This window comes from Ananas comosus, linkage group 9, assembly GCF_001540865.1.
Source record: "Ananas comosus cultivar F153 linkage group 9, ASM154086v1, whole genome shotgun sequence".
Taxonomy (NCBI): domain Eukaryota; kingdom Viridiplantae; phylum Streptophyta; class Magnoliopsida; order Poales; family Bromeliaceae; genus Ananas; species Ananas comosus.
The window spans coordinates 12235795-12360282 of record NC_033629.1 but is presented as its reverse complement, the minus strand read 5'-3'; the positions used below and the strand labels follow the sequence as shown (position 1 = coordinate 12360282).

The 124488-nt window shown below is 35.8% G+C and overlaps 21 protein-coding genes and 1 long non-coding RNA gene across 41 annotated transcripts; 11 read left to right on the top strand and 11 right to left on the bottom strand.

The window, feature by feature from the left end:
- Positions 5001-8260, top strand: LOC109714929 (photosynthetic NDH subunit of lumenal location 3, chloroplastic-like). 3 transcript variants are annotated; one of them, XM_020239681.1, is made up of 3 exons: positions 5001-5137; positions 6291-6587; positions 7859-8260. In XM_020239681.1, exons 2-3 carry the CDS (start codon positions 6327-6329, stop codon positions 7964-7966), a joined length of 369 nt encoding a protein of 122 aa, XP_020095270.1. In that variant the 5' UTR covers positions 5001-5137; positions 6291-6326; the 3' UTR covers positions 7967-8260. The 3 variants fall into 3 exon arrangements, with proteins under 3 accessions (XP_020095270.1, XP_020095272.1, XP_020095271.1); XM_020239683.1 differs by having other exon boundaries at positions 5018-5137; positions 6295-6587; XM_020239682.1 differs by lacking the exon at positions 5001-5137 and adding an exon at positions 6100-6133.
- Positions 8856-17764, bottom strand: LOC109714818 (U4/U6.U5 tri-snRNP-associated protein 2-like). The gene is made up of 10 exons (XM_020239525.1): positions 17399-17764; positions 17173-17334; positions 15520-15764; positions 14597-14681; positions 13429-13614; positions 12898-13068; positions 12334-12549; positions 11558-11729; positions 10918-11089; positions 8856-9198 (listed from the first exon to the last, which is right to left on the bottom strand). Exons 1-10 carry the CDS (start codon positions 17762-17764, stop codon positions 9105-9107), a joined length of 1869 nt encoding a protein of 622 aa, XP_020095114.1. The 3' UTR covers positions 8856-9104.
- On the top strand, positions 19089-20264 carry LOC109715143 (psbQ-like protein 3, chloroplastic). The gene is made up of 2 exons (XM_020239989.1): positions 19089-19572; positions 19887-20264. Exons 1-2 carry the CDS (start codon positions 19102-19104, stop codon positions 19980-19982), a joined length of 567 nt encoding a protein of 188 aa, XP_020095578.1. The 5' UTR covers positions 19089-19101; the 3' UTR covers positions 19983-20264.
- Positions 19549-22597, bottom strand: LOC109715145 (trihelix transcription factor GTL1-like). 5 transcript variants are annotated; one of them, XM_020239990.1, is made up of 5 exons: positions 22235-22597; positions 21240-21319; positions 21006-21061; positions 20812-20902; positions 19549-19659 (listed from the first exon to the last, which is right to left on the bottom strand). In XM_020239990.1, exons 1-5 carry the CDS (start codon positions 22452-22454, stop codon positions 19594-19596), a joined length of 513 nt encoding a protein of 170 aa, XP_020095579.1. In that variant the 5' UTR covers positions 22455-22597; the 3' UTR covers positions 19549-19593. The 5 variants fall into 5 exon arrangements, 4 of the variants coding, with proteins under 4 accessions (XP_020095579.1, XP_020095580.1, XP_020095581.1 ...); XM_020239991.1 differs by having other exon boundaries at positions 21240-21316; XM_020239992.1 differs by lacking the exon at positions 19549-19659 and adding an exon at positions 20042-20391.
- LOC109714817 (putative F-box protein At4g22420) lies at positions 23087-23798 on the bottom strand. The gene is made up of 2 exons (XM_020239524.1): positions 23254-23798; positions 23087-23143 (listed from the first exon to the last, which is right to left on the bottom strand). The coding sequence occupies exons 1-2, from the start codon at positions 23656-23658 to the stop codon at positions 23087-23089; spliced, it is 462 nt and encodes a 153-aa protein (XP_020095113.1). The 5' UTR covers positions 23659-23798.
- LOC109715142 (psbQ-like protein 3, chloroplastic) lies at positions 25023-26078 on the top strand. Its single transcript, XM_020239988.1, has 2 exons — positions 25023-25520; positions 25823-26078. Exons 1-2 carry the CDS (start codon positions 25041-25043, stop codon positions 25916-25918), a joined length of 576 nt encoding a protein of 191 aa, XP_020095577.1. The 5' UTR covers positions 25023-25040; the 3' UTR covers positions 25919-26078.
- Positions 25978-28528, bottom strand: LOC109715146. Of its 2 annotated transcripts, none has more exons than XM_020239995.1 (5): positions 28194-28528; positions 27198-27277; positions 26945-27000; positions 26752-26842; positions 25978-26331 (listed from the first exon to the last, which is right to left on the bottom strand). In XM_020239995.1, exons 1-5 carry the CDS (start codon positions 28402-28404, stop codon positions 26305-26307), a joined length of 465 nt encoding a protein of 154 aa, XP_020095584.1. In that variant the 5' UTR covers positions 28405-28528; the 3' UTR covers positions 25978-26304. The 2 variants fall into 2 exon arrangements, with proteins under 2 accessions (XP_020095584.1, XP_020095585.1); XM_020239996.1 differs by having other exon boundaries at positions 27198-27274; positions 28194-28526.
- LOC109715140 (protein FAR1-RELATED SEQUENCE 5-like) lies at positions 30096-37867 on the bottom strand. 2 transcript variants are annotated; one of them, XM_020239981.1, is made up of 6 exons: positions 37434-37867; positions 36417-36496; positions 36173-36228; positions 35980-36070; positions 30413-32801; positions 30096-30328 (listed from the first exon to the last, which is right to left on the bottom strand). In XM_020239981.1, the coding sequence occupies exons 1-5, from the start codon at positions 37639-37641 to the stop codon at positions 30630-30632; spliced, it is 2607 nt and encodes an 868-aa protein (XP_020095570.1). In that variant the 5' UTR covers positions 37642-37867; the 3' UTR covers positions 30096-30328; positions 30413-30629. The 2 variants fall into 2 exon arrangements, with proteins under 2 accessions (XP_020095570.1, XP_020095571.1); XM_020239982.1 differs by having other exon boundaries at positions 30413-32783.
- LOC109715147 lies at positions 39783-42912 on the bottom strand. 2 transcript variants are annotated; one of them, XM_020239997.1, is made up of 5 exons: positions 42587-42912; positions 40982-41064; positions 40744-40799; positions 40556-40647; positions 39783-40087 (listed from the first exon to the last, which is right to left on the bottom strand). In XM_020239997.1, the coding sequence occupies exons 1-4, from the start codon at positions 42798-42800 to the stop codon at positions 40596-40598; spliced, it is 405 nt and encodes a 134-aa protein (XP_020095586.1). In that variant the 5' UTR covers positions 42801-42912; the 3' UTR covers positions 39783-40087; positions 40556-40595. The 2 variants fall into 2 exon arrangements, with proteins under 2 accessions (XP_020095586.1, XP_020095587.1); XM_020239998.1 differs by having other exon boundaries at positions 42602-42908.
- On the top strand, positions 42799-45007 carry LOC109714816 (psbQ-like protein 3, chloroplastic). Its single transcript, XM_020239523.1, has 4 exons — positions 42799-42825; positions 44324-44496; positions 44612-44762; positions 44912-45007. Exons 1-4 carry the CDS (start codon positions 42799-42801, stop codon positions 45005-45007), a joined length of 447 nt encoding a protein of 148 aa, XP_020095112.1.
- Positions 45036-54040, bottom strand: LOC109715141 (protein PF14_0175-like). Of its 5 annotated transcripts, none has more exons than XM_020239983.1 (9): positions 53870-54040; positions 50251-51236; positions 49470-49566; positions 48505-48588; positions 47897-47984; positions 46329-46411; positions 46091-46146; positions 45901-45992; positions 45036-45454 (listed from the first exon to the last, which is right to left on the bottom strand). In XM_020239983.1, exons 1-8 carry the CDS (start codon positions 53948-53950, stop codon positions 45941-45943), a joined length of 1527 nt encoding a protein of 508 aa, XP_020095572.1. In that variant the 5' UTR covers positions 53951-54040; the 3' UTR covers positions 45036-45454; positions 45901-45940. The 5 variants fall into 5 exon arrangements, with proteins under 5 accessions (XP_020095572.1, XP_020095576.1, XP_020095573.1 ...); XM_020239987.1 differs by lacking the exon at positions 53870-54040 and adding an exon at positions 52168-52239; XM_020239984.1 differs by lacking the exon at positions 53870-54040 and adding an exon at positions 51358-51878.
- On the bottom strand, positions 55090-59797 carry LOC109714815 (rhodanese-like domain-containing protein 8, chloroplastic). Its single transcript, XM_020239522.1, has 8 exons — positions 59450-59797; positions 59222-59275; positions 58953-59102; positions 57928-58102; positions 57489-57580; positions 56429-56532; positions 55846-56118; positions 55090-55447 (listed from the first exon to the last, which is right to left on the bottom strand). Exons 1-8 carry the CDS (start codon positions 59795-59797, stop codon positions 55294-55296), a joined length of 1350 nt encoding a protein of 449 aa, XP_020095111.1. The 3' UTR covers positions 55090-55293.
- On the top strand, positions 61431-72263 carry LOC109715225 (nucleolin-like). 5 transcript variants are annotated; one of them, XR_002217549.1, is made up of 16 exons: positions 61431-61584; positions 61718-61921; positions 62003-62347; positions 62726-63186; positions 63836-63925; positions 64011-64253; positions 64712-64936; positions 66348-66459; positions 66857-67021; positions 67438-67631; positions 67721-67808; positions 67895-67944; positions 68354-68422; positions 68523-68551; positions 71749-71799; positions 72012-72263. XR_002217549.1 is itself a non-coding variant. In XM_020240133.1 (15 exons), exons 2-13 carry the CDS (start codon positions 61756-61758, stop codon positions 68417-68419), a joined length of 2205 nt encoding a protein of 734 aa, XP_020095722.1. In that variant the 5' UTR covers positions 61431-61584; positions 61718-61755; the 3' UTR covers positions 68420-68422; positions 68523-68551; positions 71749-72263. The 5 variants fall into 5 exon arrangements, 3 of the variants coding, with proteins under 3 accessions (XP_020095722.1, XP_020095723.1, XP_020095721.1); XR_002217548.1 differs by having other exon boundaries at positions 68523-71799; positions 72012-72259; XM_020240133.1 differs by having other exon boundaries at positions 71749-72263.
- On the bottom strand, positions 72883-74795 carry LOC109715226. 2 transcript variants are annotated; one of them, XM_020240135.1, is made up of 7 exons: positions 74522-74795; positions 74163-74348; positions 73883-73972; positions 73663-73749; positions 73515-73598; positions 73391-73436; positions 72883-73301 (listed from the first exon to the last, which is right to left on the bottom strand). In XM_020240135.1, the coding sequence occupies exons 1-7, from the start codon at positions 74777-74779 to the stop codon at positions 73228-73230; spliced, it is 825 nt and encodes a 274-aa protein (XP_020095724.1). In that variant the 5' UTR covers positions 74780-74795; the 3' UTR covers positions 72883-73227. The 2 variants fall into 2 exon arrangements, with proteins under 2 accessions (XP_020095724.1, XP_020095726.1); XM_020240137.1 differs by having other exon boundaries at positions 73515-73595.
- On the top strand, positions 78246-81572 carry LOC109715227 (tRNA(His) guanylyltransferase 1-like). Of its 2 annotated transcripts, XM_020240138.1 has the most exons (8): positions 78246-78330; positions 78453-78571; positions 79278-79409; positions 79649-79693; positions 79885-80054; positions 80237-80322; positions 80819-80926; positions 81112-81572. In XM_020240138.1, exons 2-8 carry the CDS (start codon positions 78468-78470, stop codon positions 81244-81246), a joined length of 780 nt encoding a protein of 259 aa, XP_020095727.1. In that variant the 5' UTR covers positions 78246-78330; positions 78453-78467; the 3' UTR covers positions 81247-81572. The 2 variants fall into 2 exon arrangements, with proteins under 2 accessions (XP_020095727.1, XP_020095728.1); XM_020240139.1 differs by lacking the exon at positions 78246-78330 and having other exon boundaries at positions 79649-79718; positions 79937-80054.
- On the bottom strand, positions 81975-83656 carry LOC109714814 (transcription factor SRM1-like). The gene is made up of 2 exons (XM_020239521.1): positions 83373-83656; positions 81975-82934 (listed from the first exon to the last, which is right to left on the bottom strand). The coding sequence occupies exons 1-2, from the start codon at positions 83654-83656 to the stop codon at positions 82370-82372; spliced, it is 849 nt and encodes a 282-aa protein (XP_020095110.1). The 3' UTR covers positions 81975-82369.
- On the top strand, positions 97267-101294 carry LOC109715879. Its single transcript, XM_020241100.1, has 6 exons — positions 97267-97845; positions 98496-98594; positions 98895-99072; positions 100291-100388; positions 100779-100840; positions 100919-101294. The coding sequence occupies exons 1-6, from the start codon at positions 97351-97353 to the stop codon at positions 101067-101069; spliced, it is 1083 nt and encodes a 360-aa protein (XP_020096689.1). The 5' UTR covers positions 97267-97350; the 3' UTR covers positions 101070-101294.
- On the top strand, positions 102126-105923 carry LOC109714813 (probable aquaporin TIP3-1). The gene is made up of 4 exons (XM_020239519.1): positions 102126-102258; positions 103007-103171; positions 104819-104901; positions 105528-105923. The coding sequence occupies exons 1-4, from the start codon at positions 102126-102128 to the stop codon at positions 105921-105923; spliced, it is 777 nt and encodes a 258-aa protein (XP_020095108.1).
- On the bottom strand, positions 107227-107972 carry LOC109715682. Its single transcript, XR_002217729.1, has 3 exons — positions 107857-107972; positions 107473-107574; positions 107227-107393 (listed from the first exon to the last, which is right to left on the bottom strand). It is a non-coding gene; the product is annotated as an uncharacterized LOC109715682 (long non-coding RNA).
- LOC109715782 lies at positions 108250-113375 on the top strand. Its single transcript, XM_020240950.1, has 8 exons — positions 108250-108879; positions 109763-109894; positions 110333-110456; positions 111214-111617; positions 111775-111851; positions 111968-112103; positions 112507-112710; positions 112998-113375. The coding sequence occupies exons 1-8, from the start codon at positions 108427-108429 to the stop codon at positions 113055-113057; spliced, it is 1590 nt and encodes a 529-aa protein (XP_020096539.1). The 5' UTR covers positions 108250-108426; the 3' UTR covers positions 113058-113375.
- On the top strand, positions 113650-116244 carry LOC109714812 (pentatricopeptide repeat-containing protein At2g13600-like). Its single transcript, XM_020239518.1, has one exon. It carries the CDS (start codon positions 113650-113652, stop codon positions 116242-116244), a length of 2595 nt encoding a protein of 864 aa, XP_020095107.1.
- Positions 117717-122175, top strand: LOC109715258 (plant UBX domain-containing protein 10; the record flags this gene model as incomplete). Its single annotated transcript, XM_020240182.1, is given in 4 exon segments — positions 117717-118535; positions 119914-120084; positions 120621-120824; positions 121702-122175. Coding segments are annotated over 4 exon segments (1389 nt in total). The 3' UTR covers positions 121933-122175.

The following is a 124488-nucleotide window of genomic DNA, read 5'->3' as shown; positions in this document are numbered from 1 at the left end:
TCCGCTGTAATTCGATGTGTGACATTACGAGTTCGAATTTCGTCAAACTTCTTGTTCGCGTCTGCACCTATCAAAATATCTCAAATTTAGACATAAAAGAAAGTATTAAATATAAAATATTTTGAGCCCAGTCATGAGGGGACCTCCATATATTTTTGCCAAATTGGAAAAATGAAATGACCCAAAAAGTCATTAGATTCCTTTTCCTACTCCATGTATTATCTCTCTCATCAACACCAACCCAATGTCCTACATAGGCATTGAATAATGAGTACACACCACTAAAACCCTAGGAGGAAAATTTAGTTCTACCCATCATTAAAATCATATAGCACAAAGTTGGTAGGACTACAAAGTGTTGAAGGATTATTTAGCCCACAAGAAAATAAACATGAGATTGAGGAAGTTTTGAGGGTATCTAGAAGGACCTAGAATGTTTGAGGGCCTTCTAGAGAGAGAAAGAGTGGGATAATAAAAAAGCAATGGTTTTGTTCAACTGCCCCTAAGGAACCTTGCTAATTTTAGAGAGAGAGAGAGATGTATAGAGGGAAGGAGAGAGTTTCTTTTTTTTTTTAGAGATAGATAGCATGTTATTCGTTTCGTTTATTTCATTTAGAAATAAACTTAGCTGAAAATGTGAATCAATTAGGATTCGAACTTGAGACCTCTACCAAGCTCTTTGCCACTTGCGTTAGGAACGGTCGGTAGCGAAGGAGAGGGTTAGAGGTGTAATCGGTTCGATTTGGTTCAGTTATAGGGCAAATCTCAAACCGAACTGAATTTTTTAATTTAAAAAAAAAAGAACTTACAACCGAACAAAACCAAATTATACTACGAACCGATCCGAACCATTCAGTTCTACAATTAATTTTTAGATTTTCTTTTCTTTTTATGAGTTAATTTAGATTCAAAATTGAAATATTATGAAATCGTGCAAAAAATTTTTATTATAATATAGAATTTAGAAAAATTATGCTGATGTATGATCATGATTTGATCATAAATATAAAATTTTAATAAATAATCTAGATAAAAAGTGTAAAAAAAAAATTAATTTTTGGTTTTTAGTTTGGTTCAGTTAAGAAATGTGTTCAAACCAAACTAAAATCGGAAACCAGATTTTAGTAAATTTCAAAACCGAACCAAATTGAAAACTATACAAACTGAACCAAATAGTCTTATTTGATTTGTTCTTCAATGTGGGACCAAATCGGTACACTCCTTATGAGGGTATTGAACATAAATATTAAAAACAATATTATTAGGTAGTTTACATTATTGAAGAATAATGATTTTCTTTTATTATTTAATGTGGCATCAATGTAAAAGGTTCTGAGTTCGACTCCTACAAACCTCCTTGCTTCGTATAATTTTTTCCTCCTATTTAATTCATGTTTATATAATTTAAGCTTTTAAAGAACCAAGATTATTCCATATTATTTAAGAAAGAGAGAACTTACTTTATATATATATATATATATATATATATGAGTTAGAATATACCTAGAAACACCAATCCCTTCGTGTTTTTAGATTTCTAACCCCTAGATCTATTTTTTGACTATTAATAGTTTTTGGATCAAACACTATTCCACCTACTTACCACCTATCATCATCATCCTATCCCTAAATCACTACATCCAAAGGCTACAGATCTAAAAGCACCAACGTCTTGATACTTTTGAGAGTATTCTAGCTTAACACACACTCTCTCTCTCTCTCTCTATATATATATAGTGTAGGATGGGATATGAAACTAACCAACATTCTTTTATGAGTTGACATGATTTATCTTTGCATAAAAGTGTGCATGGAGAAGATATAAAGAGGAGTAAGCTAGAATAATTAATTATAGTATAGCTTTTCTTTTGCTTGAGAGGATAGATTACATGCTTTAAAGGGTTTGGGTTTGTGTCTAAGAATGATAGATCACTAGGATACCTTTTGACGACACCCAAAAAAAAAAAAGAAGAAGAGTATGGCTCGGATTTTATACACTTTGCCTAAAGAAGTTTTTGGTTATCTTCTAGATTGATTTTAAAAAGGAAACATTAAAGCACTTTTTGGTTGGAAAATAAGGTTGGAATTGAATGAACCTAATAAAGCCTTAAATAGCCTTATTTTCACCGCTTTTAGAGAAATCACTTTTTTGTCACAAGTTTGCTTGTGTCGCATAACATTTCTACTTTTTATCAAAACTTTAATTGATGAGTCTCTATATGATGCATAATTTAGATTTTGACAAGTAGATACATATTCTAAAAATGGAGTAAGATTTAAGCATGACAACAATTAGATTAGTACCTAACTAATGGTCAAAACTAACTTCATAATATATTCTTAGCTACATAAAAAAAAAGTTATATGAAGTAAACATTTGAACCTCTACGGTTGTAATAGCTCATCGAATACCTTATCCACCTAAGCAACGATGAATTGGTTACTAATACCTCATGTTTATTTAAAATTATTTACAATCTACAAATAAAAAATTTAAGTGTTCATCGACACATGTTGTATCTACAGTATTATATTGTGCCATTAAGATATCAGAACGATATAGTTCTCATACCAATATCACAACGCAAACTCTTTTTTCTTTAAATTAGTGAATAATTTTTTCAATAAAATTCAAAAGACTTGATAAATATACATAACAAACAATTAAAATATTTATTGCTAAAATAAAAATATTTCACATAATTGTGTGTCGACGCACATATATTTTTTATGACCGGCACACATCGACACAGTGGCAAATTTTTAACACAATTCCGTACCACAGCACTTAAATTCTTAGTGTAAACAAATTGCCCTATATTATTATAGAATTTTATTATAGAATTTTTCGCACCAATGTAGCGCTAGCAGGACTTCACAAATGCAAAGCCTACTTAGGTGTATGAAGATCTTGTTCGGTATCTTTTTCTTCGTAATATAAAGCTTATATAATTTTTTATTAGAGAATATATGTAGGCGCATTTGATCATACAGTTTATTCTTCCATATTACAATCTTCAAAAATTATGATTATTAATCTTTCAATGGAATATGAAATCAAGCTACCACAATGCAATTTAGAAAGGAAAATATAAACCACTATTAAGGCATTAACCCTCACATTTGGTGAAAGCCATAATTAGTTAAGGATAACAAAAGCCCATATAAAATAAAGGATCCACCATTATAGTTGGGCCTTTCCAAACTAAATGGATCAGGTCCATGATTTTAACATCCGGCCCGATTGATCAAGCCCGAAAACAAACACAAATTAGGGCAAAATGTAGGGCTAATCCCTGCACCATCTCTCTTTTGTTACTCGGTTCGCTGTACTTTTCTCTTAAACACTTTTTCGTGAACTTTTACATACAGCGACTTTAGTGTTTAAGAAAAAAAGAACAGTTTCAGAAACTACTCGCGTATTTCACGAGGCCAAATTTTGGTCTCGTCCATGCTAGTGCCACGATAGTTATAAATGATTCGCGTGCATGTCTCAAAAACATCTCCAGTACATTAGCGACACTTTGATCGGCCATAAAAAGCATATGAAGTTTTAATCGGAAAAGATATTAATCGAGTCAGATATTATTGATCGCGCCAAGATCCTAGAATCTAATTTAGTCAAATCTAAGTCCAAATCAAATGGGGTCGAGGGCTCGATATTTATATATTTATATATCCAAACGTAATTGTTTTTTTTCTAAAATCCAATTTTGTCGCGTCAAGAATCACACCGTCCATATCTAACCTGGCCGAAACGGACGGCTTGAAATTAAAGCCCAAAAAAAAAAAAAGAAAAAAAAAGGAGAGATGTGATGTGAAAGGGGGTTGAGGGAGGGAGCCCGTGTCCCCAATCAAAACCGTCCATTACGAAACGTGGGGCCCGCATCGCGCTGACGTGTCGTTCATCGAGTGGCGCCTCACAGAATCTACCTGTTGTGGCCCCCACGGCGATCACTCCGAACATATATCTTCGCCGCCTCGATTTTCGGGAGGAATCATATTCACTGCACCGGGTGTACAGGTATATTTCATACACCGCACCTTTAAATTAAAATTTTAACCCTTTAGATATTAAATTTAAATACCTACATATTAAGAAATACAAGTTTTAGACGCCTATTTCATATAAATTAAATAATGGTTCTTTTTAGGCTATTTGATTTTCTAGGTTATTTGATACATGGACGATCAATTTTTAAACTATCTAATATTTTATGCGCAAACTTTTTAATATTATAAATTATATTTTATTAAATTAGAATTTAATTTATACGTCATCAAATACAAGACTTTTGGTGTGCAGATTATATAGCTCTCAATAACGAAAGCCGCATATTTTATTCATCATATTTAATATTTTATTTTAATATCTTAAAATTAAAATTTAATATTATAAATACGATCTTTAGTATTTTGAGAGTTTATTTATAAAATATTGCAAGTTTCGAAAGCTATTGAAAAACATTAAATAATTCGTAAAATTAGTTCTATACAAATAAAATTTATTGAATTTTATAGAGTATAATTGTCTAAAATCTAAATTAAGGGCAAAGATATTAATCCAAATAGTTTAAAAAAAAAAAAATTTAATAAATTTAGATTTTTAATATATTGCTAGAATAACAAGCACCTGCGTTAATCATTGAAATTATTATTTTTTTTCGATTTAAAACATTTTTATTTAACAGATAAAAGTTTTTTGAAAACTTCTAAGATTTAATTTAAGAAATCTTCAAGCATCATAAATCATATCTAATGATTGATCATTAAATTAGTTATTCAAATTATTAAACATAAGTTTGTAATACAGGGACCTCAATAATAATTCTATTAATAGCACATCAGCCTATCTCAATAAAATTTGAGATTATTATTTTTATAAGTTTACTGGAAAAAAATCTCTTTTTTTTAAAAAAAAATTAAACAAAAGAAAAAAATAAAAAATGGTGGAAAAAAATGTTGTTTAAAGGTACATGCAGCCCTTTCATTATTAATTAGTCCATCTAATTAGGTAAGCTTTTACCCCCAAAACAAAACCAAAAAAAAAAAAAAGAAAAAAAAATTTGAACCATTAATAACACTTCTCAAGAAAGAGAAAGCAAAATTTGTTGGAGAATCCTCTGCAAAAGCCAAAGTGAGTTTCCTTTTTTCTTTATTATTATTATTATTATTATTATTATTATTATTATTATTTTTGTTGCTTCTTCTTCTCATGATTTTTGGAAAACTTAGATGAGCTTCTCCTTTCATCTATCTCTCTTTTTTGTTTTAATTTTGCTTATTAACTTCTTTTTTTTCCCCCTCTCTCTCATATGGAAATTTGTTGTAGTGTTTATAATTGGAAACTTGTTACTTTTGTTGATTAAACTTAAACTTGGGGGGGGGGGAACAAAAAAAATAAATCTGAGATGGGTATCTTTCACTTCGATCGATTTGCTGTCAATGATCAAAAAAAGAAAAAGTTCTCTTTTTTTTTTTTTTTCAGTTTCATGAATTTTGAGAAATTATTCCCTTTGATGAATTTAGCATTACATGTGGATCAAACTTATGAAGAAAGAAAGATTGGAGGAGAAAAATCAAACTTTTGATGTTGAGAGCTTTGCTACTTCTTTGTGTCTGAAATTCTGAATACATGCAACACATTCTTTCATTTCCCACAGGATCATTCTCATTTGTTTCCACCAATTTCCAGGATCTTAGTTTAGCTAAAAACTCATTTATTTCATTTTTTTTAATTTAAAGCTGAAGCTATTATTATTCTTCTTCCAGTGTGTTTTTTTTTTTTTTTTTGGTTCATCCTTTCCCTTTCTACTAACTATAAGTCCCTTTCCTTAATTAATGATTTTTTCCCTTCAAAAGGGTAATCCATCTTTTTCATTAATCACCCATTTAAGAAGGGTCAGTAGTGTCATTTCAATGCATAAGAATATCCCCCCAGTTTTATCAAATTGGGATAGGCTCAAAATAATCCCTTCCTCCACTTCTAAGTTTTTTTTTTTTTTTTTTTTTTTTTTTTGACCTATTCTCCCTTACAAATCTCATGGCCACCAATGCCTAGATTATCACCACCTCCTACTTTTTCCCCCTCTATATATCCATGACATTTGTTGCTTCTAAATAAACTCTAATTGTAAGTTACCCCTCCTACCCTCTTTCCTTCTTATAACTTGTTGTTGTTGTTGTTGTTGTTGTTGTTGTACTACATGTTATCTTATAAACCTTTGTTGATACAAGTTTCAATTGAAGATCATTAAAAGAGGCTGCCTTTTGTGCTTCTTTTCGGACAGCTAGGAAGTGAATAGAAGGAAAAGGTTCGAATTCGGATGGAGGACATCGAGTTGAAGGGATGCGTGTATCGAATAAGGAAGTGCGCGTTCGACCTGCTGTCGATGGAGGAGGATTTGGTGGTCGACGACGACGACGACGGCGACGACGAGGGTTCGTGGGACTTGATCGGGAAAGAGTTCCAATTGAAGGCCGCTTTTCTGTATTGTGATCTAAGCAAGGTGATCTCTAGCGCGAAAGACGAGCGCAAGAAGGCTCTCGCCGATCTCGGAAACAAGCTTCTTTACTTGATGGAGGAGGTAGTAATGCTTATGCTTCTTTCCCTCCCCAATTCCTTGCTTACTTTTCTTGCATTTATAAAGAAAATAATAACTCCGAGATTACTCACTGTTGCATTATGAAAGTAGAAGGTGTGATTAGAAAGGATCTTGCGACAACAATCCACTGATTTTTCCTAATTTCACAACTCCAACACACATTTCATGCTTTTGCAGCTTTAGGCTAAATCTCTTTTTATCGACGCAAACATCCTTTGGCCCACGTCGTGGTTATATCGGTAAATATAAGAATTTTTGGCCCATGCATGATTTTTCTAGTGCAAGATTCGGAAACTTAAATAGGTTAATCAAAGCTACAGAGTCGGAAAAAAAATGATCATTTAGTTGTCGAGGCAAATTCTATGAGAATTATAGGTTTTTTGGCCATGTATATAGTTAACTAAAAAAAATTAGCCGTCGCAAAAATTCTTACCCAAATTAATAAACAAATATTACCATAGAATTATAGGAAAATTCTATGACTATTTGTTTTCCTCTTTTTTTAGAAAAATATTATCATTGTCATTATGATTCTTTTATCATAGATCTTCTTTCTGTAAACTAGTTTTTTTTTCTCCACAAACCACCAATTTTTCTAAGAATTCCAACCAAAAGGACAGGGTTCTAGAGAGACCTTTGTTGTTCCTTCTCCCTGTTGAGGTCATCTTGGAGCCGCGTGCGCGGACCTGCTTATAGCTTCTAAAATTCTCGTATTCAAAGCAGTTGTGCCCTATCAAAATCAATTAAGAATTCTTAATTGAGCTTAGCCTCGCAAAGTCAACTCGAAAATCTTGTTTGGCTTCGTAGAGTCCTGGTCAAAAAATTGTTATTTTCTTCGGAGCTTGAATTGTTTATGTTCGCCACTCGGGACGGTCAATTTGCAGGCAGCAAACCTAACTTAGGTCATCGATTAATTTAAGTCCGACAGTGAAGGTTTATTATAAATGTTTTTCTTAGACTTACTGTTTGACTAAGAACCGAATGCGTCGGTAGTCCCTCTTAACTTCACGTTAGTTTCTGATCTTTCAGTAAACTTCTCGCACAATGTCATCTTTATGCGAACCGTAAATTGTGATGTATATATGAAAATGGTTCTCAAAGTCGATGATTCTGATGATGTATGTATGTATATATATATATATACACCAGGCAAATTTACTGAAATGTTCTGAGAATGTTCAAATTTGTGCGAGTTTCCTTAGAAAACGCGTCTGACGATCTATGTTTTTTGCGTTAATATTATTGAATGGCAGTTAGATCGCGCGGTGAAGAGTCGAAGCATTTCTTTGACGCAGGTCTGCTACAGCGACACCGCGCATACTCTGCACGAAGTGATGGCTGCTCTGGTGCCCTCGAATTAGCCGAACTAATCCGTAATTTGGAATTAGTAAATTGCATTGTACTGATGTAGAATGAGAGGCAGCTTTTCAGAAACAAAATTCCGTTTTTTTTTTTTTTCTCTTTTTTTTTTCCTTTTTTTTTTTTTTTAATGGTTACTTCAAGCAATGTGAAGGTTGGTTCTCTGCGCGCTGTAAAGAAGTGAGCCGCACATCATATTATTATATATTATTATATATGTACAAATTAGCTTTTTATGAGATTAGATGCTGTGTAAATATTTATCATTCGGAAAAACTATCTTATTTGAAATTGTACACAATTTGCCTTTCACAGTTTTTACTGCTTTTGCTATCCTTCTTAAAAGTTAATGTTCATTATTATTAATTGTTTCCATCTCTTCTGCAATTAAATTAATTCATTCTCATATTTTGACAACCAAATTACGGACAAACCAAGTCACTACAAAAGATTAGAAAAGGGTTTCTTTTTTTTTTAACATAGTTTTTTGTCAGCTTCTTTTAAGTCTATTGAATATATAATCAGGTGCACCAAAAGTATTTAGAAGAGTAAGAAATTAGAGAAATGATCGAAACTTTATTCTTAGGCAACAGGAAAAAAAGAAAAAAAGAAAACAATTTATGACAGGAGAAGTTTATTTTTTGAAAAGTAATTTGGGAAAACAATTATCTAATTGACAAAATATTTCCCGCACTATTAGTTCTCAGAAAAAGCAATTTTGTTGCAGAGACATCTTCTTTTCATATTTCAAATTTTTTTTCCTGAAAATAAAATCTACGAAAGAATAATTCTATAAAAAAACTTTTTTCCTCGCAAAATAGTTCTACACAATTTTCCAAGAAGCCAAACACCCTGCTAAGCAACAATTAGTTTAGAAAGAAAAAAAAAAAAAAAAAAAAAAAAGGTTTTTAACCATGCTAGTTATCTCTCATTTAAGCCCCCTTTGTTTTTTACATGGAGAATCAAGAACATGAAGCTAGTAAGGAGACTCCTTGATGGGGGAAATTTTTTTTTAAAAAAAATATATATAAAAATCTCCTCAAAAGGCTAGAGCATATGGTGCAACTATTTTAAAATACAAAATTCTCAAAAAGAAAGAAAAAAATGAAGTGCAACAATTGCGAACTTAGAATGATGTTCTCACTCGTGCTGCTCATATATTTGCATGTAAGCTTCCGAAAGAGCCACCATTTGAGGGAGAGTCTCTGTTACATGGAGATCCTGCATCTCATACCTAAGATCCCAAAAAACAAGAGAAGGATTAAATACTAATACATAAAGTTGAGAAAGAGCTTCATGTTTCCAATCGCCATTCTTTAAAAAATTCTTTAAAAATCCGTTCACATCGTAGTGGCCACAACATTATTTTCATAGAATCTCTTATCATGTTCCAAAAAGTAGTTCATATAGCCACATATGCAGTGGCGTTTGCAGTTCAGATCATAAACGGCACCACATATGTCATATACGGATTGGACTACATATGCAACCCATATGCATTTTTTCTTTTTTGGAGGTGGGATTGAAATATAATGTTGAATGAAATTATTTGATTAACAAGTATATATATACATAATACATAACTTTAATTAATAACAATGTATATAAATAATACAATTATCTTTATATTAAGGGATAACTTCAAAATCCCCCGTGGTTTCGCACTTTCTCACTTTAGTACCCTGAGGTTTAAAGTGTATCAACTTGCCCCCCTCTGGTTTCGTTTTTCTCTTTTTATTATCAATTTTATTATTTTTTCTCTTAAATCAGTGATGAAATTAAAATTAAAGGATACTAAAGTAAATATTCGATAAATTTAGGTGGATATCTGAAGTTTTTTGTATATAATTTAGCAAAATATTAAGAAAAAAAGCTGCCGAAAAGATAAAAACAAAATCGCATGAGGGCAAATTGATACACTTTAAACCACATGGTACTAAAGTGAGAAAGTGCGAAACCACGATAGGGGTTTTTGAAGTTTTCCCTTATATTAATATAATCTAACTATTTCTCTTCTTATTTTAGTAGGTATTATTTATTCCTAATCTATTTATAAATATTGATATGAATAATTTTTAGTTAGATATTATTATACGACCTAGGCTGGTGTGCCTTTTGAAGTAAGACAGACTTCCAGCTACCAAGTTGTTTTCAATGCTAGAACTTCCGAATCAACAATCGGTTTCATTAGGCTTGATCTAGCGTATTTAAAAGACCTAGAAAATAAAGTTCATGATTTTTCAATATCATGTACATAATGATTGGAAGGGTCCAAAATCAATAAATTTTAATGGTCGTGCTGAGCCATTTGCAAGTTTAACGGTGTAAAACTATTCAAATCACGTCAAATTTTGATAAAAAATTCTTTATATCATATAAAACAAGATCAATATCTTGGATCTAAAATTTTAGTATTTCGTGAGTTATTCATTTTCAACTATTAATTTTTAGCCCTTTCGATCACAGAAAAAATGATATTGAAAAATCACTAAATTTCTTTTCTAGATGCTTTCAATACTCTAAATCAAGTCTAACGAAGCAAATTGTCAATTTGAAAATCCCAGCATCGAAAACACTTGCCACCGTCCTTCTAAAGGCACACAAGCCAGACTCTTATTATAGTAGATTTTTTTTTAAGTGTTGGTCTCTCAAATGATGTGAATGACAATTTATTGAAACAAATAATAATTTTTCATAAAAGTTTACATACAGCTTTTTAGAACATTTGACTTATTGTTTGGTTTTTTATGATTTTACATTGAAATTTTATTTATTTCTCTATTTAATAATTAAGAGTTTGGTATCATGTTAAATTAAATGAAACTACTGTATTTGTCCAAAAGATTAGGTTGTTAGAGAACATATTCAACAGTTGCAATAGCTATTCATTTAAGTTAAATAACAATGAGTAGAGAAGTGAGAAAGAAAACTTAAAATTGGCAAAGGGACATACCAAAGCTCTTCCGACTTCCGCTGCACAAAAACTCTGTAGCACCCTTCACTGGGTTTGCCATCATGAACAATATTTGCAATGAGATCATATTTTGAGCGCAGCTTCTCATTCTCCTTCGGCACAGGTAACGGGATATAATCCTTCAGTTCCAGATTCTTCACAGGAAAGTTAACTAGAAAAGGAAAATATATTTCAGAACTCAAGAAGCAGAAGAACAGTATAATTAATTGGGTAAATTGCCCGTTTTGTCCTCAAACTGTGAGTCAGGTGACAATTTGGTCATCACTTTAATTTGCTGCAATTTCTGATTCGAACATTCAGAGTTATTATAATCAAGTCGTTTAATCCAACTTAGTTGACTAAATATTAATGTGTTGCTAATGTAAAAGTGATGTAGCATTATTGTGATTGATGATACGTCCACAATTAAGATGCTATATCACTTTTACATCAATGATACGTCCACCTTTAGTCAACAAAATTAGTTTATGCAACTTGATTGCAATAATTTTGAAAGTTCGAGCTAGAAATTACAACAAATTAAAGTTTGAGGACCAAAGTGTCACTCACTCATAGGTTGAGGAACAAATGTGCAATTTACCCTAATTAATTCATGTGAAAAATAAAGAGCATAGCATACCGAGAGTAGGGTTCTTTTCGATGAAAAAATTATTTTTCGTAAATCGCCGCATGTGAAGGATGAGATACTTTGGTAGTTTGGTCACGCGGTACCGCATTCTCGCTATGCATGGCCGCACTACCTCTGTAACAGTCTCGCCATCAAACTTCTTCAATATATTGAAAAGTGGAACCTGACGAAGATAAGAACGAGATTTATTTTTAATGCCAACTTGCAACAAAAGAAGAGGATCTAGAAAAAAAAAAAAAGAAACTACGGAAATTGGAAACTCCGAACATGATACAGCGTAATACATAACATTTAAGAACAACATCACTACTGCCTTCTACTAACCTTCTAGAAAGGAATAATCTGCATATTTATTCAACAACATTCATATTTTCTATCCCAGTTGCAACAATGATACAGCAAATAAGATAAGCTGTAGATGGCCGTTTTACAGGCCTTATTTGCAAATAATAATTATATTTGAGTGAAATATCTGAAACTAAGAAGTTATAGTGATGCATATGTAAAATCTAAAACCAACTTTTAACTCCCTGAACTTTCTAAGTTAACACAGTTTTTTCAGTGCCTTCAATCCAGCTATTTTCGGGTTCTGATATTTCATTGTTGCTAAGATGAACAGAGACATTTAACAGATAAGGACAAATTAGATGCTAGTTATAAAGTGAATAACTACATAAAAACAGAATTAGAACGTACTCTGCGCAGCCTTAAAACAGTTTCAACATGAAAAATAGTGAAAAATCTTATTTGGAACATCCTGAACATACCTGAGGAATAATATTTTTCTCCATCGCATCTTTGAAAAGAGGGGGAGGAGGCAAGTCAAGGCCGAGCATCAAAAATGGCACTCTAGACACCTCTGTCACAACGTTCCCATTTGTTGCTCCACCCTCTGAAACAGCTCCATTGTTCTCCTCTTCACCATTCTCTTTCTTTTCCGGAAGAGGTCTTTTCTGGATTTCCTTGATAACTTCAAGTTCCCCCTGCCACAATCCTTCCATTATTTGTATGATACAGGACGACAGTGATCCAAAAAAAGAGTTTTTCACATATATGTCCTCACAAAATTTGAATCTTTCCTATTTGCCCTTCACAATCATTGTTGCTTACATAGACACCCTTGTACTTACTAAAGTACCCCTTAGAAACATTTTCCAACACTAAGCCAACTCTCTCCAATGAATTGGAGATGAAATTTTTTGCAAGAAAATGCTCTTTCAAGAGGTATATGAGGAAATTCAGATTTTATAGGAGTTAACTATGTAAATAGGAAATTTTGTAGGATATATACATAATAACCACAGGAAAAGAAAAAGTTGTGCAACTGAAACCTGAAAGCAGTCATGTATAATGCTCTTATTTTTCTTCTTCGAGCTCCTTAATTTTGCATGCAGTGTATTCAAAAGCCAGGACATGAACTCCACAGGATCAGATTGTACACCAATTTGAAACCTCTTATCACTTGCCTTCATAACTGCCTGCAGGAACTCATGTGGACTGACCTGAAGACAGACAGAGTTACGACCAAAAGAAATGAATCTGTTGCATATCTCGAGATGCCCATTTGGCAGCCAGGATTTGGATTGGACCCGTATAAAATGATAAAGCCAGGATTTGGATTGGACCCGTATAAAATGATAAAGCGATGTTGGTAAGAAGATATAGCAACTTGGAGGCAGTTGGAAGTGGCAAAAAACTGTTGTACCCACTGGACTGACCCCCACCTATTGTGATCCTTGACGCCTCCAAGTCAGCGAACCCTCTCTCCATCCAACATCAACCGCTCTTCTTATCCTATGTAATCCAAAACTTGGCACCAAATGTGCGTTATAGGTAGTTAACTAAGAGCTGGAAAAGCCAACCTGCCCCTTGAAGTTTCTTGCATGCCAAATCTTGCGAGTCAGTTCTCCAAAACGATGAACAAGGGGGGACTTGCTATGTTGATAGTTTTCAGGAATAAGAAAGAAGTTTCTCAAAGGAGCAACTCTCATCAAGGATTGAATTGTAACGTTGACAAAATCAGTCTCCTTAATGTTATTAAGACCAACCTGAAAATTTAAAAAAAAAGAACAAGAAAAAGAAAAGATTATTATTGAACGATCCTGGGATTGACATAAAGCACATTCTTCCTGGATGGTTTTGAAACAAATTAACTGTTCCAGGAGTTGAACTACTAAAAACACAACACAATCATACAGCAATACATATGTTAGTTCCAATTTCTACGTATTATTTTATGAGTAGCACAGCTGCAGAATTTATAATTTCTTCATGAGTTCCTACGAACTGCCATATAATCGGTACTTGTATGTGCTTCAAAAAGTAATGATCTCATGTCAACGCGAGTAGATAGACATATTGGTAAGGCTGTTTTTGCTTTCTAATTAAATAATCCATGTAGATAATCAAGATGACAGTCTAAACATAATAACCGAAAAAGAATTGTGATGCAATTACATTTATCGACAGCAAAGGTTAATGCTCAGCCTATCTTTCAACCGGTTGCCAAGTCATCAACTTTCATTAAATTGATAAGAAATTCAATTTGTGAGTGAACATTGTTAAAAAAATTCTTGGCACAATAAATAGAGACAAATTAGGGATTGTCATGAAGCCTATGAAACTAGTTGGTTAAGTAACTTTATTGCTGGTTGGTATACTCATTTGAAAACGATCAGCCATCAATAATCCCAAGACATGCAAGGGGTCTAGACAAAGACAAAAAAAGTACTAATAATAATTTTGGCTTTGAATTTTCCATCATTGATTGAAGGGGGTAAAAACACAGCAAGACCCAACAAATTCCATCCAGCATATATTACCACTATATGCTTTTTACTTCATAATCTGACCTTGAAGCAATGGACGACTATTTTCAGAAGCATACCATGGCATAGAATTATTGTTTACAAACTTTCACAAGTGTGCATAACCACAAGTATTGAGATTTTTCTCTGGAAACGACTTTAAGCTTCATTCTTTCTATGAGTATGTACGTGTGTGCAGTGAGAAATTTGCATGGAAATTTACCATTCCAGGGAGATAATTGGAGCCGTCAAGTGCTCTTGACCATTGCCTATTTTCATCAAGATGTAGAACTTGTTCTTTAGAGAATCTGCACATGAAAATAAAATAATTTAGTTAGCAGAATAGATTAAAAATTCTAATGTAAAATGGAAATGATGTATAAACGAGAGAGATAGCAGCAAAACACATGCAAATATATACAAACTAAAATTATATATGGTTCCAAACAGCCATTTAAAGGGGAAAGTAGTATACTCCTCATGCTACTATGACAAGCTTTGAGAGATTAACAATGCTCAAACCACAATTTTTTGAAATCATAATTTTAATATCATGAAGAAAAGTATTCATTTGAAAAAAAAGAAAAAGAAGAGTACTTAATATTAGAAGCGGATTTAGTAGATATAGAGACTTCATATAAAGGTTTCCTTGTAATAACAAATCCTGTAACTTTTCTATTTATTTCTGTCTAATGTCTAACATCCATTCATCTAATGAGAAGCAGAAGATTAAAATTTTTACAACCTTAATCTTTAAAAAAAAGTACTAAAAGCAGCATGCCCTACAAGAGAACGAGTTTTTTCTACTGCCTACTGAAAAAATTTGCCTCTTCAATATCAATGAAAAGCACATAAAGAAAGAATAACGACACTTTTGATCTTCTACCAACAGCTCATTTTTCCTTTTCCTTCCCAATTTTGCAAGAGGAAAAGAAACTAAACTTTGAGGTATCTACATATAAATTCGACAATATGGAAAAGTTCATCTCAATCCGGTTATATCAATGTAGATCTAAACCTAGAAATAGTAATATACTAGAAGGAATACATTAAACATGGACTTGAATATTTGACCAGCAAGGAATGCATGATATAGCTAATCATACAAGTAATACTGCTAAAGCATAAAGTAACCAGCTGCAATACCTTGGGTTTAGAACGTGTCGGATATCATCTAATGATGGATCATTAATCTCGTATCCATCAGGGAGACAATAGACTTTCTCAGTCTCGAGATTAATATAAACATGGTGGCCTGCTTCAAGGCTATGTGTATATGCATGAGACTTGAGACCTCTTCCTTGATAGTACTTCCCACAAACTAAGCATGCATATACATTCAAATTTGACAGGGAGATAGAGCAAAATTTCTCAAAATCAAAATCCAAGACCTACAAAAGAATGAACAAATCATATAAGACAGACCCGCAAGAGAACTTTCCAAGTAGCCCACAAACTATTTATCGACGATCCATTATTTCTATTTGTTGTATATTTCCAGGAATCAAATAGTGGCATTCAACAATAATATTAATAGATATAGATATAAATAATAACAGTCATGATAATAACAAAGATGGCGAAATGATGATTACTGAAATGCTCACCCACTGCACTCTATATAAGAGTTAAAACATGTTTTTTTTTTAAGAACATGCTAGTTCTCATAGTTCAAATCCTCTTCTTGACAGTAAAACCAAAAGACTACCAATCGATAAAAAAATTTGGAGGAACATGCCAAGCAAGCAGTAGATCCCTATTATTTGCATATTCCATGCAGGCAATCAAATAATGATAATATCTGCCTCACCACTCTGCATTATGTGTACCTTATGTCCTAAGTTCTAACGGGTTTGAAAGTATTGTGCACATGCAGGTTATCCCCTTTCACTATCTGTTAGTTGCCACTTTGAAAGTCTCAAATTCCAGTCCTCTGCAGCCATTCGTAGAATACAAGCTTCAAGCATGTTGATTCAACAATGCGAGGGAAGTACAAGAAGGCCATTACAAGCCCTAGGTATTTGACTGTGACGATGAAGATCGAGTATAAGAAAGTAGCTCTCATTTCCTTTGGTCAATATGCTTTCCTTCTATCGTCCTTAAATGGAAGTTATGATATATTGCATGCCATTACACGTTGCAAGCTTTAACATTAACATTATTAAATATGCAAGATATCAATGTTGAAGCAGTCTAAGAAGGCTAAGGCAGTTAGGCGGCCCAAAGAATAAATTCTACGCCACAACCCATTTCTGGGCTTGAGACTTTTCGATAGGCCCAAGAAATGGACCTGAATTCCACTAATACGTATAAAACAACCATTTTCCTCTAAAGCTAAGGGGGCGTTTGGTTTATCGTACTTGTAGTTCGGTTGAAAATCACATTTGATGATAGTAAAAATATTGGTCTTGCAAACAACAAGCCTAATGTAGGGAAATTCACCGTCTAGTTGTAAAGATGACTTCAGACTATTTCAAAGAGAATTTGTTTCTGAAAATTTAAGCAAATGATTAGCTACCGGATCTTCTCTGTCTTCATGATGGATGACAAAACTAATATCTCGATTATTAACGAATTTGATTTACGGAAACCCAATTAATCCAAACGCCCCCTAAGTCACTATAAAACAGTGTGTGAATATTTTTAGGCTCAACACATTCCATGTTGTTTATTGGAAAAAGATATGAGCAGCTCTCTTCGCAGATTAGCTTGATAGAAGCTCCAGACGAGTAAACCCAACATGTCTGAAGCATTTCTAGCTGTAGAGAGAGAGAGAGAGAGAGAAAGAGAGAGTATAACCTGGCGATTAACAGTGTCTAGGTAAGGGCAATCCCTCCGCACCTCCACATGCCTCTGCCTCCTCGCCGGCGCCACCCGCGGCTCATCATCTTCCTCTTCCTCTTCGTCTTCCTCCTCCTCATCAGCTCGACCTCTATCCTCCTCCTCCTCCTCATCCTCCTCCTCCNGAAAGAGAGAGTATAACCTGGCGATTAACAGTGTCTAGGTAAGGGCAATCCCTCCGCACCTCCACATGCCTCTGCCTCCTCGCCGGCGCCACCCGCTCCTCGCGCTGCATCTGATCCTCTTCGTGGAGGATCGGCCCATCCGACGCGAAGATCCGCTCCTCCTCCTCCTCATCCTCCTCCTCCTCCCCCCTCCGCCGACCATTCGGCTCCCTCTCCCTCTCCTCTCCCTCTTCTTCATCCTCATCATCCTTATAATCCGCCAGCCCTAGAAGCGACCCCCCGTTCCCCTTCTCCGCCCCCTCCCCTCCTCCTCCGCCTCCGTCGCCGGAGATCCGCCGCCTCTTCGGCTCCGATGCGAGAGGCGATTCATCCTCTTCAGGGGAGGACTCCTCCTCCGGCTTCCTCTTCCTCGGGGCCTCCTCCATAGCTGGGGTGAGCGAGATCACTTCGCCGAAACCCTAGCTTCGAGTGGTTTTGGGAGAAAAGAGAGAGAGAGGGAAGGGGAAGAGGAGTGAGACGAGGAAAGAGAGAGTACGAGTTGGAACGTGGATTAGGCCGAGCTGGGCTAAATTCGTGTTGGGCTAAATTCGTGTTGGCTTATTCATTGAACGAGCCAAATACGAGCCAAATCATTAAAAAATATCGAGCTAAAATATTTAGCTCCATATTTTAGTCCTATTACAAAACGAAAAGTTAAAAAATATTAGACTCTTAATCTAATATTTGAATTAGCCTACAATTCAAATAGTAATATATATATATATATATTGTAATTATATCGAGCCAACTATGAGTGAGAAAAATACAGTTCGTGTTCGGCTCACTAGGATTTTAAATTAAAATTTAGCTGACATTTACCTTATTTATTGAACAAATAATCGATCACCATCTTATTTCAAATTAAACATGAGCTGCTCGCGAATGAGGAGCTTGATTGGAGAGGCACGCAAAAGTAGAGAGGAAAAAAGAGAGCCTCAATCAGAAAATCACCTGCACCCAGTGCACTGCATCAACTGCTATTCACAGCTCATTATTATTATTATTATTATTATTATTATTATTGTCATCAATTATTATTTGTGTGTGCAGTTTTTAGAAAAGCTCAATAAAATTGTTTCAAATTGAATTTCTAGCACACACGTCCTCCACAAAAATGTGAAATTGAGTAAATACTCATGCAAAGTATTTATATGTTCATTTCAAAAATCTTAATATATTTTACAAGCAATACTAGGTATACACCTAAAAGTGTGTGTAAACTTTACACCCATTCCATTGAAAAATAAAATTTACTTTATAAGGCACATTATGTGATAAATGATTCTCCACTCGCGGAGAGGTAAGAAGTAAGATATATACTAATTTTTGAGCGCGCACATAGCTTTTTCCTTTTAAAAAGTCAAATTACTAACATCCAATCGCAAAAGAAAATGTTTACACCAAATCAATTAATTTGAATATTTTATTTTGACATTCAAATCTGATCTTAAACAAATCTACACAAAACTCGGGATAACCATTATAAAAGGTTGTTTACAAAGATGTTAATTTCTAGTAACACATAACATAAGTAAGAAGTATTATTTGAATATATGAGGACTAATATATTCTAATAATAATTCTTCATTATCCATAGATTATTGGGGCCAGTGGGATACTTGGTGCACCAAACCTACGCAACAATTTCTCCTTATCGGTATAATGTAACGCAGTGCTACATGGCGTACGACCATTCACTGAGTACTCATCAATCAAATAAGATATGGATATGGCCTCTACCTTTGCATTGCACTTCTCAAAACCTCCAACAATTTTTGCCCCCTCTGCTTCTCACAAAAGCACTTCCGAACCGACGAAGTGCATCACCAAAAAGCGAAAGAATCTCTTCAGCAGAAGAAAACTGGCCGAAGAAGCAGCAGCTTTTGCTTCTGCTGTCCTGCTCCATCAGGAGCTCTTCTCATCTCCGAAAAGTGCTTCTGCTGTCGAGTTCCGCATCACGACTCCTGACCAGACACCAGAAGAAGCAGAAGCTGCTATAAGAGCACACGCGCGAGATCTGCTGGGAATAAAAGCGCTTTTGGATACAGAGTCATGGAGAGCAGCGCAGCACGCGCTTCGCGAGAGCTCGCTGTACTTGAAGCAAGATTTGTACACGATAATCCAATCGAAGCCCGGAAGCCTCAGGCCTCGGCTGCGGCAGCTCTACTCCAATCTCTTCAACAGTGTGTCTGATGTAAGTTAACTTACATTTCATTTATTCCTCATTCCAGTGTTCTATTCTCTCTGAACACTCTGTACAGCATGATCGGAATGAGGAAAACTGTAAACACATCCAACAAACCCCTCAACTTCTGTAATAAAAGCTAGTACTTAAGTTTCAGTATATTCTGTCAGAAATTGTTATCAGACAATGCGTTAATTGAAGAAGTCAAATGCAAAAAAGAAAATGCAAGTCTGAGGATCTGTTTACAGATGGCAAAAGAAGTGTCCACAGGTTCTGTCAAGAAGAATTCAAGTGATTTTCATTTACATTTATTCACATTGCAGCTAGATTATGCGGCGAGGGACAAAGACAAGAAGCGAGTGCACGAATGCTACAATAACATTGCAGCAACTCTAGATGAGATCTTCGAGAGAATATGAGAAGATCAAATTCTTTTTGAATTCAACCAAAGAATAAAGGAGGAAATCAACCAAAGAAAGAAAGAAAGAAACCAGCCGGCCTGTGTAAATTTTGTTTCTCTTCTTCCTGTACAATTTTTGATAGCTACTTACGGAGCACTTGCTCTGTATCACTAATCTTTCTCAAGTTTAGATGCTACTACACATTAAGAAAAGAAAAAAAAACCCTCAGATCTGCGAACTATGATGTAACTCATATTATGTAAGACGTAATTGACTAATTATAGAGTCGAAAAGAAAATCGGTATTCAGTGTTGAGGCTTTTACACCACTTTTGTTGGTATTTACGCAAAGTGGTTGTGTATCTACAGATCCCCATTTCTTCTCAGACTGCAGCAGCTTGCTATTGACCGTTGTTGGGTGAGTCAGCATTCCAAAGAAAAGATAGGAAAATGCAAAATGGGATCAAGATAAAGTGAAAATAAACTGATTGACACTTTAGAATTAAACAATGATTTTGACAATGTTTTTGTTGGTCCAAAATTAGTTTGAAAAAATCAATTGCGCTTATATAAGCCCGGTGTTTGAAAATGCCCAAGGCACATCAAGGCGCATTGGGCCGTCGGAGCCTAGGCTCCCAAAGCACACGCTGAGGTGAGGTCGCATGCCTAGGGGCTGCGCCTCCTTTTTAAACATTGTATAAGCCTGAAAGATTCATAGTTTTTGACCCTTCCAAGCATGTTTGAATTTTCGATAAAGCTAAACTGGTTTTGATAATGCAAGGATACATACATTAAGTTGAAATTCCCAGCATTGCAGGTATTAAACCAGGGAGCTACTAGAAGTTTACCTCTGCATCATCAGGTAATGAGGAATTAACTGGCTCTTCATCGCTCAAGCCATGCAGCATCATCTCGCAATTCTCAATCAATTGATTCAAACTGTTTAATGAAAGAAATGTTTTTTTAAGATAACTAGATTGAAACCCACTAAAAGAGTAAGTAGTCCCAATTTGAGTGTGTAAGTTTCAGAATGATGCTTTACATATTAAAAACATCTTGGTTGCATTTCTTGAGTGCAGAGATGAATTTTTTGTAACCCCGTATATGAGAAATGAACAGATTCGAATGAAAACCATGAACTACATGCACTCCAAGGCAGAAAAAACTATAGAGGTGAAGGAACATTTGATAAATTGGAAAAAAAAAAAGAAAAAAAAAAGCAGTAACAGATATAGTTTATAAAAAAAAGTCTGTAAGACAAATCAAAGAAGCCTACCTTGTCTTGCCCAAAATTTGCTTTAAGCAGGGCAAGATGTTTGCTGTTTGTTTTCAAATTTTGCTCTATTGCTTTAACTGCTGGTGACATCAAAAGACAAATCAAAAGACAATACTTGGCAGGAAAAGGAAAAAAAATTACAAGTCAATAAGAAACACAACATCAATCAGAAATCATTGATTATGAATTAAGACTAATTGCTAAACAATATGGTAAATTAAGCAGCAAAACAAATATACTAGGACAAACAGTCTGTAAAATATGTGAAACTAAATCTTCTAAAAGGAGTGCCATGGTTCTGTCCTTTTGTAGATAAAAAGAACTGAAACTTGTAAAAAGAAATGAAGAAGTTATAGAAATGCTCTAATGAATACCAAAGAGATCCAAAAGAAAAAAAACAAAAAAAAAACAAAAAGAGGTTTATCCAATTGATTAAAATAATTCACAAACAATCAAGAATCTACAGGAGATGAGATTTGACTTCCAAGAAGGTAGAAACATGAAAAATACGCCAGTCTCATCGAACAAAACACTAGAAACTTGTTTCGGTGAAAATCTCATCATTTTGGTGATCTGAACAAGGTGGAAAATTCTATTGTGCGATACAAAAGAAATCCTTAGAAGGTCAAATTCATGTTTTCTTTTAAGAGGACATAAGTTTGGCAAACAATAACGAGCAAGCTTTTCATAATTTCTCAAGAAAGGAAACAAACTTATCATTTACTGAAACTATCACATAGTCAATTTGTATGACTTCAAATTTCTACAATTTGCCATAACGCGACACTACTGATCGTACCTAGTGGATGCATACACTTGTATAAAAGTGAATTCAAAAGGAAGAGTTACAAGTAATGATCTTGAGCTAAAAGTCAAAATGAATAGAGAAAACAAACAAGAAGTTCGGTCAAAATATGAATCTGACACCATTGCCACGCTTGATCTAAGAAGATGCCGAATCAACTAATAACTCAACAAGAGAATAATCCACCAACCAGTGAAATCCTTAGTCGCATTAGGAGCCGTAGCTTCCCATTGCATATCCTCCTCCTCCTCCGCCCCTCCTCCTCCTCCTCCTCCTCCGCCGCCGCCGCCGCCGCCGTCCTCCTCCTCGCCGGAGATCCGCTGCCTCTTCGGCTCCGGTGGGAGAGGCGATCCATCCTCTGTAGGAGAGGATTCCTCCTCCGGTTTCGTCTTCCGCGGGGCCTCCTCCATGGCTGGGGGGAGCGAGATCACCTTGGCGAAACCCTAGCTTCGAGTGGTTTAGAGAGAGAGAGAGAGAGAGAGAGAGAGAGAGAGAGAGGGGGAAGAGAAGCGAGACGGAGAAGAACTGCAAGAAGTCCGAATTTATATACACACAAGAGTGAGACACACTCACACTGCGGATATAAAAATATTTTAATAAAAAAATTTAATTTATATTTTTATATTTTCATGTAATTTTTTTAGTCTAATTATTAATTAAATAATTCAATAACTAAGTCTATTTTAATAATAAAATTGTAAGGACAGGGCATCATCCCCTACGCATGAAGAACAGATCATTTCNTTATCGTACTTGTAGTTCGGTTGAAAATCAAATTTGATGATAGTAAAAATATTGGTCTTGCAAACAACAAGCATAATGTAGGGAAATTCACCGTCTAGTTGTAAAGATGACTTCAGACTATTTCAAAGAGAATTTGTTTCTGAAAATTTAAGCAAATGATTAGCTACCGGATCTTCTCTGTCTTCATGATGGATGACAAAACTAATATCTCGATTCTTAACGAATTTGATTTACGGAAACCCCATTAATCCAAACGCCCCCTAAGTCACTATAAAACAGTGTGTGAATATTTTTAGGCTCAACACATTCCATGTTGTTTATTGGAATTCTTTAGTAGGAAGCGTAGTTCAACATTCTGGGCCCAAAAACAAGAGCCTCATCTGTGAAGCTTTTGATTCTGCTTCTAGCTGTAGAGAGAGAGAGAGAGAGAGAGAGAGAGAGAGAGAGAGAGAGAGAGAGTATAACCTGGCGATTAACAGTGTCTAGGTAAGGGCAATCCCTCCGCACCTCCACATGCCTCTGCCTCCTCGCCGGCGCCACCCGCGGCTCATCATCTTCCTCTTCCTCTTCGTCTTCCTCCTCCTCATCAGCTCGACCTCTATCCTCCTCCTCCTCCTCCTCCTCCTCCTCCCCCCTCCGCCGACCATTCGGCTCCCTCTCCCTCTCCTCTCCCTCTTCTTCATCCTCATCATCCTTATAATCCGCCAGCCCTAGAAGCGACCCCCCGTTCCCCTTCTCCGCCGCCTCCCCTCCTCCTCCGCCTCCGTCGCCGGAGATCCGCCGCCTCTTCGGCTCCGATGCGAGAGGCGATTCATCCTCTTCAGGGGAGGACTCCTCCTCCGGCTTCCTCTTCCTCGGGGCCTCCTCCATAGCTGCGGTGAGCGAGATCACTTCGCCGAAACCCTAGCTTCGAGTGGTTTTGGGAGAAGATAGAGAGAGGGAGGGGGAAGAGGAGTGAGACGAGGAAAGCGAGAGACGGAGAGGGAAGAGGAGCGAAACGGACAGGAATTTGGACAAGTTCCCATCCCAGTTAAAGAGTACGAGTTGGAACGTGGATTAGGCCGAGCTGGGCTAAATTCGTGTTGGGCTAAATTCGTGTTGGGGTATTCATTGAACGACCCAAATACGAGCCAAATCATTAAAAAATATCGAGCTAAAATATTTAGCTCCATATTTTAGTCCTATTACAAAACGAAAAGTTAAAAAATATTAGACTCTTAATCTAATAATTAAAATTCACAAAAAATAAATTTATTTACATTTGAATTAGCCTACAATTCAAATAGTAAAATAAATATATATATGTGTTCGGCTCACTAGGATTTTAAATTAAAATTTAGCTGACATTTACCTTATTTATTGAACAAATAATCGATCACGATCTTATTTCAAAGTAAACATGAGCTGCTCGCGAATAGGGAGCTTGATTGGAGAGGCACGCAAAAGTAGAGAGGAAAAAAGAGAGCCTCAATCAGAAAATCACCTGCACCCAGTGCACTGCATCAACTGCTATTCACAGCTCATTATTATTATTATTATTATTATTATTATTATTGTTATCAATTATTATTTGTGTGTGCAGTTTTTAGAAAAGCTCAATAAAATTGTTTCAAATTGAATTTCTAGCACACATGTCCTCCACAAAAATGTGAAATTGAGTAAATACTCATGCATAGTATTTATATGTTCATTTCAAAAATCTTAATATATTTTACGAGCAATACTAGATATACACCTAAAAGTGTGTGTAAACTTTACACCCATTCCATCGAAAAATAAAGTTTACTTTATAAGGCACATTATGTGATAAATGATTCTCCACTCGCGGAGAGGTAAGTAAGATATATACTAATTTTTGAGTGCCCACATAGTTTTTTCCTTTTAAAAAGTCAAATTACTAACATCCAATCGCAAAAGAAAATGTTTACACCAAATCAATTAATTTGAATATTTTATTTTGACATTCAAATCTGATCTTAAACAAATCTACAAAAAAACTCAAGATAACGATTATAAAAAGTTGTTTACAAAGATGTTAATTTCTAGTAACACATAACATAAGTAAGAAGTATTATTTGAATATATGAGGACTAATATATTCTAATAATAATTCTTCATTATCCATAGATTATTGGGGCCAGTGGGATACTTGGTGCACCAAACCCACGCAACAATTTCTCCTTATCCGTATAATGCAACGCAGTGCTACATGGCGTATGACCATTCACTGAGTACTCATCAATCAAATAGATATGGATATGGGTCATATGGCCTCTACCTTTGCATTGCACTTCTCAAAACCTCCAACAATTTTTGCCCCCTCTGCTTCTCACAAAAGCACTTCCGAACCGACGAAGTGCATCACCAAAAAGCAAAAGAATCTCTTCAGCAGAAGAAAACTAGCCGAAGAAGCAGCAGCTTTTGCTTCTGCTGTCCTGCTTCATCAGGAGCTCTTCTCATCTCTGAAAGGTGCTTCTGCTGTCGAGTTCCGCATCACGACTCCTGACCAGACACCAGAAGAAGCAGAAGTTGCTATAAGAGCACACGCGCGAGATCTGCTGGGAATAAAAGCGCTTTTGGATACAGAGTCATGGAGAGCAGCGCAGCTCGCGCTTCGCGAGAGCTCACTGTACTTGAAGCAAGATTTGTATACGATAATCCAATCGAAGCCCGGAAGCCTCAGGCCTCGGCTGCGGCAGCTCTACTCCAATCTCTTCAACAGTGTGTCTGATGTAAGTTAACTTACATTTCAATTATTCCTCATTCCAGTGTTCTATTCTCTCTGAACACTGTATGAATTAGGAAAAGTGTAAACACATCCAACAAACCCCTCAACTTCTGTAATAAAAGCTAGTACTTAAGTTTCAGTATATTCTGTCAGAAATTGTTATCAGACAATGCGCTAATCGAAGAAGTCAAATGCAAAAAAGAAAATGCAAGTCTGAGGATCCGTTTACAGATGGCAAAAGAAGCGTCCACAGGTTCTGTCAAGAAGAATTCAAGTGATTTTCATTTACATTTATTCACATTGCAGCTAGATTATGCGGCGAGGGACAAAGACAAGAAGCGAGTGCACGAATGCTACAATAACATTGCAGCAACTCTAGATGAGATCTTCGAGAGAATATGAGAAGATCAAATTCTTTTTGAATTCAACCAAAGAATAAAGGAGGAAATCAACCAAAGAAAGAAAGAAAGAAAGAAACCAGCCGGCCTGTGTAAATTTTGTTTCTCTTCTTCCTGTACAATTTTTGATAGCTACTTACGGAGCACTTGCTCTGTATCACTAATCTTTCTCAAGTTTAGATGCTACTACACATTAAGAAAAGAAAAAAAAACCCTCAAATCTGCGAACCATGATGTAACTCATATTATGTAAGACGTAATTGACTAATTATAGAGTTGAAAGGAAAATCGGTATTTGGTATTGAGGCTTTTACACCACTTTTGTTGGTATTTACGCAAAGTGGCTGTGTATCTACAGATCCCCATTTCTTCTCAGACTGCAGCAGCTTGTTATTGACCGTTGTTGGGTGAGTCAACCTTCCAAAGAAACCATAGAAAAATGCAAAATGGGATCAAGATAAAGTGAAAATAAACTTATTAGCACTTTAGAATAAAACAACGATTTTGACAATGTTTTTGCTGGTCCAAAGTTAGTTCGAAACAATCAATTGCGCTTATCTAAGCCCGGTGTTTGAAAATGCCCAAGGCACATCAAAGCGCATTGGGCCGTTGGAGACTAGGCTCCCAGAGCACACGCTGCAGGGAGGTCGCACACCTAAGGGCTGCGCCTCCTTTTTAAACATAATATAAGCCTGAAAGATTCATAGTTTTTGACCCTTCCGAGCATGTTTGAATTTTCAATAAAGCTAAACTGGTTTTGATAATGCAAGGATACATACATTAAGTCGAAATTCCCAGCATTGCAGGTATTAAACCAGGGGGCTACTAGAAGTTTACCTCTGCATCATCAGGTAATGAGGAATTAACTGGTTCTTCATCAATCAAGCCATCCAGCATCATCTCGCAATTCTCAATCAATTGACTCAAACTGTTTAATGAAAAAAAATGTTTTTTAGATAACTAGATTAAAACCCACTAAAAGAGTAAGTAGTCCCAATTTGAGTGTGTAAGTTTCAGAATGATGCTTTACCCACGTAAAACATCTTGGTTGCCCTTATTGAGTGCAGAGATGAACTTTTTGTAATCCTGTATATGAGAAATGAACAGATTCAAATGAAAACAATGAACTACATGCACTCTTGCTAGTGAAACTCATGCATCCAATGCAGAAAAACTTTAGAGGTGAAGGAACATTTGACAAATTTGGAAAAAAAAAAAGAAAAAAAAAACAGTAACAGATATAGTTTATAAAAAAGTCTCTAAGACAAATCAAAGAAGCCTACCTTGGCTGGCCCAAAATTTGCTTCAAGCAGGGCAAGATGTTCGCTGTTTGTTTTCAAATTTTGCTCTATTGCTTTAACTGCTGGTGACATCAAAAGACAAATCAAAAGACAATACTTGGTAGGAAAAGGAAAAAAAATTACAAGTCAATAAGAAACACAACATCAATCAGAAATCATTGATTATGAATTAAGACTAATTTGCTAAACAATATGGTAAATTAAGCAGCAAAACAAATATACTAGGACAAACAGTCTGTAAAATATGTGAAACTAAATCTTCTAAAAGGAGTGCCATGGTTCTGTCCTTTTGTAGATAAAAAGAACTGAAACTTGTAAAAAGAAATGAAGAAGTTATAGAAATGCTCTAATGAATACCAAAGAGATCCAAAAGAAAAAAAACAAAAAAAAAACAAAAAGAGGTTTATCCAATTGATTAAAATAATTCACAAACAATCAAGAATCTACAGGAGATGAGATTTGACTTCCAAGAAGGTAGAAACATGAAAAATACGCCAGTCTCATCGAACAAAACACTAGAAACTTGTTTCGGTGAAAATCTCATCATTTTGGTGATCTGAACAAGGTGGAAAATTCTATTGTGCGATACAAAAGAAATCCTTAGAAGGTCAAATTCATGTTTTCTTTTAAGAGGACATAAGTTTGGCAAACAATAACGAGCAAGCTTTTCATAATTTCTCAAGAAAGGAAACAAACTTATCATTTACTGAAACTATCACATAGTCAATTTGTATGACTTCAAATTTCTACAATTTGCCATAACGCGACACTACTGATCGTACCTAGTGGATGCATACACTTGTATAAAAGTGAATTCAAAAGGAAGAGTTACAAGTAATGATCTTGAGCTAAAAGTCAAAATGAATAGAGAAAACAAACAAGAAGTTCGGTCAAAATATGAATCTGACACCATTGCCACGCTTGATCTAAGAAGATGCCGAATCAACTAATAACTCAACAAGAGAATAATCCACCAACCAGTGAAATCCTTAGTCGCATTAGGAGCCGTAGCTTCCCATTGCATATCCTCCTCCTCCTCCGCCCCTCCTCCTCCTCCTCCTCCGGCGCCGCCGCCGTCATCCTCCTCGCCGGAGATCCGCTGCCTCTTCGGCTCCGGTGCGAGAGGCGATCCATCCTCTGTAGGAGAGGATTCCTCCTCCGGTTTCGTCTTCCTCGGGGCCTCCTCCATGGCCGGGGGGAGCGAGATCACCTTGGCGAAACCCTAGCTTCGAGTGGTTTAGAGAGGAGAGAGAGAGAGAGAGAGAGAGAGAGAGAGAGGGGAGAGGGAAGAGAACGTGAGACGGAGAAGAACTCCAAGAAGTCCGAATTTATATACACACACGAGTGAAACACACTCACACTGCGGATATAAAAATATTTTAATAATAAAATTTAATTTATATTTTTATATTTTTCATGTAATTTTATTAGTCTAATTATTAATTAAATAATTCAATAACTAAATCTATTTTAATAATAAAATTGTAAGGACAGGGCATCATCCCCTACTCATGAAGAACAGAGCATTTCCCACTCCTAAGTCTCACCTTTCTCCTTTTCTCCCCAACAAGCACACAATTTTGACGGTCGTGTTAGTAGTTGGGTTGTGAAACGAGTTAGACCCATGTAGAGAAAAGTGAATAAACTACAAAGACTCATCCAATTTTGAGTTAATTAAGAGAATGAAAATTTTGGGTCCAAGAAGATAAGACAAAACAGGCTGAGCTCCAAACTAAAATTGATTTGCTGCTAAGACTTGTAAATAANCGGTGAACCATTCACCGCTTTTATAGGATTATATTTATAAATAAAAATTTGATAGGTCTATTTTTAGAATAAAATTTTAGGAAAAGACTATTGCACTAAAAAACCCTTTCCCACTCCTAAGTCTCACCTTTCTCCTTTTCTCCCCAACAAGCACACAATTTTGACGGTCGTGGTAGTAGTTGGGTTGTGAAACGAGTTAGATCCATGTTGAGAAAAGTGAATAAACTACAAAGACTAGTGAATAAACTACAAAGACTCATCCAATTTTGAGTTAATTAAGAGAATGAAAATTTTGGCTCTAAGAAGATGAGACAAAATAGACGAAGATGAGACAAAATAGACTGAGCTCCAAACTAAAATTGATTTGCTGCTAAGACTTGTAACTAATGGAATTATTAAAATTACTTCAGTTCAGAATCTATATTGACAAATCTGAATTTGGTTCGAGCAGAATTAGTTCTGAAATTGCTTCAGTTCATAATCTTAATATAAGGAGCAACTAAACTTGTAAAGATGGTAGTAGCCACTGAATTTGTTCCAAGAAGCTGAATTTGTTTCAAACAAATCTATTTTGGGAGAATTAAATTGATCTTAAGCAATCTATATTTACAAATGCCAAAATTAGAATTGAAGCAAAATAAAAAAAAAAAAANATATTAGTAAGATTTTCAAAAATAAAACACATAAAATTATCGATTTTGCAGATATATTTGCAAAATTTTACATATTTTTAAGATTATGCGCGCAAAAGAGATCCATATATTTATATATTTTATGCACATGATGGGCAGGGTTTGCAGCTGCTGAAGGCATCTCTTCAGTCTAAGACTGTTTTCACCGACGTTTTCCTCACGAAGAGGGCTGCACGAGTGAAGGGATCAATCTGATATAGAATGGCTTTGTTGAATGTTAGGTTCTTTTTTGGTGGTTAATAATGCAGGATTTTGCTCAAGCTTCTTTTGTGTCAATGGACATACTCGTGATATATATGTGTGTGTGTGTGTGTGTGTGTCTGGAAAAGGGAACAGAGAAGTAGGTAAACATCTGATAAGATGTTACTGTGGGAAAAAAATGCCAAAATTAGAATTGAAGCAAAATAAAAAAAAAAAAAACAAAACAAAACATATTTGCCCTTTGAGGACATCCACTTCACAGTTTAGGAAGGATTGCATAGTAGTAACGTCACAAAATTATAAATAGATCCACTTCATACATTGAAGATGAATTATTAATGAGATTGATATCTAAAAAAAAGAATCTCCATAATGTTTTCGGTCATCATCCTACGTGCTTTCTTCATTACTTTTGTTGCCGTCAGCATCCATCTTTGAAGCTTCAGGATTTACCTGGATTAAAAACTATTAGTTAGTAAAAAACCGATAAATAAATATGCAAAGGCCTGAATTAAGCCAAAACAATAAACAAACTACCTCTTTGCAAGTTCCAATATTGTGACCTTTCTTTTGACATCTTTTGCAAGTTCTAGAGCTTTTACTTCTAACTTCAGCAGGTGGTTTAATCCTTGAAGGTCTCTTTCCCTCCTTTTGCATTGTGACTGTGGAGGGTCCTTCGGACCAAATCCTTCCATTTCCATATTAAATTGACTTGGTTGTGGTACAACAAGCCTCCCAGGTGCATGATCCTTCACTATCCCCTCCCTACATGCAGTGGGGTAAGATTCATTGCCGCAAGCTCATTGGCTAGTAGGTCTATTTTTTGGCATGCAACCTGATAGGCTTGTGCACTCCTAGATCCTTCAATGATAACTTTCTGTGCTCGTAAATTTAGTGATTCAAACCGCTGAGTGTTTGAAGTTGCAAGCCCATTGTTCGTAATAAGATCCAATCTACCAGATAATGCAACTTTCTTGGCATATTTAGTCCATCTCTTCAAAATATAATGTGGCGGTATCGCATCTATTCCAATATAAGACATAACCTTCAATATATGTGAGCATAGAATACCAACAAATTCAAACATTTTGCAGTTGCAATTGATTTTCTTCTCTGATAGATCTACTGAAACTATATATGAGCATAAGCTTTGCTTTCGGAGATCAGGATTCATGAAGTTGCTGATCTTGTATGATACATTCTTCTGCAACTCTACAAGGCGATATCCAGTAGCATACTTCAACTGCCTCTTGACTTCTTTAAATAAAGTATGTGTGTAGACATCTCGAGCTTGTTTTTCAATTGGATCATATGACCATAAAGATGCTTCCCCACTGGCTGTCTTAAAATCCTGTTCATCCTCTTTCTCATGTCGACTTGCAACAAGTTTTTCAAATTGTTGCACAAATTTATAGACGGAAGTACATGAGTCCAATAGTATCTTCGATAGAGCATTCATGCCTTCACTACTTTGTGACATGGACATTCCTGCAAAAAAGGTATCTCGAAAAAACACTGGAGCCCATTGATGTCTTCCTCTCCATAGCAAACTTAGGTGATTGTTATCATGCAAGTTATATCTCTCAATCAATGAGACCCACTCAGTTTCAAATTCCTTTATCGTCAAACTATAATTTATACATGACTTTAGTTCCTCTTCAAAGCCCTCCTTTGTGCTATAGAGTAAAGCTAGATGCTCTCTCGCTTTCCTCATGATGTGCCATAAACAACATCTATGAACGGTGTTTGGAAAGACCTCCTCGATTGCTTTCTTCATAGCTGGGTCTTGATCGGTAATAATAGCTTTTGGATGATGTCCCTCCATCGCTTGCAACCAAGTTCTAAATAACCAAACAAATGTACTAGCTGTCTCATCTCTAATAAGGGCGCAACCAAAAAATATGGATTGCTTGTGGTGATTCACACCAATGAAGGGAGCAAACGGCATGTTGTATTTGTTTGTCATGTATGTCGTATCAAATGTTACAACATCACTGAAATGTTGATAAGCCATGCGTGACCTCCCATCAACCCAAAATAAATTTCGTGCCATGTGTTCCTCATCAACGTTGACAGCATAGAAAAAGGATGGATCGTTCAATCGGATCTCACGAAAGTAATTTAAAGCACTCGACACATCAATTCCATTGAAACTCCTATTTTTCAATGCCACCTCGCTGCTTACATCTTTGTGTGTGAAAGGAACATAGTTCCTCCCTCCCTCTTTGGCTGCCAAAAAGGACATTATTTGTGAGGTGGAGATATTTTGCTCATTTAACATATAAATCAATTGTTTCTGCTCAGTTGTGATGGTCTTGTGTGATCGAAAGAAAGTCTTCGTTGGAGTAGTAATCAACTCATGATTGTGATCCTTTTCAAATGTTACTATGATCCACTTCTGTGGTTCCACCATTCTCACCCTCATGCGCGCCTTACAGCCAGTACGTCGATTTGGATTGTCTTTCTGTGGTGTGCCTTGGACATCAGAGCCAGTAGTCTTCTCATTTTCGTGGGAAGGTCGCGTTGAGTGACCTTGTTTTGAACAACAGTATTGGTGTGCAGTCACCATATTATCATGTTTTTTTGCCTTGTAATGGGAAGTTTTTCGAATACTAAAGCCTGCTTTAAATGCATATATGTTGTAAAAGTCTCTAGCTTCTTCAAAACTATCAAATTCCATCCCAACATGAGGCTCATTATCTAATGATTCAACTCTGCTACTTTGATGATCATGGTATTCATAATCATGCTCAAAAATAGTATCCATGTCAGAAACATCATTGTCTTTCTCTGCGTCAGAATAATTATTATCTCGATCAGTATTATCGGCATCTAACATGAATGAAGTCGACCCAATCGTAATGGCATCATCCACATCAGTTGATTTGCTCTCCATATGGTCAATGCACTGAATAGCAATACTCAACTATTATAAATGAATAGATACATATCAGAAATTTAATACTCCTCTAGCATAAAAGAATGTATACATATTATAAATTCAGTAGAATAGATTTATGAATGTGATTGTGAATTGATAAATGAAACAATCAAAGAACTGGACCAAATATAAATTTTTTTTGCATAGATTATCAATTCTGAGTACTAAACATGAATTTTCATATATAACATATCAAATATGAAACATCTATACCCTATCAAATCTGAAAATTTCCAATTAGACACATATACCATATAAAATATGAATAAAATTAATCTATATCTATACCTTATCTAATCTCATTTGTTTTGTTGGACATTTCAATTATGAACTATCTATCGATAAAGGTGTTTGAATTCAGAAAAAAAAATCATCAAATCGAAAACTTCACTACAGAGGCAAAGGGGGAGAGGGGAGAAATTCTGATACTTACAAATTTTTTTTCCCAATTCGTGTTAGAACGACCAAGGGATTATATTTCATACTCATCATAATCTGAGATGAAGGGGAAAAGTCTACATCAAGGAGAGAGAAGCTTTAAGATCATATGTCTACAGAAGAAAACCAGATCGATGGGAGGGAGATGAATAGACCGAGTGGGAAGAAGCTCTGGGATCATATGTCGATGGAGGATAGCTCAGATGCGAGGAGACGAATGGGCGAGGAGCTTAGCGAGGGAAGAAACGCGCGCGTTTGTTTTTTAACCCTTACAAAAGGCATTTGTTAAACCTCCGTTAACGACGTTTAGCATTAATTCTCTGTTACAGCCCACTTCCTATTTACAGATCTTAAGGCAAATCCAATGTCTAAAAAAGTGGAAGCATATGAGCTACTATGCGTCTAATAGCATAGAAGCTCTACTCTCTCTCTCTCTCTCTCTCTCTCTCTCTCTATATATATATACACACGCACGCGCTCTATATAAAAGTACGCATTTTGAATTTTGGTCCGTCAAAGGACACATTTTGGCCAGAAGAAAAGTTTATTTTTTCTTTTTTCTTACGCAAAATAAATAATATAACTAAATAGACTTTAAATTACTTTTTTTCTCCAATGGATAATTTTTTTATTAAATATTTTTATATTCCCTCGTTGAATAGAAAAGAAATTATATTTCAATATATGAGGACTAATATATTCCAATAATAATTTCTCATTATCCATAGATTATTGGAGCCCCTAGGGTCCACGGATTACTTGGTGAACTGAACCCAGGCAACAGTTTCTCCTTATCCATATAACACAACACTATGCTACACCTAGGGGCGGCAATCTAGCTCTCGCTTAAATGATGATAACCAATGGATAGAGAACTGTTCTGAGCTCGTGTTCGACTCGAAATGAGTTCGAGATCGAATCGGTCGTTTAGTAAACGGACCGAACACGAGCTGAATTTTTCGGCTCGTTTAATAAACAAGCCGAACACGAGCTGGGGTCAGCTCGCTCGTGTTCGGCTCGATAACAGCTCGAATACATATATTTTATATTTATATAATTTATTTAATTTATATTTATATATATTTATATATACTAGTGCATCACCCAAAAGCGCAAGAATCTCTTCAGCAGAAGAAAACTAGCCGCAGAAGCAGCAGCTTCTGCTTCTGCTGTCCTGCTTCATCAGGAGCTCTTCTCATCTCTGAAAAGTGCTTCTGCTGTCGAGTTCCGCATCATGGCTCCTGACCAGACACCGGAAGAAGCAGAAGCTGCTATAAGAGCACACGCGCGAGATCTGCTGGGAATAAAAGCACTTTTGGACATGGAGTCCTGGAGAGCAGCACAGCTTGCACTTCGCGAGAGCTTGCTGTACTTGAAGCAAGATTTGTATACGATAATCCAATCGAAGCCCAGAAGCCTCAGGCTGCAGCTGCAGCAGCTCTACTCCAATCTCTTCAACAGTGTGTCTAATGTTAAGTTAACTTAGATTTCAATTATTCCTCATTCCAGTGTTCTATTCTCTCTGAACACTCTGTGCAGCGTGATCGGAATGAGGAAAACTGTAAACATATCCAACAAATTTATCCTTTTTTTCGGAAACCCTGCGACTTCTGTAAGAAAAGTTAGTACATAGGTTTCAGTATATTCTGTCAGAAATTGTTATCAGACAATGCGTTATTTGAGGAAGTCAAATACAAAAAAGAAACTGCAAGTCTGAGAACCTGTTTACAGATGGCAAATGAAGTGTCCATAGGTTCTGTCAAGAAGAATTTCAAGTGATTTTCATTTACATTTCTTCACATTGCAGCTAGATTATGCTGCGAGGGACCAAGACGAGAAGCGAGTGCACAAATGCTATAATAATATTGTAGCAACTCTAGACGAGATCTTCGAGCGAATATGAGAAGATAGAAATATTTTTGAATTCAACCAAAGAATAAAGGAGGAAATCAACCAAAGAAAGAAAGAAACCATCCGGCCTGTGTAAATTTCGTTTTTTTCTCTTTCTTCTCGTACAATTTTTGGTAGCGATTTACAGAGAACTTGCTCTGCATCACTAATCTTTCTCAAGTTTAAATCCGACACATTTAGGGAAAAAAAAGCTCAAATCTGCGAACTATGACGTAAACATATTGTGTAAAACGTAATTGACTAATTATAGAATCAAAAGGGAAATCGGTATTCGCTATTGGGGATTTTACACCACTCTTATTGGTATTTACGCAAAGTGGCTGTATATCTACAGATCCCCATTTCTTCTCATACTGCAGCAGCTTGCTATTGACTATTGTTGGGTGAGTCGACCTTCTAAAGAAAAGATAAAAAAATGCAAAATGGGATCAAGATCAAGTGAAACTAAACGAATTAGAACTTTATAATTAAATAATGATTTTGACAATATTTTTGTTGGTCCAAAATTAGTTCGAAAAAATCAATTGTGCCCATATAAACCCAGTGTTTGAAAATGCCCAGGACACACCAAGGCGCATTGGGCCGTTGGAGCCTAAGCTCCCAAAGCACACGCCGAGGTGAGGTCACCCACCTAGGGGCTGCGCCTCTTTTCTAAACATTGTGTAAGCCTCAAAGATTCCGTAGTTTTTAAACCTTCCAAGCATCTATAAATTTTCGATAAAGTTAAACTGGTTTTGATAATGCAAGGATCCATACATTAAGTCGAAATTCCCAGCATTGCAGGTATTAAACCAGGGGGCTACTAGAAGTTTACCTCTGCATCATCAGGTAATGAGGAATAAACTGGTCCACCATCGATCAAGACATGCAGCATCATCTCGGATTTCTCGATCAATTGACCAAAACTGTTTAATGAAAGAAATGTTTTTTAAGATAACTAGATAAAAACCCACTAAAAGAGTAAGTAGCCCCAATTTGAGTGTGTAAGTTTCAGAATGATGCTTTACCAATTTAAAACATCTTGGTTGCACTTCTTGAGTGCAGAGATGAACTTTTTGTAATCCTGTATATGAGAAATGAACAGATTCGAATGAAAACCATGAACTACATGCACTCTTGCTAGTGAAACTTATGCATCCAATGCAGAAAAAACTATAGAGGTGAAGGAACATTTGACAAATTTGGGGGGAAAAAAAACAGTAACAGATATAGTTTATAAAAAAGTCCCTAAGACAAATCAAAGAAGCCTACCTTGTCTGGCCGAAAATTTGCTTCAAGCAGGGCAAGATTTTCGTTGTTTGTTTTCATAGTTTGCTCAAATGCTTTAAATTCTGGCGACATCAAAAAACAAATCAAAAGACAATACTTGGTAGGAAAAGGAAAAAAAATTATAAGTCAATCAGAAACACAATATCAATCAGAAATCATTGCTTATGAATCAAGACTAATTTGCTAAACAATATAGTAAATTAAGCAGCAAAACAAATATACTAGGACAAACAGTGTTTAAAAATTAAAATATGCGAAACTAAATATTCTAAAAGGAGTGCCAGGATTCTGTCCTGTTGTAGATAGAAAGAACGGAAACTTTGTAAAAGGAAATGAAGAAGTTATCAAAAAGAAAGATGACTGGCACAGATCAAGCTCTCATGAATACCAAAGAGATCCAAAAGAAAAAAAAAAAAAAAAAGAAGAGGTCTATCCAATTGATCAAAATAATTCACAAACAATCAAGTATCTACACGAGATTTCACTTCCAAGAAGGTAGAAACTTGAAAATTACGCCTGTCTCATCGAACAAAACACAAGAAACTTGTTGCGGCGAAAATCTCATCATTTATGGTGATCTGCACAACAGGGAAAATTCCATTGGACGATACGAAAGAAATCCTTAGAAGGTCAAATTCATGTTTTCTTTTAAGAGGACATAAGTTTGGCAACATTAGCGAGCAAGCTTTTCACAATTTCTCGAGAAAGGAAACAAACTTATCATTTACTGAAACTATCACATAGTCAATTTGTACGATTTCAAATTTCTACAATTTGCCATAACGGGACACTACTAATCGTATCTAGTGGATGCATATACTTGTATAAAAGTGAATTCAAAAGGAAGAGCTACAAGTAATGATCTTGAGCTAAAAGTCAAAATGAATAAGAGAAAACAAACAAAGAAGTTAGGTCAAATATGTATCTGACAAATTGCTACGCTTGATCTAATAAGGTACTGAATCAACTAATAACTCAACAAGAGAACAATCCACCAACCTGCGATATACTTAGCCGCATTAGCAGCCGCAGCTTCCCATCGCATATCCTCCTCCTCCTCCGCCCGTCCTCCTCCTCCTCCGGCGCCGCCGCCGTCCTCCTCCTCGCCGGAGATCCGCTGCCTCTTCGGCTCCGGTGCGAGAGGCGATCCATCCTTTGGAGGAGAGGATTCCTCCTCCGGTTTCGTCTTCCTCGGGGCCTCCTCCATGGCTGGGGGGTGCGAGATCACTTTGGCGAAACCCTGGCTTCGAGTGGTTTAGAGAGAAGAGAGAGAGAGAGAGAGAGAGAGAGAGAGAGAGGGGACAGGGAAGAGAAGTGAGACGGAGAAGAACTCCAAGGAGTCCGAATTTATATATCCGCAAGAGTGAAACACGAGCACACTGCGGATATAAAAATATTTTAATAATAAAATTTAATTTATATTTTTATATTTTTTATATAATTTTATTAGTTTAATTATTTAATTAAATAAAATTAAATAAAAATAATTCAATAACTAAATCTATTTAAATAAAGATAATTAAAATTAGCCTATATGCAACGTAAATTTATGCAACAACTTATTAGTATTTAAATTATTTAGTAATCAAATTATTTTATAAAGATTTATATGAAAAAAATTTGAGAGTAGTTTACTAAAATCCCTTCTTTAATATAGCAGAATAGAAGACTTTATAAAAGAATTTAAAAATATAGAAACTCATATTAATTAAAGCTATCAGTTAGCATAACACGAGTAAGTAGGGACCGATTCGCGTTGACACATTAATTAAACAAGCTGAACACAAGCTATTTTGTTAAAATACTACGGTGAAATATCCAAATTGTGAACAATAAGCTACATTGTTAGGTTTGAAAAGTGTGGAAAAAGTAAAAAACTAGAATTTTAATCTAATAACTGAAGTTCATAAAATATAGTTATCTTTGTATTTGTGTTGGTCTAAACTTCAAATAGTAAAAATTTATATAATATATATATATATATATATATGTATGTATGCTAGTCTTCTATACTATCTATAGTACCGGGATTCCGGTACTATAATCCCCTTTTTGATCTTAGGGTGTTCAAATCAACGATCCACACCGTTAAAACTGATCTAGGATATTTAAAGTTTTTAGAAATAAAATTTTATATTTTTTCGACATAATTTACTTTATGATCAAACCATTTCAAAATTGTTAATTTTCAATAACTACTATGGCGAGTTTGGAGTTTAACGGTGTAGAAGAATCTAAATTTCTTCAAATTTTGATAAAAAATACTTTAAACTATCTAGATTAAAGTTAACATTATTGATCTTGAATTTAAAAATCCTATGCTCAAAGTTGAAAGATTATTCAATTTTCACCGTCCATTTTGATATAATTTATTTACTAAGTAAACGATGTCGAAAAAAAATAAAATTTTATTTCTAAGAACTTTATATACCCTAGATCATATTTAACGGTGTGGATTGTTAATTTAAGCACCCTAAGATCGAAAACAAGACTATAATAGCAGAGCTCCGATACAATTCAATAGATAGTATAGTAGCCTAATTATATATATATATATATATATATAAAATCCGTGACCTCTGATCTGGTATCACTTGTCGGATCGTTGGCACTAAACATTAATCCCAAAAGCTCGAGCTGTTTGAAATACGCAACTAATTGACTTAAAACGTACAGACACAACGCCCACAGGTCTTTGTTGGCTCTAACCATTAATCCCACAGGTCAGAATGTTGACCTATTTAAGCCAACAATCCCCCCTCTAGCATGCGAAAATTAAACCCTTGACCTCTAACTCTAATACCACTTGTCGGCGCTAACCATTAATCCTAAAAGCTCGAGCAGCTAGAAATACGCAACTAATTCACTGAAAACGTACAGACACAACACCCACGGATCTCTATTGTGACTCGGTCCAACCGGCCTCATGCCACTTCGAACATGACTCAACCCAACCGAGCCTCACACACCATTCCGAACGTGACTCCGCATAACCTGGTCTTCTGCTACAGGACAAAATGCTAGCCCATTTAAGCCAACAAATGCGTTATCTGAGGAAGTCAAAAACAAAAAAGAAACTGCAAGTCTGAGGGTCTGTTTACAGATGGCGAAAGAAGTGTCCATATATAGGTTCTGTCGAGAAGAATTTCAAGTGATTTTCTTTTACATTTCTTCACATTGCAGCTAGATTATGCGGCGAAGGACAAAGACAAGAAGCAAGTGCACGAATGCTATAATAATATTGCAGCAACTCTAGATGATATCTTCAAGCGAATATGAGAAGATCGAATTCTTTTTGAATTCAACAAAAGAGTAAAGAGAGGAAATCAACCAAAGAAAGAAAGAAACTAACCGGGCTGTGTAAATCTTTGGTAGCTACGTGCAGAGCACTTGCTCTGTATCATTAATCTTTCTCAAGTTTAAATCCGACACATTAAGGAAAAAAAAAAAGCTCAAATCTGCGAACTATGACGTAAACATATTATGTAAAACGTAATTGACTAATTATAGAATCAAAAGGAAAATCGGTATTCGGTATTGGGGCTTTTACACCGCTCTCGTTGGTATTTACGCAAAGTGGCTGTGTATCTACAGATCCCCATTTCTTCTCATACCGCACTGGCTTGCTATTGACTGTTGTTGGGTGAGTCGACCTTCCAAAGAAAAGATAGAAAAATGCAAAATGGGATCAAGATAAAGTGAAACTAAACGGATTAGCGCTTTAGAATTAAACAATGATTTTGACAATATTTTTGTTGGTCCAAAATTAGTTCGAAAAAATCAATTGTGCCCATATAAGCCCAGTGTTTGAAAATGCCCAAGGCGCACCAAGGCGCATTGGGCTGTTGGAGCCTAGGCTCGCAAAGCGCGCGCCGAGGTAAGGTCACCTGCCTAGGGGTTGCCAGGTGCGGTGGCCTGCGCTTTGTGCGCACCTAGGCAGATGCCTGAGGCACGCTTTTTAGACACTGTATATGCCTGGAAGATTCTATAGTTTTTAACCCTTCCAAACAAGTATGAATTTTCGATAAAGTTAAACTGGTTTTGACAATGTAAGGATTCATACATTAAGTCGAAATTCCCAGCATTGCAGGTATTAAACCATGGGGCAACTGGAAGTTTACCTCGGCATCATCAGGTAATGAGGAATTAGCTGGTTCTGCATCAATCAGTACATGCAGCATCGTCATCAATTTTATCAGTCATCTGACTCACACTGTTTAATGAAAGAAATGTTTTTTTAGATAACGAGATCAAAACCCACTAAAAGAGTAAGTACTCTCAATTCGAGTACATAAGTTTTCAGAATTACTCATTTAGAGCAGTTCGGATGCCATTCCTGATTCCAGAGATGAGCTTTTTGATATCCTGTACATGAGAAATGAACAGATTCGAATGAAAAACATTAACAACATGCAACTTTGCTAGTGAAACTTATGCATCCAGTGTGGAAAAAACTATAGATGTGAAGGAACATTTAACGTATTTGGGGGAAAAAAACAGTAACAGATATTGTTTATACGTCTCTAATACAAATCAAATAAGCCTACCGTGTCTGCCCCAATTTTTGCTTCAAGCTGGTCAACAAGTCTGTTGGTTGCTTTCAAAATTTGCTCCATTTCCTTTTTGGAACCTGGAGACATCAATAAACAACTCAAAAGACAATACTTGGTAGGAAAGACATAAGCCAATGAGCAACTTGGTAAAACAAACATAAGTCAATGAGAAACACAATATCAATTAGAAAATATTTGTAAATCCTCAATAGTCCAACACTGAAGGGGAAAGGAGTTCTGATTGGGAATATAAGAGGTACACTAGTAATAATAATTAGACATAAGTATTTTGGGACAGTAATATGGGTCTAACGAATTATTATTGCTAATGGGTCGGACCGTTATAGTTGGTATTGGAGACAAATACCAGCCAAAAGTGTATGGGTTTGGTGGAAGCCAACTCTTAAACTCATAAAAGCCATCGTTAGCATCTAACATGGCCTGCTAATTCAGGTCTATATGTGTAATTGGATTTTGAACCTGATGAAGATGTCAGGACCTGAATGAGGTCTATATTCGTGATTGGTTTTGGACCTGACTAGGACGCTAGGATCTAAACTTTGGGGAGTTTTTAATACCCCAATAGTTCCATATCGAATAGGAAAAGGGCTCTGATTGGGAATATAAGAGGCCATGTACATTAGTAAAAATTACTAGGGTTAAGTATTTTAGACACTAGTAATAATAACTAAACTTAAGCATTTTGGATCGATGGTGTGGGACCAACGAGTTATAATTACTAGCGAGTCGGGTTGTTACAGCACCGGTTGTGAATAAAGACAAATTTGCTAAACAACATGGTACATTAAGCAGTAGAACAAATATACTAGGATAAACAGTGTTTTAAACACGCGAAATTAAATCTTCTGAAAGGATGCCAGGAAAAATGAAAAGAACTGAAACTTCTAAAAAGAAATGGAGAAGTTATCAAACAGAAGGATAATTAGCACTGATCAAGCTCTCATGAATACCAAAGAGATACAAAAGAAAAAAAAAAAACAAAAACAAAAACAAAAAGAGGTCTATCCACTTGATCAAAATAATTCACAAACAATCAAGTATCTACAGGAGATGAGATTTCACTTCCAAGAAGGTAGAAACTTGAAAAATACGCCCGTCTCATGGAACAAAACACTAGAAACTTGTTTCGGTGAAAATCTCATCATTTATGGTGATCTGAACAAGGTGGGAAATTCAATTGAGCGATACGAAAGAAACCCTTGGAAGGTCAAATTCATGTTTTCTTTTACGAGGGCATAAGTTTGGCAACAATAGCGAGCGAGCTTTTCATAATTTCTCAAGAAAGGAAACAAACTTATCATTTACTGAAACTATCACATAGTCAATTTGTATGACTTCAAATTTTCACAATTTGCCGAAACGGAACTTCCATTCACGGTCAAACAAAAGATGAACACTACTGATTGTACCCAGCGGATGCATATGAGTTACGAGTAATAATCTTGAGCTAAAAGTCAAAATGAATAAGAGAAACCAAACAAGAAGTTAGGTCAAAATATGCATCTGACACAATTGCTACACTTGATCTAAGAAGATGCCCAATCAACTAATAACTCAACAAGAGAATAATCCACCAACCAGTGATATCCTTACTCGCATTAGTAGCCGTATCTTCCCATTGTGTATCCTCCTCCTCCTCCTCCTCCTCCGCCCCTCCTCCTCCTCCGGCGCCGCCGCCGTCGTCCTCCTCGCCGGAAATCCGCCTCCTCTTCGGCTCCGGTGCGAGAGGCGATCCATCCTCTGTAGGAGAGGATTCCTCCTCCGGTTTCGTCTTCCTCGGGGCCTCCTCCATGGCTGAAGGGAGCGAGATCACCTTGGCGAAACCCTAGCTTCGAGTGGTTTAGAGAGGAGAGAGAGAGAGAGAGAGAGAGAGAGAGAGAGAGAGAGAGGGAACAGGAGTGAGACGGAGAAGAACTCCAAGAAGTCCAAATTTATACACACACACTGCGGATATAAAAATATTTTAATAATAAATTTTAATTTATATTTTTATATTTTCATGCAATTTTATTAGTCTAATTATTAATTAAATAAAATTAAATAAAAATAATTCAATAAACTAAATCTATTTAATTAAATATAATTAAAATTGGCCTATGTGCAACGTAAATTTATGCAACAACTTATTAGTATTTAAATTATTTAGTAATCAAACTATTTTATAAAGACTTATATGAAAAAAAATTGAGAGTAATTTATTAAAATCCCTCCTTTAATATAGCAGAATAGAAGATTTTTAAAAAAAAATTAAAAATATAGAAAGTCATATTAATAATATAGAAAGTCATATTAATTAGAGCTATTGGTTAGCCGAACACGAGGAAGCAGAATCGACTCGTGTTGGCTCATTTATTAAATAAGTCGAACACAAGCTATTTTGTTAAAATATTAAGATAAAATATCCAAATTGTGAACAGTAAGTTAGATTGTTAGGTTTGAAAAGTGTGAAAGAATTAAAAAATTAGAATTTTAATCTAATACTGAAGTTCGTAAAATATAATTATCTTTGTATTTTTGTTCGCCTANAGGGCCGGCTCGTGTTTGGCTCGTGTAGAGCTAAACGTGAGCTGGCTCGTTAAAGTATCGAGCTGAAAAATTTAGCTCGCGTTTGGCTCGTTTATTAATGAGCCGAATACGAGCTGGCTCACGAACATTAAAGGATATATATAGAAATAATTTTTTTAGATCTTACTCATTAAATTGTGATGTAATTGTTGAAACATTACATATAATGAGTCTTTTTATAATTGAGTTGGGCTTTGTATTTAGATTGGACTAAAAATCAATAATAAAATTTATATTATATATATATATATATATATATATATATATATATGCTATATATAAAAATACGTTTTTTGAATTTTAGTCTGTCAAAAGACACACATTTTGGCCGGAAAATTTTTGATTTCTCTTTTTTCTTATGCAAAAAAAAAATATAAGGAAATAAGATTTAAATTACTTTTTTTCTCTAACGGATAATTTTTTTATTAAATATTTTTATATTCCCTCATTGAATAGAAAAGAAATTGTATTTCAATATATGAGGACTAATATATTCTAATAATAATTTCGCATTATCCATAGATTATTGGAGGCCCCAGGGTCCACGGATTACTTGGTGAACCGAACCCAGGCAACAGTTTCTCCTAATCCATATAACACAACACTACACAACACTATGCTACACCACGTAGGACCATTCACTTAAGTACTCATCAATCAAATAAGACATGGATATGGCCTCTACAAAAGCAAAAGAATCGCTTCAGCAGAAGAAAACTAGCTTTTGCTTCTGCTGTCCTGCTTCATCAGGAGCTCTTCTCATCTCTGAAAAGTGCTTCTGCTGTCGAGTTCCGCATCACGACTCCTGACCAGACACCAGAAGAAGCAGAAGCTGCTATAAGAGCACACGCGCGAGATCTGCTGGGAATAAAAGCGCTTTTGGATACAGAGTCGTGGAGAGAAGCGCAGCTCGCGCTTCGCGAGTAATCCAATCGAAGCCCAGAAGCCTCAGGCCGCGGCTGCGGCAGCTCTACTCCAATCTCTTCAACAGTGTGTCTGATGTAAGTTAACTTACATTTCATTTATTCCTCATTCCAGTGTTCTATTCTCTCTGAACACTGTGTGCAGCGTGATCGGAATGAGGAAAACTGTAAACACATCCGACAAATTTATCGTTTTTGTTGCGGGAATCCCGCAACCTCCACAAGAAAAGTTAGCACACGAGTTTCAGTATGTTCTGTCAGAAATTGTTATCAGACAATATGCTAGTTGAAGAAGGCAAATACAAAACAGAAGCTGCAAGTCTGAGCATCTGTTTACAAATGGCGAAAGAAGTGTCCATAGGTTCTGTCAAGAAGAATTTCAAGTGACTTTCTTTTACATTTATTCACATTGCAGCTAGATTATGCGGCGAGGGACAAAGACAAGAAGCGAGTGCACGAATGCTATAATAACATTGCAGCAACTCTAGATGAGATCTTCGAGAGAATATGAGAAGAATATATATATATAAATTCAACCAAAGAAAGAAAGACAGTACCAGCCAGTCTCTGTAAATTTCGTTTTTTCTCCTTCTCCCTCGACAATTTTTGCTAGCTATTTACAGAGCAATTGCTCTGTACCACTAATCTTTCCCAAGTCTAAATGCTAAACATTACAAAAAAAAAAAGAAAAAAAGAACACTAATCTGCGAACTATAATGTAAATCATATTATGTAAAGCATAATTGACAAATTATAGAATCAAAAAGAAAATTAAAACTAATACTTGAGGCAACCCTATCCAGCATCTGCCTCTTTCTTTTCTTTCAGATTCAGTATTCGGTATTGGGGTATTTACAGACTCTTGTTGGTATTTGTGCAAGGTGGCTGTGTATCTACAGATTCCTATTTCTTTTCATACTGCAGCAGCTTGGTATTGAGTGTTGTTGGATGCGTTGACCTTCCAAAGAAAAGATAAAAAAAAAAAGCAAAATGGGATCAAGATAAAGTGAAAGTAAACTGTTTAGCACTTTCGAATTAAACAATGATTTTTAGTTCGAAAAAATCAATTGCGCCTATATAAGCCCAGTGTTTGAAAATGCCCAAGGCGCACCAAGGCGCATTGGGCTGTTGGAGCCTAGGCTCGCAAAGCGCGCGCCGAGGTGAGGTCACCTGCCTAGGCGTTGCCAGGTGCGGTGGCCTGCGCTTTGTGCGCACCTAGGCAGATGCCTGAGGCACGCTCTTTAGACACTGTATTTGCCTGGAAGATTCTATAGTTTTTAACCCTTCCAAACAAGTATGAATTTTCGATAAAGTTAAACTGGTTTTGACAATGTAAGGATTCATACATTAAGTCGAAATTCCCAGCATTGCAGGTATTAAACCATGGGGCAACTGGAAGTTTACCTCGGCATCACCTGGTAACGAGGAATTAGCTGGTTCTGCATCAATCAGGACATGCAGCATCGTCATCAAATTTATCAGTCATCTGACTCGCACTGTTTAATGAAAGAAATGTTTTTTTAGATAACGAGATCAAAACCCCCACTAAAAGAGTAAGTACTCTCAATTCGAGTACATAAGTTTTCAGAATTACCCATTTAGAGCAGCTCGGATGCCTTTCTTGATTCCAGAGATGAGCTTTTTGATATCCTGTACATGAGAAATGAACAGATTCGAATGAAAAACATTAACAACATGCAACTTTGCTAGTGAAACTTATGCATCCAGTGTGGAAAAAACTATAGATGTGAAGGAACATTTAACGTATTTGGGGGAAAAAAACAGTAACAGATATTGTTTATACGTCTCTAATACAAATCAAATAAGCCTACCGTGTCTGCCCCAATTTTTGCTTCAAGCTGGTCAACAAGTCTGTTGGTTGCTTTCAAAATTTGCTCCATTTCCTTTTTGGAACCTGGAGACATCAATAAACAACTCAAAAGACAATACTTGGTAGGAAAGACATAAGCCAATGAGCAACTTGGTAAAACAAACATAAGTCAATGAGAAACACAATATCAATTAGAAAATATTTGTAAATCCTCAATAGTCCAACACTGAAGGGGAAAGGAGTTCTGATTGGGAATATAAGAGGTACACTAGTAATAATAATTAGACATAAGTATTTTGGGACAGTAATATGGGTCTAACGAATTATTATTGCTAATGGGTCGGACCGTTATAGTTGGTATTGGAGACAAATACCAGCCAAAAGTGTATGGGTTTGATGGAAGCCACCTCTTAAACTCATAAAAGCCATCGTTAGCATCTAACATGGCCTACTAATTCAGGTCTATATGTGTAATTGGATTTTGAACCTGATGAAGATGTCAGGACCTGAATGAGGTCTATATTCGTGATTGGTTTTGGACCTGACTAGGACGCTAGGATCTAAACTTTGGGGAGTTTTTAATACCCCAATAATCCCATATCGAATAGGAAAAGAGCTCTGATTGGGAATATAAGAGGCCGTGTACATTAGTAAAAATTAGTAGGCTTAAGTATTTTAGACACTAGTAATAATAACTAAGCTTAAGCATTTTGGATCGATGGTGTGGGACCAACGAGTTATAATTACTAGCGAGTCGGGTTGTTACAGCATTGGTTGTGAATAAAGACTAATTTGCTAAACAACATGGTACATTAAGCAGTAGAACAAATATACTAGGATAAACAGTGTTTTAAACACGCGAAATTAAATCTTCTGAAAGGATGCCAGGAAAAATGAAAAGAACTGAAACTTCTAAAAAGAAATGGAGAAGTTATCAAACAGAAGGATAATTAGCACTTATCAAGCTCTAATGAATACCAAAGAGATACAAAAGGAAAAAAAGAAACAAAAGAGGTCTGCTCAATTGATTTAACTAATTGACAAACAATCAACTATCTAGAGAAGATTTTAAATCAAATTCCACTTCCGAAAAGCTAGAAACTTAAAAAATAGTCCCATCTCATGGAACAAAACGCTAGAAACTTGTTTCCGTGAAATTTCATTATTTATGGTGATCTGCACAATGTGAAAAATTAGATTGAGTGATACAAAGGAAATCTTTATAAGGTCAAACTTCTGATGTTTTCCCAGGGAAGGAAACAAACTTATCACTTACTGAAATCATCAGGTCGTCAATTTTTATGATTCCGAATTTTCACTGCCTAATGAAACTTCTAATTCACAACCGAAGAAAAGATGAACACTACTCGCTGCGCCTAGTGGATGCATATACTTGTATAAAACTGAATTCAAAACGAAGGGTTATAAGTAATAACCTTGAGCTAAAAGTCAAAATGAATAAGAGAAAACGAACAAGAAATTAGGTCAAAATATGTATCTGATAAAATGCTACACTTGATCTAATAAGATACTGAATCAACTAATAACTCAAAAGAAAAATCTACCAACCTGTTTTATTCTCAGTTGCATTAGGAGCCTTAGCTTTTCGTTGCCTGGGCAGATTATTGGTTCTTTGAGAAGTATCAACCTTCTTTCCCTGAAACAACGGAAGCAACATTTCAAATCAATGAGTTTTTTCACAATAAGTTGAATGTATGTATTCTTTTTTCAAAATTAGCATCCATCAAGAGTACTACAAACGAACGATCTATGTTCAAAAGCTAAGTGCAATAAATTCTCAGCTATGTATGGGCACCCGCAAAATTAATATTTGACAAAATATCTTGCAACATATTTACAGACACTATTTAGTTTGACAGAATCTAGCCAAAGTTAACAAGCTAATTTGGGTTTAAATCAAACACATAGTTTGGCAGCTGTCCCGGCCTTTTTGTTGAATTTATAGTTTTACCCACAGTCAATCATGAATAATAAAGAAAGAAATAGCTGAAACATGTGTAAAATAATAGGCCAACTCATAGAAAAGAAAACTATATATTAATTTGTTTTCAAAAAAAAAACCTTGACCCTTAGATTCTTAAGAATTATAAGAGAGTTCTCATTTGCAATTTGTACTTCAAAATTTGACAATCATGAAACTTGAAAATGATCATTACCTTCTTATCTTCGCTGATCCTTTGCGCACTATGTTCTTCACTGATCCTTCCCGCACTATGTTCTTCAGCAGTTTGTTTCTTTTCCTTCAAAATGTTAGATGGCATTATTACACAATTACAAATTTCACTAGTGCAATAAGCAGACTACAAGTTATAATGGTTGAAACTGTTAGAGATTACTAGGACGCATAAAGGATATTTGCTGTTTTGAGCTACTTAGTCAGAAGTACAAACTCATAGCAACATCTAAGAAAATTACTAAAAGGATTCTGATTATCTTTACTCAAGAAAACTGAGTTTGATGTAAGAAAACATCAACATTCTTCCTTGCTGTTGCAAAGATTTAACGAACTTCCTAAAACAATTTCAAAAAGAAGAGTTGCTGCAGTTGAATTATCAGGTAGTTCTATATACATCTCGATCTTAATTCAGCATGACAATGTGCATATAAACCCCTAAAGTTAAAATTTGCCCAGATATCCTTAAGAAAAGCTCTTGTATGCCCTTTGCGCAAAATTCCAACAGGGCACACTAGAAGCTTACTAGAAATTCATGAAATTACCCTCACTTTTTACATGTCAGCCAAAAATCTGGTATTTGATAGTCGACGTAATTTTCACTGGGTATTGATGCAAAATGAGGATAGTTTTGTGATCCTATACTACTTAAGAACGCAAGGTTGCCAATGGTTTACTCTGGCCAATTACCCATGTATCCACACTGTAGTACAGAGTGTGTATATATATTGATATAGAAACAATATATGCTAGAAAACCATTTGATCCTTTTAGAAATTGATATTCATGCTTTTATTTGCTAACTTCATGAATGAGACACAAATATCGACCATTCACAAAAGAAACAAACATTGAGAGATGTATAAATGTTAAAGGTAAATGACCAAGAAAAAGTAAATTCCATGCATCTGAAAAATAGAAGCGCACTGTGACATGCCGAGTACTCACCATCCACTTACACCTCATTGCAACATCCCTTGCACACTTTTTGGGAAGCATAGCTGCTATTTTAACATATTTCATCAATGCTGGCTCGTTCTCATACCTGAAAAGCTCAGAGAAACAAGTGTCGCACAATAAGCATAGCGGGAAATAGTGAGGGAGAAAATAAAAAAGATTAAGAGAAAAGGATATCTAGGACATGGTAGCAATAGAAAGCAAACGATACAACGAGTATGCATTCTTCGTATGAAATAGTGCCCGTTTGGACATTCTATAGTGTTGTTCGATGGCGAGTTTACTGTTATGATAAGCACTAGTAACTTTTCAGTTCAAATCCCTCCAACAGCTTTTTCCACCTTCTACAATTGCAGAAGAAAGCTCTAATGACAAATTTGGCAAAAAATTATCGGTGCTTACTTGAGCAACTCTATTCAAGCCTTAAAACTGCATGCAAGTATAAAGAAGGAACATTTGTACCAAAAAAAAAGAGAGAGAGATTATGTTTTCCTGTTCAAATCAAATTCAAGACTAAAGAAGGTCAAATGCTTCAATGTGACCTTGCCACCACAAACTAAAGTTCACTTAGAGGCTGAAGTTTTGCACATAGGCACAAAATCTAAGTTAAATATTCCAAGTCAACCATCTATATTTGAATTTGTTCACTTTTAGGCTGGAGTAAAGCATTTAAAAACAGATTGTCAGTATGAAGAAGAAGACATATTTGTGGGAAATAAGCGAAAATGACGAACATCACAGGATAATGCTAGGAAGCCAATTATGGACTTACTTGGGAAGGTTTTCCATCAAAATAGATTGTTCTTCTCGGGACCAACTCAGGACCGCCGGATTTCCATGACGAAAGTTGTGCACTGGCTCAACATGCTTGTTGCTGGGATTACACAAGGGAATAATAGGAGCAATGCTCCTCGTCTCTCCGTTGTTCTCAGCTATGACAATACTACCATAACTATTCGCCATCCCATTGTTCTGTTGTACTACCATCACAGTATTGTTGTTCGCCATTCCACTGTCCTCAGGTAGGACAGTACAGCAGGTATTCCCGGCTTGAACCATAGGAGAACTATTGTTCATAATTCCATTATTTCGTTGACGAGAGCAATCCACATTCATCGAATTTCCACAACAGGAACCTTGCACTAGCTCCACATGCCCGTTGCCAGAATTACTAGGCAGAATATTCAGAGAAATGTTATCTGTCGGTCCATTGTTCTCGACTGTGGCAACACTACAGTTGTTTCTCATCATTCCGTTGTTCGCGACTTCAACCATAGCGGCATTGTTGTTTGTTACTCGATTGTCCTTCTGTAGGACTAGCGCATCGGAGTTGGCGATTGTTCTTGTGTTCCCAACTATAGCGGAGTTATTGATCATAATTCCATTATTCTGCTCATGGGACCAATTCACATTCGCCGGATTTCCATGGTGGAAACCGCGCGCCAGCTCAACCTGGCCGTTGCCAGAATTACTCGGCGGAACAATCGGTAAGATGTTCACCATCTCTCCATTGTTCTTGACCGCGACAGTACCGCAATTATTGTTCATCATTCCATTGTTCTCGTGTTTAAGCATATTGAGATTGTCGTTCATCATTCCGTTGCCGTAAGATAGGGCCATATCATAGTTCCCAGCGTCAACTACAGCAGAATTATTGCTCATAATTCCTTTATTTTCCTCTTGGAATAGCCCTAAATTATATCGGTCAATGTCTACATCGTTGAAATACTTCAGCACGCGCTCCGTATCATCAAACATCTGCGAACAAGTGCAAAATTATTAGAGCCTGTACAGATGTCGAAACAAGTAAACTGGGGATAAATAGTGCAGTTTTGGGGATTAAGAGCATCATGATTTTTCTCAAGATAATAAACTTCACCTACAAATTGACTACCATGTCTTCGAACATCGGGACTAGTTAAATACTCTTATGATTCTCAACAACCACTCGGTAGCTCTTAAAACCGAAAAGTTATACCTTTGCAAAGATAACTGCAACTAAGAATGGAAACCCTAGATGACCCTCAAAGAATTCATAAACTCAAAGCAATAGTTGCCTCAATCTAATTTTTTGCTGACATTGTGTCAAACAGTTTGTGAGCAAGTTCCAAACCCTAAACAGAAACCGTAATTCCCAGAACTTTAAATTATTGAAATAGATGTATCAGTGTGGCATACTCTACCAGCTAACTCAGCTATCACATCATATTCGACGAATAACAGCACAATAATTCGCAGAATTAATTGCTATCTGATTCCCCTATTAGAAATAGTTGAAGTTTAGTACATCAAATTGGAGTAAATTGAAGTTTGGTTAGCTTAATTAAACCTCTTGTTTATGTGGTATACAACAAACTAAGTTACGGAAAAAAAAAAAAAAGAATTTCATCAGGCTGAAAAAAATCAAGCAAAAAAAGCCCTAAGCAATATTTTTGATAAGAAAACTCCAAAACCCATAGATAAAGATAAAACAGAAAAAACAGAAAACGCAAAAAAGCAGGATTTGCCAAAAAAAAAAAAAAAAAANAAAAAAAGAATTTCATCAGGCTGAAAAAAATCAAGCAAAAAAAGCCCTAAGCAATATTTTTGATAAGAAAACTCCAAAACCCATAGATAAAGATAAAACAGAAAAAACAGAAAACGCAAAAAAGCAGGATTTGCAAAAAAAAAAAAAAAAAATTGCAACAACCGGAAATTTTGGTTGAAAATTTCTTTTGATGTTTAGTTTGGATCATAATTTTCTAATTTATAATGTAAATAAACTTTCCTGTTGATCCAAACAAATATAATGAAACAGATGATATACAAATAAAAATTTACTAATGGTACACTTTTGGTCCTCAAACTATAAATGTGATACTTTTGATTTTCAAATTTTAATTTATTATTATAATTTTTTAGTCGAACATTCTGAATTGATGCAATCAAATTTCGCAAACCAATTTACTTTACTAAATATTGACAAAATATTGATATAATAACGGACTTACTAAATATTGACAAAATATTGATATAATAACGGACTAAGGCTACCGACCATCCCTAGAGCAAGTGGCAAAGGGGTTGGTGGTTGGTACTCGAGACCCAAGTTCGAATCCTAGTTGATTCACATTTCTAGCTAAGTTTATTTCTAAATGAAATAAACGAAGCGGGTAGCGTGCTACCTATCTCTCAAAAAAAATAAATAAATAAATAAATAACGGACTAAGGCTACTATACTTTTATGAGTACAGAGTTTTTTGTACTCATAAATTTTCGCCCCTTTGAGTTGAGTAGGTGGTTGATTGAATAGTATTATTTAACGGATAAAAATGATCAAAGTGATAGATCTAACAGTCGAAAACTTATGAATATAAAGAGATCTATACTTATATAGTAGCCGGACTTATAATAACGAAATAACATCTTAATTATTGTCGTATTATAAATCATAATATTATCATATCACTTTTATATATTAACATTATGATTATGTTTAATTAATTAAATTAGATTGTGGACTTAATTATAATAATAACTTTAAAAGTTTGAACTATAAATTACAATAAATTTTAATTAAATTAGATTGTGGACTTAATTATAATAATAACTTTAAAAGTTTGAACTATAAATTACAATAAATTTTAATTAAATTAGATTGTGGACTTAATTATAATAATAACTTTAAAAGTTTGAACTATAAATTACAATAAATTTTAATTAAATTAGATTGTGGACTTAATTATAGTAATAACTTAAAAAGTTTGAACTAGAAATTACAATAAATTAGAGGTTCTTATTTATTTACCTCTGACTACTATTCATAATTTTCAAATTTATCCTAAAATTATCAAAATAGTCTCTTAACCTGACCAAAACATTAATAAAGGTCACATAGTTTGAAGGCCAAAAGTGTAATTTACCCTGTTAATATCAGACAAATACTAAAGATATGTGGCTACGTCAATATAAACAAATAACTAAATTATAAAAGAAAAAAATCTCCTTGCACTTTAGTGCTTCTTTTAGTTACCCCTACATGAAAAATTACACCAATTATTTTTTCATATTTTGTTATTATCTTAAATAGGTCAAGCTATTCAGAATAATTACTAAATTCAATCAAAAAGTTTCTGTAAAAGTAATTAATTATTTAATCAACTATCAATTCCGATAGTATTAGAAAAACAAAATATCCAATTATCTACATTTTTCATATTTTTTTTCTGAATTGCAAATTAGACACATATTAAGATGTAGGACAATGTAACATGCTAACTCGTTTTAGTAAAACTTTACCGTCTAATTTATCAATTAATGTAGCTCGTAATGCGGAAAAATAATTAAAATTAGTGCTAAAATATAAGAGAAATTTTTTAAATTTAGAAAATAAAAAAAAAAGTTGTGCTTACACCGAGGCCGCTGAAGAAGTCGAGGTCGAGGTCGGAGACGGAAGTGGACGGAGGAGGTAACGGACTTGACGGAATCTCCATGATTGGGTAGAGAAGTAAATTTAGATATAAATAAATATATAAATGTCTTAGAAGAGGAGATAAAAAGAAAGAGAGAGAGAGAGAGGAGAACGGTTAATTAATTTATAATTTTGTAATCCTTAGGTACGTGACTAAATATTATTATTATATTATGTATATATATATGTACCGTGATGTATCGAATCCTAGTCGAATTCAATTAGATAATTATATGATTTTATCTGCTAAGATGAATTTCGATTGGTTGATTATCTTTAACGGTTGTAGTTATCTAATAATCGACTCTAATTAGACATATATATATACAAGCTGGACGATACATGGATAATGTTAACGGGTCGGATTTTTGCAAACCTCAATCCAAATCCGACAATCAATTTTGAAATCCGAATATGAAACCTAGAATGTAACGGATTTTAAAAATTCAATCCAAAACTAAATCCAACCCGAAACCCTTTTTTACCGTATTTCAAAAAATATTATATTAAAAATCAAAGTTTTCAAAATGCACATTCAAATATAACATCCAATTTTCATACATATTATGTAATGTAATGTAAAATTTATTTGGATTCAGATCGGATTCACGTTCGAATCAGGTACAGACAAAATCCATATTCAAGTCTGAATCCGCCGAAATTTTAATTTTTGTATTTGTATTCGAAACCATATCTATTTAGCAATCCAAAGTCCAAACTAGCCCCACTCGAATTCAAGTTTAGATAAAGTTGCACGCGTGGTCCCCAAACTATGAGGGTGGGATCGTTAAAATTTAATTTGTTATAATTTCTTACTTGAACTTTCAAAATTATTACAATCATTAGAATCTAATTTAATTGACAAAATATTATTGTATTACTATTGTGAAAATAATGTAATTGTGTTTTGATTAGTGATACACCAACAATTAAGATGTCAAATTATTTTTATATTAGCGATGTACCAACATCTAATCAAAATTAAAAATTAACAATTTAAATTTAAAATTAAATTAGAACCCAATTTAATTGACTAAAAATTATTGTATTACTATTGTGAAAATAATTTAATGTGTTTTGATTAGTGATACGCCAACATTTAAGATGTCAAATTATTTTTCTATTCGCGATGCACCAACATTTAATCAAAATTAAAAATTAAAAATTAAAATCTGAATTTAAATTTAAAAATAAGTTCAAATTTAAACTTTAAGTCTAAAATCAGAATCGGATTTTAACAAAGAAATTACCAAACCTTCCATTGAAGGTGAATCTTTTTCATTTTTAGTGTGTGTTAGAAGAAGCTTCAACTTCTTTTGGTGAGGACATGATGCAAGAGCACTGGCACGGAGAAGGAACGTTGCATTAAGCTGTTATTTCTTTTGGAAACTCGCCGTCCCGGTAGATGTGCCATTTCTGGTATCTCTGACGTCCGAGTAAAACGGGTCGCAGTCGAGGAGCACCGACGCAGTCCGCACCGCAGCAGCCTCTCAACTCTTTCGCACATGAACTGCAACACCTGAAAGAGATGGCAGACAACTAATAAGCCATTGTTTTGATGCCGTTTTGAGCCGTCTTTCTGCTCGTTCAGCTGGCCATCTGGGATAGTCTCTCTGCTCGCGAAGTAGAAGAATGATGCTTGGCAAACAAAAAAGTTCGCAGCTTCCGCCTTAAAGGAAGCAAAAGAATGAGCACACGGGATGCGAAAAGCATAAGCCCTAGTCGTGAAGCGTCTATTTTCAGCTGCAGCTGGAGAGTTTCAAGTTGTTTTGAATGAAAAAGCATTTAGGCTTCTTGTAGCAGCTCAACTCGACCTGGCTAAACAGACCCTTACACTATTCTACACGAAATACTCACAAAAACGGAGTATACTCTCAAATTAGTAAGTCAGCCGAACGGAAAATGAAAATAGCTTACAGAAAAAGCCGATTGCAGTCGAGATTTGCACAATTGCGGTGCCTGAAATCAAGAAGCTGTGATCCACATATATAGCACTTTCCAAGCATGGTGCTTTCAGAAACCAGTTGTGGCTCGCCTTCGGAATCTTTCTCAGGGTTATAAGTAGAAGGGGGCAAGGAAAGACGTGAGTCGAAAACAAAGAGATTTCCCAACCATTCTGCTGGGCCCTCGCTCTTTAGATAATTAGACACACCCCCGCTCAGAGTGTAAAGGTTTTTGAAACCCTTCTGCCTGGAATTACGAAGAGGGGGAAAAAAATGAAAAAGCGAAAAATAGAAAAGCAAGGAGGAATTTAGCTAGTACTATTGCAAATTCATCTATCTGCATACGCATATTTCAGTGCAGAATCTGAGTTTTCATCCACGCCTTTTATAAACTTAAGACTTATCATGCAAATGTTCTTCAAAAGCTTCTTCCTATTCGGAACTAAAATTTCCCTGCGAATTGGGACAGTCCCCATCTAAAGGGAGAACAGCATGCCTACTAGCACAGGATCAGGGATCGTACGTTAACGATTGCGATGTTATAAATGCATTGATACCTAAGAATTGTAGAATATACATCACAGCGTATGCCACCGGTGCAGTACATCAGTATATCTGTACGTTCTTTGTCAATTCCTGTCAAAGGGTCTGATGCATCCACCTGAATTGAGAGAAATAAATTCCATGCTTGAGCCAAAAAATTACAAAGAAAAAATTATGTACATAAAAGTGGCAAGAGTGGAATCTCTAACCTACAGTTTACACAAGGATTAAGTAATGTTGCATACACAGAAGAGTGGGTTGTTTAACTCACTATTACCATGGAGAATCTCTACCTTACAGTCTATACAAGGATTAGGTAATGTTACATACACAGAAGAGTGGGTTGTTTAACTCACTATTACCATGGAGAATCTCTACCTTACAGTCTATACAAGGATTAGGTAATGTTACATACACAGAAGAGTGGGTTGTTTTTTTTTTTTTTGAGAAAAGGTAGCGTGCTACCGCTTCATTCATTTAGGAAATGAACTTGGCTACAAGGTGAGGCAACCGAGGCCTCGGAAAAAAGGAAAAGGAAAAAACACTTAACTAAACTAAGAAGGGAAAAGAAAAAAAGGGAAATATCAAGTCAAAATACGGGTGCAGAAACTACGCCAAAAGTCTTTGAGGAGTGGGTTGTTTAACTCACTATTAGCATGGAGATTTTAACTATCATGACAGAATTTCTTTTTTGCGAGAAAGGTAGCATGCTACCCGCTTCGTTTATTTTTTTAGAAATAAACTTAGCTGGAAATGTGAATCAACTAGGATTCGAACTTGGGACCTCGGGTACCAACCACCAAGCCTTTTGCCACTTGCGCGAGGGACAGTCGGTTATCGTGACAGAATTTCAACAGACAGTATAATTGCTAAGGGGCGCACTCTAAAGCCTATGTCTTTTTCCCCAGCAGAAAAGGGTTTATCTAAAGGGATGTTCTCTTTTAGGCTGTTCCAAGGGGATGTTCAGCTTGGTCTGTTGCCACAAAAGTGTGTCTAAAGGAGTATTATTTCTCTTCCAGGCTAATTCCACACATGCATGTATGCAGCAGTAGTTATTGTTAAAAGAGATCATACCTCTTGCTCCGAGAGCCCAAAAGAAGTGCTTCTGAAACAATCCACATTTGGTCGCTCAGCTCCTCGAAAATGGCCAATATCCCATTCATAACCTATTCCAAAATGATTAATAAGAAACTTAATTAGAACAATATATAGTTACCTGGTGGGTTTTAGCACTTGAGAATGGATTGGATAGCATTAGATAGGAGAGTGATGCTGGGGAAGGAGGATTTAGTGACTCGGATGAATTGGGGGTCACGAAGGGTAGGGAAAATTGATTCCAGTCGGTCGGATCAAATAAGCCCTCTAGGATGGCATTATCAAATTCCACCTGAAAGGTTGGGGATTGAATCCGAACAACCCTGTTGTATGCCGCCAGGCCTACCGCTTATACCTCGGTATTGCTATATGCTCCCTAAACCATATAATTAATAGCAAAATTGAAGAAGACTCTTACCATTTCTAACATCCAGTAATAGAAACTCCTTTTCAGAGGCTGAGCTATCTATGTTGCTGGAGAATATATCAACATTTCTACCATTTTGTAATCTTTTTCTCCATTCAGACGGAGTCAATGGTGTAGCTCTCATTGAAGGGTCCACCAAAGGAAGGTGTGAAACTCCTCCTTCTAACTGAAGTTAACATATATTAGCTAAACATTCAAGAAATAAGTAAAAAAATATGAAAAAACAAATATAACTGCTCGACCATGACCAGAAATTTTGTGGCGGAATTTGATATAAGTTGATTGGTTCTAATTTAATGGAAATTTCGGTTGAGATTAGATAATATTGATATACGAAGTAATGATACAAATGTCAAAAGTTTATTCTGTTTCCCTACGGCAGTTACTAAGAAAACGGAGAACATCATTTAGGAAGTAAAATGCTGAAGTAGAATACATTAGGTAAATGCACATTTTAGCTTCACAGGAATATAAACAGAAATATAACACTCAAATATTAGAGTCGTATATAAAATAATTATCTAAACTGTAGCTGCTCCTGAGTTCCAAATTCCACAAAAATCTACAATATAAGCCTACACGTATTTCTCATAAAATTATCGTGCGTATCCTGCATCAGCTCACTAGAATCTTGAAGGCATTAATTAGATCACAAAAACTATGCAAAATATAGCACACAACAGAGTGTGTGGGTCTACACCAAACATGTACCTCCTTTTACAAAATTCATATAGGTCATCATGACTAATAGCTCAACCAATCTTCCAGCTTCTTAAAGGCAAAACTAAAAATGTGGTCTTGATATTATTTTGTTAAAAATGCACAGTCATGCTCCAATTATTTCATTTAGAACAAGTTCCTACTGAGAGTCAAGGCCAGACATTGAAATTACTAAAAGTAAAGAAGGGTGCTCATACTTCTTCACCAAGTGCTTACTAAGAGCATGGAGAATTTAATGCTTCAAGAATAGAAACACATGAACAAATATGCATTAGAAAACAGTGTATATGGCTTGCCTGAACAAGTGAAGGTTTATACCGCAGTTTAAGTCGAGGAAAAGCATGCCCACTTAAAGCCGGTGAAAGTTGAACCAAGATATCAGAAAAACGCGGATCTTCTCTAAGCCACTCAACATAAGCCATCGCATCCGTAGTTGGACCACTGTACTGTTGAGGAATTGAGGTTCGAATTAAGTATGGTGAATACATGTGGAACAAATATTATATGTGAATTTACTGCATCAAATTATATCAAAATCTATTAAAGATCAATGAAGAGAAATCACCTGTGCATTAATTCCTTGCTCATTAACATATATGCGACCATGTATGTTACGTTCCTGGAAAGAACAATATAAATGCGAATTGTCATAACAGGTTCAGAGAAATAAGAAAAGAAACTACAGGAAGAACCAAATTAAAATATCCTGGTGTTAATTACAGTACAGGAAATCAGATTTAAGCACAAAAGAGATCTCAACGGTGATGAGAACAAGATTACGAGAGCCCAGAACCTGGAGAAATGATAGCTGCTTCGCGACCTCCGCTTCCGGGTCCGCGACGAGCACGAACTTGTAGAAGCTCGCAACGACGAACCCCGACTCGCCCTCCGCGGAGCCTCCCCCGCCGCCTCGAGATTCGCGCCCTCGCCGAGGGTTTCCATGGGAGGAGAAGCAGCAGAGGAGGCCCCTTGAGGTTGTTGTTGTTGTTGTTGTTGTTGTTGTTGTTGTTGTTGCGAGAGGAGAGGGATTAGGGCGTAGTAGGGAGGAGGAGGAGGAGGAGGAGGAGGAGAAGGGGGGTTTGAGAGGAAGGAGGAGATGGAGTATGCGGGCGTGCGCATAATACTGAGCGGAGATCCCCATCGTCATCCTCAAAGGCTCTCCATTTGGACAACCGGGTTGTATCCTTTATATCCGTAGTGACAATATTTTCTTTTATTTTTTAAATTAATTTTAGTTCATATTATTATTTAGATTGGGAAAACTTCAAAAACCCCCCTGTTGTTTCGTAGTTTCTCACTTTGCCCCCCTGTAGTTTCTTTTTTTCTCTTTTTCTTGTCAATTTTATTATTTTTTTTTCTTAAATCAGTTATAAAGTTAAAATTAAAGGATACTAAAGTGAATATTTGATAAATCTATATGGGTATCTGAAGTTTTTTTGTATATAATTTAATTAAATATTAACGAAAAAGCTATCGAAAAGATAAAAATGAAACCACAGGGGGGCATTGATATATTTTAAACCACCGGGCAGCAAAGTGAGAAATTATGAAACCACAGGGGGGGTTTCTGAAGTTTTCCCTTATTTTTTTTTTCTTTCAAAATTTTTGAATATTTATCTAATTCCAAACTTTCTAACCTGCCCACATTAGGATGCATTTGTTTAGATGTAAGTCCGAGGCTGAAGTTATTAGTTCAAGTACCTACAGTTCACATATGTTGAGGAATCTCTTACGCACAGTATTTTTTTTTTTTTTTTAAATGACAAATTTATATCAATTTTATTAGTCTCGGCCTACTAGTTCTTGAAAACTAAATACAAAAATGAAAGATATGCTTTTGAAATTTGAAAAAAANTATTGCGAAAAATTCTATATCCCTTCAAGAATGAAATAGTTCTTTCCAGATACGTATTCTTTTTTTTTTTTTTTAAAGAGATAGATAGCACGCTACCGCTTCGTTTATTTTATTTAAAAATAAATTTAGCTTGAAATGTAAATCAACTAGAATTTGAACTTGGGTCTTGGATACCAACTATCAAATCCTTTGCCACTTGCTCTAGGGACGGTCGATTTACGCACAGTAATTAATTTAACTTGCTGCTTACGTCAGTTTTTTTTTTCTTGAAGATGACAAATTTATATCAATTTTATTAGTCTCGGCCTACTAGTTCTTGAAAACTAAATACAAAAATGAAAGATATGCTTTTGAAATTTGAAAAAAAAAATCTAAAATGCTTTATTATTTATAAACCTATTGCCATTATGACAAATAAAGATGCATCATTTATTGTTTCTAGAGAATCTAATCTAAAAAATCAAGTGGCTCTAAAAAGCTTTTATTTATGTCTTTTTGCTACCATCCATATTTATTTCTATAAAATTTCTGAAGTTTCTCATGACTTTTTGGCTCTTCAAGACTATAACATTTATTTCTCGTGATATTTCGGCTTCCACATAATTTATGAAATAATCTAAAATTATATACTCTTTTGAGTTTGTGTCACTATTAAAAATAGATGATACGATACGTGTGACAATAAGATGCAAATTCACAACTTCATGCATTTTTTACATTTAATGTTGAGTTTTTTTCTAATTTATAATTTTATAAAAGTAAAATCAATTCTAGGGACATTAAATTTTTTAAATCTAAGCCAAACAACCTCCTAATATAGTAAACCAAAAGTTGCACTAGCTCCAAACTTAGATCTCTCACCTCTCAATAATTTCACAAAGGTTTATAATAAATAGGCTAAAATATAAGGGGTTTTTTTTTCCAATTAGTGAAAAAAAGAGAATTTCTATTAGCGGTGCTTTACTAATCACCGTGCTCCTGCAAATCGATCCTCCACTATCTGGCGGGGAAAGAAAAACCCTACGAGCTCGCTCATCTCTCTCTCGTCGATCGAACGAAGATTTTTCTCGCAGGTTTGCCCTAACATCTCCTTCGAATTCGATCGGAGGGTTTCCCCATTCGACCCCTCTCCGATCCCTTTTCCCCAACAAAGACGACACCTTTCTCATCAAAAGCCCGCTCTTTCCCACGCTTCTTGATCCGCAGGTGCGATAATCGAATCAGAGTTTTGGCTTTTCGGAAGCATGAGGACTCGGAACTCCGAAACCCCCAAATCCGCGGCGGCTAAGAAGGCGGCGGCGGCGCCCAAGACGACGCCGAAATCCGGAGGGAGATCCGGGAAAGGCGGCGGCGGCAAGCAAGCGACGCCGAAATCAGCCGCTTCGGCAGAGCCCAACCCCGAGCAGAAAGGTAGAAACCCTTTTAAAGAAATCAAGGCTTTTGATTTGTAGGATGTGGTCTTGAAAGTGTTTGTTTGTATGCCTGACTCAGTTGAGGAAGTGCCTGCCCCGTCGGGTGAGAAGAAGCCGGCAGCGGCGGCGGCGGCGATGGCTTCTCCAGCGAAATCCCCTGCGAAAAAAGCTGCTGGGAAAGTCAAATTGGGTACAGCGAAGGCTGCGGCAAAGGCTGAGGAGAAAGCGTGCGAGGAGGAAGCGAAGGTGGAAGTGGCTGTGGCAGAGGAAGCGAAGGTGGAAGCAGTGGTGACAGAGGAAGCGACAGAGGAAGTGAAAGAGGAGGAGGAAGCTCTTAAGGAAGCGGGGGAGGAGGAATCAAAGGAGGAAGCCGAGGAGGAGGACAAAGTAGAGGAGATACCAGAAAAGGGCACTTCTGCTCATGGTAACTATATTCTCTAATTTTTTCTAAATTCATGAATAATTCTTGAATTTTTGGTTCGCATAATAAATTTTTAACAGTTTATTAACACTTGCATGCGAACAAAGACAAGAAGCTGTTTATAAGCTTTATATTGTATACAGAATTTTCTGTAAGTTCATAAATTGTTTTCTTCCAGAGAGATCATCTACTATCTTTTTGGATTTTAATTAAAAAGAAAATAACAAGTTCTTACTATCAGAATCCTTAGTTCATATGTTTATGGTTTTCCTAGTCAAACTTTTCCTTATTTTCTCCCTGAATTAGCTGATTCTCGGTGAATGTTGAACTTCTCTAATCTGTTGTGCCGAATGTGAACTTGTAATTATGCTTCTCCTGCAGCAGATAAGAATGATGAAACAGAAAATGGTCCTTCCAGTAATGAAGCGATGGATATAGAAAGACTCCAAGAAATGGAGGAGGAGGAGGTAGACCCTGAAGAATTCGAGGAGCCTATTGAAGAGGAGGTCATGGCTGAGGAGGAAACAAAAGAAGGAGAAGGGGAAGAAGGGGAGGGAGGAGGAGGAGAAGAAAGTGCGAAGGTTGAAGAGGACGAGCAGATGGAGATATCGGACATGGCGAAGAGGAGGCAGTTGAAGAAAGAGCAGGAGATATTTATTGGTGGGTTGGATCGGGATGCTGTGGAGGGGGATATAAGGAAGGCGTTTGAGCCTATTGGAGAGGTCGTTGAGGTCAGGCTTCACAAAGATTTTGCGACTAATAGGAATAAGGGGTTTGCATTTGTGAAGTTTGCGAGTAAGGAACAAGCAGCTAGGGCACTCGCTGAATTGAAAAGTCCTGTGGTAAGATAATTATTCTCTTTGATCTGTTCTCTTTGCATATATTTTAGTTTATCTTAACCTCATCTTAGCCTGCTATCCTGAACATTAGAGAACAAAATCATTTTTATATGGGTTTTATGCTGGAGGAATAATTGCAATGATCACATGGATATGCTTATGATGAGGATATGTGTGATAATTATGGGGATAACTGGGGACCAAATATGAATAGCACTATTATATGATTTGGTGGAAATAGAAGTTCCTTGATTATACCGGTGTGACCAGATAAATTGTGCCCCAAAGCAGTTGTTACCACTTCTTTGGATTGTACTTGGCAGAGAATAAGTTTTGCTTTTCTTGCTTCTGAAATGCCTATTCAGTATTTGGTATTAGAAAGCTGTAAGCGGATTTCTGAAGTTTCTGAGGTTGCTGGTGTTGTTCTTTGATTTATCAAATGATATCTATTGGATATATATTATTGAGATCTGTGCATTTATATTATGTAATTTTCCTGTGGTAGTGTTAGTTATTTAAACTTCTCCGAATCGGTGTAAAGGCAGCCATTTATTTTACTAATTGGAATTGACAATAGTATCGACACATGTCGATCTTAATATTTCACCCTCATTTGTATGGTTAATCTTACTTACCAGTTATCGCTCTGCAGATACGTGGTAAGCGCTGTGGCATTGCTAGAAGCGAAGACAACGACACACTATTCTTAGGCAACATTTGCAATACGTGGACAAAGGAGGCTGTAAGGCTTATCTTTTTCCTATTTTATAAAGAGTACAATCTATCAAGTTCTAATGGTGGTAATCAATTTGTTTTTCATATTTTAGATTAAAAGGAAGCTGCAAGATTATGGGATAGAAGGAGTTGAAAGTATCACTCTTGTTGCGGACACCCAAAATGAGGGTCTGAGTAGGGGTTTTGCTTTCCTCGAGTTCTCTTGCCATGCTGATGCAATGCTTGCTTACAAGCGTCTGCAGAAACCGGATGCTGTTTTTGGGCACCCAGAGAGGACTGCAAAAGTTGCATTCGCGGAGCCATTACGTGAACCGGACCCAGAAGTCATGGCTCAGGTATTCTATCCCCTGTGCCATATAGTTACATATATAGGACTACATAATTATCTATTTACATAACCCTGAAAATATGAACTTTCATGTATATCCTTCAAGATTTCTGTTGATGCTCCTCTTTAGAAAAGGCTTTATTTAATATAAGAATAACTTCATACCATGAGTTCGACAACTCCCCCAACTCAACATCAGTATATCTTCTGTAAGAATCTGCACTTTCTTTAGATGTATATGAAAATTAAGAACTTACCGAGGTAGATTTATATACAGTAGATGATTTCAAGCTAAGTGAACAAAAAGAGATTAACCCTCTCCAGTCCAAAACTCTCCAGTTGAAGAAATCCATAATCTTTTGGCCTCTAAATAACTAAGTCAGTCTTTGTGCTCTTCTTTTTCAGTCATTCTCTCTCACCTTGCAGTTGTTTGTATCTGACATCTCTTTTTTATGGTCAATACAGGTTAAATCTGTCTTTGTTGATGGGTTGCCACCATACTGGGATGAAGATCGTGTCAAAGAGCAGTTTAAAGGGTACGGTGAGATAGAGCGTGTTGTGCTTGCTCGCAATATGTCCACTGCCAAGAGGAATGACTTTGGATTTGTAAACTTCACTACTCATGAAGCAGCTGTTGCTTGCATTGAAGGCATAAATGACACTGACTTGGGGGATGATGGCAGGTCCAAGGTACTTGAGAGCTGATATTATTTTTACTTTGTCATATTAAGAACCGATAAGATTCTTAGTGTGATGTTTTTATCATAGAAACCCTAGCCATGAAAATTCAGGTTCTTTGGTTAATGTGGACTAGTTGATTTTGGACGACATTATTCATTTTTCAAACCATCAGATTGCATTTAGTATTCGCCAGTGAGAGGGAAGGGTTGGTAAATAACTCCTCATTCACTTGTGTTATGTTGAATGATCACTAAAGACTTTCAATGGTCTAAGAATTTGATTGGTAAACCCTGCCCTTTGTTGCAAGACTCGAATGTTGTGTGGTTCTAGTCATTCAGAGTTTTTTGGTGAATAAGTATGGGCAATAAATTTGAAATCTTGGTGCACCATGCATCTTTTTCATAATACCAACATTTAAATAGGGTATCAAGATAGATTTCAGTGTTTCTTTTCTTCAACATGATCTCTCCTATATAGTTATGGGCTTGGCCTTTATGATTTTGTTTAGGTAATTGACTTGTAAAAGACATATTTGGTTAGTTTTTTTAATCAGCAGTATCATAGAATGACAAAGATTAGATTGCTGTCCTACGACATATTCCATTGATTCTATATTCGTCGAGGCTTGTAGATTAATATTTGTAGCTCATTTTTGCTTCTTTTTTAAACTTTTTTTTTTTGATAACATGATTTTAATCATACCTTGAGACACATTTACAATCTCATATAATTGCCTTTTATTTCCTGCTAGGATGGAATAGGACGTGTATTATTGATTTTTTGGAAAGTGTTTTCATTAAGTGCTTTGTTCTTCTATGACTATTTTAAACTGTTTCCCAACAATAATTTGGCAATAGAATGACCGTTTATAATATAAGGTAAAATAAATTCAACGACTCTGTAATAAAAAAGATTGGGCGAACACGTGATAAATAAAGCAGGTTGTTCTCAAATATTCTTTTTAAATTCTTTTGTAAATATTACTATTTCTACTATTTTTGTTTTCCCTTCTTTTTAGATTTCTTGAGAGATTCTCTTGATTTTACTTGCATCTTGTATCACCAGTTGTTTCAATGTTTTTGTAAATTTCTTGGTAGATTTTATTTTATGCATGGCCTATCTAAAGTGAAAGAATGTCCAATACTTCACAATGCTGCTATCTCTGATTTTCTATTTCATGTTGGGCTGTTATATGTTTTCTTTCCTTTAAATAACACACATTAGCAACAAATTAATAGGTGATCATATTACCATTCCTTTGGACAGGGTACTAAGTAATGATGTTGTGCGATATTTAATTTGCAGTAGAGATACAGTTTTTGTAGAGCTAAACACACAAAAACTACTTAGATGTTGACTATCACATTTTGTATAACCTTTTATCGTTCCTGAAACTCTACTGACTTTTATGAGCATCCAGACGAAAGCACGAGCTAGGCTTGCCAATCCTTTACCCAAAACTCAAGCTGTAAAGGGTGGGATGAGTGGTGGGTTTCGCATTGGATACTCTGGAGGTGGTTTTAATAGGTTTGGTAAGTCCTAAATATCACCTTATGTTATGTACTTTTTAGATAGAGATTTACAGACACCCCCTCAACTATAGGCCAGTCAACTTTGGTTGTTATGATTTTAATTATTTCCATCAGTTAATGGTGATTAAAGTCAATGCCTTTGAGCGCTCTTTTTGCTGATGGATTTACCGCATTCTGTTAATAGTTACTAGATGACAGTTAATGGGGTCAGTAAATGTAATGGAATTCACAATTCAACTGATTGAACTAACTTAAAACAAAACAAACACAAACTGACAGCATGCCAATCAACAAAAAGAATGTTTGAGGGTTCGTTCAAAATTGCCGAGAGTTGAGGGGGTCCCAACCTTTTATGTTACATTCTGTGCCATGCATTGATATCTACATGTTTCAACAGGTAGAGGATTTGGTAGGGGCAGGTCTTTCCCAAATCGGGCAGGATTTCATGGCAACAGAGGTTTCAATCTACATGGACGCGGTAGAACTGGAAGGTTTATCGCTGATAACAGTTTTGAAAATTCGAGTTTTAACTTCCAAGGGAGGCGGCCATTTGGTTTTCGAGGTAAATAGAGGATCTGATCTTGAGTGAGAGAAGACTAACTGTGGTTGTTTATTATCTCGAGTATTATTTGTGGTCTTTTACATGTATGTTCCTGGAAATTCATCTATTTACATATATGCCCTTGTAAAATATGGATTTTCATATATACCGCTGAAAGTGCTGTCTTTTTAAATTTCATTGTTTTGGCTAAAATGGCCTTGTCTTAACATGGGGACTCATCTTATTAGGTAGAGTTGATTTTGCATTAATAAAATGTTTTATTAAGTAGGAACATTTTTATGTGCAAGAGTAATAAGGCACACAAATATGTAAGGTATCAAGATTCCAAAGGACATGTTGTACTTGAAAATAAATTATTTTATAAGGGCATATTAGTAAATCTCTCAGATGTTTACAATAAATTTTGGCACTAGCAGGAGGTAGATGGGGTTCAGGGTCAGGGAGACGTGGTGCCTTTGATGGAGGGTGGGGGAGAGGATTTCCACCAAGAAGGCCACAGTTTCCACCACAGGGTGATTTTGGCAGGCATTATGGTGCTACCCATCTGGGGGAAGATCCATATTTCTATGGAGATTTTAGCCATGGTGTCAAGCGGCCATTTTCAGCTATGGTTAGTTCTTCCTCTTTACGCTAGACACTGAACATTTTGTTACCGTCCATCTCAGGTTAGCTTACTTGTGTTATATAATTTACTTTCAGGAATACGAGTCCAGTTATTTGCAGCCTTCAAGAGTACGTCCTCGTTTTGATCATCCTGACCCAATGTTGGGTGGAAGCCATTATCGAGGTCGAGATCTTCTTACTTAAGTGGAATAACATATGAGTTTTTCCAATGTTCCTGTGAAAAGTGCTTACTTCTTTTTTGTGCTCTAGATTCGCTAGGAATGGGTGGCATGTATTCACGTGATTACTTTGGTTCAGATGTAAGTATTGCTATACATTTTACATTAGGTAAAAATGTATAGACTTGAACTATAACGTATTTTGAAATGGTTAATTGGACCTTCAGATTTTGATTTTACTACCTAACCATATAATATTGCTTCATCAACTATTTATTTTTTTATGGAATATTTTAAGACCTGGAGGATTATTGTTACCTGACAGAATATTCTCATACATGGGATAAAAATTGTTCAGCTCTAACAGAACTTGATGGAATTCTCTGACTTATAAAGTAATGAAAGATTAGGTAGTAAAACCAAAATTTGTGGAGTTCTGTTATCCATTTCAAACTTCCCTATAGTTCAGGTATTGTCTACATTTTAAATTTTATTTGTATGTTATCAAAGTTACCTCCAAGTTTCTTGCTTATTTTCCTATACTTTGCAGTATGGAGGTAGCACATACTCATCTATGTACAGGGGTGAACACTCTGGCAGTGGCTACTACTATTAGATGGTAATATCACATGCTGACGGATAATCCGTCTGGGGAAACCAGTATGAACATTATTTTTTGAAGGTCTCATTTCACTTTGTTTCCTTAATTTTCTTGCCAGTGACTTATGCACGGATGATGCTTCAGAAGGCGAGTTCTCTAAACAATTGGAGTTATCTTTCTTTTGCCAATGCAATCGTCTAATATTTAAACTTTGATAGCTAGATTTTGAAGTAGTGGGTTTTTCTTGTCATTTTCTTTTAATTAAACCCTAAAAGTAGGTTCGTAAGTATTGTATGTGGATGTAGTTGGGCAATGCCTTTTCTGCTAAAGACGATTGGAAGTACTTTGTATAATTTCAGTTGAATGATCTCATTATCAGATGTAAAGCCCCTTGAGGTTGAGGCAGGGATAAAATCTGTTACTTCTAATGAATAATCTGCCCTCATTTGGTGATATATGGACTTCCTATTTGCTGGAGGTGGAGTTTATGGTTCTGTTGTTTTGACGGAAAGATTTGACAAGTTATTCATGAATAAATGAGAGAAAAAGCAGAACAGTATAATCAGTTTCTGATCCAAAATGAATTGATGAAACAGCAAGGAGATGTGAGAACTAATGGTTTCATAACAGGATAGTTAGTTGTTGATATTCTTTTCCTCATTTGTTTGGCTTTGATACAGTAAATCTTTGGAATTAATGGATGCTCTTCATCGAAGAAATTTTTTTGCCCTCGATGTTTTTACTGGGGAACTGGAAAGTCCAATTGAAGTTGATGTAAGTTGCTCTTATGCCTGGAGGCAAATATATATTGTCAGAAGGATGCTTATCTTTTATTTGTTTCCAGTGTTTCAATCTGGGTGATGTTGGAAGAATTTTTGAGGTTTGATAAGTTTAACTGTATTTTATGAGCTGCTTTCTTTTACTAAGCTAAAAGCATTGTAGGACGAAAATGGAAAAAAATGATGGGATTCAACGAAGATAGCTTATTGGTGATCTTATTAACTGTTTATTACATACTGATTTCTGGTTATGGACTGGTGAACTATGAAAATCCTGTATTGACGTTAGTTATGGCTAGTGTGATGTGCTCCGTGATATATGTACAAAATGAGAAACTGGTTTGAATGGTCGTTTTGAAATGTAAAATGGACAATTGCATATATTGGCTTAGAGGGTTGAATTCTATTTCAATTCAATTTTGGCCAAAAATTTGTATTTGATTGGATGCTAATCTGAATTATCTTCTTCGGTCTTTGTGAGTGATATGGAGGTATATTATAGGATTACTTAATGAAGCTTCGTACTGGTAACCATAGTTTGTGTAATCAGTAAGTCAGAACACATTATTAGTAGCATGTCAGTGCTTTTTTTTGATCCTTTTATTTCATTATATACCACACTACAAAGAAGATGTTGAAGTTTCAGAACCAAAATATTGGCCTTTGACAGGTTCAAGAATAGCATGTTTGAATATCTGCTGGAATATATATGTCATGGCGTGCAATATAGCATGTGAATTGATGTTCAGTTAGAGCCAATTTTACTGAGATTTTGGGTTTTCGTAACTAAAGGGTTCAGTCATAAACTTGGTTTGAATAGGAGGCCCCAGTTTTGAAGTCGATAGAAAGACAAGCATGGATTTATAAGCGATCGAATTTTAAAATGCCTGAATATTGTCTGCAAAAACAAGACAGGAAATAGTATAGTGTTGATAGAAAGATTGAAGCAAAAGGGAGAGGAGAGATGACATACTTTCTTTTTTGTGTTTTATGAAGTTTCAATTTACTCCTATTATCTATTTCTTGATATTTTGCGTAGTTGAACTTTATCAAGTTTCTAATTCTTATTTTTTGCATGAACTTCACATGGAATAATATTGGTTGCGTAGTAACAAGTGGAGTTAATAGTTAAGCTAGTGAACCACTGACAAAGTTTCAAACCTTACTTTGTGTTCATAGTGTCTGTCACCTGCCATCTGCTTTTTTCCATGAATACTTCTAGCCAATATGCAACTGCCAGGCAGTTTTCTGATCTGATAATGGGATTTTTGTTTGAAAAATATCATTGCCATATTTTTTTACAGAAATATTGGCTTGTTCTTGTAACTATAGACTTTTGCTTGCCTTCTCTTCTGTCTTTTCCTTCTTTAGAGATAGTTGTAAGTTTAATATATATTGTACACGCCTTTTAGTAGGTTACGAATTTGCGATGGCTAATTGAGGAATCGGACTTTTATGCTCATGAGAAATTTATCACGCAGTTATGCTAGAACATATTTTTATAGCAGTTCCTTCTAAATTGTATATGTAAATGGTATAACATAATTGTAATTGTTGAGTTGTCAATTCTATTTTAGCTAATTTTCTGCAAGTATATATATGTGCCTAGGAAACTCAGTTAACATTAGAAGTTATCTTATTTCTATTAGTTAGATGGCAATATCCCATTTTATGTGTTTTGTTCATAAAACTCAAGTTATCATTTGAAGGGATCTTACTTTTATGGAGATGGTATTGCCCCATTTTAACTGTGTTGAAGATCTTAGATTCTTGTCACGGCAATTGCTGAGGTTACTATTAATTGTCTTGTATGTTTTGAGTTGGACACGATATGAAATAAATGGGTCTAGATTTACCTTAAGTGGGTTTGTCTCTGCCTGATTATGATAGGAAATTATCTTGTTGTGTTTCACGAGTTGATTTGCCAACACAAAAACAACATGATTATGACACAACAGAGAAGGTAGGTCAAGTTGACACAACAGATAGACATCTGGAGCTTTGCTGGGGTAAGAACCTGAAATGAGCTTTCCAATCCTAGTAATGAAAGGTCCAATTTGAAGCTTATGCTTCTGCAGCAGCATCAAACTGTTACAGAGGATATCACTGGAAAAGCTACTAGTGCTTTTTTAAATGGCTCTACTCAGTAGCATTTTCCAAGTAGCTCCAGTGAGACCAAACATGGCCAAAGTAGAAAATTCAAGGATTAAGTTGCAATATTGGGGAGGTAGAACTATTTGATACATTTTACCCTTTTAGTGATTTGTGATCACTTAGTAGAAGATGGGTCTAATTGTGATACCTTTCTTCCATCCAATTGCGTAGTCATGTTCCAGCGCTGCCGTGCTGTGCTTGCAAGGATTTTAAGAATAGTTACAACTGTTGTTGTTTTTCTTTTCTTTTTGGCATAAATTTGGCATTAACATGGATTTGTTGATTCAATCTAGATTTAGTCATTTTTCGCTGTTACTTCGCTAACATTATGCTCACAGATATATTTAAAATCCCTGAATATTGAATAAGTACTAGCTATTTTACTCTCTCTTTTGTGCAAGTTTGTTGCAGCTACATTTACTGCCGAATGTTTTTTGTTATTCCAAGCACCGGACAAGACAGGTGAGTGAACTACATATAATTGGTAACATGAATATAAATAATTAGTAGCAAAGTATTGCGACTTTTTTACTAAAAGCATTAAATCGCACTATTTTTCTGAGAGTGAAATGCTTCATTTGGTTCAAGACACTGGAGAAAGGTAAGTCAGGTAAGTAGACTTCTACTATATATAATTTTATCAGTTTTAATTGTTATGTAGCTACATATTTCAGGTGTGCCTGCATAGACATTGAAATGCAACATCAAGGCATAATATTATGCTGCAATGAGCTGCAAGTTGGGCTGGATTTTTTTTTTTTCATTTTTCTTTGGATTTCAAATGATCCATCTGATATTTGGGTATAATCTGTTTGTGAAGCTTTCATTATTTTGTTGCTAATGCTTAAGTGAATACGGTAACTATGTTAAGCTAAGCTCTTTTCTTGATACAACTGTTAAATCTTATGGCTCTCTCTTTGTACAAATGGTTCCTTTGTGCTTATTGTTGGCTCATGACTAGATTTTTGATGCTTGGACAACAACCCATTATTTATTTATTTTATATATATATATATATGAAGACACACTCAAGTGTTTGGACTCTTATACTCTTGGATTACCGCTAACTGGTGGTTGTTTATCTGTCAGTGCAGTTAATCACATAAAGAAAAAAGAAAGGAGCAAAGAAATGATTACTATGCCAAATAATTTTAAAATTTTGCTTTGTTCAAAAGCTGGAGGGACTTATTGAAGTTGCTGCTGCTATTTTGAAAAGCTGTGCCCGGAAAGCTGAGTATGCTCAGTATGTGTTCCATAATATGCATCAATTGAACCAAGTGGGTCTAAAAATTAGGTCTATTGCATTTCGAATCAAGTGGATCTGAAATTTGCTCTTCAGGGTTTTGCTGCAGTTAGAAGTTCATGCTTTGGGGCTAATGATTGTAATTGTTGGTCTCGCATTGATTAGAAGTTCTGGAACTCGTTTTTGGGTTCGCATAATGGTTGGTTTCTACTTCTAAGAAGCCACAAAGTCTTAGCATTGTCTGTATCCTGCACAATTGGGAAATAACAAAGCTCTTTCAATTGGGAAATAAAGGAACACTATAAACAGTATACATGTGTATGCTTCTTATTTTGCAGATTCAGAAAATTTTAAAAAATATGCAATAGATCATTGAACAAGCCTTCTCATTAGCTATCCCTTGACCTTATTTACAAACACAAACAATATGTAATCTCTGCTTCTAACTTTGATATTTTTCTGCTTGAATCTAATATATACTGATGGCAATATTTTGAAGCACATCAAATTTTCTCCATCAGAAATTTCCCTTTCTTGCTGAATCTGGGGACATTTGTATAAGTACTAGTGATATATCATACTAACAACTCTCCCTCTTTATATAATCTCTGGACTTGTTTGGCCTTCAGTAGCAGAACTGACTTGTTTCAACTTCTAAGTGCATTTTTCAACTCTAGCAGCCTCGACCACCTTTGATCGAAGCCCCTGTTTCGATCCGTATCTGCAAACAAATACAAAAATTGGTTCGAAACCCATTTTCATGATTTAAAGGGCTGATTATAATTGTTGATAGATAGATTTCTTGCGTACACTGCCATACAACTGCTGATTTCGCGCATGATTCTGAGCAGGTGTCCTGAAAATATATGTTTGTATTAGTATAGCCACTATATTGAAGAGCTTTTGATAGGGGATTAGGGGCTATGCATGCCACCTCTGCTGACGCTGTTAAGCGAATTGTATCCTTGATTAGTGAATCAAGATCTACTTCTGATCCAGGTTTCACATAGATGACCTGCTAAGAGAAATTCCTCATCATTTAGACAGAATTAGAGAGATGTGTTTTTTCCTGAGAGACTTACAGATGGATCATTTCCACCAATTTCTGGCATCTCAAGCTCACTGTTCTTGGAAGAAGGTAGAACCCAAACATTGAATGGGGCATCAATCTGTAAGACAAAATGTGCTGATGAATATAATCCATTCTCTTCATGCTAAAACTACGGTAAAACATCATGGTTTCTTTTTTCTTTTTCTTTGCTTTTTTTTTTTTAATGTTTTAGTTACTAACTATATATTTACCTTTCTGCAGTATGATGAAAAGCAACAGCTGCATTTCCTGCTGAAGGAAGTCACAATTCGGCCATCTATTGAGAATCCAAAACCAGTGTGCTGGAAAACAAAAGGAAAAAGGTTAAATGTAAGCTTTGCGTGATTGCTTTAGATAGAAAATGTTATTATAATGACCAGTCTAATAGCAGTAATAACTCGTTTGATCTAAATCTAGTGTGCTTCTTATATGCTATTACATTATTCGATGCGGGGCAATTAGGGTGCCACAATTATAAAGTAAGTTAATTACCTTCTGAACAGAGAGGCTAACAAAGACCTCTGCATCCTTCTCTTTATCTTCATCTAGTAAATCTACTAGCTGAAGCTCTCCCATAGTGAATGCAAATTCACTGCACCACTTATCTTGCCATCTTCCCCCCGATGTCGGGACGGAGATTAGTTTGCGCGGTGATCTTGACGCCTTTTTCGGGTTTTTCTTCAAATGTTGTCGAGATCGAAAAGAAAAAAAAAATTCCGATCAAAAACATCAGAGAAGTTATATCTACAGCCAATGTTCTCCCATAGATGATCATTTGTATTTCATACTAAGACTTTTGGAACAGCTTTTTTATTCTGAAAAGCAGTAATTAAGTGCTTGATAGAACTCACATGAGGGGCTTCAACTCGATTCGACGGCAATGCAGTAGCCCGTGTTTCGGAGCAGGATTGGCTGGAGAAGCTGAGGCTGCTTCTTGTGTTTGGGAGATGAGGCAGCATCAAAGGATCAGGTACAAGTCTTGAGATCATAGAGTTGCATGATCTGGCTGCCATAGATCTCCAATTTGGCTTGGAGAGCTTAATTCGTTTTGCTGCTGGATATCTCTCTACTTGTGCAGTGAACCTTATCTCTTGGTAAGAAAGCTTCATGTGGACTACATTTTGAATACGTGTATAGAACTAGGCTACTATACTATTAATAATACCAATAACTTGGTGCTATTAAGTTTTCTGCCTTTGGATTAAAGATGTACGGTTAGGATGATGTGGGCCCTCTAGGATTGAACGGGTGGTTGGTTAAATAGTATAATTGAACGGATGAAAATGATAAAAGAGGTAAATCTAACGGCAGAAAACTTGATAGTACCAAATGCTTCATGCTATCGATAGTATCCCAGCCGGACTCTCTCTCTCTCTCTCTCTCTCTCTCTCTCTCTCTCTCTCTCTCTCTCTCTCTATATATATATATATATAGAGGCTAGGGCTACTACACCCTTATGAATATAGAGCATTTCATACTCGTAGGTTGTTTTTAATGATAGAGCTTCCAAATCAACGATCCACTTCGTTAAATATGATCTAGACTCTGAAATTTCTAAAAAATAAATTTCGTAATTTTTCGAAATCATAATAAAGTTCATCAAGCGGGTATAAAATGAACGGTCAAAATCAAACGGCGTCTTAAAAATATATGATCGGATCTTTCAATTTAAGATTGGAGTTATTGATCTTTATTTATGTAGTGAATAGAATTTTGTATCAAAAAGTCAATCGATTTCGATTCTTTTATAGCGTTAAACTACCAAGTATTTCATACCGGCCGTTAAAAATTATTAATTTTGTGATCTTTTGATCGTAAGGAAAATGATGTCGAAAAATTATAAAATTTGATTGCTAGATGTTCTAAATGCTCTAGATAATATTTAATGGTGTAAATCGACGATTCGGAAAGCTCTATCATCAAAAGTACTTATGGGTATGAAGGCGATCGTACTTATAAGAGTATAGTAATCGGACTCATGACTTCCTAACATGTTTTAAAGAACCGACAAAATATATTATCAGTCTCGTCTCTATTTCTAACTGAGTTTCTAGTGCGCAATGGTAGAGAGCTTATGCTATCAACCAATAAGCCCTAATGTGCCATGGGTCAAGATAAATTCAAAATCAAAATCAAATTAAAAGTTGGAAGCCTAGATGCTTCACAATCCAGTAAAAAAATAAAAAATAAAAAAAATGAACAGCATACTATTTATCTCTCTCAAAAATAAAATAAAAAACAAATACAAAAATTTATGAAATTAGTTAAAATAAAATTTTGGAACATAAAATCTTTTTTAGTACAATAGTGTGAAATTAAAAAATCGTGCTCACCCAAACAGAGCGTACGGAGTAGAAGGAGCGCTAGGATCTTCGTCCGGGATCGATCCTGTAATACTTGTAATACTTACACTCCTCTTCTATCACCAAATCATTTTTTTTTAAAAATATTTTTTTAATATGTAATTATTATGGAATAGGTGAATCTAAAAAAAATTGATTAGTTACAAAAGAGATATCAGCAATATAACTGATATATTCTAAAATGAACCATAAAAAATTTAAAATGTACAAGTTATACTACTGAAGTGGTATTTCTAACCAATCAGGCTCCATTTCTCTCTCTAGTGTCTCTCACTAATATAGCACGTGTATCTCAAAGCGAGAGACGATCCAACAATAATAAAATCACACGTGCCAGAGCTCTTGTCCTTTTAAAAATATTAATTCTTGCATAAATCAATTATCGTCTCCTTTACTTGTAAAACAAACTCACTTGGCTTTAAATAAAGATTAAGAATCCGCTCGATATTGAGGACTATATGACATTATTAATTTTTTTTAAAAAAAACTTGAGTAAAAATTAATATATATATATATATATATATATATAGAGGCCGTGGCTATTATACTATTATGATTATTGGAGCCCTCGTACTCATAAGTTGTTTTCAATGATAAAGCTTCCGAATCGACGATCCACTCCGTTAAATATGATCTAGAATATTTGAAACTTCTAGAAAATAAATTTTATAAATTTTCGAAATCATAATAAAGTCCATCAAGTGGGTATAAAATGAACGGTCAAAATTGAATGACGTCCTAAAAAAGGATGATTGGATTCTTCAATTCAAGATCGGAGTTATTGATCTTTATCTATGTAGTGAATAGAATTTTCTATCAAAAATTCAACAAATTCCGATTCTTTTACACCATTAAACTAGCAAGTATTCCATACCGGCCGTTAAAAATTGTCAAATTTGTGACCTCTTGATCGTAAAGTAAATGATGTCGAAAAATTATAAAATTTGAATGCTGTAAATAATGTTTAACGGTGTGGATCGACGATTCGGAAGCTCTATCATCGAAAACAACTTATGAGTACGAGGGCAATCGTACTCATAATAGTATAGTAGCCGGATCCTATATATATTTCTATTTTTTTTGATGGAAATATAAAAATTATAACATAGCTGAATTATTGTGTTTTGCATATTGTGATACTTCCTAAAATAATTTCTTTTCTGATACTTTCTCTTGTATCCTAACTACAATCCTATTTAAATAAGATATAAGAATAAGTCATAATACTATAACCAGGTGGCAAAAATTTTGATAGTTGGTGTTGGAAATAATAATCCAAACTTAATTAAGATATTATTAGAGATAAGTTTAAATCTTTATTTGATTATGATTAGGATATGTAATTATCTAAAGTAAAATTAGATTTATCATCTGTTATGATTTGGTGACTATATATAGTTAGGCATTGATTAATTAGAGAAATAAGCCACAGTAGATATGGCTGCATAGGTGTTGCCTAGAATGTAATGAATTGCTTTTTATTAGTTTAGTTATTTTCTTCCTCCTCCAATATCTCTTCTCTATATTATTTTGTTCTATTTTAAATCTTGGGTTATTTAATCGGTATCAGTACAAATAACAGTTCCAACAATTGATATCGAAGCAAATCACTCTTCCAACAAGTGGTATCAGAGCAAATCACGCTTCCCTACAGTTGGTATTCAAAGTTTCAAATTCAAAGCTCCATTACTTTACGTTTCAATGGAACTGGCATCCCCTACCCATATACTTTTACTTACAAATTTTAGCTTTTTCTACAATATATATATATATATATATATATATATATATATATATATATATATATATTCAGAAGAGTATAGCAGGCCTAGCCTGTAAGTCATATAGGATAGATGTTAAGGACATGATTTTTTTTTTGGTCCCCTAAAATGGTTGTTTTAACTTAATAATATATCAGGGGCAATGGGGCCCAACAAGGATTTGGGCTCTGGACCAAGTTAATGCTGGGCCTCAAGGCCTCATCAATTTTCGTGCTTAAGGCCGATCCGAACCCGAAGTTCATTTCTGGGTCGAATTTGGGCGGGAGTTGGTCCAACCAGTCCCACCCACTTAGGAACCGATTCAGCATTGTTACCCAATCAGAACGTACCACGTTTCACGCAGTAACCTGGCATACAACCCGAATTGTAGCCGATCCGCTCCTTCTTCACGATCAATTGAACGGCTACAACACTCCGCCGCCTCCGCCGCTCCCTTCCTAGGGTTAGGGTTAGGGTTAGGGTTTCTCCCTCTCTCACACTTATGTAGTGCTCAATTGAAGCAAATCCCTTTTTAGGGTTCCATTCTACTCTTCATTGAAGTTTCAATCAGAAATTTCATTCATTGTATATTTTACCATTAATCAATTTACTTCGTGTAAAAAGTTTAAACTTTTTTTTAAAATTTTTTTTCCCTCTAGGATTGATGTTCTTCAATGGCCAATAGCAAATTTGAGTATGTGAAGGATTTCGAGACTGATGATAGATTGCCACGCTGCAATTGGATTGTGGTGAGAATTGATGGATGCCATTTTCACCAGTAAGCGCTCACTTTTTCCCGATTCGCACAATTTTGTAGAGAGAAATTGATGTTCATAATATTTGGAATTGTTCATCTGATTAAACATGGAATTTTAGCATCTGTGTTGTATTAGTGTAAGAAATGTTTTACGTTTGAAGCTACAACGATAAAGTGGGAGCCAATTCTAATCCTATATTTGACATTTGTTTAATGCATTTTCATACATTCAAACAGCTCTATCATCTTCTTCTACAAAGTTGTGTGCTTTTGCCAAGTTTAGCAGCAAAATTGTACTGATTTTGCTGAGCTCCTCTTTTATTTTTGGTCTTTGTTCCATGCTGATTCGATTGGGTCACCTAAATCTCTAATATTGTAGTTTTAAAGAGATCTTGCAGAATAGGACCGTATTAGTAAGACTTTTTTTTTTTTTTTTTTTAAATTGGTTAGATTTGTCTTGCTATCATTGAAAAAGTATTCTATGCAGGCTAGAAAACTCCCTGGAAATTGCTACTTCCGTATTATATTGAATACTGCTTGCGATCTCTGTTCTTATGGTTCCGTTCTTTCCTTCTTTTTCTCTTTCTTTTTCATGCTCACTAAACTTCAGTAATTGAGACATTCCCAGCTATAAACCATTCATCGAATATGTCTATCGCTACAGTGGATTGGCAATATCATGTTAGATTGATTTTATATTAATGCAATTCTTATATTTCTTTTGTAGATTTTCTGCAGATCATGCATTTGAGAAACCCAACGATGAGAATGCCCTGAACCTGATGAATGCGTGTGCAGTCTCTATGCTTGAGCAGTTCCCAGATATTGTATTTGCTTACGGTGTGAGCGATGAATATAGGTATTGTGTTTTTCACTTTTCCGTTAACTTCTTTGGTTAGATGAAGAAGAACCAGCCTTTATCATAGTTGAGGCATTATATGCCTCCACTGAAACAGTGGCTGTGTATATATCCACTGTTGGAGCTAAGATGACCTGAAAATGGTTTTACTTTAATATCATAACAATGATTTAATTTATGTACAATTTCTGCTTTACTATGTGATGGTTATTGATTTTGTGGTTTCCCCTTTTCGGCAGTTTTGTACTGAAGGAGGCAAGTCAATTTTACCAGAGACGGGCAAGGTTATCTCATAATGAATATTTCCATGTAAAAGCCATTATCTATTTCCATTACATGTGATGAATTCCTGCAGGAAAGATAAAGAGTTGTGAAATTTCTATTTTGCGCACTAAATTAATTGATAGTTGCAATTGCTAAAGTCTACATGTATTGAGTTGCAAGTTTTGAATTCCTAAATCCAATCAAATTGCAGCAAAATACTTTCGCTCACTGTCTCCTACTTCACTGCTGTTTATGTGATGAAGTGGAAAGAGTTCTTCCCCCACAAAGATTTGAAAAGGCCGCCATTTTTTGATGGGCGAGTTGTATGCTATCCAAGAGCGAAGATCATTCGAGATTATCTTTCGTGGAGGCAAGTAGACTGTAAGTGCAACTATAAGCTAAACATGTTTTAAAACAATAGAAGCTCTGTTAAGAGACAGCTTGCGTGTACTATGCCCACAAGGAATGAAAAGTTGATACTTCTGTAAACAATATTGGTAGAGCTGATTTGTCAAAGCCTAAAAGGTCAGACCATGATGACGCCTTGTTCTCTCACTTTGCAGGTCATATTAACAATCAATACAATACTTGCTTCTGGATGCTAGTTAAGTCTGGGAAAACAGAAAGGGAAGCACAAGAAATGCTAAAGGTGTGTCAAGAATTTTCTTTATGAAGAATATTTGCCAGGTTATCATTTGTAGATTAGATTTTATTAAGATAAAAATTTGGCACGGATTAGACTTGAAAGGATTTTAGATACCTTAGATCCCTTAGAGATCTTTAGATAGAGAAGTTAGAAAGTTTTGTTGACTTACCATAACTAGGTTGGAGTGAAAAGAATCCAATTTTTGTCTGAACTTAGTCGGTAATATTGTAATTCGTGTTATTAATACCTTTTTATTCATTAAGAATATATGAAAATTGTGACGTGATACTGAATTTTCATGATAGAAATGCCTATTCTGTTATTTTATCTGTGCTGAATATTTTGTACCTATATATCTTAACAATTATGTAGTTATATGTTATAAGTGACATTTACACTTTATAACTAACTTTTCTTTGTTGTTTCTCTTTTGATGCCTTTATTGAATTAGAAGAGCGATAATCATTTTCTAGATCTTTGTGTCATACTCAATTTACAGGGTACACTGTCAAAAGATAAGAATGAGCTTCTTTTCCAACAGTTTGGTGTTAATTACGACAAAGTACCAGCTATGTTCCGCAAAGGGTCTTGTGTTTACAGAGATAAGGTAAAACTGCTTGGACTTTTGCATTAATCAATTAAGGACTAACTGAGAGGTACACTTGTAAAAGTCCTAGTGTTTGATGGTTCTGCATCTTTATACAGTAGGATGCATATTGGAATGCTATTTTGCTATATTTTATGTTGCATGTTTTGTGGAACTACGTGAATCTCATGCATCTTGAACTCTAGGTTGAAGAAATAGTGAAGTTCGATGAGAGCAGAAATCCCGTCAGAAGAATTCGAAAGAAGGTTGTTCTTGGACACTTTGACATTATCGGCCCCAATTTTTGGCATGAACATCCAGAAATTCTTGAAGAAGATTAAGTAATCGAGCAACATCAAAATGGAGGTCGCGGTAGGATGCTTTAATATTAGCGTCTCTCAATTCAGAAATTCTTGAAGAAGATTTGAGTCACATCTAGCAGGAAAATTCTTCTGTAAATTTACTACATTAGCTTCAGTTTATCAACATCTTATATATTGTAATTTTCGCGTGAGCACTACTTTTTAGCAAACTGAATTTTTTCTGCTCTGTGGAATTCTTTTTCCTAACCTTTTCCTGCCAAAGTAGAATAAAAGATGTACTAGTGATTTTTTTTGATTCTCTGTAGTTTCTCATTTAAATATAAGTTTGATATTTCCTGCTTTTATGGATTGCTCTCTTTTAAATTACTTCGCTTCTGTTTTAACTTTTTTTTAAAAAAAATTAAAAGAACTGGGGTTTGTTTATTTGGGCAAATTATATGGAACTGTAATTCTGAGGCATTGCTCATCTAATCAAACCATATTATTTTTCAACAATTGGGAACTAAAATTCCAAGCAACTCTGTTAATGAGGTTCTCTCTCATACAAGAAGTATGTTTTTGTGGCTATTATGAGCATGTATATGCATATCCTGCAAACAATGAAGCCATAACCACCATCCACTTACAACAGAAGAGTTAAGAGTAAACTGCAGAATTGTTCAAACATGTTCTCTCACAGTAAACAAAATAGAAAATTTGCAAACAAGTCATCATACTTTTATACTTAAAGAGAGAAGAAGAAAAACTGAGTGTAGATATGTGCACAAGTCAATAGAGACGCCAATTTTTTCGAAACTTTATTAGTTTCAAAACTATGTATGCATGTTAGTTGTATACTGTAGTTCTCTTTCCTATGGATCATCACCTAAAACATGATTCCAAAATGGGACAAAGCTCCACTAGTGACTATATATATACATGTGAGTTGTAAGCTGTAGTTTTGGCCTTTTCTATACCCTATGGACCATCTAAATCATGGTCCATACTAATGACTACCTCATATTTAAACTGGGACTAATCTCTATTGTTTATACTTTGCTATACATGGAATGAGATCCACTTTTGCTGTATCTGGATTGAAGTATTAAGCATTCGATGGGCAATCGGAGCGACGTCCGACAGGGAACGATGCTATCGAATCCTAAGAAACGGGGTTGTGGAGCGAACCTCGCGGTCTGTGTGGCTCTTGCTCTGACTGGGTCGGCGTATCGGGCGCTCGAGACGCTAATGGAGGGATGTTCAACGCGGAAGCACGTGGATCGTCGCTTCTGAATAGCGGGATGAAGATACCGGGAGTGAGCTGCTGCGGGTGGAGATTGATTGGAGTGCTATGTGCAGGTGCAGGCGGGTCGCGAAGCTGGGGAGCTCGGTGCGTCGAGCTCCCATTCGTCGACGTATCAATGTCGAGGGTCGGGGTTCCGTTGGCTGGCCGATCGGTTTGGTGGATCGGCTGTCCATTGCTGGACCCGTTAGACTGGACGGCGGGGTGCCTGTTGACCGGCTCGTTGGCTGTGGCCGGCATCAGCGTCTCGAGGCTGACATCGTGAATGCTTCGCCGTTTCTTCTTCGATTGCTCCTTACCCTGGCGCTCGAAGTACTTTTGCGCGTGGCTTGCCACTTGTATTGGTGTCCTCCCCGGCACATATTGTCTAGAAATACCGCGCCAATCGCCCTTGCGTAACACTGCGATCCCCCGGAGAAATGCCCTGCACCATCAGAAATTGGATGGCATGTATGAGCATGAAACACTGGAAAGGTAACTGAATATTCAGCAGCAGGTGTTAAGATTTTGATTTGTAAAGTCCAAGTACAAGTTTTTAAAACGTGCTACAGTTTCAGTTACATCTGTATGTTTTGACAGAAAAGAATGGAAGTCAAGAAAACAATTATAAAACATTCTAGTTCATATATAGTCAACTTCTTTCAGATCAAGAATCAGAAACACATGCAACGATTCACAAAATTATTATCGTACCGCCCCAATAGAATAATTCTGATTAGAATATATAAGGACTACATGTTAGTAATAATAACTGGGCTTAAACATTTTAGACCGGTGATCTGGGTCCAACGGCCCGTTGCAATTATGTAACATTATATGCTAACACATAATTACACATAAAAATAAAGGGGAAGTGTTTCACTTGTGCTCCTCAAGAGTCCACTTTGTGCTCGGTTTTCTGCTCTTTTTCTGATCGGGGGCCACCTGCACTTCATCATCGACATAATCGGGTAAAGGAACGAGGCCGGATTCGATCAGACTGATATCCCCGGCCAGAAGATCGTAATGAGCTTTCACCTCCTCCGCAGTTTTTCCGGCTAATCCGGCCGCAATTCTCTCCCACCGGTCGGCATTGTCCTCTTGATTCTCGACGAGCGCGCGGACGAAAGGCTCTTCCTGCTCCCAACTCCACTCCTCGTTATTCATCTTTATTTACATTCCAACTACATTAGATATTTCTTTTTTTTATAAAAAAAAAGAAAAAAGAGAGAGAACTTGAAGTAGCAGGGGATATGCTAATAAAAAGATCGAGAATTTCTTTGTTTGATGAAATTTTGCACGATAACTAGCGAAGAGTACCGTTTTTGAAAAATAACAGCAACTAAGAAACCCTCTCTAAGAATTCATAAACTCAAAGAAATAGTGGCTTCAAAAAATAAAAAATAATTTCCAAAACTACTTGTTCGAAGGGAAAAAATTATAATAAGAGCTTTTCATAAAAACCTTTTTTTCTAAAAAAAAAAATTACTTACATGTTTCTGAAAAACCAAATAAAAAATTATATTTTTTTGATAGAAAGATAATAAACTAACGGTTCCATTCATTAGAAAAATGAACTAATATTATAAAGTGGAAGCATCCGAGACCTCCTAAAGGAAAAAAAAAAGGGACAAAAATAAAGAGCGAAAATAAAAAATTGTACTTACATTAAGAATTATACGGATGCAATGATTTGACGTATAGGAAAATAAATAATAAATTGCATAAAAATAGAGATGTTAATGTTGATGCCTTATGAAAGAGTAATAATAATAATTACGGCGCGTGGATATATATATTTTTGTTACCGTTTGGTGCGCGAGTAATGCTAATCGAATCCAATTCGTTATCGGATTTTATTCGCTTCTTTCACGTTGAATTTTGATTGGTCGATTTTCTCGAACGGTTGTTGCTAACTTACCTACTCTAATTAGACATAATGTGGATTGGATCGGATTTGGAGCGAATTTTTATATACCTTAATCCGTATCCGATAATCAAGTCTGAAATTCGAATCCTATTCTGAATCCGACGGATGTTGAAAATCTATATCCAAAACAGAATCTAATCCAAAATTTGAATCCGAACCAAAAAATTTGAACAATTATTTCTTTTTAGGGATAATATCTAATAATATACTTCTGAAAATTTAAAAATTTTTTCTGCTATTAGAATCATTATAAGTTGTCTCTGATTAAACCTAGGTTAAATTTCTATTAGAGATTACAAAATTAAAATATCTCTTTAGCTCCTAACTTAAGATTAAATAAGAACAGTTGGTGATGATAGAATGATATATTTAAATTATTAGATTTTCAAAATATCTATTATTTTTTATGATATAATTACTCATTTTACAGAATTTTAATTTTCTAAAAAGCAGTTATCCGGCTTCGCTAGATGTGGAGTGTCTTGGTGATCATTTTGCTATCATCGGTCATGTCCGACCAAGTCGAGTCATGTGCCTTTCTCCTGTAGTCCATTTTTTCGTTATCAATAAAATATTCGTTATTTGTGCTAATTTATAAGACTCTTTTGCGTGCTTTCTCTTTATTCACGGTAATTGCCAATTTACGAAGTTGTGCTTCGGAACGGATTGACTAGCTTGTTTGTGCAGATGATGAACGAGCGCCGCGTGGGCTTTTCGACAAAAAGTTTTAATATTATATGTCGTTGCCGCTGAATGTATTATCATCAATTCTGATTCATGTATATGGTCATGTCTTTGAAGATTAATTTACTTGAAAAAATCTTAGAAAAACATGCTAACCGAAAAAAGAAATTTTTTTTTTCCTTTTCTCTTTTTTATATAGCTTCCTGTTTTTTATTATTTGTATTAGTATGATGTTTCTCTTAAATTTCTTGATACCAAAAGAATAACAACCAAATTTCAAACTACAATATCCAAACCCAATTTATTTTATAAATTAAATTAAAATTTTCAAACCTACCCGTGATGATTGAGAAAATCCTAACAATATGAAATTGAACAAATTACTTTTTTAAAAAAAATTTAAAAAATTTAAAAAATTTAAAATTTTTTTAAAATCTTTTATTTTTTTATATAATGTCGAAGAAATATCTGATCACGTTTGAATCCATTTTTAGCGAATATAATAAAAAAATTTAATATTTGACACATATATGTATTTGAATTCGCATTTTTTTAGCGAATATAATAAAAAAATTTAACATTTGACACATATATGTATTTGAATTCGCATTGAAAANTTTTTTTAAAATCTTTTATTTTTTTATATAATGTCGAAGAAATATCTGATCACGTTTGAATCCATTTTTAGCGAATATAATAAAAAAATTTAATATTTGACACATATATATGTATTTGAATTCGCATTGAAAAAAATTGAATCCATTTTTAGCGAATATAATAAAAAAATTTAACATTTGACACATATATGTATTTGAATTTGCATTGAAAAAAAATATGGATGCGAATATGCTTTTTCAAATATCCGATAATATTTGACTGTTTTCACTAGGAGTGACAATCCAACTCGTTATTCGCGAGCCAGCTCGTGTTCGGCTCGAAATGAGCTCGAGATCGACTCGGTCCTTTAGTAAACGAGCCGAACACGAGCTGGGGTCAGCTTGCTCGTGTTCGGCTCGATAACAGCTCGAATACATATATTTTATATTTATATAATTTATTTAATTTATATTTTTATATATAAATAAATAATTATATATAATATATATTTTTATTATTTAATTTTTANTTATTTAATTTATATTTTTATAAATAAATAAATAATTATATATAATATATTTTTATTATTTAATTTTTACCAAAATAAAAATATAAATACGAGTTTAATTATAAAAATTTATTTATTTATATGTAAATTTTCAACTATTAAATCAAAATCTAATGGATAAAATTTTATAAATTTATTTTTATATATATTTAATCTAATTATTTTAATTTATTGTTTGTTGACCAGCTCGTGAGCCAACACGAGCTGAATTTTTCAGCTCGATATTTTAACGAGCCAGCTCGTGTTCGGCTAGTTTAATATACAAGCCAAACACGAGCCGACCTCAGCTTGCTCGTGTTAGGCTGGTTTACACCCCCTAGTTTTCACATGATAAATAGTCTACTACTTGCACATGTGTATATATTTACATAATGTTACATAATTTTGAAATATATTATCTGGTGTGATTTATTATTTACTATAACATTTTATTTTCTTAATGAAGTAGAATAATTTTTCTCATGAGTTGAAGTGCGGTGTGTTTTCTTATTGATCATATTAGGGGGAGAAAAAAAGAAAAAGACCAAGAACAGGATCCACATAATGGAGTGTTTGTTCAATGGAAAAAAAAAAAAAAAAAATTAAGCCTTCTAATGTTTGGTTTATAGGAAAAAAATTTTTTTGCATCATTGTTTATTTGGTTGAAAGGAAAAGATGAAGAAAATATTATTTATATATATTTTTTATATTATATTATATGTTATTTATATAAAATAGTAATAACACTATATATTATTATTATTATTTGGAAATTAAATGCTTGCAAATTTATAATATACACTAGAGCAATTGCTTATATATCCTTGAAAAATTTTTCACTTTCTAATTTACTCATCTTAGAAGATTAAAACTAAAAAATATTTTTTACATTGCAATATATTTCAAATATATCCTAGTAATAGCTGTTATTTCTACAAAATTACTATTCTACTTTTTCAAATATACTCTTCTACCATCACCGTCTTTTTTTATTTGCTCTTAAGTTAGGGGCACAAAAAAGTAATTTTACTTTTTAGTCTTTTCAAATATACCCTTCCACTATCATTAATAATTCTTATTTGTCATTAAGTTAAAGGCAAAAGAAATATTTTAATTTTTTCTAACTCTGATAAATATTTAACTCACCTTTAACTCAAGTTAACTTGGTAACTGTAGGAGCATTTTGGAATAACGGAGAAACGTATAAGAGGTATATTGGAAAGAAACAAAAGGAATAAATGAGATATTTTTGATGTTTTGAGAGATATATTGGTAATTATCCCTATATATTATACATGTCATTATATATTTATATAGGCCATGCCTACTATACTATCATTAGTATTAGAGCCCTCATACTTATAAGTTGTTTTCAATGATAGAGCTTCCGAATCGACGATCCACTCCGTTAAATATGATCTAGAATATTTGAAACTTCTAGAAAATAAATTTCGTAAATTTTCGAAATCATAATAAAATCCATCAAGTGGGCATAAAATGAATGGTCAAAATCGAACGACGTCCTAAAAAAGGATGATCGGATCCTTCAATTCAAGATTGGAGTTATTGATCTTTATCTATGTAGTGAATAGAATTTTCTATAAAAAATTCAATAAATTCTAATTCTTTTACACCGTTAGAATAGCAAGTATCCCATACCGGCCGTTAAAAATTGTCAAATTTGTGACCTCTTGATCGTAAGGTAAATGATGACGAAAAATTATAAAATTTGATTTCTAGAAGTTTTAAATGCTGTAATTAACGTTTAACAGTGTGGATCGTCGATTCGGAAGCTCTATCATCGAAAACAACTTATGAGTACGAGGGCGATCGTGCTCATAATAGTATAGTAGCCGGACCCATATATATATATATAATAGAGCTAGAATACTATTGATAGCAAATCGGCACTTTTGCCACCTATTTATTTTTGATGATGGAGCCTTCAAATCGACGATCGGCACCGTTCAACATGATATATATATATATATATACTCGCGAAAAAAAAAATTGTGCACCCGTGCACCCATGAACCTACGCACCATGCTCCAAATTTTAAATTTTTTTAAAAAAACTGCTGTATAAGAAATGAAATAGACTAATATATTTTTTTTAAAAAAATAGATGAAAATATGGTGTACATATATGAATACACCTGGTCTATGCAGTAATCACTAGTATTTGTAGTTGCACTCGTTAACACATTTGGTTTCTTTGTGGGCGGACCGCGTAATTTTTTTGGCGTGAACACGCGGAGTTTTTTTTTTTTCTTTTTTCTCTCTCTCTTCTTTTTTTTCTTTTTTTCTTTTTTTTTTAAGAGAAAGGTTGCATGTTACGCAGAGGGCTTTTTCGTTTTTTTGCCGAGTTTTAGCGGAAATAGAAAAAGCCCAGTTTTTCCCTTAAATATGTAAAAAAAATTTACGAGAAAAGCAATTTTACTGCTAAACAAACGAACAAAAATATTTTTTTTGAGAAAAAGTAGCATGCCACTATTTCATTCAAGGCAACTGCAGTCTTGATGGAAAAAAAAAAAAAAACATATAAATCATACGCTATTTAGAAGACAAATGAATCAAAGATCTCTTAGCAAGAATAATTTTCGGATAAAAAAGAGTTTTTTTTGACTATTTTTACGAAGAATCAAACACACCCTAAGTTAAATCTCAGAACCTCTACAAATGTAGGAGAAAAAAATGTTGTTGATTTAAATTGCAAGTGCAGCAGGGCATGTTTGGTTCCTTGAAAAACAGTAGAAAACTGTTTTCAGGAAAAGTTCTTCTAGAAAAGAAACTTTTTAGCTTCAGTTGTTTGGTTCGACAGAAAAAGAAAATTAATTTTCTATATATGCGTATTAATTTGGATGGTACAAAAAAAAAAAAAGGTTTTTTATTTCTATTTTATTTTTTAGGTTTTTTAAAAATTTTGATATATGAACACCTTCCATAATATAGAAGTCTCGAGAAGCGTGCAAAATCTCAGATACGTATTATGTAAACAAATTGTTCGAACTCTCTCTAGCAAAGTAGAGCCTCTTCAGATCATGAGGCAAAAATCTATTCAATCTCGATAATGTCCAGTAGTTACAGTGATTGCCAAAAAATCTGTCATTTGGTCATACTTTTCTAGACTAAAAATCGAGATAAAAATTCGCTTCATTCATTAGGAGGATGAACTGGACTACAAATTAAGGCAATTGGGCCTCAATATCCAAAAAAAAAACTAGCAAAGTAAATCCCAAATATGTCTAAGCAAGCCTATCTCCGTTACTAAGACATGCACTGAATATTTGGTATTCTAACACCCTATTTGAATTAGGTACAAGAGGGGGGATAACTTTGTACCCAAACACAATTTGGGAGGGTTGGAACACTTGTTCCACCCGCTCCCGGATATATATAGAGAGAGAGAGAGAGAGTGATTTTTAATTTAAATTTCTAAAATTTATAATTTATTTTTAAAAAATTTAAATTTATAATTGTAAATTATAAATTTTAATATTTATATTATAAATTTGATATTTATTATTTTTAAATTTTAAATTTAACTTTTTAGATTTAAAATTTAAAATTTAATATTTTATATCTTTCAAATTTAAATTTGATTTTAAATTTTAAATTTGATATTTAAAATTTAAATTTTGAAAATTATAAGTTTTAATTTTAATTTCAAATTTTAAAATTTAAAGGTTAAAACTTTTAATTTAAAATTATTAGTTTTAAATGTTAAATTCAATTATAGGGGCGAAATCACTATTTTCTATCTATAACTACCAATTATTTCACCTGATACAAAGATTTTCATCCAAACATAATTTTTCTAGTTCCAGCTCATACTCCCATTTTCATCCAAATAAAAAAATACTCTTGTTCCTACGAAAATCTATTCTTATACCTATTCTCGATATAACCAGTTCTTATTTATACCCGAACCAAACGAAAGACCACTCTAGCCAAACTACCCACCATGGTACGGCGATTGTTGCTAACTCCCTTCGTGCCGGTGCTCTCCTCCTTTATCTCTACTCGCTTCCCAAAGCAAATCGGCAGAAGTGCATTTTTGAAGTACTGAGCTATTTGGGAGGAAACCCTACAGTAGCGCTCTAATACATTCAATTCCCATAAAGAGGTGATCCATAGTCTTACCCTCATTCAAGCGAAAAACATAGCGTTCCTCGCCACTCCACTCACGTTTTCGAAGGTTGTGTCCGTAGTGAGCACCTTCCTTCTTAGTACTAACCATAGAAGATCTTAACTTTCAAGGGGTATTTAATCGTCCATATTCGAATAAAGTTCATATCGTTTTACTCCACCTAGAGCAATTTGACCGTAAACTCTTCAAACTGAGTCCGCCTCCACCAAACCTCATCTTTCTTGTTATATAGAGAGATCGCGAAAATTGACTCTTTTAGTTGCGAAATAAGGTTGATGTCGCCCCGGTAACTAGGGGTCCTTTCCCTTAAGATTTTTGTTCACGACATTAACATAGACGTTGGGGTAAAGAGTTCGGAAGGAAGTGTGGGCTCTCCATATATCATTCCAGAAGCTACTACAAATTAAAATTCAATTAGAGCCAGCATTATAATACTCTTCCGTGAGGTGGAATATTGCACGTAGAACGCAAAATCTAAGTTATAATTTCCAAGTCAACCATCTATATTTGAATTTGTTCGCTTTAGGCAGGAGTAAAGCATTTAAACACAGATTGGCAGTATGAAGAAGAAGACATATTTGTGGGAGATAAACGAAAATGACGAACATCACCAAAGGATGATGTTAGGAAGCCAACTATGGACTTACTCAGCAAGCTTTTCCATCAAGATAGACTCTTCTTCTCGGGACCAACGCACGACCGCCGGATTTTCACGACTAAAGTTGTGCACTGGCTCAACATGCTTGTTGCTGGGATTACTCAAGGGAATGATAGGAGCAACGCTCCTAGTCTCTTTGTTGTTCTCAACCATGACAATACCGCCATGATTATTTGCCACCCCATTGTTCTGATGTACAACCATCGCAGTATTGTTGTTAGTCATCATTCCATTCTTCTCGTTCATAATGATACTGAGATTGTTTTTCATCGTTCCGTTGTCGTCGGATAGGACCATATAGTAGGTTCCATTGTTCCCAGCTTCAGCTATAACAGAATTATTGCTCATAATTCCATTATTCTCCTCTCGGATTATCCCTAAATCAGATGTGTCGATGTCTAGGTCGTCGAAATACTCCAGCAAGCTTTCCACACTATCAAACTTCTGCAAATGAGTAAAAAATTATTAGAGCCTGTTCGAATGTCGAAACAAGTTAAATGGGGATAAATAGTGTTACAATGGTGATCAAGAGTATCATGATTTTTTTCTCAAGATAATAAATTTCAACTACTTCAAAAATTAAGACTACTTAAATACTCTTATGATTCTCAACAACCATATAACAAATGACCCTTGAATTTTTTTTTTTATTAAAAAAAATATGCGGGAATCAGGATAACAGAGAAATGCACCCTTAACATCTTAAGGCAGTTGAGTTTAGGAAGTAGCTCTTAAAACTGGAAATATCTTTGCAAAGATAACTGCAACTAAAAAATGGAAACCCTAGATGATCCTCAAAGAATTCACAAGCTCAAAGCAATAGCTGATTCAATCTAATTTTTTGTTGACATTGCATCAAACAGCTTGTGAGCAAGTTCCAAACCCTAAACAGAAACCATAAGTTCAAGATGAACTACACCAATAACCACTAAACTTAATTCGAAGTCGCCGTTAAATTACCGAAACTTTTAACTTATTCAAATTGATGTTTCAAGTGAATTAGCTATCGCCTCAAATTCGACGAATGACAACATAATAATTTACAAAATTAATTGCTATGTGATTCTCCTATTAAAAATAGTAACTAAAATTGAAACAAAAAAAAAATTTGAAGTTTAGTATATCAAATTGGAATAAATTGAAGTTTGGTGACTTAATTAGACCTCTTGTTTATATAGTATGCAAAACTAAACTAAGGAAAAAAAAGAAAAACATCACCTGAGAAAATAAAAACCACCCACGCCCAATTCGTTCAGATTCAAGCAAAAAGGGTCAGACACACAGAGGGGATGAACCACCTCTCAGATGGGAAGAGAAACAGAAAAGGAAAAAAAGAAAAAAAGAAAAAAAAGATTTATCTAAAAAAACAGAAAAAAGAGAAAAACGAAAACAAGCAGTTAACCAAATAAATATTAACGAAAAATTAATTTTTCCTTCAGATCAAGGATTACAAACATAATTTTTTTTTTCTTACCGAAATTTTTTTATAAAAAAATTATTGTTTATAATTTTAGAATCAATTTGCTTGCTTCTAGTGCATTGCTCATTATTGCTGCTGTTGTCGTCGCCATTGGTGCTTGCTGCGGTCCGTTGTTGTTGACCTGAGAAGTGGCATCATGAGGGACACATACTTGCGGTGGTCGATGTAGTGTTCGAAACTCGATCAAGATACCTCTCTATAAATCATGAATTATACAACGAAATCGTGATTAAGGTGCTCCCCTTTTTATGAGAAAATTTAGATTGCTATGTTCTATAGAGAGTTCCTGAACTTCCAGTATGAGTTTGTTTATAACCTTAGAATTCGCGTCAGTGTCACCCGAGGACCAAGTCTTCACCTCTTTTCAGCAAAAAAGCATAAAAAATATTTTGTTGATATATTCGTTACCAAATAAAGAATATTTTTTATAAAGGGGCAAAATATCATTTATTACCAAATATGCATAAAGATATGAGAGATTATCATTAATCATTTATCTTAATCCACATATTTTTTTTGAGAATAAGCACGGCTGCTCAAATTATGATCTTAGGATGTCATTATCAGTCATAAATATTAATTGGTGGCATAAAAAAGTTACCAACCTTCTTTTACCGCTATTTTTTCTTTTACAAGCAAGCAAGAATAATTGTTAGAAACATAATAGTTCGAAACATAATAGCGAGAGAAGTATTCCTTTCCACTTCAACCTTAAATTTTTGTGGCGTTTTACAATCCAGTGCCAAAATTTTATCACCTATTTTATGCATGACTGACTCTGGTAAGCTATCTGTTCGTAACTGCGATTACTTTTGAATTTATTGCCTCCCGGGCAATATCGTTATATTTATCTATTAGCAACATCGTTATATTTATCTATTCGACTATAAATAAAGATAATTTTTCTTACTAAAATTATATTAACTATCAAATTTAATTGCGAGCGAAATTTTACTTTCTACCTTAATGTGGTTGTGATAGACCAATACCACAATGCTGAATCTAGAATAAGATTTTCCTTTTCCTTTTTGGGAAATCTTGCTACGCATTTTGCTATAGAAGTGAAGTCAATCATCTAAAAATTGAACCTCCTAACTACAGAAGCTTCCGAAAAGAGTCTGAACTTTTTGTTGCAGCAGGAACCTCGAAAGATCTTTCAGGACCAAAAACAGAAGAAGCTCCAATTTAAAGCTAATCGAATTTGTTAGGAGGATTTTAGGAAACAAGCTTATGGTGCAGAGAGCTATGTTAATATAACAATTAATTCTATTTATATTATATATACACAAGATATTTATTAAAGACCTTGGCAAAATAGTATCAAAGATCAAAGAGTTGTCAAAATGCCCTCGAAGTCATTTAAAGGACAATATACTAGCATGTCGAAGTAGTTAGTTTTAACAAAATCATAAGAACAAAAAACATGCCAGATGAATTAGAGGAATCGAAGTGCAACACTATCAAATGTTCAGAAGAAACATAAACTTTCACATAATAGAAATTCCATTACAAAAATTTGACAGAGTTAAAAAAATTTAACAAAGCTAAGTAAAACATAAAGAATGTAACATGTGTATGCTAAGAATGCACATGTGTACAAAATTTCAGTCTTTGTAAGAAAATAGTCATTTCTAAATTTCACTCTTAGGGAGATGTCATTAGTAGTACAAATTAGACGTAGAGGGCATCGGATTTTTAAGAAACTGGCCATCAGTCAAACTTTGATTTAAAGAAACAAAAAAGACAAAGAAGAAGAGCAGCAGACACTAGTACGCAGCACAAATAATAAAAATTCAAAATTGCAAAAAGCTGAGGCAATAAATATTCTCGAGAGGTTCCAAATCCAACAAAATGAACTGCTACAAATAAAGGAAGATTCGAGGTGAGCGTTTTCTTTTGAGTGGAAACAAAAATGAAATAAGAACAAGAATTATCACAACAAATTAACCTGCCTCTTTGTTAGAAGAAACTCTGCACAATACGAGGTGAATAAATCAGAAACTGAAAACAATAATTCAGATTTATTGTTCGCATTGCGGATCAATTCGTTCAAACAAAAAAAGAAACAAAAATGAAATAAGAACAAGAATTATTACAACAAATTCTGCACAATACCAGGTGAATAAATCAGGCGAATATATCAGAAACTGAAAATAATAATTCAGATAAATTGTTCGCATTGCGGAGAAATAAGAACAAGAATTATTACAACAAATTCTGCACAATACCAAGTGAATAAATCAGCCGAATAAATCAGAAACTGAAAACTATAATTCAGATTTATTGTTGGCATTGCGGATCAATTCGTCCAAAGAAAAATTCGTGAAGATGTATTTTGCTTAGTTTGCGTTATATGAGAGCCAACCCAAATAGGGTTTATCCCTGTTTACTCAAAAAGAAATTCGTCCAAAGAAAAAAAGAAACAAAAATGAAATAAGAATAAGAATTATTACAACAAATTTTTCACAATACCAGGTGAATAAATCAGGCTGCTTAGTTTGCTTAGTTCGCGTTATATGAGACCCAACCCAAATAGGGTTTATCCTTGTTTACTCAAAAAAAAATCGTCCAAAAAAAAAAAGAAACAAAAATGAAATACGAACAAGAATTATTACACCAAATTCTACACAATACCAGGTGAATAAATCAGGCTGCTTAGTTTGCTTAGTTCGCATTATATGAGACCCAACCCAAATAGGGTTTATCCTTGTTTACTCAAAAAAAAATTTGTCCAAAGAAAAAAAAAAACCAAAATGAAATAAGAACAAGAATTATTACAACAAATTCTGCACAATACCAGGTGAATAAATCAGAAGCTGAAAACAATAATTCGGATTTCTTGTTCACATTGCGGATTAATTCGTCGTCCAAAGAAAAAAAGAAATAATAATGAAATAAGAACAAGAATTATTACAACAAATTAACCTATCTCACCTCATCGGAATAGCGCGAGAATCAAACAGACAGAAAGATGAAGAGCGAGGATGAAGAGGGGGAGCGAACGAGAAGAAGAGCGCAGAGCGAGAGGGAGAGGGACCAGGGTGGTGAGCTGCTTCAGTGGGTTTAGTGTTTACAATACGTGGTGGTGGGTTTCAGGGTTTTAATTTTTATATATGGGGAGCGATGGTCTCTGTTTAACATCGTTAGACAAAGGTTAGCGATGTTCTCAAATAAATTTAGGTAAAAGTGTATGGAGACCCCTCAACAATAGCGACTTTCGAACTAGGCTCTAAACTACTATTTGTAAAACTGAGACTCCTGAACTTCCCTTTTTTTTATTTTAGATTTTATACTTAATTAAGTTAATAATTTTGGTAGTTATTAATTATTAATTAATATGATATTATGTGCTAAATTTGTGACAAAAAATATTGTACAGGTTGGGGGAGAACTTGTAATGTCCTTGGGCTGGCGAGAGAGGCAACAAGGCATTCGGCTACAGAGCACTCTCGAGGAGGGTTTGGTTGACAAAACAGGATGCACCTAGCTTGGTGGCCAACCTCGATATTGGGGTTGCTCGTTGGGAACTCGAGGAGTCCGATGAGGGGTTCGATTACAGGCGAAGGGTCGGGCTGCAAGTCTCGGGGAGGAGCAAGCTTGGCAAAATGCTTGGATTGGTATTCCGCTGTTAAGTCTGGGAGACTTGTCCGTGTAAGGGACTCGAGAAGGCTGGCTCGAGTGTGCGACACTTGAGCGCCGCGCGGGGATTTTGAGGCGAAAATGCTAACCCCGTGACAAGTGGTATCAGAGCCAGCCAAAAGAAGTTCAGGTGGAAAAAGGAAAATAATTTAATTAGGGGGCGATTTCAGAGTTGCCTATAGTTGAGGACCTTTAGGTGGTCTCCACGTATCTTGGTAACAATTTTCGTCTAGTACGCACAGTTGATTACAATGAATAATTTAAATTTTCTTTGATTTATAATAAAATTAAAATTTGAAAAAAGTATATCAGACAAAATTAGATAATGTAAAGATAATCAGATAGTCGGATAGATATAAATTTAAATAGTTGAAGTCTCATAGTAGTATATTTTTCAGAGGTGAGTTTCAAGTTTAAATTTAGATATGAGTAAGTTATATAGATAGATCTAATCTAAAATATATATTTTTTAGGTATCCTCAAACTTTTGGTTAGCTTGATTCAATTTTTATTTGTAGTGTCAACCCCCTAAAAAATTATAGATTATAGAGCATGCAAAAACAAGCTAATTTTCGCAAATTACAATTCACCACCTTAAATTCACAAAATTAAAATTTAATATATGAATTGTGATTTTGTTGCCAGACACATGCCTATAAAATCGCTAGTTAGTAGATGCTTAAGCAATGACCCATTTTAATTCAACTATCTTATATTTTAAAATTTTAATTAGTTATCCAATCTTTTAATTCAATAGATTCGATCCATTTTAATAGCTCTTAAATTTTAAAATTGAATGCATCATTTAATTTTACAAAGCTGATTAGCATAATTTACATTATTGATGCAACTACAATATAATTAAAGTAAGTAATAGGTTTAAAAATTGTGCCAAAGCCACCAAATGGCTTATTTCATAAAAAAAATTGAAAAATTAGATGTCCAAATTAATTTTTTTAAAAATTGAATAGTTGAATCATAAGAGGTCAAAATTTATATATATATATATATATATATATATATATATATATATTTTCTATGCATATATATATATTTTCTATGCATATTTATCTTTTTTTAAAATTTTTTCGGCGATCGTAGGAGTAGAGTTCATACGCTAATACGATATATAGCAGGGGCAGTTCGATAAGCCCTAGGAAGCTTCGCTGCTCCTCTCATGGCGTCGTCCTCCTCCTCCCTCCTCCTCCCCCTCTCCTCCATCTCCGGTGACGGCGCCGCCGCGCTCCGCCGAGGTCCCAACCTCCCCCTCCGCACCCCCTTCCTCTCTCTCCCCCCTCGCCCCCTCGCCCCAAGACACTCCCCCCTTGTACTCGCCCGCGCCAGGGGGAGGGAGAACGACCCCGAGCCGCCGCAACAGTCGAAGAACCCTAAGGAGTCGACCCAGGCGGCGTCTTCTTCTTCTCCGGCAAAGGCGGGGGCGGAGGAGGTGGAGGAGGTGGAGGAGGAGCTCCCGTGGATCCAGGAGAAGGCGCTGGATCTCGTGGAGTTCACCGGGACGGTGACCCAGGCCATACCCGGGCCTAGGGTTGGGCATAGCCCCGTGCCGTGGCTCCTCGCCGTGCCCCTCGCCTACGTCGGGCTCTCCTTCGTCTTCGCATTTGTGAAGACCGTTCGGAAGTTCACGTCACCAAATGCCAAGCGCAAGAGACTGGTACTGTACCTGAATTAGGGTTTTGATTCTTTAGTTTATCGTTTCTATTGAATTTTACTATTACTTTCCCAAAATCTAAGGCAAGTTATGGCATTCATCATGAACCTATGATGAAACTTCATTAGGGGACCAAATATCTATTGTTTCGGCTAATGTTTCAATAGGTTACTTCATTAAACTCCATATAGTTTTTCTAACAAAACGATGAAGAGTGAATGCTGAGTCGATCCACGTCGCTATTGAGATGGCAACATAGTTACTAATTCGTCTCTGTGATTTCTGATTCAATTGGCAACTCACCTAGATGATGTGATGAATAATTATAGTCTCAAGATGATATAGCAGTTATATTAACCGAAAATTTAGTGTTATGTCTTATATTGATAGTAAATTAGATGTTCACGTCAAGAATGGAGTTTAATGGAGTAACCCGATTGAAACAGAATTTGAAGCTGAATGCCTTAACTGAAAAAAGGAAAAGAAAATAATGAGGCTTGGTTATCTAATGAAAAGCAATGATAAATTCAGTGATGAAAGGTGTAATTTACCCAAAAATAAAAATTCAATGGATGAAGTTTGGGACTAGTATCAGGGGCTTTCTTCTTGTACATTCGTGTAGTAGAAATGATTTGTTCTTAAACATATTGCAGGTGAATAAAAATGCGTTCTTGTTGAAATCGATAGACGAGTTGTTCTCAAAGGGCAAGGAAGATGTAACTCATTCAGCTCTTATAGGGCTTATGCAAAAGGTATTGATTAGTTGCTTTTTTTTCCCTTTTACTTTCCAAGTAATGTAGTACAAAAGAGTTATCATTTTTTATCTTTGAACTTTGTTGGCAAAAATTGAGGATTTCATTAAGGTGTTAATACTAGTAGTATGAAGTATCAAAGCTAGGACTTTCAATGATTTAGTATTCAATAGTACAGTACAGTTTCATCAGCTATTGATCATTATATGGATGGTATAGATATATGGAAGGAGAAAACCTGTAGTTCGTTGTGCCCTCCAGCTACTTTAACAGCTAATGCCGTATTGTAATTGTGTTCAGACAGGTTTTACTATGGACGACCTTTTAAGAAAGTACATCAGATACACTTTGAATGAGAAACCATTCAATCCTGATGTGGTTGTCGATCTCATACATCTTCGAAAGGCATCGATGCTGGAAGATGCCCAGGTTGCAGAAGTTTTAAATGAGACTGCAAGGCGAATTGTTAAGGAGAAAGGTAATTATCGCTATCTATGTTTTGCCAGCACTCATGTGGTTAAATATTCTTTAGTTATAGAAACTTTTCAAGAAATGCTTGTCCTGTGATGCAACTTTTGAAATTTGACAAGTTCAAACTAGGTATATTGTATATAGTTATTACTTACAGTTATCCCTGTGGTTTGCTGAACAAACTTCTAACTATTTTCTAGTTACAGGTAATTCTATCAATTTATATAGCGACCACTAGGGATAATGTTCTGAATCTTACTTTGTTGATAAAATGAGTTTTTTCTTTTTTGTACTTTTTGGACTTTATAAATGGAAGTCATAGGGCTTGAGGCTGTCATATTTACATGGCCTCGTCCCAAGAAAGGGAGTAGGGTAGCGAGTGGCTGGGCAAGAAGGATGGCTTGTCTCCATCTATTGCTGATCAACTATATGTGAAGTAGGCAAAGAATAACTTCTTAGTTAGTCATTCTCATTTCCCTTCTAATTTCTAAATGTGCGACAATGGTAATGATGATTGAATCATGTGTAAGTCTTGTTCCAAATGGTCATGTTTGGGTTACAAGAATGGACGAATACGATCTTAAACCGTCAGTCAAATTCAATTACAACCAGAATGTGATTAAACAAAACTATTTAAACAACACTGTTTTACTCTGCCGAAATGCTGGAAATGGAGTTCCTCAACATAAAAGTCTACTTTTGCCTGCTTGATTCTCTTCTACTTCATTCTTCTCCTTTCATGCACTTATTCATGGTTAATTTTATTATACAATCAGCAGACGAAATTGTAGAAAATTTGCTATTATGATGTAAACTTAGACGAACTAAACTTTATATGAAGGAGAATCAGTTTAATTATAAGTGCTTTGTACCATAAGACACTTATCATTCGAGAATTTCTTTTTCATGTTGTATTATGTGCTATTTTTCTTTTTTAAATTTTTTTTCCTAATGTCTAGTTCCTCTTTGAAAGAATGTTGAATACAATCCTGTCATATCATTTTGTGTATCAAAGTTTTATTTAAGAAACTTTAGATCTACTTATTCCATCTTTGGTCTCGTTATCCTTTTGTGCTTATTACCATCTAAACTTGTGAAATGGCACAAAATGCAATCCATCTAATTTTGAACTACTACAGCTTAAGAGCCTCAAACAGTGAAGAAATATTCCTGCCTATGAATTTTGTAAAATCTCATATTTTAGTTATCAATTTTGGTTTTTCAGGGCCGGTAGTTATGGACCTTTCAGGATTTACAGAGAAAGGTTTTAAGCGAAAGCTTGCTGTGCAAGCCCTGTTTGGGAAGATCCTTTATCTATCTGAGGTGAGCCTATTTTTCTCATATATAGAGCTTCCCTCATGTTGTAGTGATTCTGCAAAAGACGGATACATGTTGTGTAAAAATGTACAGACATCAGTTGAATTTTAGTCCATTCTAAAAAGGTTTCTTGAACTTCAAAAAGTTTGGACTTTGCTATGCACCCTTACATTTAGTTTGATTTGTTACATTGTGGTTCACAACGCCGCACTATGCTACCCTTTTTAGTGGCATTTTAACAGCATGCCCTTGCAGAAAATCAATAAACCACGGGGGACGAAAAGTGATTTGTTTTTAAACCGCGGGATAGTAAAGTGAAATCATGCCATATTATGTTGTGATGCGCATATACTATTTTGCTTGCCATATTGACTTACTTCTTGTATCTTACTCCAGCTTCCGGAGTTCTGCTCGCGAGACAGCTCGTTGATAATCAAAGAAATTTTCGGAGTAACAGAGTACGACACTAACCGAGTTGCATCTCTGTCTCTCTCTCAAACATATGTTATTCATTTTTCACTTTCACTTTGGAACAGTGAGGATGCGAACACCCTTCGAATTCACACCCTTTCTGAGATTGACGATGTCGAGTCGATTAAGAAGATGGTCGACGATTCCGAAACGGAAGAAAGTGAAGAAGGTTCTTTGGCTGCTTCAGGTGATGATGACTTGAAATCCGAAGAATAAAGTGTTCAAGTCGAACAAATTTTATCGAAAATTAGTTAATAGGCAGAGCAGAAAGTGGTTCCAGGCATCGAACTCCTCCTTTCCCTTTTATTTGTTCCGTAAATCCATTGAGAGAGGAAAAAGAACAAATCGACATATTACGGGTTTTGTAAATTGCTTTTTTGAGCCAATATATGCAGTTTCATTTTAATGGTGTGATTCAGCCTCTTCTGAGGTCACTATATATGAGATGTTTGTCATGTGAGACGTGGTTAAGGACCCGTTTTTCAATTGGACCGTAAAAAATAATTATGTCTTTTATGCAACAGTAAGATTGTTACATCGTGATGTCTCAAGCTAATTAATTTTTTTAAGGAAATACTATAATTTTATAAGGATAAATTTGATGAGAAATAAATGTGATTAATGAAAAGTCTAGATAATGTGGTGCCACTCACCATCGTACATCACTACATGCTTATTATTTACGTAGCTTTTCACCAAAGCTGTAATGTAAACATCATTTGTGAGTCTCGATGCTGAATAAGCTTCTGCTATAGCGTCATCTTCTATTATGAAACGAACTTTTCTCAACAATTTATAAAGTATAACCTATCTTTCCCAGAGCAAGTGACAAATGATTTGGTGGTTGGTATCCGAGGTTTTAATTTCGAAGAATAGTTGATTCATATTTTTAGCTAAGTTTATTTTTCAATGAAATAAACGAAACGAATAGCGCGCTACCTATCTCAAAAAAAAAAGAAAAAAATTATAAAAGATAATATTTCATAATCAATTCATTACAAATAATAATACAAAATAAACCTGGAGATAAGAACACAAGCTTGAAGCGGTTGCACCCATGCACATCCCACCACCTCTCTCTAAACGTGCCACTCCCCTCTCCCCCCCTCCTCCCTCGTACGTAACTGAGCAAAATTGAGCAGCTTCTTAAAGAAGCCCAACTGAAAGAGTGAGGAAGCAGAGAGATCGAACAAAAGCGCTGTGCACAGCTGTATAACTAGCTAGAATTGTGGCTAACTAGAAGTACATACACACAGAGTGATCCAGAGTGTGATGCCGCCGCGCCGGTTCGCTTTAGGTCGGGCGGAGGACGCCGTCCGGGCGGACGCCATTCGCGCCGCCCTCTCCGAGTTCGTCGCCACCGCCATCTTCGTCTTCGCCGCCGAGGGCTCCGTCCTCGCCCTCGGTATGTGCACGCCCCGTGCATGCATGCTACAACTTTTGCACCAAGCATGCATGCATGCATGCATTGTTATCCACAATTTCAAAAGATTTGAGACTTGATTAGCCAATAAAATTAGTCAATTTTTCTTAAAAAAATTTCATGTTAATTAGTACTAAATGCAAGGATATCCTAATGGGGTTAAAGCGTCTCCTAATATATGTAGCTTGTGGAATTTGTGATACAAATGAGATAAAATAATAATCAAAATAATAATTCAGAAATAGTCTAAGATTATTTGTCTATATTAAATCAGAGTGCAGAAGTAATATAACAAGGATAAAATTTAAACTCTTTTGATTAAGGATTAATAGAGGTTTAATTTGTTTAGGATTAACTTTGATAACATTGATATAGAAAAATATGAAAAAAAATAAAATGAGGATTAGCAAAGGTTGCTGTAAAGATTGGCATCAAGCTATAAATATGGAATTAGTTAAGTATGATTTGTGTTAAGCTATTAGAAAAAAACGATTTTTTATATAGTTTAACACAGTGTCAGAGCAGAAAGAAAATGTAAGTTTCGTCCAGTTATTTAGTTTTCTCCGGTTTAATTTGTTTACGTCTTGAGCCTAAGTCTTGAACTCATGTATGATAGAAAAAGTGTTGAATTTAAATATTATGAATACTGTTTTATAATAGCTTAAGTTTTTTAAAAATTATCATTGTTTCGTATAATTTAACAGTTTGTAAGGTTGTATGTTGGTTGTAGAGAAGCTGTACAGAGACACGTCTACGGCCGGCGGGCTGGCGGTGGTGGCTATCGCGCATGCGCTAGCGTTGTTCGTCGCCGTGGCGGTTGCCATCAACATCTCAGGCGGCCACGTCAACCCGGCCGTCACCTTCGGTGCCCTCGTTGGCGGCCGCATCTCCCTCCACTACAACAAAATTACTTTTTAGCGGCAATTATTTTTTAAATTAGCGGCAATTACAATTGCCGCTAAAATATTTTGTGGCAATTTTAACAATTGCCGCTATTAGCAGGGTCGCTAAAAGTTTTAGCGGCATTTATTCCGGCGGTCGGTAAAAATCTAAATAAATGCCGCTAAATATTATACAATAACGACTATTATAAATGCCGCTAAATAGTATGCAANCCTAAGACACACACACTATCTCTCTCTCTAGATATATATCTATATATGAAAAGAACCTAATGGAAGAGAGAAGAGAGTTGACCTTTGAATAATAAGGTGAAATCTAAACACTCAATCGAGCAAATTAGAGAAACAGGAACCTGTGGATGGCAAGATAGTGATGTTTGACTTCAAATAGGACAGAGCAAAAGAGTTCCAAAGAATGGTGCCGTAAGAAATAGTTTTTGAAAACTCACATGTCCGCGGAAAATAAAACCCCCATAAAAAGGAATCAGATGCAACACCATAAAAGGAGTCAGAGCTTTGCATTCTGACAAATTAAGTCATAACGTGATAAAAGGTGTGAAGTTTTTTAAAGAGATAGAAATGCAGTTGAAGTCGAGGGAGATGCAATTTATAACTTCAGCAAAAGCTATATAAGACGGCAACGGAACAGAAAAATGTGAATTTCTCCATGTAGTGAACAAGCTTTCTTAGCATTCATAACAATAGGCTTCGTTGCTTGCTGAATAACAGTGGAATTAGGGTGGCGACAGATATCAATGACAACTTAAGTTTACCAAAATCAAAAGTTAAATTCACAATGTATCGTATATAACGTAAGAAATTGGGCTAAAAGAAATGCAATGAAACTTATTATGCCCAAGAAGAAATCAACCAAACTCTTTGATAAGTATGACAGCACATTCAGTTCCGTAGCTGAAAATATAGAACTTTTGATTGCTTATTGCTTCCATAATCTCAACACGCACAACGCATTATCTCAAAAATTAAGAAAATATGAAGAGAATCATAAAAATTACGAAGAAAAACCCTCGTACAAAATGCTCACTACCTACAAATGGAGATTGCGCGATCGCTCAGGTCCCACGAGAGACCTAACCCGATCCACGGCCTTGGCGATGGAGTTGTCGAGGTTGTCGATGATGTGGACGCTAAAACCCTCGTTGAGGAGCTGGAGCACGGTGTGGGTGCCGATGAACCCGGCGATGTGGCTGCGCTCGATCGAGATGGTCGACGGCGACGTTGCGCCGGTGCACGCGAGGTCGACGGCGATTTAGGAGGAGAGCTCAGAGAGGTGAAGGAGAGGGATGAGAGAGGAGAGGTGAAGGAGAGCTCGATCGAGGTCGATCGAGGGATGAGAGAGGGATGAGAGAGGAGAGCTCGATCGAGGTCGAGCTCCGCGTGGGGCGCGAATGGGGTGGGGAGCGAACAGGGTTAGGGTGGGAGGCGTGCTTCGGTTTGTTTTGGTTCGAATTAGACTTAGGGTTAGGATTATATTAGTGGTCAAATAAATATATTTAATATAAAATTAACGGCTATTTAAAATAATTGCCGCTAAAACATATTGATAAAAAGTATTAACGGCTGTCCAATAATGGCCGCTATTAAATTACCGCTAAAGGGCAATTTTGGTGTAGTGCTCGTCGACGCCCTCCTGTACTGGGCTGCGCAGCTCCTCGGCGCCGTCGTCGCCTCCCTCCTCTTAAGGATAACAACCGGAGGCATGGTAATAAATTGATCAATTTTCAACTACTGTTTAATTTGCACGCTCTATAAAATCTACCAAAAAGCATAATTGTATGATTGGTTTCTTTGGAGTTTAAACCGTATATATGTAGAATAGTTAGAGCTAGGGACAAATCCACCATTCATCTTGCTTTAAGATTTTTTAGTTTTACAATGCATGATGATCATGAACGATGGATTCGATGTTCTCATATTGAGGACCAAATTGAAATAATAAATTGGGCACAAATGCTAAGTTACAAGTAAATACAGGTTATAGTATTATTATTATTAAGATAAAAATAAATCAATTTTTTTTTGAACTACGACCACCTAGATTTGGATATTTAATATTTTAAAATTTTGATTAATTTTACTATTTAAAAGTTTAGATAGCCAATTCGAAATGGTCTGTAGTTCGGACGTAGTTCGAAAGAGTTCTGTCTGTTTTTCCCTACGATCAAACTATTAATCCTATTCTCAAATTTTTTTAAAAAAAATTTTAGTATAAACTAAAAGGTTGTAAAATTATAGCGAAAAAGTAGTTGTAGTACTAGCATTGCTCTAGTTTTGAATTGTTGTCAGTCTTCATTGCATATCTATATATATTTTTGTAATATATTACAGCGGCCGCTGGGCTTTTCGGTGGCGTCGGGGGTCGGCGAGTGGCACGCGGTGCTCCTCGAGGTCGTCATGACGTTCGGGCTGGTCTACACGGTCTACGCCACCGCCATCGACCCGAAGCGCGGCCACATCGCCACCGTCGCGCCGCTGGCGATCGGCTTCATGGTCGGCGCCAACATCCTGGCCGGCGGGCCCTTTGACGGTGCCGCCATGAACCTGGCACGGGCGTTCGGGCCGGCGCTCGTCGGGTGGCGGTGGTGGCACCACTGGATCTACTGGGTCGGCCCGTTCGTCGGCGCAGCCCTTGCCGGGCTCGTCTACGAGTTTCTCGTGATTCTGGCCGCCGACACGGCGCCATCGCAGCTCACTCGCCAGCCATTGTCCCCAGAAGACTACTAGAATACATAGATTGGTATAAATTGTATCGAACAGTTCTTGTACTATTTTTTATGTTGCAACTTAGTCTCTGAACTCTTTACTTAAATACTTCCGTCTTAGAACGCTATTCTAAATTGTGATTTTACGAAAAAGCTAGAGAATTATAAATTTGTTCGAGTTAGAAGTTTGCAAATTAAGTTGCAATATTGAAATAGTACAATGATGCAAATTGTAGTTTGTTTCCTTTTGTTGTTTAAAAGAGTGTGGTGTTGTTTATTTGTATGTGAGATAATAAAATAAATGTGAACCTATCTAACCCCTTGTATTAGAGTTTTTCCTTCTTTTTTTTTTTTCTAATCTTATAATTCNCAGTTGGATTAGGATTAATTAAATTGGCAATTCCATGCATCACTATCTACTAGAACAGCTCTTACATAAAAGTGACTTATATTTCAAAATAAATCATTAAAAAACTTTTCTAACTAAGAGCAGATAAGAAGACTAGACTCGAATAATATTCGGGGAAGAGCCTATCTATTCAAATAGTTCACCAAATACGAGATTAAATTTGTTTCAAAAAAAAAACTACAAAACTAACTAAAAGTAAAAAAAAATATTTGCCAATTACAGCTAAACACTCAAGGACCAACCTTGTATCTCCTACAAAACTAAAAATACGTGAGAAATTTTTTTCTTTAAAAAAAGTCATATATAGGAGATTCGATTTAGTTTTAAGTATGTCAAGCGGATTACAATGATAAACTGATTTGATTATGACAAATAATAAGTCTACTGCTCTCTGGATGATCATCCAAATAAGCCGTTAAACACAATAAGTGGACTTAAACATGACGGTACCTAACAAGTAGAAATCAAATAGATTGCCCTGGTCAGCTCCATTGTGCTCCGTAGAAAAGAGAAGTAGAAATCAAATAGCAGCACAGTATTATTTTTTATAATATACGGTAAAATCAAGGTATGGAATTACACAAGTATTTTCTTACTACAAGAAAAGAAAGCCAAAGAAAGAGAAAAATCAAGGTATGGAATTTCAAGGAGCTCTTAAACTCAGGCCAATCCCTAAAGCATAGGTCCTCTAGAGAATTTAATAATTAAGCTGTAGAACGGTCCAAGCCCTAAAGCCCGGATTTCTCCATTGCAAGGCTACGCTTTAGTAGTATAACCCAAAACTAAAACTTACCTATTCAGTTTTGCTTGGGCTTGGGTATGCCCAAACTGGGCCTCATTCTAGTCTTTTGAAAGAAGGAAAAAAGCATTAATAATGTAACAAAGATCATAGATTTATAATATCTGATCTCACAGATTGATCATGGCAAGTCTAAAATGTTTACCTTCATCAGCAACAACTTCAACATGGTTTTCATTGTCAATCACTGTAAAGGAAATGTTTCCCAACCATAGAACTGCGGCAAGCATTGCAAATACATTTTCTTGATCTTCTTTGCTGATATGGACAACATCCATTGCTTCCTGGAGAAAAAAAAATTAGTATGAAAGTGCATAATACATAAAATAAAAACACAATTTTCTGAGGCAATTACGGATATACCATCACAGTGTGAAACATTGTAGAATCATTAACACCAGTTACTGAATAGCAACTGCTCTGCTTCAGATATTTATATTCATCAGCATTCCTCAAATTTAGTCTCTGTTTTACAAGAAACAGAAACACTAATTTAAGAGGTCGCTAGAAAATCATAACAACAGAACACAAATTGCAGACATGACTATCAAAGAACAAAAGAATTGAGGTGCCTTAACAATGACATTTCCTAATTCGTACTTAAGATGCAGGTGAGAAAAAAAAAGAGGAACTTACAAACTGGAGAAGTTAAGCTCACATCAAGAGTTAGTGATGTCAAATGATTTGATCTAGACAATAGAAGTAACAACCATAGGAAGGCAAAAGTTAGAAATTTATATTTTGTACCTCTGAGAGGCAAGGTAGCACCAGCACATAGCTGATAAAAATATGATAGGACCGTTCACCAACTGCACATTGTACAACTCTTGACTGCACAAAATGAAGGGAAACAGTTCAAATAAATGAATAACAAAGGGGAAAAAAANGAGTTTTTCCTTCTTTTTTTTTTTTCTAATCTTATAATTCCTCCTTTTATGAAACAATTTTTTTATCTGGGGAGTCTGTGTTTTGTATGGCACAATTTAGGTTCCATAAATTTTAAAACATGTCAACTTAAATTTTAAATTTGAAAAGATTAAATATATTATTTAATCTGCGTATGAAAAATACCATAAATGTTTTATGTATTGAATTATTGCGGATTTGGTTTCGGCTTCCATTCACCTACACCAAATTATAGAGAGTTATTTGCTTTCTTTCTTTAGCGCCCATCTCGTCAACCGCCGACTCGTCCACATCCTTTCCCCCGCCAATTGCCGACTCCTTAAACACATTTTTTTAATTTATTGTATTCAAAATCCGAAACAAATCAAATCCGAAACCCTAAAACCATTTTCCCCCACCATCGCCATCGCCATGGCCATGGCCAGGGATGCGCCCTCGCCTCCTCATCCCTTCGAGATCCACATGGTGGCCTCCGCCGCCTCGCCGGAGTTCGCCCTCCTCCGCCGCACCCTCCGCCGCTCCCGCGCCGTCGCCCTCGACGCCGAGTGGAAGCCCCGCCGCTCCCGCCCCTCCTCCTCCTCCTCCGCGGATCCCTCGCCCTCGTCCTCCTCCTCGTTGTTCCCTCCCGTCACCCTGCTCCAGATCGCGTGCCGCGCCGTCGCCGGAGAAGGTGGAGGAGGGGGATCGTCGTCGCCGGTGTTCATCGTGGACCTGCTCGCGGTGGCGGCGGAGGCGCTGTGGGAACCCCTGAGGGAGCTGTTCGAGTCGCCGGAGGTGCTCAAGCTAGGGTTCCGGTTCAAGCAGGACCTCGTCTACCTCTCCTCCACCTTCTCCTCCCATGGTTGCGATCCTGGATTTGATAGGGTGAATTATCCATTACTGATCTTAGAAATATTTCATTTATGTCACAAAACTTCCCCTTTTTTAATTTTATTATAGTTTTCTAATGAGAGCACGGAGATTTGGTGTTGGTTGATTTAGCTGCTGTATCATCTCTTGGAGATGATAATATGATGAAAATGATGGGACTACTGATTTAACTGTCGAATCATATTTTAGTGCTGATGTGTTGATTGAACTATAGTAGTAGTTGTGAGATACTTAACCAACGAGTCATTGCCCTGCCCTTTGTTCATATGTTGGCCACTGAATTAGTTATCACACCATCTATTTTTATAAGAGAAAAAATCGAATGAAGTTTGATGTAGCGGTCTAATTAAAATAAAACACTAGTTGAAACAAATTAAAGATCAGTGGCTTATTTGAAACAAAGGTGATTGCAGATTACAGTGCTTGTTAGAAGTCTGTAATCTACCTAATTTTTTTCACATGAATTGATAATTGTAGTTTGCAATTGCTGTTTGTGTCAAGTATAAAAATGTATCATTATTTTACACAAAATTGTTCGTTACTAGTGTTTTGCAGTTAGTGTGCACATGAGTTTGAATTAAGTCCATGTATGTTTATTTTTCTTTTTTGATAAAATAGTTGTATCACTGCAATGCTGAAATTAGAAGACAAAAAAGTGCCGTAATCTTTCATTCTTCTTTACAGTTTCCACAAATTAATGGCTTTAGAGATGATTTTTTTTTTTTTTTTTTTTTTTTTTTTGTGTGTGTGTGATGTGTGTGTGTGATGCATTTATCAGGTGGAGCCCTTCCTGGATGTTACCACCATTTACCATCATCTNGTGTGTGTGTGTGTGTGTGTGTGTGTGTGTGATGTGTGTGTGTGATGCATTTATCAGGTGGAGCCCTTCCTGGATGTTACCACCATTTACCATCATCTAAATAGTCAAAATATGGGAAGAAAGCTTCCAAAGGAGACTAAAAGCTTGGCAACTGTTTGTGCGGAACTGTTGGGCATTTCTCTATCTAAGGTTCTGGTTTTGATCCCATTACTCTTTCTATCTCTATTGTATCAAGAATTCAAGATCTTATATGTTCTAAGAAAATGAATCTCATGTTATTTATCCCTGCTCTATTGTTTATCTATCTGTGTATCGTGTGTCTTTTTGTCATGTACTCCGATAGACCGTTGTATGTTGAATTTGTTTTCCCCTATTCTTACATTTTCATCTCATTATAAGCTAGAATTTTCTATTGTGTCTTTCAGAGCTTTTTTCAGATAAAGAAAAAAAAATTCCGTCTGCTCAATAAATTGCAGATCTATTCAAATAAGCTTCATATCTGAGTTATTGTGACAGTTATTCTTATCAATCTATCATAATTGCAGCATCGGCCGTAGAAATGACGATATAATGTAGTAAGGACTATTGAATGCAATGGTTTTTCCTTACATATTTATTTTGGTGCAGGAACTCCAATGTAGTGACTGGTCATGCCGGCCTTTAAGCGAAGAGCAGATACTCTATGCTGCAGCTGATGCATATTACTTGCTCGAAATATTTTCTCTCTTTGAACAAAAAGTGTTCACTGACGGTATATTTGCTGGAAGTTTGGAACTTTTTCTTTGTTGTGTATATATCTCCATCAACCTTCCTGTAATTTCCTAACATACCTTCTCTTTCTAGCTTCGTAATTTTTTGAACTTGTTCTAACAATTAGACAAGTCTGCTAACTGATAATGTAATAGTAATATGATATTTCTGTTCATTAATTTTTTGATATTATCATTATAGTTTCTTATATGACTTCCAGTAGGTAGGAGGATATTTGCAAATTACTCTGTTATGTTTTTGCCATTTTCCATGTTTATAGTGAACAAGTGACAATATTACATGGAATTTGATTAATTGAGGCTTGAAAGTTAGGAAAAACAAAAACCTCTCAAAATTAACCCCATTTGTCCTATGCAGATGCATGAACAAAGATTTTACTGACATGTTATTTGTCATTAAACTCGTCAAGCTTGTGAACTCATCAAATTTTATGAAAAATTCTGGGAAAATGTAGTATCACTAAAATGAACTTTTCTTTATCAAATTTCGTCAAGCAATTGTACAAATGAAGTTTTGAATACTTAGATCTGACAAATGTACATAATTTTTTACTGATTTCATCAAGTTTTATGGACTTCTTTTTAAGTCTAGTGAAACTACTGAAAGATAAATTATTCAGAATCAAATATTCTCCAATTCAACTCTCATCGTCATCATATTTCATCATACAAATGCATGTTAATTTGTAGATTCATTTCCTTCTGTTTCCCAAAATAACTTTTTAATGATTATTGCAGGTAAATATCTAGCCAGCCCTAGAGGAAATGCATCCACTTTAGCTGCTAAACTCGATAAAACCATCGAGGAATCAAAATTATCAAATATTTTTGAAAATGGTATAGACACCATAGATTCTTTTGAATCTGATGGGAATCTTTCAATCCATTCTATGACACTGCCCACCTCATACGCTTTTGACGGAGATTGCATTACACACGTTATCAGGAAGTATGGTGAGATGATTGTATTGAAAGATTCAGATAAGAAACCTAGACCCTCAAGACGAAGAGGAAAAGAGCAGTTGCACACAAATATAAAATCCAAAGAGCAACTACTCGACAACAGTGACTGGCAGGGCCCTCCACCATGGGATCCTTTTGTTGGTGGGGACGGATGCCCAAAGTTTTTGTGTGATGTAATGGTGAGAGTTTTTTGTTCATATGCTCCTACATTAACTTAAATACCAATTAGCTGCCATGTTTTTGTTGAGTTACCATTTGATGGAGTATTTGAAATCTGTACTATGTACAAATCTTTGTTAAGTTAAATTGCCGTTATAATTTAAAGTGATATCTCAGGTGGAAGGTCTAGCCAAGCATTTGCGATGTGTCGGAATTGATGCTGCTATTCCATCTTCGAAAAAACCTGAACCAAGGTTTGCACTATACAAGCAAGAACAATTTGCTTGCTTATCTGTTGACTCACAATTTTCTTTGATAAAACTAAAAAGTGCTTCTTATTCATTGCTGAATTTTGTTTGGTTATTCGTAGGCAGTTACTTAATCAAGCATACAAGGAGAAAAGGGTACTCCTAACACGAGATGTCAAGCTCTTGAAATATCAGTATTTGATAGGGAATCAAGTATATAAAATAAAGAGTCTTCTCAAGAATGACCAGCTAGTTGAGGTACGCTGGTGGGCAGTTTCTGAACTGTATTTTGACCTTCATTAGTTTGCTTTTTAACCTCGATATCCTTTGTTATACTTGAAGGGATATCAAAGAAATGTTAGATCTCTCATTAGTAAACCGCAAGTTTTCCTTTGATCTGGTGGCTAATATATTGTTTAAACTTTGGCTCGGAAAGTATTGCACCAGAACAAATTCAAGTGCACGCACACACACACATGCAAGGCCTTAATAGTTGTTAAGATATGCATTTCCATTTGAAGTAAAAAGCCCACAGCCACACAAACACACCCACACCTGCACAAAAGTAAAGCCTTCGTAGCTGTTTAAGATATTCATTTCTTTTAGAGGTAAGAAGTCGATGTTTTCATGAAGCCTGTTTAATCTGGTTTAGCTGTTTCAGGTGATTGAGACCTTCCAGTTGAAGATCTCAGAAGACCAACTCATGTCGAGATGTACGAAATGCAATGGGAACTTCATTCAGAAGCCCTTGACTATCGAGGAAGCTATTGAAGCTTCGAAAGGGTTCCAAGTCATCCCTCCATGTCTCTTTAACCGAAATTTGGAGTTCTGGAAATGTACCGATTGCAGCCAACTTTACTGGGAGGTACTCCTAATTATTATTTTTTTCATAGTTATTATCACTCCTTTTCTTGAATCCATTCGTCGGTTCTTTAAATCGTCTAATTGCATTATGTACTTCCCAACGACAGTTCATGCTGTCTAAAAATGACTACAGGCCAAGATTTTAGTAAATTGTTTTAATGAACTATACAAGCGCATGGCATAGGAAAAGTCGCCGAAGTGTCTTACTGAATCAGCAATCTAGCCCTATTCTTTTAGAAATATCGATAGCTTTTTAACACACATCAACTTCTTATTGACATCATGCAGGGAACCCAGTACCATAACGCGGTTCAGAAATTTATATCAGTGTGCAAGCTTAACGACTGAACCACTTCAAACAACTAAGTTGATCCAAATTCATAGATGTTAATGGCTTTGCACATGGACCTTGTGATTCATTTGACCGCATAATCTGGTGCGGGACTCGTAGACCACCTCTCAGATGGTTCCCTATTTAAGAGCAAAGCCACAAAAGGAATGTTTTGAGTGGTTAAAGCTTTGTATTTCCTTTAAGAAAAGGTCTCTTGTTGTATCCATCTTTTGAGCTTTTGATGTACAATTTTACATTACATTTTTTGTTATTGTTGTCGTAAATTAAATGTAGAAAAGAGAGTTTTAATCCGTATACTGTGTTTCTTTTTATAACAGTTTTTGCATTATCATTGGAAATATTTGAAGATGAGCAATGCTACCTGTATGCCTATAGGTAAATATAAGATTTTCACTCTATTCATTTGAAAGGTATCTTCTTTTTTTTTAATACTAGTCTTATTATTATTATTTTTTTTTACTTTTAAAACACAAAAAGATTGTGTAAAAAAGAATACAGACCAAAAAAAAAGGGAGAAATGTATATAAAGACCCTCAGCAAAATTCCACATCATGCACTGCTATAATCATCTCATGCATTTCGTAAAGCATGTGGGCTGCAGCAACCTCAACGACATCCTCTACTCTATCCCCTCCAATCCACTCCCCACACGTGCCGCGCCATTTCCGCACGTGCAAAGCCCCTCCTCACTCGACCGTTGAGCCTCCTCCGACACCCTCCTCTCCCGCCCCTTCAAAACCCTCGCTCTTCGCACGTGAAACCCGCGCACAAACGCCTCCCCCTCCCCACCTCCATGGCCTCGCCTCCGATGTCGACTCCTGCGGCTGCCCCTTCCTGGCCCGTCAGATCCACGCCCGCGTCCTCAAGCGCGGCTTCTTCGGCGCCCGCGCGTTCCTGGAGGCGCGGCTCCTCGCCGCGTACGCGCGGCTCTCGCGCCTCGACCTCGCCCGCCACCTGTTCGACGCAATGCCCCAGCGGACCATCTACGCGTGGCTCGCGCTCGTCACCGCCTTTGCCGATCGCGGGCTCTTCGGAGAAGCGCTCCTGCTCTTCCGGGCACTGCTGGCGGAGGCAGCCGAGCTGGAGTTCTTCGTGTTTCCGGTGGTCTTCAAGGCCTGCGGCGGCGGGCTCGGGTCGGTGGAGCTGGGGGAGGAGCTTCATGGGTTCGTGATAAAGAAGGGATTTTGTTCGAATTTGTATGTGGGTAACGCTTTAATCGACATGTACGGCAAGTGTGGGTTCGTTTCAGAGGCGACAAAGGTGTTTGACAGAATGCTGGTGAGAGATTGTGTTTCGTGGAACTCAATAATAAGCGGTTGTGCTTCTAATGGATTGGTTTTTCAAGCAATGGAGTTTCTAGAGAGAATGCGACGGTCTACTGATGTTAAGCCTAATCTCGTTTCCTGGAGTGCGGCGATCGGTGGATTTTCTCAGAACGAATACGATGAAGAAGCCATTGACCTACTAGGTCAAATGATAAAATCCGGCATTAGCCCGAATGCTCAGACTTTGGCCAGTGTATTGCCTGTTTGCGGGAGACTCGAATTACTCGACGTGGGTAAGGAAATTCATGGCTACATTGTGAGAAATGGGCTCGCTTCCAATTCTTATATAATTAACGGATTGATCGATGTTTATAGGCGCTGTGGCAATATGATCACTGCAAAAGAGCTTTTTCTGAGATTCTCAGTGAGAAATTTGGTTTCTTATAATACTATGATTGTTGGGTATTGCGAGAATGGTGAGTTGGAATTGGCTAAGGAGCTGTTTGATCGTATGGAACTTGATGGAGTGAAGAGGGATAATATTTCATGGAATTCGATGATTTCGGGTCTTGTTGACAATGAGCGGTTCGATGAAGCGTTAAACATGTTTAGATACATGCAGATGGTGGAAGGGATCGAAGCTGATTCCTTTAATTTGGGAAGCATTTTGGCGGCTTGTGCCGCATTAGGTGCATTAAGACAGGGAAAGGAGATCCACTCATACGCAATAGCGAGAGGCCTTCATGTAAATCCTTTTGTGGGGGCTGCACTTGTGGAAATGTACTCTCAGTGCAATGATTTATCTGGTGCGAATTTGGCCTTTGATTGCATTGTTGATAAGAACACAGTTACGTGGAACGTATTGATATCTGCGTATGCTCAAGCTGGAAACTTGAATTATTCTCTAGAGCTTCTTTCTATGATGAGAGAGAGTGGGTTCGATCCGAACATCTACACGTGGAATGGATTGATTGCAGGTTGTATGGAGAATGGTCAGAATGAATTTGGTTTGCAAATCTTTGGTGAGTTGCTGAGTGAAAATTTGAGACCTGATATTTATACCATAGGAATGATAATACCGATTTGTTCAAGATCGGTATCTCTCGATCGAGGGAAGCAAGTTCATGCTTATTCAATCAGATGTGGGTATGACTCAGATGTCCATATCGGTTCGGCACTTGTGGATTTGTACAGCAAATGTGGGGTTATAAAATTGGGAATTTTCACATTTGATAGGATTCTGCGGCACAATTTGGTATCATACAATACTATGCTCGTGGGTTATTCGATGCATGGGCTCCGGGAGGAAACCCTCTCACTATTTAATCAATTGATTGAGAATAGAATTAAACCTGATGCGATCACCTTTTTATCTGTTTTATCTTCATGCGTTCACGGTGGTGTAGTTGAGGAAGGCCAATTTTACTTCAATTTAATGAAATTTTACGGCATAAAGCCCGATCTCAAACATTATACTTGCATGGTCGATCTTTACAGCCGTTCCGGGCGGCTAAACGAAGCTTATGATCTTATTCAGAACATGCCAATGAAGCCCGATTCCGTGGTGTGGGGCTCGCTTTTAAGTGGATGCGTTACTCATTGCAATACAGAATTGGGAGAAATCGTGGCGAATCGGCTCATCGAATTGGAAGGAGATAATGTAGCTAACTATGTTTTGCTGGCAAACTTATATGCTATAGCCGGGAAAAGGGATGAACTGGTGAGAACAAGGCGTACTATTAAGGATAAAGGAATGCGTAAGAGCCCAGGATGCAGTTGGATTGAGGTAAGAGACAAAGTTCATGTGTTTCTTGCAGGTGATAAATCACATAACCAAGTAGATGAAATCTATTCTATTTTGGATACATTGAGCTCACATATGAGAAAACGAAGTGACATAGTTGGGATAGCTCAGTAGCCAAGATGATCAATGTTGATGACTATTTTTGTGTTGTTTCCTACCAAATCGATCTTCTCGATCAGTAAGATGTTCGGAAATCCAATGGGGTCAATATTTATTTCTACTTCATTTACCGATTCTGCGCGTCTTTGATATCTGTCATGCACGTAAGAATGTCGAGACTATTTGGATGCATAACCTCCAGTCCTATATGTTTGATTCATGAAGCATCATAAAGCAAGGTTTCTTGGAGGCCACCACTCATGAGGGTTTGGTTGGTTAATATATGCATCCTTGAGAAGGAAAACACATGAAGTTGGTAGGAAAATTGAAGCCAATATAGTAGAGCAAGATCACACTGCTAATACTTCTACCAAAGACTCTTGTATTTGATTGTAGAGATTGATTCAAAGTTAAAGATCTTGTTTGGAGGTATGAATATCTTATTTTGAATATATTTTAATTTAATCGAGAAGTTGTAGTTTTTGATAAATAAAAAATATAAACGAGAAATGTGATTGAATGTTTAGAATGGAATAATATATTCTACTTTCTAGTTCATTTTCTTGAATAAAATAAACTATTTTGTAGGTTAAATATATTATTCAATAAAATAACGAATGACAAGATTTTTTTTTAAAAAAATAAAAATTAAAGTTTTATCTCTAATCACATGAAAAAGAAATTATGCCGAGTAAGTTAATTAAAAGATAACTTAAAATGCTGGCTTTGTAAATCATTTCTAGTGCACCATTAATGAAATAAAGTGAAAATGATAATCATGATATACAACTATATCATAAACCAAATGAAAGTAGAGGGTAGTACATTGCAAATGCATTAAACTAGAAAGGGTTATTTGAGGTTTTTCATATGATTTATCTAGGATTAAATTCTGTATAGATTTCAAAATTGTATGAAAGTTTCTTTTAGTTTCCATTCATTTAAAATAAGCTTAATATTCTTTAAACTCTTGTAAATATTCTTTAAATCCGTATATATATATACAATAAAGGATTGCAAACTAAAATTTAACATTTAGGGGGAATTTCAAACATACCCTTCAAAATTTAGAAAATATCATGCATATTTTTATTTGAAATGATCAATATCATTATTATCCTTATAAAGCTATAAATTACAATATATATATATTTTTTTGGTGAATCTTTGTTTAAGTTGAAATATAAATGAACTAATTTGATAAATTTATAAAATTTCAGGAGGAGGCATTAAATTTACTATAAAAGAAGGAGGGCCAAAATAAATAGAAGTAAAAGTTTTGGGGGCCTAAAATGGAAAAAAAAATCTCTCATATTACCCCTTTCCGAGGCAACTTCTCTTTTTCAGCGTCTTCTCTAGAAAGAGATCCTTTCCCATTCCTTCCCACTCTGTTATTATTATTATTTTCATCCATCCTAACCAATAAAAACACACCATCTCCTCTCTCTCCTCTTCTTCTTCTTCTTCTTCTCCGAAACCCTAACCCTAACCCTAACCCTAACCGTTCTTCGACAGCATAGCCCATGGCGGAGGGCTCAAGCGACAAGGTGGCCTATTTCCAGGCCATCACGGGCCTCGACGACCCCGATCTCTGCGCCGAGATCCTCTCCGCCCACAACTGGGACCTCGAGCTCGCCGTCTCCTCCTTCACCTCCTCCTCCAATCCCCCTCCCCCTCCCACCTCCACCATCGCCGCCGCCGCCGCCACCACCACCACTTCCACCGCCGCCGCCGCTGATCCGGCCCCTCCGGGACTCGCGTGGAAGCTCGTGACCCTCCCCTTTTACGTCGTCTCCGGGGGCGTCGGCCTCGTCACCGGAGCCGTCGGCCTCGGCGCCTGGATGGCAGGCGCCGTCCTCTCCCGCTCCCTCAACCTCCTCGGCCTCGCCCTCCCCCGCCCCGGCGCCGGCGACTCCGACCGCCTCATCGCCCTCTCCGCCTCCGCCGCCGAGGCCGCGGACTTCGTCGCCGCCTTCGAGCGCGACTTCGCGGCGGGCGACGGGGCCCCGGCGCCGCGGTTCGTGGCGGAGGGGTTCATGGACGCGCTCCAGCGGTCGCAGCGCGAGTACAAGCTGCTCTTCGTCTACCTCCACTCGCCGGACCACCCGGACGTACCCGCCTTCTGCGCGGGGAGCCTCTGCTCGCCCGTCGTGGCGGCGTTCGTGAACGAGAACTTCGTGGCGTGGGGAGGGAGCATACGGAGGACCGAGGGCTTCAAGATGAGCAACAGCCTCAAGGCTTCGCGATTCCCCTTCTGCGCCGTCGTCATGGCCTCTACCAACCAGCGGATTGCTCTCCTTCAGCAGGTTTGCACAAGTAGTCTATTTGTTTTTTTCCCCTCTTCTCTTCCCAAATTAGCTTTATGTTGGTAAGGGTAGAGTTCTAATAATTCTTTAATGATTGCTGGTACATTTATCATAAGCATGTTGTTAAGAACTTCTGATGTAATGAATTTTGAGGCCTGTTCTTGCTGGAGCTCCTGTAAAATTGTTATTTGAGTAGAGCTATTTGAAAAGGAACTCAAACTAATAGCTATTCGGGGAAGTGCTAACTGCTTGTAAAACAGTTTCTCTAATCGAGAAGTAGAAGATGCAGGGCACAAGAAAAAGTCTAGGGGTTTGGAGTATAGCTGACAGGAATAAGAGATGAGCTTTTGTGTCTTAAAAATAAAAGTTCCGAAAAAAATCCATTAGGGCTTTTGCAAACAACTTAATTGGACAAACCTTCTCGAGTGCTGCTAGCAGGCTGAACAGGTCCTAGATCTATTTGACCTTTTGATTTGTGAGGTTAAGGAAATGCATTGGAGTTGTTGAGAGTTCTGGTTTGGGTCTTAAGATGGAAAGAGTTGTCTTCCATGTTATGCCGAGTCGAGGAATAGGGATATAGTAGACAACAGAGTTACTTCATTTAATCATGATTTATTTCCCCTGAAAAATTTGTGAATCTTTTGTCTGATCGTTATGCATTATAGAAGGTTCAGATATAGGGTTGGTGCCTTGGTGGTTATTTGAAAGGCAAAGAATTTGAATAGAGGAACAATTAATGGTGTTGCTTAGGTGAAGCTTTTTTACTTGCAATACATCATATGTTGGCTGTAGGCTTACCAAGGTGGAAAAGAATAATTTTTGGCTGGTTAATTATAAACTTGGTGGTAAGAGACATTATTGTAGTTTGGTTTATCGTACTATTGGTTTTTAGTTTTAGGCCTCCTCCATCAGTTAGATTACTGTAAGATATACAAAGTGACACTTTCTGCTAAAAGTTGTGCTGGTAACTAACTATGCCTTTATAGTACTGCTGTGCTAGTGTATTTAATATCTTCCTTTTAGTTCTGAAAAATTAGCTTCACCTCTTGAGCAAATTAAGCTTTCCCATAGGCATGTAAATGGTCAGGCTTGGATTGGATTAGGGTCTTGAGCTAGTTGATATGCAATGTTTGAACAGGATTGTTTCAACTATAGATACGGACAGGTTTCCTATAATTTATGATTGTTCATGGTTAAATCCTTGCACATAAAGTTTTTCTTTATTTGTTAAGAGTGGGATTCTGTTTCTCGTTCCATTTCTTCTTTTTGTGATTCTTTATATAAGCTGTCTATCTTGCATATTTTCCTGTTATATATGTAGCTTGTTATTATGAAGTCTATAATTAGTCCTTTGACTGATAATATTAACCATTTTAAGATTGAGGGGCCTAAATCTCCTGAAGAGATGCTCACAATCCTTCAGAGGGTGGTTGAAGAGCACTCTCCATCCTTAATAGCCGCAAGACTAGAGGCCGAGGAGCGGCGTAATAACCAGCGTTTGAGAGAGGAGCAAGATGCTGCATATAGAGCAGCACTTGAAGCTGATCAAGTATGTTTACTTCTTTGCATTTGCAAAATTTGAGGTTAAATTGCAAAAGAGGTCCCCACGTTGTTTTACTTTGGTTTCCTGACCTTTTAGTTTCTAATTGGGTCGCTAATGTTTGGATTTTATTGCAATCATGCATAATTGATTTACATTCGTTCATCATATTAGACAGAAATAGCAACATACTTGTCATCAACTTCTGCATACAAAATTTTTGGACTTGCCACATAGCGATCATACAAGGGCTCTAACGGAGGATCTTAATAAGAATGAGATTATAAACCTTTGTGAAGATCAGCAACCTAATTGTTACAATTGAAAGGTTGGGACCGAGCTAAAACCTTCTTAAAAGATTGGGAAGCCCTGGTGTAATATACTTTACCTTTTGAATTGTGTTTCTACCACCACTGTCATAATAGTTTTCATAGACCTCATAGGTGGTATGATATGTATCCACCTTCTGAGAGATCTGTGCCACTATTTCTCTTTTTTTTCTTTCTCTTTTGGCTTATTTGCCAACCTATGCAAAAATGAAATAGGCGAGAGAGCGTCAAAGGAGAGAAGAACAAGAGCGCTTGGAAAGAGAAGCTGCAGAAGCTGAACGAAAGCGTAAAGAGGAAGAAGAGGCTTTGGCGAGGGCAGCTCATGAAGCTGCTGAAAAGGAAGCTGCCATTGCAAGAAGGCGGCAAGAGAAAGCAATGGCACTTGGAGCTGAACCTGAGAAAGGGCCTGATGTTACGCAAGTATGTTTTCCTTCTGTTTTCAAATTCCAAAATTTTTATTTCCGAGATCAACCTTTATCTCTCCTTATTTTTTACTTTATAAATGTTAATTTGACTAATTCTGATCTATTTGGCCAATAGTTTAGTATACTTGTGTACTCTATACTCCTCCTAACTGTCAGTTAAGGGTCAAGACCTCATTTGGTTACATTAGAGGTGTTTCTTTTCTTTTGGTTAAAACATTGGATTTCTATGATCATATCTGCACCGACGATAAAAGTTCCATGAAATTGCAGCCTATCACTGCAGAGTTTTATTGGTATGCTATTAGCGTCCAACATAGCGTCCTTGTTGGCATTCCAGTCAGATAAGAACTTCTATGTAGTATGGAGAGGTCATATATAAACCCCTTCTTACTCACAGTTTCTTTATTGCTCCTTTCGTTCTTTTAAATTATAAACTGATAGAGCTAGTCTTGAGGTCAACTTATTTGTTGAACCTATATGCAAAGTGCATATATGCTATTTTTTGTGCAACTGTTTGTGTTGCGGTATCTATGTTATTTTCCTTACATACTTTCACAAGTAGTGTCTACAGAAGCTACCTATTGATTATGCAGTTTCTTATGAAAATAACCACATCTTAAGTTGCAAACTCATCCAATAATTGCGAGAATAAAGTCAGAAACTTGGGAAGTGAGTTTTTTTATTAGAAAAAGACTTCAATGACAGGCACTCTTGTAAGTAGAATGGTTAGTATCTGAGGAATTAAGTTTCTGAAACATTTATATGCAAATAAAAAAAATTCTACGTGGTATATACATAAACAGCTCTAATATTAGAACAGTAAAATCATCTTCGGTGATGACTTTTTAATGTAAATATTGCTATCTTTGTAGGTGCTGATCCGTTTTCCGACCGGAGAGCGCAAAGAGAGGAGGTTTCACAGCTCAGCTACCATCAGTTCGCTCTATGACTATGTCGATTCCTTGGACTGCTTACAAGCCGAGAAATACAGCCTTGTTTCGAATTTCCCGCGTGTATCCTACGGTCCGGAAAAGCACTCTCTCACATTAAAAGAAGCAGGTTTGCATCCGCAAGCAAGCTTATTCGTCGAAGCGGAGTCATAAAACTACATATCATGGTCTCTAGTCCCGGAACGTTATATGCATACATTGTAGATGTGTCTTTTAACCAGTGCTTCAACAGAAGAAGGTAGGGTCACTGTCTTGTACCTTTGAGTTGTGATACATCGTAAGCCCTGTTCTCTGTTAAACTCTTCATTTCATGTGAATCCGAGTCGATCGCTAAAAATTGACTATGTTTCTCTATTCATTCACTCATGTAATAAATTGAATTTGTTTCTGTCGCCATGGTCTTTCGTAAGCTGATTTTTTGCCGTTTGACATCCCTGATGCCGCATAGTCGTATAGTGACCGGCCGAGCAATCGACACTGGTCCTGCTTCGTGAGAGCATTTTCAGCTCCACTGCCAGAGAAGAATGCATGAGAAGAGGTAATCCCGACCGCCGAAGTAAGCGGGAACCAAACCCTAGCAACAAAATTTCTACCCTACAAGAGGTGTGCAAAAGATTTTCGTTTTTCGGAACATTTTACTGAAAATAGCTGATACAGTTTTTCCGAGCACTTTTACTCGAACAACGCTTAGGGCCTGTTTGTTTCGAGGGAAGTGGGGTAGAAGTGGGACAGGGGAAGAGATTTTCGGTGAAAACTGACCACTTCCATTGTTTGGTTCACCGTAATTTTATTATGTCCGAAAGTCCAGTTCACCTAAAATAATGAACTTGACTTCGCCCTCCTATGGGGCAAAGTCAATTCCGGTGAAGTAAAAAAAAGACAAGAATGGATTAATATGTTAGGGTTATCTCTTCTAAAATATGATCAATTTTGATTAGGTAAGCTTTAATATATTTTTTGTTTAATTTGTATATTTAGAAAATGATGAAAAATGAATTTGTTAAATGTTAAATAATTTTTTAACTTTAGAATTTTATTTGTTGCATTATATATATATATATATATATAATTATATTAATTTTTATTTATTATAATTTATTATTCACTATAAGTTACAAAATAGACAATGATATCATTTTGAAGGTAAGTATACCGGAGGTGGAGAGTTACACTTTTTACGTCATATACTTCTTACCAAACAAACAACAGAACTCGCAGAACTGTATTTCCACAGTTAGAAACAAACAGCAGAAGTGAACTAATTTTTACTCCAACTACACTTCAACTCAAAGTTCACTTCTACCCCAAGTCTACTTACGTTGAAACAAACATGCCCTTAATAGAAGCTCCATGAATGCTCAACAGGGCCTTTACTACTACCTCAAAAGATCATAGTAAACTGCATTTGTGATTAACAGGCTTAAACAGAGCTTAAGAAAGCTTGTCTCATGGCCTCCAATCTACAAACAGAATTTACACTTAATACCCTTTACTTGCCATTAGTAAGATTTCAAAATACTAAACCACTTTTTTTATTTCTTTTTATAAGGTGATATATATTGTTTCATTTCTTTCGATGCAACTTAGAAACTCTTTTAAAATCAATTAAAATCCATTTGTTCTTGGGCTCCTCTATTAATCAAAATGCGAGGTTGTGCTAATCTTATACATTTACTAATCACTGCAACAAAGAGAACTAAGATAGTTTTTTGGTTTTTCTTTGGTCCTAAAATGGAGAAAATCTAGTAAAGCAAGTGTTACATGCATACCATTTAATGTGTGGAACATAATTCCGCAAATCTTACCGGGCAACGGTATTAGTGGAATAAGTATCAGCTAACTCTGTGCCAGCAGTTGTGGTAAGACTGACAATGCAAGCATTATCTAGAACTAGTATAGGACCATGCTTCGCAGCAAATAGTTATTATTATTATTATATATATATATATATATATATATATCTATAGTCCGGCTGGGGTACTATCGATAGCACCAAAGATTTGGTGCTATCGAGTTTTCTACCGTTAAATTTAATCCTATAATTATTTTTACCCGTTAGATTATACTATTCAACCAACCACTTACTTAACCCTAGGGGGCCCACATCATCCTAACCATTCATTTCTCAATCCAATGGCTAAAAAATCAATAGCACCAGGTTGTTTGTGCTATTAGATTTTCGGCTCTTGGATGAAGAAATATAAAGTTAGGATGATGTGGGCCCACTCACTCTCTCTCTCTCTCTCTCTCTCTCTATATATATATATATATAGAGTTTGGCTGGTATGCTTATGGAAGCACGGAGGCTTCCAAGTTGTTTTCGATGTTGGGACTTTCGAATCGACGATCGGCTCCGTTAGAGTTGATCTAGAGTATTTGAAGTACTTAGAAAATAAATTTTGCGATTTTTCGATATCATTTGCCTAGTGATCGAATGGGCTCAAAATCAATAATTTTAATGGCCGTGGTGAGCCGGTTGCAAGTTTAACGGTGTAGAAATATCCAAATTACGTGAAATTTTGATAGAAAATTTTTTATACTATATAAAATAAGATCAATATCTTTGATCTAAATTTTTAATGTCATATCATCACATTTTGTGAGATTTTTATTTTCAGCCGTTGATTTTGAGCCTCTTCGATCACTAGGCAAATGATATCGAAAAATCGCAAAATTTATTTTCTAGGTACTTCAAATACTCTAAATCAA

Excerpts from the sequence above, each read along its gene's own strand:
- LOC109714929 (XM_020239681.1), top strand. The coding sequence starts at position 6,327 with ATGGAGGACATCGAGTTGAAGGGATGCGTGTATCGAATAAGGAAGTGC. Across the intron at positions 6,588-7,858 it reads TTCTTTACTTGATGGAGGAG|TTAGATCGCGCGGTGAAGAG; the intron begins GTAGTAATGCTT and ends ATTGAATGGCAG.
- LOC109714818 (XM_020239525.1), bottom strand. The coding sequence starts at position 17,764 with ATGGAGGAGGCCCCGAGGAAGAGGAAGCCGGAGGAGGAGTCCTCCCCT. Across the intron at positions 14,682-15,519 it reads CGACACGTTCTAAACCCAAG|ATTCTCTAAAGAACAAGTTC; the intron begins GTATTGCAGCTG and ends TTTCATGTGCAG. Across the intron at positions 11,090-11,557 it reads CGAAAAGAACCCTACTCTCG|TTAACTTTCCTGTGAAGAAT; the intron begins GTATGCTATGCT and ends TTCCTTTTCTAG.
- LOC109715143 (XM_020239989.1), top strand. The coding sequence starts at position 19,102 with ATGGATATGGCCTCTACCTTTGCATTGCACTTCTCAAAACCTCCAACA. Across the intron at positions 19,573-19,886 it reads TCTTCAACAGTGTGTCTGAT|CTAGATTATGCGGCGAGGGA; the intron begins GTAAGTTAACTT and ends TTCACATTGCAG.
- LOC109715145 (XM_020239990.1), bottom strand. The coding sequence starts at position 22,454 with ATGGAGGAGGCCCCGCGGAAGACGAAACCGGAGGAGGAATCCTCTCCT. Across the intron at positions 21,062-21,239 it reads CAAATTTTGGGCAAGACAAG|GGTTACAAAAAATTCATCTC; the intron begins GTAGGCTTCTTT and ends TCTCATATACGG. Across the intron at positions 20,903-21,005 it reads AACCAAGATGTTTTTAATAT|TTTGAATCAATTGATTGAGA; the intron begins GTAAAGCATCAT and ends TTCATTAAACAG.
- LOC109714817 (XM_020239524.1), bottom strand. The coding sequence starts at position 23,658 with ATGGAGGAGGCCCCGAGGAAGAGGAAGCCGGAGGAGGAGTCCTCCCCT. Across the intron at positions 23,144-23,253 it reads TAGACACTGTTAATCGCCAG|AATGTTGAACTACGCTTCCT; the intron begins GTTATACTCTCT and ends TTTTGGGCCCAG.
- LOC109715142 (XM_020239988.1), top strand. The coding sequence starts at position 25,041 with ATGGATATGGGTCATATGGCCTCTACCTTTGCATTGCACTTCTCAAAA. Across the intron at positions 25,521-25,822 it reads TCTTCAACAGTGTGTCTGAT|CTAGATTATGCGGCGAGGGA; the intron begins GTAAGTTAACTT and ends TTCACATTGCAG.
- LOC109715146 (XM_020239995.1), bottom strand. The coding sequence starts at position 28,404 with ATGGAGGAGGCCCCGAGGAAGACGAAACCGGAGGAGGAATCCTCTCCT. Across the intron at positions 27,278-28,193 it reads TGCGACTAAGGATTTCACTG|CAGTTAAAGCAATAGAGCAA; the intron begins GTTGGTGGATTA and ends TGATGTCACCAG. Across the intron at positions 26,332-26,751 it reads CATTACCTGATGATGCAGAG|GTTGACTCACCCAACAACGG; the intron begins GTAAACTTCTAG and ends TTTCTTTGGAAG.
- LOC109715140 (XM_020239981.1), bottom strand. The coding sequence starts at position 37,641 with ATGGAGGAGGCCCCGAGGAAGACGAAACCGGAGGAGGAATCCTCTCCT. Across the intron at positions 36,497-37,433 it reads TGCGGCTAAGTATATCGCAG|AATTTAAAGCATTTGAGCAA; the intron begins GTTGGTGGATTG and ends TGATGTCGCCAG. Across the intron at positions 32,802-35,979 it reads CATTACCTGATGATGCAGAG|TTGAGTATTGCTATTCAGTG; the intron begins GTAAACTTCTAG and ends CATTTATAATAG.
- LOC109714816 (XM_020239523.1), top strand. The coding sequence starts at position 42,799 with ATGGCTGAAGGGAGCGAGATCACCTTG. Across the intron at positions 42,826-44,323 it reads AAGGGAGCGAGATCACCTTG|GAGCTCTTCTCATCTCTGAA; the intron begins GCGAAACCCTAG and ends CTGCTTCATCAG. Across the intron at positions 44,763-44,911 it reads AGTATGTTCTGTCAGAAATT|CTAGATTATGCGGCGAGGGA; the intron begins GTTATCAGACAA and ends TTCACATTGCAG.
- LOC109715147 (XM_020239997.1), bottom strand. The coding sequence starts at position 42,800 with ATGGAGGAGGCCCCGAGGAAGACGAAACCGGAGGAGGAATCCTCTCCT. Across the intron at positions 41,065-42,586 it reads TGCGAGTAAGGATATCACTG|GTTCCAAAAAGGAAATGGAG; the intron begins GTTGGTGGATTA and ends TGATGTCTCCAG. Across the intron at positions 40,800-40,981 it reads CAAAAATTGGGGCAGACACG|GATATCAAAAAGCTCATCTC; the intron begins GTAGGCTTATTT and ends TCTCATGTACAG.
- LOC109715141 (XM_020239983.1), bottom strand. The coding sequence starts at position 53,950 with ATGGAGATTCCGTCAAGTCCGTTACCTCCTCCGTCCACTTCCGTCTCC. Across the intron at positions 51,237-53,869 it reads ACTTCTTCAGCGGCCTCGGT|ATGTTTGATGATACGGAGCG; the intron begins GTAAGCACAACT and ends ACTTGTTCGCAG. Across the intron at positions 48,589-49,469 it reads CAATGAGGTGTAAGTGGATG|GAAAAGAAACAAACTGCTGA; the intron begins GTGAGTACTCGG and ends AACATTTTGAAG.
- LOC109714815 (XM_020239522.1), bottom strand. The coding sequence starts at position 59,797 with ATGGGGATCTCCGCTCAGTATTATGCGCACGCCCGCATACTCCATCTC. Across the intron at positions 56,119-56,428 it reads GTATATTCTACAATTCTTAG|GCAGAAGGGTTTCAAAAACC; the intron begins GTATCAATGCAT and ends TCGTAATTCCAG. Across the intron at positions 55,448-55,845 it reads GACTGCAATCGGCTTTTTCT|GTGTTGCAGTTCATGTGCGA; the intron begins GTAAGCTATTTT and ends CATCTCTTTCAG.
- LOC109715225 (XM_020240133.1), top strand. The coding sequence starts at position 61,756 with ATGAGGACTCGGAACTCCGAAACCCCCAAATCCGCGGCGGCTAAGAAG. Across the intron at positions 63,187-63,835 it reads CTGAATTGAAAAGTCCTGTG|ATACGTGGTAAGCGCTGTGG; the intron begins GTAAGATAATTA and ends ATCGCTCTGCAG. Across the intron at positions 67,809-67,894 it reads GGGTGGAAGCCATTATCGAG|ATTCGCTAGGAATGGGTGGC; the intron begins GTCGAGATCTTC and ends TTTGTGCTCTAG.
- LOC109715226 (XM_020240135.1), bottom strand. The coding sequence starts at position 74,779 with ATGAAGCTTTCTTACCAAGAGATAAGGTTCACTGCACAAGTAGAGAGA. Across the intron at positions 73,437-73,514 it reads GCTTAACAGCGTCAGCAGAG|GACACCTGCTCAGAATCATG; the intron begins GTGGCATGCATA and ends ATATATTTTCAG. Across the intron at positions 73,302-73,390 it reads ATCAGCAGTTGTATGGCAGT|ATACGGATCGAAACAGGGGC; the intron begins GTACGCAAGAAA and ends ATTTGTTTGCAG.
- LOC109715227 (XM_020240138.1), top strand. The coding sequence starts at position 78,468 with ATGGCCAATAGCAAATTTGAGTATGTGAAGGATTTCGAGACTGATGAT. Across the intron at positions 78,572-79,277 it reads GATGGATGCCATTTTCACCA|ATTTTCTGCAGATCATGCAT; the intron begins GTAAGCGCTCAC and ends TTTCTTTTGTAG. Across the intron at positions 79,694-79,884 it reads TTTTACCAGAGACGGGCAAG|CAAAATACTTTCGCTCACTG; the intron begins GTTATCTCATAA and ends ATCAAATTGCAG.
- LOC109714814 (XM_020239521.1), bottom strand. The coding sequence starts at position 83,656 with ATGAATAACGAGGAGTGGAGTTGGGAGCAGGAAGAGCCTTTCGTCCGC. Across the intron at positions 82,935-83,372 it reads TGGACTCTTGAGGAGCACAA|GGCATTTCTCCGGGGGATCG; the intron begins GTGAAACACTTC and ends CTGATGGTGCAG.
- LOC109715879 (XM_020241100.1), top strand. The coding sequence starts at position 97,351 with ATGGCGTCGTCCTCCTCCTCCCTCCTCCTCCCCCTCTCCTCCATCTCC. Across the intron at positions 99,073-100,290 it reads GCGAATTGTTAAGGAGAAAG|GGCCGGTAGTTATGGACCTT; the intron begins GTAATTATCGCT and ends TTGGTTTTTCAG. Across the intron at positions 100,389-100,778 it reads AGATCCTTTATCTATCTGAG|CTTCCGGAGTTCTGCTCGCG; the intron begins GTGAGCCTATTT and ends ATCTTACTCCAG.
- LOC109714813 (XM_020239519.1), top strand. The coding sequence starts at position 102,126 with ATGCCGCCGCGCCGGTTCGCTTTAGGTCGGGCGGAGGACGCCGTCCGG. Across the intron at positions 103,172-104,818 it reads TGGCGGCCGCATCTCCCTCC|TCGACGCCCTCCTGTACTGG; the intron begins ACTACAACAAAA and ends GTGTAGTGCTCG. Across the intron at positions 104,902-105,527 it reads GGATAACAACCGGAGGCATG|CGGCCGCTGGGCTTTTCGGT; the intron begins GTAATAAATTGA and ends AATATATTACAG.
- LOC109715782 (XM_020240950.1), top strand. The coding sequence starts at position 108,427 with ATGGCCATGGCCAGGGATGCGCCCTCGCCTCCTCATCCCTTCGAGATC. Across the intron at positions 112,104-112,506 it reads AGAATGACCAGCTAGTTGAG|GTGATTGAGACCTTCCAGTT; the intron begins GTACGCTGGTGG and ends TAGCTGTTTCAG. Across the intron at positions 112,711-112,997 it reads GCAGCCAACTTTACTGGGAG|GGAACCCAGTACCATAACGC; the intron begins GTACTCCTAATT and ends GACATCATGCAG.
- LOC109714812 (XM_020239518.1), top strand. The coding sequence starts at position 113,650 with ATGTGGGCTGCAGCAACCTCAACGACATCCTCTACTCTATCCCCTCCA.